General features: G+C 45.9%; 4 protein-coding genes across 5 annotated transcripts; 1 reads left to right on the plus strand and 3 right to left on the minus strand.

Annotated features, from left to right (window-relative positions):
• Window positions 1-4,971: 4,971 nt before the first annotated feature.
• Window positions 4,972-35,625, minus strand: LOC119965143 (V-type proton ATPase subunit e 1-like). The gene is given in 4 exon segments (XM_038795486.1): window positions 4,972-5,051; window positions 5,054-5,097; window positions 34,140-34,187; window positions 35,425-35,625. Coding segments are annotated over 4 exon segments (243 nt in total). The 5' UTR covers window positions 35,529-35,625; the 3' UTR covers window positions 4,972-5,004.
• An 888-nt stretch (window positions 35,626-36,513) lies between these two features.
• Window positions 36,514-52,065, plus strand: LOC119964268. The gene is made up of 2 exons (XM_038793544.1): window positions 36,514-36,626; window positions 51,039-52,065. Exons 1-2 carry the CDS (start codon window positions 36,562-36,564, stop codon window positions 52,063-52,065), a joined length of 1,092 nt encoding a protein of 363 aa, XP_038649472.1. The 5' UTR covers window positions 36,514-36,561.
• A 2,412-nt stretch (window positions 52,066-54,477) lies between these two features.
• Window positions 54,478-76,304, minus strand: LOC119965142 (60S ribosomal protein L26). Its single transcript, XM_038795485.1, has 4 exons — window positions 76,205-76,304; window positions 75,677-75,849; window positions 70,146-70,286; window positions 54,478-54,658 (listed from the first exon to the last, which is right to left on the minus strand). Exons 1-4 carry the CDS (start codon window positions 76,251-76,253, stop codon window positions 54,530-54,532), a joined length of 492 nt encoding a protein of 163 aa, XP_038651413.1. The 5' UTR covers window positions 76,254-76,304; the 3' UTR covers window positions 54,478-54,529.
• A 7,983-nt stretch (window positions 76,305-84,287) lies between these two features.
• Window positions 84,288-90,853, minus strand: pttg1 (PTTG1 regulator of sister chromatid separation, securin). 2 transcript variants are annotated; one of them, XM_038795488.1, is made up of 6 exons: window positions 90,727-90,853; window positions 89,446-89,543; window positions 88,545-88,738; window positions 86,680-86,779; window positions 84,912-85,070; window positions 84,288-84,532 (listed from the first exon to the last, which is right to left on the minus strand). In XM_038795488.1, the coding sequence occupies exons 2-6, from the start codon at window positions 89,528-89,530 to the stop codon at window positions 84,447-84,449; spliced, it is 624 nt and encodes a 207-aa protein (XP_038651416.1). In that variant the 5' UTR covers window positions 89,531-89,543; window positions 90,727-90,853; the 3' UTR covers window positions 84,288-84,446. The 2 variants fall into 2 exon arrangements, with proteins under 2 accessions (XP_038651416.1, XP_038651415.1); XM_038795487.1 differs by lacking the exon at window positions 90,727-90,853 and adding an exon at window positions 90,075-90,348.
• Between the last annotated feature and the right edge of the window lie 49,666 nt (window positions 90,854-140,519).

Consider the following 140,519-nt stretch of genomic DNA (forward strand, 5'->3'; position numbering starts at 1 on the left):
TTAAATTCAAAGTGCTATTAGCAAATCTTGTCGTGAGCTCATGGCCACCCTTTTTAAATATACTTCTGGTTAATTTTAATTCCCCAGTACTTCAAATATTAAAGTTCATCCAAAGGCAAGCACAATATGGAAGAAAAGCCATTTGCTACAATATTTCAGATATGGCATGAGGTTTCAATTTCCCATTACATATCTGAACCAAATGGTCAAAATGAGAACCAAAATCCTATGTAATTTCCACATACTTAAGATCACAGCAAATATCCTTGGGTTACTACATCTCCTCAACTAAAACAAATGGGTTTCCTGATAACCCCTGCATGTACAATACCCTATTATAAAATTAATCCATAAACATTTGAGAAAAAAAGTGCATTATTTCAAAAATTAAAGCTTTTCAATATTTATTAAATTGTTTTCAGGATCAGATTTGAAATAATTTTTGATTTTAATAAACAAATCAAGAAATAGGAAAGCAGTACATAAAAATGTTTAAACTAGATATGCATATTCATTTGGCAGTATACAATCAAGTTAGTACAAAAATAATACCCCAGAAAATAAACATTTGTTTGACACAGATTACATTATTTCCCCCACAGTACTGCATTCTGATGATTTTTTAAACATTAGTATAAATGTTATAGAAATTGTCCAAAATGCTCTAAGCTGAAGGGTAAGACACATTTAGGTTTCCAATACATTGCTGCTAAATATTCATGTTAGTCTTATTACTTCAAATGCCAAGAATCAATTCAAATTCACACAAAATCAGAATGCAAAATTCAAAATAATCCACTGATGTTGAATGCCGTTTGGGAAAGTTCCCATTTAAGAAAGCCACTCGGATGCAAAATAAATTAATCATTTGCAGCGATTTTAAAGATATTTTTCTGTTCTCTGTAAAAAAGAAAAACAGATTATATAAAGCAGAAATAAGCATCCATAAAAATTCACATCCATTCCAAATATTTTCATAGTTGAAAAATTATTTGTTGGCATGTTAATTCCAGAGATTTTTTTATAAAATGACCGACTGACACAATGAGAACCTGGTTTGTTGCTTCTGCTTCCAGAGCTGCATCAGTGACTATAGGTTTCAATGCTTGCCCCATGCCCCCCACTCTATTAGTAGTATCTACTGATGCCAAAAAATGAAAAGCAATTTCAACATCAGAAATAGCTGCATAATAGAGTTATTAATGTTTCACAAAAGCATTCAATTCAGTACTTGGCTTTTAGTGCAAGGAAACAGGCAACAGAGGGTAAACGGTAAATGGCAATGCTCTCCTGCTCCCCCATAATAATTTCACATGATTTATACAAGCACAACTCAATTAAAAATGTGGTTCGGTTAATTACTATTGGGTTATTCTGAGTCCTGCAACTTTGCACAACTACCCAGATGTCTTTCAGTCACGTGGCATTATACATGAAAAATTCCACACAACTTGGAAGGTTGTCCAGAAAAGGTTAGATAAGCAGTTCTTCCTCCAATGAAATTTAGCTCATTCTCATAAATTTCATACAAAGAAAAATGTTATGAATTATACAATTGGTGCAACTGCCTTCCATACATTTAATGAAGTCAATGCTGAAAAATAAGTGGATTAAACGATCAGGTCAACTGTTTGTTCTGGAAGGTGAAACATACCGAATGTTAATATGTCCTAATTTGAATGGAAGTGAAATGCAGCGGTCTGCAGCACTGCTTTATTTTAATCTAGGTCTAATAGCAGAGAGTTGGTATTTACATGTACTCTACCACAGATCCCCAATTAAAAAAAACAAAAAAAGGTTAATGATCAGATACAGAAAAACTTGTATTTATATAGCACCTTTGGCAGAACAAAATGTCCCAAGGTACTCCATAGGAACAATACAAAAACAAAAAGACACCAAGCAACATGATATGGCAGTTCACCAAAACCTTGATCAAAGACGTAGGTTTTAAGGAATGTATTACAGGAGGAAAGAGGTGGAGAGATTTAGGTATGGCCACCATGGTAAAACAATGAACATATGGGATGCTCAAGAGGCCAGAATTAGAGGAGCTCACATATTTCAGGTGGTTATGGGGCTGGCAGAGATTAGAAGTAGGTTATGGCGAGGCCATGAAGGGGCCCAAAAACAGGGATGAGAATTTTAAAAATCAAGGCATTTCTTGTCTGGGAGCCAATGTAGGTCAATGTGGACAGGGGTGCTGGATGAACTAAAGTTCACGGAGGAAAGTTTGACCATTAATATGTTAGAGGAAATTTAGTGGCAACAAATGATGGTTTCAGCAGCAGATGAGCTAAGGCAGGGGCAAGGTCTGGTGATGTTATACAGGTGGAAACAGCAGTCTTAGTAGTGGAGTGGATGTGCGGTCAGAAGTTCACCTCCGGGTCAAATTTGACATCAAAATGGCAAATATTCCAGTGCAGCCTTGATCACCGGAGGGGGGGGGGGGGGGGGGGGGGGGGGGGGAATACAGTTTGCAGCACAGGCCGATAAAAATGACTTCACTCTTCACAATATTTGAATGGAGAAATGTCTGCTCATTCAGTACTGTATGTCAGATAAACATAACAATGGAGGAGACAAGCAAGTTGTGTGTCATGGTTTGGTGAGAAAACTAATTTGGTCTAATATGATGTCAGAGTGGCAGCCTATAGATAGAAAATAAAGATGGAGGGTGCAGGCAGGGCTAGATTTTGGGGAACACAGGGGTAACTTTGTGGGAGTGGGAAGTGATACCCTGGTTCCAATTAGTTAGATATGAATGGAACCATGAGAGCAACCCCACCCACCACATGACAGTGGAAAGGCGTTAGAGAAGAATGCTGTGGTCAACTGTGTCAAGAAGGATGAGGGATAGCTTATTTTTGTCATAGTCACAAACAATCTCATTGGTGAGACATTGAACACAAGCAAGGAGCAAGATTGAACCTGCAAACGGCAATTGTATACAATTCTGGGCATCTTATTATGAAGATATACAAGCAATAGAAAAAGGTTGCAGGATAGATTCACTCGGGTGTCACCAGTGTTGAAAGATAATGACCACAAAGGAGAACTTGAAAAGTTAGAGGTTTTATCCACAAGATTATTGCTTGAAAATTAACTTTATAGGTTGAGAAATGGGATTAGGTAGGTGGCACATATGCTAAGCACACCAACACAATTCTAGCCTGATTGACCTGTTTCTGTGATGAGTAATTCTATCAAACCTGATCTATTAACTTCTCTGCCCAACCACTCTAAATACTCTCTTCATCCCCCCCCCCCAAACCTATCCCCGTAACCCACCTACTCTTTTTTGGACACCAGGGGCAATTTGCATAGCCAATCCACCTAACCTGCACATCTTTTGACTGTGGGAGGAAACCGGAGCACTGGGAGGAAACCAACGCAGATACGTGGAGAACATGCTGACTCCGCACAGACAGTGACAGTACTCATATTCAGAGTGAAACTATTAGCTAATAGGAGGAAGGCAAAAATCTTAAGGTGTAGATGATCTGCATCTTCTGTTGTGATTCTGGTTTCCTACCTCATTTCCACTGCTCTACACATTGTACTTTCACAGTAATACATTTTCCCTGCTCACTTATTGTGACTTCAATCAATACCCAGGTGGAGTAAAGGAAAGTTAAATCAGAAGCAGAATGGAGTAGCTGGATCTAGTTTTATTTTCCTACTCTTTAATGTCTGATTATATGACCCACAGCATAAACATTCCGTAGGATCAGATATAGATTAAAGTACAAATTTCTTCATCTAAATCAGGCAGTGTGTTAATCCCTGTAGAGACCAATAACTTAAAAAAATATATTTGAATTTCCAGTGATGAGAAGAATCGCATTACAAAATTTAATTTTGTAAGACTGTAACAAATAGCAACATTAATTAAACATCATTTCAGTAGGCAACTTATGATAGCTCGGTTTAAATCACTATGAATTTGCTCTCTTCAATCTAAGCACGAGTTTTCCCACACACACTGAAGGGTGTAGGCTGGTTGCCTTCATCCCGGATTCTTGCAGACTGGCCCGTTGCTAGCAGAGTCAGTGATATTTTAGAAAACCCTGTAAGCTGATACTATGGTGTTTACTTTGGACTCTTTCCCCTACTGAAATCCAACCCCATAGCAGCATGAAACACATGGTCCTTGTGTCCAGGTAGAAATGGTAATTAGCTATCCTCTGGAACTCCAGCTCCTTTCTATCTTAGAATTAAATAGCTTAAAGCACAAACATTCTTAACACGTCCTGGAAGACTTGGTGACTAATAGTCAACCCACTGTCATCACAGATGCCCTCGCCATCGTTTACAGTTGTGAACATCTTGCACCTTCTCCCCAGTAATACAACTTGGGTGCCCCACACCCCCCCATTGAATCTTTAACAACCAAGCCATCCAGGATTTCCTCCAAGTGCTCCGGTTTCCTCCCACAGTCCAAAGATGCTCAGGTTAGGTGGATTGGCCATGATAAATTGCCCTCAATGCCCAAAAAGGTTAGGTTGGGTTACAGGGATAGGGTGGAGTGGGCTTAAGTGGGGTGCTCTTTTCAAGGGCAGGTGCAGAGTTGATGGGCCGAATGGCCTCCCTCTGCACTGTAAATTCTATGATCAGGCAGAATTCTGAACAGGCCACATGACCCTTTGTTGCTCCAATTTACCCTCAAGAGACAGTCCCAAAACATAATCTTATAAACTTAGTAAGTGGTGAATACAAGGATCAGTAGTAATTTGAAGCAGTACATTTTGATATTTCTTTGGAATTGAGAAGTTTTCAATTAAAATATCTAAAGGCTTACACTATTTTTATCCAAGTACAAAAACTGGACACAATGCCAGCCCTCGAAATAAATGCAAAGGTCATTACTCAGCTCAGAAATATATACGAGTACTATGTACACTGAATAAACTGCACCTTCTAAATCATGCACCTATGACAATAAAATAAAACACTTTCTCTAAGGCTCACCTGATCTCCATCGAAAGATATTTGCTGAGGAATTCAAGGCCATTGGTGGCGCAAGTACCAGATTGTCTCATTTTCAATTGTGGACCAAAGAGGGGGTTTAATTGGGACAGGATTGCAATCAGCCAGCTGCAAATAAAGAAAAAGTTATCAGCCACATTTAGTTGAAAGGAATTTTTTTTTAAACCTTAAACTATTGTTTGATCATCTTCTATTCTAACAATGTATCATGGCGATGAGAGTTGATCATAATAGATTACTCCAGAAGCTGGCAAGTAGTGTGTATCAAATAGTTGAGCGTTCCATTCAACTGGAAAACAGTACCGACTGGTGGCACTTACCTTATCCAGTAACTATTCTTGACCAACCAAATAGTGTACATGAATCCACTCCCTTGACCAACCAAATAGTGTACATGAATTAATTCCCTATTTAAAGTTCAGTAAAGATCAGCTCAACAATACCAAAATGATCACTGTACACAACCCATGCATTCAGACTTACTTCTGGTTACCAGACTCCTGAGTAATTGAAGAATATATCAGACAATATAAATTTATTTTGCAGAGTACCCTGATGTCATGACGTCAAAACAGGATGTGCACATTGCTGGTAACAAGTCCTGAAATATGAATATATAAAGTGGTAAAGGTTTAAAAAAATACTTTTATTCAACTTTTCCAATTTTATACATAATAAAAACAATAACTGGTAATAAACCCCTCCCTGCCCCACCCCCGCAAGCCAAAAAGTAACCTGATCAAGCTCCCCCAGTACCCCTCCTCACAACTTAAGGTCGCCAGCTCTTTAAAGTACAAGATAAACGATTGCCATCTCCGATAGAACACTTCGATTGCGCCCCTCACGGTGTACTTAATTTTTGAGATAGAAGAATTTCATATCCCCAGCCGGGGAACTGGTGAAGAAGGTGACCTCCAGGCCATCAGCAACCGCCTTCGAGCAATCAGTGAGGCAAAGGCCAGAACATCAGTTCCCGCCAGCCCCAGTCTGAAGCTCCAGCAGATCCTATACCCAGAAGATGGCTGGGAAGTTACAGGGCTTCCCAGTTCAATTTGTAGGCTTGCCGAAATGTGGCCAAAGGAGGGGACCCAGAATCCCTCGAGCTAGGACATGACAAGAACACGTGCACATGGTTAGCCAGGCCCCTCCCTCAATGTTCACACTTATCCTCCATCCCCACAAATAGCCCGTCAACCTGGATTTGGTCAAATGAGCTCTATGCACTACCTTCAAGTGTATCAGCCCTAACCTTGCACATGGCGACGTGGTGTTGACCCTATGCAGAATCTCACCACACCCCCTATTCCAGCTTGGACCCCAACTCCTCCTCCAACTTGGCCTTAACCCCCTTCAAGGATACTGCCACCTCCGCAATCAGCCTCCTATATACCCCAGAGGTACTCCACTCCTCCGTCCCTGCCAATCACTAAACCTTCTCCAGCAACCAGGACATGGAATGCTGGAAAGATCTTCACAAAGTCACGCACCTGTAAATATCTAAATGTATCCACCCACAAGAGTCCAAATTTCTCCCCCAAGTCCTCAAAGCTCGCAAATCAGCCCTCCGAAAACAAATCCTTCATCACAGCAACCCCCTTCTCCTCCCAACCACTAAACCTAGCAAATCACCACACCGGCTCAAACATATGGTTCGCACTGACCGGTACCAACTTCGATACCGCCCCCAATTTGAAGTGCTGCCGAAATTGTCTCCACATCTTCAGCGTAGAGGCCACTACCTGATTCCCCAAGTACTTGCCCGGAAAAAAAGTTGAGAAGCCATCACCAATGCCTTAACCATCTGTGCCCATAAAGCCTCTGGATCCTCACACTAATCCAGCACCTTTTTAGCATTCACCATGCAATAATATCAGACTTGGCAACGGCAAGCCCCCCCCCCCCCGATAGCCTGAAGCACTGTCTTGCTAATTCTTGCTACTTTTCCCACCCAAATGAACGTCAAAATCAATCTGCCCACTCTCCTAAAAAAGATTTTGGCAAGAAAACAGGCAAACACTGAAATAACAAAAAAATGCAGCAGGATATTCATCGTTACCGACTGAACTCCTGTCAACCAAGTACAGAGGGAAGCTGTCCCACCTCCATGTCTGCTTTCACCCTGTGCACCAGGTTCATTAAATTCAATTACCGAAGCCGGGCCCAGTCCCAGTCACCTGCACCCTCAAATATCCAAAATGGAATCCGGAAGACGAAAAGGCAACACCCCCAAATTGATCCCTCCCCAGCAGTTACTGGGAAACACTCACTTCTCTCCCAATTCAATTTCACCATGAAAGAGCCTCAACTCACACTTCAGCAGTGTCATATCATCACCCATTGTGGGGATCGGGTCCGTTAACATGGCAAGACACCCATGTTTCCCCCCCCCCCCCCCCCCCCCCCAGCCCTTTACTATCTCTTTCCATCGATCTGACGCCCCCAGGGCAATGGACACCAGCTCAATTGCCGATGTGAACAAGAGGAATGACATAGGGCACCTGTGCCTCATTCACCTCAGTAACTGAAAATATCCCAAACTCACATTGTTGGTATGAACATTAACCTTGGGTGCCTTGTATAATAACCAAATCCATGTCACAAACTTAGGCCCTATCCCAAACTGTTCCAGCACGGTGAACAAACATCCCCATTCTACCCCATCAAAAGCCATCCCGGCATCCAATGTCACAATGGCCTCCTGCTCCCTCCCTTCCGCCGGGGACAAAACCACATTCAAAAGTTGCCTCACATTGGATGACAAACGCCAACACTTCACAAACCCAGTCTGGTCTTCCCCAATAACCTGCAGGAGACACCCCTCCAACCTCAGCACTAACACCATAAGCAAAATCTTAGCATCTACATTTAATAGTGAAATCGGACGGTACAATCCACACTCCACCAGGTCCCTATCCTTCTTTAGCTGAAGCGAGATGGACTCTTGCATCATTGACTAAGAGACCGCCGAGCCACAAGTCCTCAAACATTTCCACCAATAACGGCATGAGTCGATCAGCAATTTAAAACAAAACTCCACTGGGAACCCACTCAGCTCCCAGTCCTTTATCGGTCTGCATTGGCCTAATTTTTGTTCTGATCTCGTCCACTCCCATTGGCCCTTCTCTCTCTCTCTTCACCCCCATCCCCAAATCCTTTGCTTCTACCTTGGGACATTCCAAAAACCTCAACGTATCTGGCGGCTCTGACTAATAAAGAGCCATATAAAACACGTCAATTGCCCCATTAACTTTATCTGACGCTGACACCAAACTACCACCCAAGTCCCAAGTACGTACAATCTCCCGGGAGGCTGCCTGTCGCCTCAGTGACCAGCCAAAAGCCTCCTGGCCTTCTCGCCATACTCGTACATTATCCCCTGCAAGTGCCGCACCACCTTATCAGTGGATAGCAGATCAAATTGCATCTGCAACTTCTTTCTACCAGACAGAAGCTCTGCCAACGGGGCACTTGAATACCTGCCATCCATCTCCAGAATCTCATCCACCAACTGCTGGCACTTCTCTCTCGTCTCCCGATTCCTTCTGTGCCTTCATGAAATTATCTCCCCATGCACCATCGCCTTTAGAGCCTCCAACAATACCAAGGGCAATAGTTCCCCATTCTTGTTGAACCCCACATATTTATCAAACACCCGACCCAGCTTCACACAAAATCTCAAATCCGCTAACAGCCACGCCGGACGCTGGGCCGGGCCCATCTCCAAAATCACATCCACCACGTGCTGAGCATTATCTGATGTCACTATTGCGGAATATTCAACATTCTTCACATCCAGCAGCAGGGCTCTCCCCATCACAAAAAAAATCTATGCCCGAATACACATTATGCACCGCAAAGAAAAAGGAAAATTCCCTACCCCCAGAGTGCAAAAACTCCATTAATCCAGTCCACCCATTTTCCCGCATGAACGCTGCCACACATTTGCTGCCCCCCACACCCCCTCCAAGGGGCCAGTGACTCAGCTTAGACCAATCCAACTTGGGGCTCAAAACTCAGTTCAGATTCCCCCCCCCCCCCCACCAATGTCATAGATTATCATAGAATTTACAGTGCAGAAGGAGGCCATTCGGCCCATCGAGTCTGCACCGGCTCTTGGAAAGAGCACCCTACCCAAGGTCAACACCTCCACCCTATCCCCATAACCCAGTAACCCCACCCAACACTAAGGGCAATTTTGGACACCAAGGGTAATTTATCATGGCCAATCCACCTAACCTGCACATTTTTGTGACTGTGGGAGGAAACCGGAGCACCCGGAGGAAACCCACGCACACAAGGGGAGGATGTGCAGACTCCGCACAGACAGTGACCCAAGCCGGAATCGAACCTGGGACCCTGGAGCTGTGAAGCGATTGTGCTATCCACAATGCTACCGTGCTGCCCACAGCATGTCAGCTGCTACATATCTATATCAAGTATTGCAGCCAGCATCATCTTCATGATCTCCACATCATCTCAATTTGGGGCATACATGCTCACTAAAGCCATCGACTTATCCTCCACCATCCCCATAATTATGACACACCTGCCACCCTGATCCATGACAATCGTCTACATTTCCACTGCAAGCTACAGCCCCTCCCCCCACCTCACTCCCATTCACTAGCCAATCTCACTCAGTTAGCAAGGTAGTGCCCCCTGCCCCTCCCCCTCAGAGCCCACCACATCCAATAAACCCTCCAAGACAAAACACCAATCGAAACCAAAAACACCCCACCCTCGCTTTCCACCATCTAAAACTGCCCAACAGCTTTCCACCTTGCATACACTCCATCCAAACTTCAAGCATCCCTTAACACAAAAAATATAACAAAGAGAAAGAACAGAACCCACCAAGCAAACCTGCAACAATTTCAATTATCACCAACTCCATACAAGCAAAAACAAAGTGGGAAAGGGAACAAGGGAAACAAAAATATAAGAATGTCAGAAAAATACACAGGCAACAGACCTGTCCCAACCACCAACTAAGTTCCATGTAAGCCCCTTCAGTCCAGTCCGTTCCTCCACTTCGATAAATGCCTCCACTTCTTTGAAACAAAGATTTAGCCTTGTGCCTAACCCTCAGCCTCGCTAAGTACACACACACACCATTCTTGCAGAGCGCCAAGTTCGCCCTGTAAATAAATGGCCACCCACTTCCTTGCCAATTCCGTTGCAATATCTTGATCCATGTGAATACTGCTGCCTTTCCACCGCACCTCCCGATTCTCGTGGGCCACTTTAGGGTCTGCTCCTTCAACTGATAGTTGTGAAAACACGCCATCACCACTTGCAGTGGTTTATTCGCCCAATCAAGTTTGATTGAGGGGGGGGGGGGGAAGAGAGAGAGAGAGAGAGAGAGAGAGAGAGAGAGAGAGAGAGAGACTTGAAGTATTAATCGGCCTCTGACCCTCCACTCAAAGAACAAAGAACCAAGAAAAGTACAGCGCAGGAACAGGCCCTTCGGCCCTCCAAGCCTGTGCCGACTATGCTGCCCAACTAAACTGCAATCTTCTACACTTCCTGGGTCCGTTTCCCTCTATTCCCATCCTATTCATGTATTTGTCAAGATGCCCCTATCGTCCCTGCTTCCACCACCTCCTCCAGCAGTGAGTTCCAGGCATCCACTACCCTCGGTGTAAAAAAAAAACTTACCTTGCCCCTTGCACCTTAAACTATGCCCCCTAGTAATTGACCCCTCTACCCTGGGGAAAAGCCACTGACTATCCACTCTGTCTATGCCCTCTATCAGGTCGCCCCTAAATCTCCGTTGTTCCAGTGAGAACAAATCGAGTTTATTCAACCGCTCCTCATAGCTAATGCCCTCCATACCAGGCACCATCCTGGCAAATCTCTTCTGCACCCTCTCTAAAGCTTCCACTTCCTTCTGGTGGTGTGGCGACCAGAATTGAACACTATACTCCAAGTGTGGCCTAACTAAGGTTCCATACAGCTGCAACATGACTTGCCAATTCTTATACTCAATGCCCCGGCCAATGAAGGCAAGCATGCCATATGCCTTCTTGACTACCTTCTCCACCGGTGTTGCCCCTTTCAGTGACCTGTGGACCTGTACACCTAGATCTCTCTGACTTTCAAAACTCTTGAAGGTTCTACCATTCACTGTATATTCCCTACCTGCATTAGACCTTCCAAAATGCATTACCTCACATTTGTCCCTCACTCCCTCAGGAAGCCACATGATCAATGTACTGCAGCCTCGACCTATTTTCCAGATCAGCACCCTTCACTCTCAGACCTTTATTTCGTTCCTCCACCCTCCCCAGCTCAGCATCTAACAAGGCAATGGGATCACTGTCGCACAGTGCCTCCTCCACTCCTTTCAACATCTCGCCATCACCTCGTCTTCAACATCTTTTCCACTGCCTCCTTTATCGGTCGCAGGGCATCATCCACTGTCTTTGCAGGCCCCCACCATTTCCCTCACATGCCTCTCGAAATGTTTATCAAATTCGATAGCCATTACCTCCGCCATCTTGTCTACCGCGATAGATGTGGTTCCATCCGATGCATTTGCCTCCGCCGTCTTAGACCCCCCCCTGGGTTCTGCAACTTACTTGGTTCCTCCGACTGCTTCCACCTTTAAAAAATTATATTCTTTCTTGCACCTTTTAACATCTTCGTACCAAATATTCTTGAATGGGACGAATCTGTCCACCGATTTCCCCCAGAAACCGGTAAAAGGAACCAAAATCAACGTCTCTGGCAGCAGTTACCTTACATGTGACCTCCTCCTACATGTCGCCACCGGAAGTCCAAGTGATAAAGGTTTTAAGATCGAGTGCAATGCTCAGAACTTCAAGATACTGGATGAAAGCTGCCACGAATGCGCAGTGCACCCGGTTAAAATTCCAACATGTCAAGTTCACTACCTCTTTGTAAATAAATATGGTAGTGAACCTGTGCCATGATACTACATCAATACAAGCCACGAACTAGCTCAGGGCATTCGGCAGGTCACAGGGAGGCACGGTTGACCAATGGACTGTATTTTTCCAACAAAGCAATGGGTTTCATGGATTTATATTTCTCCACATCTTAATCAGACATGTAGTTCAAGGGCAGCACGGTGGCACAGTGGTTAGCATTGCTGCCTACGGCGCAGAGGACCTGGGTCACCGTCTGTGAGGAGTTTGCACATTCTCCCCGTGTCTGCGTGGGTTTCGCCCCCACAACCCAAAGATGTGCAGGTTAGGTGGACTGGCCACGTTAAATTGCCCCTTAATTGGAAAAAAAATAATTGGGTACTCTAAATTTATCTATTTTTTTTTTAAAAAACATGTAGTTCAGATCTTTACTGCAAGAGGCATTGACACACCAGACAGATGGCAGAACTTGAAATTGAAAAAAAAAATAGATGTGGTCAAGTAACAGAGAGCGGTCAGCTGAACTACAAATTTTAAATTACTGCCTTGCAGTCTGACCTGGACTATTTCCTAAACACTACATCACCAATGACAGCATGCAAAGAGAAGAGCTGGACCAGTGCCCAATCGGAGGCTGGCCACAGAAACAGGATGGGTCCAGTCAGCCTGAAAGAAGCAGAGGTCAGATCCAGAACCAGAAAGGGAATAGCACAAACAAGGTTTCCTTTCCGACAGTGTAGTTAACACAAAGTATTCAAGCATTAGAACCATTAAACAAACATTTAAAAAATATTAGGGCCATTAAATACACGTGACGTTTTCTTCATTACTAGGTTGTGTACAGACGATCAGTTATCACTCAATTTATTTTGCATTTGCTGTCCCATGAATCAATATCTCCAATTGCTATAGATTTCACAACAAGACACCACATGTAGATGAGACAGAGGAAAACGACATTATGGTCATATTTTTACAATTCAGCATCTTTCATAGTTCTCTCAGATGGTGCCACCACACAAAATGCCATATTTTATTAATTCAATTTCATATCTCGCTGAAACAAAATCTGAGCTCAACCTCTGGCTTCCTAGCCTGTCAGCTAAACCACTATGCTCACTCAGGTTATAAACTTTATGGTTAGTGGAATGGCCATATCTTTTTCTAAAACAGTAAAAAATATATACAAGGCCAAACGGTACAAACACTCATTTTGTGTTGGAGAAACAGGATATCCTCCCCTCAGTACCAATGTACGGGGAGGGGGAGTGAATACTCTGATTATTAAAACAGTTCACAACACGTTTCTACAAAAAACAAATGGTATAAGCACTAAACTTTGCGCTGGAGAGACCAGATGTCCTCGCCTCTGTGCCAACAGAAGGGAAAGGAAGGGGGGTGGTGGGAGAGAGAGGAAAGGAGGGTGGTGGGGACGGAGGGAGTCAGAGTGTTGGTGAAGGGGAGGCCCAATAGGGCACTGCCTGAACTATCTACAGAGGCAGAAAAACAAAGGAACATTCAACTAAATTGTTGTAGTACTCTAAATTTATAAAAAAAGGTTACAAACTTGAAGTCCAAAATACTTGGACTATATAGTTTATCTTGCTGTTCCTTCATTGTTCCTGGTCAGAATTCTGTAGCTGCCTATCAAATAGCATAATTGGGAGTACATTTGCCACACAAAGGGCAAGTGCAAGGAGACAACTCATCATCATTTGGGCAGCACTTTAGCACAAGTGGATAGCACTGTGGCTTCACAGCACCAGGGTCCCAGGTTCGATTCCCCGCTGGGTCACTGTCTGTGCGGAGTCTGCACATTCTCCAGCGTCTGCGCGAGTTTTCTCCGGGTGCTCCAGTTTCCTCCCACAAGCCAAAGATGTGCAAGTTAGGTGGATTGGCCATGATAAATTGCCCTTAGTGACCAAAAAGGTTAGGAGGGGTTATTGGGTTAGGGGGATAGGATGGAAGTGAGGGCTTAAGTGGGTCGGTGCAGACTCGATGGGCTGAATGTCCTCCTTCTGCACTGTAAGCTCTATGTAATCTATCACCTTTAAAGGTCAATCAGGCGAGGCAACAAATTCTAGTCTTGCCATTACTTAACTTGTAAAAACAAACCTATGCAATATGGAACTTGGGATGGTACGGGAAAGTAGTTTGATATTATGTAGAGCAATTCTCTCCAAATTATTTTCCATTGAGATCAGATTTCAACACCCGAAAATTAACATGACCCTTGACACCAGCTAAAACAAAACTGCAATAAGCACATTAAAATCCATGTACAGATCATATCATATAAATATGAAAAAGTGCACTTTTATGAACTCATGTAGGTTCAGACGAGCTCTCCATTTTCCGATGACAGAAGACTCAAGTGTAGCCCTTCTTGCAACTGTCCCCACATACACAAATTGTAATCAGTCGCTCCCCCACCCCCTCCCCCCCCCACCACCCAGACCCCCTTCACAACACTCCTCCTCCCCTGCACTCACTTGGCAGTCCCTCTTCTCAAACTCAAAATCCCTGTTCCAAAACCCCCTCACTCAGCAACCCCTTTGTTCCAAATCCCACTCAGTGCCTACTCCGCCAATCCTCCTCCCTCCCCCCACTCTCCCAGTTGCCTCTTCATTAACCCTCCCCATCCCTTTTGATTAATGGTAATTTGTGAGGCAGAGTTGCTATCCTGGTGTGATTTTGAAGCTGCCACTCACCTTCGAGGCTCAGCCATGCAAGTTATACCTGCCAGTCTCTAGTTGAGCGAAGTCTGCTCACAAACATCCCAGGAATACTCAAACTTGCAGCTAGAAGTTGTTCCCTGAGCCCAATGTCCACCCCATACATTTTGACAGAATTGATGCAGTTGGTCCAAAGGTTCGATTCCCGTACCAGCCTCCCCGGACAGGCGCCGGAACGTGGCAACTAGGGGCTATTCACAGTAACTTCATTGAAGCCTACTCGTGACAATAAGCGATTTTCATTTCATTTCATTCAAGCTGTCCCGCCCTAGCCTCAGGACATGCTCGTCTCCTCTCCATAGTTGCCACTACAAGGAGGAGCTAGTGACCCCAAATGTGAACTCCTTGGCTCCATTACCATAACCCCTGAAGTAGAGGTTGTGGAGGTAACTAAAGCAACCAGTTTTACAGGATGTCCTACAGTGTGATTTAAGAAGATGGGGCAAGGCAGAGAAGATTTGTCAGAGACTTTCAGCATTCACAGCATGATGGCTGAAGCTCAGTTGTGAGAGGAGGGTGTTGATGAAATGTGAAAAGGAAAATACATGATTTGCCATACAGTCCAGGTAGATTCCAGTTACATCACTGGTTTGTTTGGGATTAGCTGAAGTTAGCCAGGGCTGTGATAGGTTATGATAATTGACTATGTGGCACATTGGGAAGGAATCTGGTTCAGCTGATTATGTCAGGTGGCACAGCACTGCTGCTTCACAGCGCCAGGTACCCAGGTTCAATTTCGGCTTTGGCAGACTTGTGGAGTTTGCACATTCTCCTAGTGTCTGCGTGGGTTTCCTCCACGTGCACCAGTTTCCTCCTACAGACCATAACGTGTAGGTTAGGTGGAATGACGATGCTAAACTGTCCCTTAATGTTCAAAGTTTAGGTGGGATTACAGTGATAGGGTGGGGATTGGGCCCAGGTAGGGTGCTCTTAGGGGCTGGTTTAGCTCACTGGGCTAAATCGCTGGCTTTTAAAGCAGACCAAGCAGGCCAGCAGCATGGTTCGATTCCCGTACCATCCTCCCCGGACAGGCGCCAGAATGTGGCGACTAGGGGCTTTTCACAGTAACTTCATTGATGCCTTCTTGTGACAATAATCGATTTTCATTTCATTTACAGGGTCGGTGCTGACTCAATGGGCCAAATAGTCTCCTCCTGCACTGGAAGGATTCCATGATTCTATTTCTTCCTAAGATCAAATAGTTTGTTGGTTCGAAACAATTCAAGTTCACCCATATGGCCTAATGTCAGAAGGTAAACTGGCACATACAGGGTATATTCCAGCATGAATAGGGGCCTCACGGTAGCATGGTGGTTAGCATCAATGCTTCACAGCTCCAGGGTCACAGGTTCGATTCCCGGCTGGGTCACTGTCTGTGTGGAGTCTGCACGTCCTCCCCGTGTGTGCGTGGGTTTCCTCCGGGTGCTCCGGTTTCCTCCCACAGTCCAAAGATGTGCAGGTTAGGTGGATTGGCCATGCTAAATTGCCCGTAGGGTAAGGTTAATGGGGGGATTGTTGGGTTACGGGTATACGGGTTACGTGGGTTTAAGTAGGGTGATCATTGCTCGGCACAACATCGAGGGCCGAAGGGCCTGTTCTGTGCTGTACTGTTCTATGTTCTATGTTCTATGAATCAACATTTACAGGAGTGGAAGATAGAAAGAAAGAAACATGCATTTACAGAGTGCCTTTTGTGACGTCGGGAAGAGCTTTATAGCCAATTAAGTACTTATTGAAGTATATTCATTATGGTAATGAGGGAAACATAGTAGCCAATTAATGCAGAGCAAGGATCCACAAGCATCAGTGAGGCAAGGACAAGGAAAGCACTGCTCTTCGATTAGCTTCATGGGGTCCTTAAGGGGCTGGTTTAGCTCAGTGGGCTTGACAGCTGGATTGTGATACAGAACAAGGCCAGCAGCGTGGGTTCAATTCCTGCACCAGCTTACCTGAACAGGCACCAGAAAATGGCGACTAGGGGTGTTTCACAGCAACTTCATACTTGTGACAATAAAAGATTATCATTAATGACTCACCTGAAAGATGGCATTTTAACAGTATAGCACACTGGCCGGGAATTATCCCACAAGCTCTGACTCACAGGAGAGAGTTCTACCAACTAAGCCAAGGCTGACACAAAGGGGAGGGGACAGAAAAAGGGATCTTTAAAAAAAGCATATCGAAAACTCTTGTATCAATTATACGGGATACAGATGCTACAATACTATTTTTAAAAACCTTTAGAAGGGTATGATTAGTGCTACCTCCACACTAATGTACCGTCTCTCTGTACTGCACTTGAATGTGCCAGTTTAAAAATTAAAAAGACAAGTTTTAGTACAATTTAAATCCAGTGGTATACAAGTCAACAAATGGAACATTCTTTGACCACAAATTAAAAATGCGTGCAGCTGTTTGCAGGGCTTCCTGTGAACCATAGCACAACAACAGATTATAGATGGCTGGCTGCTGCAACACTGGAATCCAAATGAGGGGAACAAAATGTGAAGAATTCATTGATGAATCAGGAGGAAGTCTGCCCAGAATCTAGGGCATTTCCTAAATTACATATTGACGTTCAGACTGTCCAACAGAACGTCTTTTATTTTTGTTTTACAATAGCCACCGTGTTCTCTCAAGTAACCAATTGTTATTTTGTTGCCACTTTCTCATTTCAACATAAAGGTCTCACCAACTTTTCCAAAATTACCTATTAAAATATTTCACAATGAACTAAACAAAACAAATCATTGTTTTACATTACTCTGAACAGTAGAATATTGAGCAGCCCTTATCGTTTGCATCTCTGCTTATCAGAGGCTCCAAATCAACCGTCCAACTTTAGCAGAATACAAGTTCAGGTATTGTGCAGAGACTTTGCTTTAGTATCTTTCATAATAACTACAGAGTAGCATTTTGTAATGCTTTCATTCTCATTGCATATGTTAGCTTAGCTTATTTATATTTGCAGCTCTATTATTTAATGATGATTATTTGATAAATTGTTTTAAAAAGGTTCCTTTGAATGCTTTGGAATGTTTTAGCATGGCAAAAACCCTACATAAATGCAAGTATCTGTCATATTTGCATTGGGTCCTGAACAGAAATTTCTCAATCAATAATAGTCAGTTTTGTCTGCCTGGACTACATTGGTCAGTTGTAGCGAGCAAGTTGTTAGGTAACAGAGTGCACTTTGAATCAGACATTTTGAGTGCATGATGCACTTGCGACTGCCAACAGCTGGTGGCGATAGCAGTGGTGGAGGGTGGGGATAGAGGTGGAAAATAACAGAAACAGCAGAAGGTAAGGGGATCCCAAAGATACCCTGGATGGATTAGCACTGTTGCTTCACAGCGGCAGGGACCCGAGTTTGATTCCCAGCTTGGGTCACTGTCTGTGCTGAGTCTGCACATTCTCCCCCTGACGCGGGGGCGGGGGTTCCTCCGGGTGCTCTCGTTTCATCCCACAAGTCCGGAAAGATGTGCTTGTTAGACAAATTGGACATTCTTAATTCTCCCTCAGTGTACCTGAACAGGCGCTGGAATGTGACGACTAGGGGATTTTCACAGTGCAGTGTTAATGCAAGCCTACTTGTGACACTAAGAAATATTATTATTATTGTTTATGGAAGGATTTATAATAATTATCTTTATTGTCACAAGTAGGCTTACATTTACACTGCAATGAAGTTACTGTGAAAAGCCCCTAGTCGCCACATTCCGGTGTCTGTTCGGGTACACAGAAGGAAAATTCAGAATGTCCAAATTACCTAACAGCACGTCTTTCGGGACTTGTGGGAGAAAACCGGAGCATCCGGGGAAAACCCACCCAAACACAGGGAGAATGTGCAGACTCCACACAGACAGTGACCCAAGCCGGGAATCGAACACGAGACCCTGGCTCTCAACAGTGCTAACCACTGCACTACCGTGGTGCTCTGAATTTATAGGAGTGATATGAATAGCAAGAGCGGGATGGGGAAAATTAAACAACATGGAGCATGAGAGAGGGGAAATGAGGTGATGGTATCTGTGGCGAGAAACAAGGTAAATGTTCCATGTCGATATGACTTTTTAAAATCAGAGTGATGTTTCAGAACTGTTGCATTCTGCAGATGCTGCCTAACTGCCTGAGTATATACAGCATTTTGTTTTTATTTCAGATTCCCAGCAACCACAGTATTTTACTTTTACATTGAATGAGATGATGGAATTTCCCAGTGTAACAACATGGTATTTACAATTATTTTATAATACTTATTATTTGAAAGCAATCCTTTGCACAGTGATACCTTTATTCAGAAAAGGATGCAAGGACAGTCCAGGCAATTATAGGGGTCAGTTTAACCATCAGTGGTGGGTAAGGTTTAGAAGTATCAATCAGGGGAAAGAAAATCAACAGGAACCTGGAGAGGTTGGAGTTAATTAAAAAGAGTGTCAGCACAGATTTGTAAAAGGAATTTAGTGTTTGACAAATGTAATTGAATTTTTTGATGAATTAACAGAGGCTAATGAATGGATCCTGTATATATATATATAGCCATAGACATAGAATTTACAGTGCAGAATAGATTTCAGAAAAAAAAATTGACAAGTATCACATAAAAGACCGGTTTAAAAACTGAAGCTCATGGAATAAGAGGACAGTGTCAGCTTGGATGAAAATTTGGCTTGAGGAAAAATAGTCATGGTAAATGGTTATTTTTCAGGCTGGAGAATAGTAGACAGTGGTGCTCCTCAAGGTTCAGGGCTGGGACCACTGCTATTTTTGTTAGATATAATAAATGATTTAGATATTGGAATACAGAGCTAAATTTCAAACTTTGTCAATGATACCAAACTGAGTGATGCCAAACAAGGAGGATGATGCCGGAACATAATTAGGCAGCAAAAGTGACAGATAGAATATAATAGTGATGTGTGAGGGAATGCATTTTGGCAGAAGGAATAGGAAATATAGATTTAATGGCACAGTTCTAAAGAGTCTGCAAGGGCAGAGGCACCTGTGTGCGCATGTGTACAAATCTTTGAAGGCAAACATATTGAGAAAGTAATCAGTGGTTAATACAGGATCTTTAGCTTCACAAATAAAAGGTATTCTGTGCGAAAGTAGACAGCTTTAGCTGAATGTACAAAGCTCCAGGGAACACAGCTTTGGGATCTTGGCCAAGAGATGCAGGATGGAAGGAAGAATTTATTATACACAGTGAGTGGTAATTAATGACCTGAATCTTGCTGCCCACGATGGGGTGGAAGCAGAGGCTAACGATTTTCAATGGAAATGGGTTGGGCACCCAAGGCAAATAAACTTCCAGAATGGGGCTGACTGGATTGCTCTACAGAGGGCTAGCATGGCTTGCAGAACCAAATGACTGACTTTTGTACTGCAATGATTCTGGCTCAGTCTATATCCATCAGAGTTTCTACACAATGTAACTGTATGCCGCCGCACACATTTAGACTCAAAACGCCCTAAAAAATGACTTTGTAATAGAACAAGATTGGTGGTGAAGGAAGCTGTCTTCTTTGACGAGAGATGAAATTGTAACAAGCAAATTTCAAGGAAATTGAATATTTATTCCACAAATAATATTGAACCCATCTCATATAGACATGTCTTCAGCTGTGGAGAAAACAGTTCCCAATTAAGCTTTTGTATTCCATGACTATAAACAAGTCACAAGGCTGAAAAAAATTTATATTTATATTCCTAGGCCTGTTTTGTGAACACAATTTTATGTAGCTTTCACTGGAGTGAAAACTTCTGATTTTGAGGTCTTCGGTGAAAGAATAACTAGAAATACTGTATTTAATGAAATCCTATTGCAATAAATACACTAATCTGACCGCAATTACTTTGCAGGTCTCGGTTAGTACATCTTTATTAAAAAGTAGAACACACACAAACAATGGTCTTGAATGGATTATCTGGAGGGAAAGGCAGGTGATTATTGATCTGCAGGATGAGTCAGGGGAGGCATTATGGGTGCAGTCAGGGAGATGGAAAGAAATTGGCAAGATTAACCCTTAGTTGATGCGCTGAGTGGGAATGTGCCCCCCCCCCCACCCCCCCCCCCCCCCCCCCCCCCCCCCCCCCCCCATCCCATCCCAGAAGAAAAAGAAAAACAATCTAACCCATACAATTCAATAAAATAACAACTGTCGGAACAAAAAATATATACAGGAATCATTCTATAAAAATGCTTTAATAGCTTGAATTTCTCAGGAATGTTGCACTTTAAACTGGAGCTGGAAATTTTGTAAACAAATGGAAAATTATTTTAAAATTAAGTGACTCCATAACTCTCCATGCAATCAAATTTGGGGAATTTAGGCCAATTTTAATTACTGCCCCAAGAGACCAATTATTTATCAGTATCAACTGAATCGTTGCTCTGACTCAGCATTGCATTACAAAGTGCGATTCCCTCAAGCCGTGTTTTTAGGCTGCCCACTGCCGCTTTTATTTTAAAAAAAATAAATTTAGAGTACCTAATTATTTTTTTCCAATTAAGGGGCAATTTAGCATGGCCAATCCACCCTACCTGCACATCTTTGGATTGTGGAGATGACACCCATGCAGACACGGGGAGAATGTGCAAACTCCACACGGGCAGTGACCCTGGTCCGGGATTGAAGATGGGTCCTCAGCGCTGTGAGGCAGCAGTGCTAACCGCTGCGCCACCATGCCACTCTCATTGCTGCTTTTAAATGTTATTTTTTTCTTTTACTTTGACATACTGTTGAAAAGTGCAATGGAAGAGTGAAAAAAGATTAGTACATTCTCCACATGTCTGCGTGGATTTCCTCGTGGTGCTCTAGTTTCCTCCCCCACTCTAAAATTGTGCAGGTTAAGGTCATGCTAAATTTCTGCTTAGTGTCCAAAAGGTTAGATGGGGTTACGAGGATAAGACATGGAGGTGGTCCTTGGTGGAATCATCTTTCCGAGGGTTGGTGCAAACTCGATGGGCCATATGGCCTCCTTAGGCACTGTAACGATTCTATGATTCTTGTTCAATTAGTCACCTAAAGTTGGCAGATAATACAGAACTTGAATATTGCTGCGGAGTGATATTTTGCCAAAGTTTTCGACTTGCACTCATCAGGAGAAATGCAAGAGTGCCAAAGTTCAAATGATCACAAGTCAAACTGCAGGAGAAAAGCGTGCTGGTTATTTGACGTCAACTCCAATTGGCAAGGAGTTGCCCTGGAGTAAGAGAACCAGCTCCCTATACTTCCAGGTAATTGAAAAAAGGCACAAGGAAAACATCATTTTGTTGCAGCGAATGGGTTACTACTACTCTTTATTGTCACAAGTATGAAGTTACTACGAAAAGCCCCCAGTCGCCACATTCCGGTGCCTGTTCGGGTAATTGAACCCACTCTGCTGGCTTTGTTCTGCATTACAAACCAGCTGTCTCGCCCACTGAGCTAAACCAGCCCTTGGTTCCTAGTGTGGCTATTGGTGCATTCAGGATTGTTCAGCAAGTGCTGCCCAATCGCAGAATCACATCTAACCACATTTTTTTTGTTTAAAAGAAAACTTTAAAGCAATTATATTTACAGTGTCTCATAGGATCATAGAATCCCACAATGCAGAAGGATGCCATTTGGCCCACCGAGCCACACTGACGCTCCAAAAGAGCACGCCCACCAGGCCCCCATTCCTGTAACCCAATAACTTCACCTAACCTTTTGAACACCAAGGAGCAATTTAGCGTGGCCAATCCAACTAACGTGCACATCCTTGGACAGTGGGAGGAATCTGGAACACCCGAAGGAAACCCAAGCAGACATAGGAGAATCTGCAAATTCCACACAGTGACCCATGGCCAGAAATGAATCCTGGTCTCTGGTGCTGTGAGGCAGCAGTGCTAACCACTGCACCACTGTGTCATCCACATCTAAACATATCCAACAGTAGACATTTTGTTTAGGGTTATGCAAACACAGACTCACTGGATTCCAACTGTGCCCTGTCCATTACGAACAACCGCAGGCAGGAACATGCTGCCTGATGTGTTTCATGCTGCTACCATTGTGTGGCAAAACATCTCTTTGGGATACTGGCAGTCAGACCAATTAGTGAAAAAGATCACTTGTGTTGCCATGGCATAATACCAGCATGAAGTGGCTAGCTTAACCGGTTATTCAAATATTTTGAGATACTTTACCTTTCCAGGGTAATTTTTGTTCTTTTCAGGTCGAAAAGACATGCATGTGTATACAGGCACCCATTCACTGCAAACAAAAGGAATATAGGGGTGGCATGGTAGCACAGTGGTTAGCACTGTTGCTTCACAGATCCAGGGACCAGAGTTCGATTCCCGGTTTGGTGACTGTGCGAGTCTGTATGCTCTCCATGTGTCTTTGTGGGTTTCACCCGAGTTCTCCAGTTTCCGCCCACAAGTCCCGAAAGACGTGGTTGTTAGGTGAATTGGACATTCTGAATTCTCCCTCCGTGTATCTGAACAGTCCACATTGTGTGGCGACTCGGGGATTTTCAGAGTAACTTCATTGTGTGTTAATATAAGCCAACTTGTGACACTAATAAAGATTATGTGAAAGCCTTGTACTTTTTGGAATTACCCAGAAATATGGAGTGCATATATCTCTGTTGTTTTCTCCATGGAAGCACCTCAGCCAGAGTCCACTTGCTCTTGCCAACCAATTAGCATCCCTTTTTTCCTGTAGTATAAATTGTGATCATTGAAATTTGGCATTCTTGCCTCCCGATGAGGGCAAGGTGAAAAGCTTCAGCAACATATCTCTCTTTGCAGCAATATTAGAGTACACCTGTATATTTTATAAACATTCTTTACTTTGATATTAGAATCAGCACATTTTATTGAATTATAAAGCAGTACTTGATACATAAATTACTTTTACACATAACATTAATTTAGATTCAGCTGTCTCCCATATCTCAGTAGGCTTATAGACCCACCCTTAAGCAGACACAAACTGGTGGGCTGGCTTTTGGCAAATTATTTTAAACTCAACTAACTTCATCACTCTCTGTACAGTCAAATTTCAGGAAACTGATAAATCCATCTCCCTTATTTTGGTGCTGGACTCATTGAGACAGATTGTTTAAACATCAGGTTTATTAGCCAAGAGTGTGATGAGAATGTGGAATTTTCTACGTGACAGGTTTCTCTAGTTCATCTTCAATGCCAACTTTGATATAGTACACCCGCTAGTCAGACACTGATATATTGCACAGATTTAAAATTCACAGTGCGATTTAAAAAAAATCTTTGTCACAAGTAGGCTGACATTAACACTGCAATGAAGTTACTGTGAAAAACCCCCGAGTCTCCATATTTCAGCACCTGTTCAGTTACACGGTGGGAGAATTCAGAATGTCCAAATTACCTAACAGCACATCTTTTGCGACTTATGGGAGGAAACCAGAGCACCCGGAGGAAACCCACACAGACACAGCGAGAATGTGCAGATTCCGCCCAGTCAGTGACCGAAGCCGGTAATCGAACCTGGGACCCTGGTGCTATGAAGCAACAGTGCTAACCACTGTGCTAATTTTAGTATCCTACTCAACCTACTTAATATGTTATTTATAATTTTCAGCCAGCTCAGAATAGCAATTTATAACAAATTGAACCAGAGGGTTTACACAATCCATGGCAGACAAGAAGCAAAGTCAAATATTTGGTAATTGACCCTGGTCCTTCATTAATAGACTAAAAACAATATTTGAAAACAACGACAAAGCAAATTTTCAGGAAACCCTGATTTTACAAAACAAATGCTACCAATGAAATCATCGCACTAAAAAGTGGCAAATGAAAAGATGAAGAACAATGGAACAAACAAAAACATCTACACAGCTTTCACATTTCCTTGCTGTTATATAATCAACTATGTTGGTTGAGACCTGGAGAAAGTTATCCATCCAGCCTAAGGCGATGCTTTGCACAGAGCCGGGAAATGGGTTCTATTAGTCATTAACATTCACAAATCATTTTCATTTCATTTTTGCTGGTTCACATGGACTGAGACTGCCTTTCAGAACAAGAAAACGCTTTAACTAGGGCTGACTTCTTGTATTCTAGTAAAATGCATTTATAAACAGAAAATTCTTTGTAAACATTTAACTATCAAACTTTTTCATTCTCAAAATATATCATAGCAACCAGTTTATAAATTATAGCACCACCTGCTGGTCCTTTGCAAAGCAGCAAGCATGCAGATCTAATAAAGGTTAAATCATAGAATCATAGACGCCCGACAGTGCAAAAGGAGGCCATTCGGCCCATCTGCACCTACCCACTGAAAAGAGCCCCACCGTCACCCGTAACCCCACCTTTTGGATACTAAGAGAAATTTAGGATGGCCAATCCACCTAACCTGCACATCTTTGGACTGTGGGAGGAAACCAAAGCACCCAGAAGAAACCCACGCAGATATGGGGAGAAAATGCAAACTCCACTCAGTCAACCGAGGCCGTAATTGAACCGGATCCGTGGCGCTGAGGCAGCAGTACTAACCACTGTGCCACCGTGCTGCCCACAAATCTGTGAACATAGATGCTAAATTAACATAGGAACAGGAATAGGCCATTCAGCCCCTCAAGCCTGTCCCACCATTCAATGAGATCATGGCTGATATGTGACCCAACTCCTTTAGCCCAAATCCTTTAATGCTTTTGCTAAGAGAAATCTATCTGTCGCAGATCTAGCAATTGATCTAGTTTAAAATGCTGTTTGTGGGAGAGAGTTCCAAACCTCAACCCCCCTTTGAGTGAAGAAGTTCTAACATCTCTCCTGAATAGTCTAGCACTAATTTGTAGACTATGCCCATAGTTTCAGAATCTCCAACTAGTTTAGCTTTATCTACCCTGTCTTTCCCTGATGCAATTACCCCTTAGCCTTCAAACTTCTATCAAAAAAAAGAGGTCTAATTTGAGTAATCTCTCCTTTTAACTCAACCCCTGTATTCCAACGTCATACTCCCGCCAAGGCCAAAATATCCTTCTGAAGGTGTGGTGCCCAGAACTGCTCACGGTACTCCAAGTGGGGTCTAACCAGGGTTTTGTATACCAGCATAACAAGTGTCTTTATATTTCAATCCTCTAGATATAAAGACTAGCATTCCATGAGCATTTTGATCATTTTCTCAACTTGTTCCGGACATTTTAAGGACTTCTGCACCTGAACTCCCAAGTCTCTTTGGGCATCCACTGCACGCAACGTCTTTCCATTTAGAAAGTACTCTGCTCCATCCTTTTTTGGTCCAAAATGGACAAACTCACACTTCCTTACATTAAATTTCACCAGCCATAATTTTGCCCATTCAACTAGTTTATCAAAATCTCCTTGCAATTTTATGCTATCATCTATGCTATCTGCAATTCCACCTAACTTTGTACTATCCACAAATTTGGATACATGACTTTCTATGCCATCATCCAAATCATTAACGACTGGTGTAAATAATTGAGGCCCCAACACAGATCCCTGTGATACACCACTCGTCACCGTCTGCCCATTTGAGTAATTACCTATTATCCCCACTCTGTCTCCTGCCACTCAACCGGTTTCCAAACCACACCAAAAAATTACCCTCAACTCCTTGGGCTTCCACCTTAGTTAACAGTCTCTTGTTATCCGGCTGGGAAGTTTGCTAGAGTCACCCGGGAGGATTTAAACCAGTATGGCAGGAGGGTGGGAACCAGAGCTTTAGCTTAGAAGGTGTAATAACTGAAGGGGAAATAGAGAACAAAAATAAGAGACCACCACCACCCTCAGGCAGAGCAAAAAAGGTGACAAGTTTGAGAAGGGAGGCGATCAATACAGGATTGAAGGTGTTGCACCTAAATGTGCACAATATACGGAACAAGGTAAATGAGCTTGTTATGCACTTTGAAATTGGCCGGTACGATGTTGTGGGCATCACAGAGATGTGACTGCAAGGGGATCAGGGCTGGGATCTAAATGTACAAGGATATGTGTCCTATCGAAAGGACAGGCAGATGGGCAAAGGGAGCGGGGGTTGCATTGTTAGTATGGAATGAAGTTAAATTGATAGCAAGGAGCGATATAGGATCAGAAGGCATAAAATCTCTTGTGGGTAGAGCTGAGGAATCGCAAAGGTCAAAAGATCCTGATGGGCTTTATGTACAGGCCCACTAGCAGTAATCAGGATGTAGGGCAGAAAATAAATCAGGAGATAGAAAAGGTATGGAAAAAATGAAATATTACAATAATCATGGGGAACTTCAATATGCAGGTGACTGGGAAAATCAGATTGGTAGTGGATCCCAAGAAAAGGAATTTGTGGAATGTCGAAGAGATGGTTTTTTGGAGCAGCTTGTGACAGAAGAGGCAATTCTGGATTTGGTGATGTGTAATGAGGCAAACTTGATTAGGGAACTTAAGGTGAAGGAACCCTTAGGGAGCAGCAACCACAATATTATAGAATTATCCTGCAGTTTGACAGGGAGAAGCTGAATTCAGATGTAATGGTATTACAATTAAATAAGGGTAACCACAAAGACATGAGGGAGGAGCTGGCCAGAGTTGATTGGAAAAGGAGCCGAGCAGGTAAGTCAGTGGAACATCAATAGCTGGAGTTTTTGGCGATTATTCGGGAGGCACAATAGAAATTCATCGCAAAGAGGAGGAAACATACCAAGCGGAGGGCAAGGTAACCATGGCTGACGAGGAAAGTCAAGGACAGAATAAAAGCAAAAGAAAAAGCATACAAAGTAGTGAGGATTAGTCGGAAGCCAGAGGATTAGGAAGCCTTTAAAAGCAAACAGAGGACAAGTAAAAAAGCAACGAGGGGGGAGAAGATGAAATGTGTGCAAGCTAGCTAGTAATATGAAAGATGATAGGAAGAGTGTTTTCAATATATAAAAGGTAAGAGAGGCAGAAATAGACATTGGACCATTGGAAAATGTGGCTGGAGAAGTAATAATAGGAAACAAAGAAATATCAGAGGAACTGAATAGTTAATTTGCATCAGTTTTCACAGTGGAATGCCAGGGGGCATAGGGGAGTGTAGTGGCCATCATGAAGGAGAAGGATCTGGGGAAACGGAAAGGTCTGAAGGTGGATAAATCATCTGGACCGGATGGACTACACACCAGGGTTCTAAAAGTGATAGCTGAGGAGATTGTGGAGGCAGTGGTGGTGATTTTTCAGGAATCCCTGGTGGCAGGGAGGGTCCCAGAGGACTGGAAAGTGGCTAATGTAACACCGCTGTTGAAGAAGAGAGGGAGGCAGAATATGGGCAATTATAGGTTGGTTAGCCTGACATTGGTAAGATTTTAGAGTCAATTATTAAAGATGAGATCGTGGAGTACTTGGAAGTGCATGATAAAATAGGACTGAGTCAGCATGGCTTCGTCTAGGGTCTTACAAATCTGTTAGAGTTCTTTGAGGCGATAACAAGGACATTAGACAAAGGAGAATCAGTGAACGTGATTTATTTAGATTTCCAGAAGGCCTTTGACAAGGTGCCACATAGGAGACTGTTAAATAAGTTAAGGGCCCATAGTATTACGGGTAAGATCCTGGCATGGATAGAGGGTTGCCTGACTGGCAGAAGGCATAGAGTGGGGATAAAGGGGTCTTTTTCAGGATGGCAGCCGGTGACTGGTGGTGTACCTCAGGGGTCTGTGCTGGGACCACAACTTTTCACAATATACATTAATGATCTGGAAGAAGGAACTGAAGGCACTGTTACTAAGTTTGCAGATGATACAAAGATCTGTAGAGGGACAGGTAGCATTGAGGAAGCGGGGTGCTGCAGAAGGACTTGGGCAGGCTAGGAGAGTGGGCAAAGAAGTGGCAGATGGAATACCATGTGGAAACATGTGAGGGTATACTCTTTGGAAGGAGGAATTCACTATTTTCTAAATGGGGAAATGCTCAGGAAATGAAGCACAAAGAGACTTGGGAGTCCTTGTTCAAGATTCTCTTAAGGTTAATGTGCAGGTTCAGTCCGCAGTTAGGAAGGCAAATGCAATGTTAGCATTCATGTCGAAAGGGCGAGAATATAAGACCATAGGTGTACTTCTGAGGCTGTATGAGGCTCTGGTCAGATCCCGTTTGGAGTATTGTGAGCAATTTTAGGCCCCGTATCTAAGGAAGGATGTGCTGGCCTTGGGAGAGCTTCTAGCGGAGGATCACAAGAATAATCAACGGAATGAAGAGCTCGTCATTTGAGGAACAGTTGCGGACTCGGAGTCTGTACTTGTTGGAATTTAGAAGGATGGGGGGGGGTTTGAAACTTACAAGATACTGCGAGGCCTGGATAAAGTGGACGTGGAGAGGATGCTTCCATTTGTAGGAAAAACTAGAAGCAGAGGACACAATCTCAGACTAAAGGGACAATCCTTTAAAACAGAGATGAGGAGGAATTTCTTCAGCCAGAGGGTGGTGAATCTGTGGAACTCTTTGCTGTAGAGGCCAAATCACTGAATATCTTTCAGACAGTGATAGATAGGCTCTTGCTAAATAAGGGGATCAGGGGTTATGGGAGAAGGCAGGAGAATGGGGATGAGAAAAATATCAGCCATGATTGAATGGCAGAGCAGACTCGATGGGCCGAGTGGCCTAATCCTGCTCCTATGACTTATGGACTTGTGTGAGATTGTATCAAGTGCCTTCTGGAAGTCCATGCAAATGACATCCATAGACATTTCCTGGTTCCCCCCCTTCTTAAAAAGTGGAGTGACATGTGCAATTTTCAAATCCAGAGGGACTACTCCTGAATCTAGGGAACTCTGGAAGATTATAGTTAGAGCATTTAAAACGTGCTCCCCTATTTCTTTTAACATCCTCGGATGGAAACGGTCAGGTTCGGGGGATTGGTCACTCTTTAGTTCCATTAATTTCCTTGTTAGTGAAGCTGTGCTTAAGTTAACTGTATTAAGTCCCTATCCTCTATCAACTATTAATTTTTTTCTGGACTTCCGACAAATTATCCTTCTTTTCTACAGTAAACACTGCAAATTCTTCAGCAAAGTAACAATTACAGATAGTGCTACAGTAAATGTTTTGGCTACTGGCTATTTTAATGGTAATTTTTATCTAGCAAAGACAAAAAACCCAATGATTGAGAAGCCTCATTATCTTCAGCGATGATACAATTTGCTAATTTTATATGACCACGACAACTTTCATGAAATGACTGTCAGGCAGGCAATAGTAGGGAACATTGCTCAAATCTATTTGGGGCAGCAGGGTAGCATGGTGGTTAGCATAAATGCTTCACAGCTCCAGGGTCCCAGGTTCGGTCACTGTCTGTGTGGAGTCTGCACGTCCTCCCCCTGTGTGCGTGGGTTTCCTCCGGGTGCTCCGGTTTCCTCCCACAGTCCAAAGATGTGCGGGTTAGGTGGATTGGCCATGCTAAATTGCCAGTAGTGTCCTAATAAAAGTAAGGTTAAGGGGGGGGGGGGGTTGTTGGGTTACGGGTATGGGGTGGATACGTGGGTTTGAGTAGGGTGATCATGGCTCGGCACAACATTGAGGGCCGAAGGGCCTGTTCTGTGCTGTACTGTTCTATGTTCTATTGCAAGATCTATACAGGACATGGTCAGATTTGCATTCTGTATATAAAACTGGTGTGCAATTATTTTTCCTTAGTCTAATCAGGACTAAGAGTATTCATGCATTATTTCACCAGTGCTGGTATCTAGCACTTGTCAAACAGGAATTAACCCCGCCAACAGAAAAACATCCCAAGACGCTTCAATGGGGTGGGGTGGGGGATAAAATCTCATTATGCTCACCCATCTCAAATTCAATTGCTGGACTTCTGCTGGAGGTCTTGAGCTGAGCGGTTGCACGAAAGGTGACTGTCGGCCAAGAACATTGACTAAGGCCTTTTAACCTTAACAAACTGGCACCAAAAGTACTCAATGCCCCAGACTAACCCCCCATCTACCGCACTGCTAAGTAGGATGGGAAAGAATCAGCTGTCCAGCCGAAACACCAGTAAAGACGAGGGGACGGAAATCTCTGCCTCAGACCTGGGACCACATGTGGAGGCACAGAACCGACGAAGGTCAACCCCGTCGAGCTCCAGACATAGGGAGAAGATGAAAAGAGACCTCCTGGCAGTCGTCGAAGCGGCAGTGGAGGCCCCATGAGGGAGGCAATGGACAATATGGAGCGGAGGCTAGAGTCCCAGGTAACGACAAGACAGGACCTCGAAAAAGCTGGTTGTTGAGGAATGCTTCGCCAAGCCCTCGGAGGTAGACCGCACCCAGGGTCGCTTTGGCAGTGGCCCAGGGCTGGGGAACCACCGTGAGTGCTAATTGTGAGGCTGCACAAGTACCAGGACCATCTTGAATGGCCAGTGAGCAAGGGAAGGCCCAGAGGGCGAGTATGGTAGAGCGGGTGGGGAATAGCCCCTCCCTCCATCCAGATAGTAACATGGAGGCGGGGGGCTCAATGGGGCATTAAAGAGATCCAGAGTCCTCACCCACTCATCTCAAAAGTCTAAATGTGGAAGTAGCCTTCCTACAGGAGGCACACTAGAGGGCGAGACCAACTGTAGGTCAGGAAGGGCTGGGTCACACTGTCAGTGTGGAGTTTGCACATTCTCCACGTGTTTGCGTGGGTTTCGCCCCCACAACCCAAAGGTGCGCAGGGTAGGTGGATTGGCCACGTGGACGTACAATTTCCCGAGAGATAAAGAATTCTATTTCTTCCCCCATGTGCACAAAACCTACTCACGCATATATTTTTTGGTTATAGGGAAAAAGGTGTTTCCTGGGGTAACAAAGGCAGAATACTCCTCGACTGTAATCTCCAACCAATACGCCCCATTATACATGGATCCCCCCCCCCCCCCCCCCCCCCCCCAGAATGGAAACCAGAATGGAAGGTCTCACCCGCCACGTTCTGGGAGGCACTGAAGGCGGTGATCAGGGGAGCCAAGCAGTGGCTGATCAATCCCAACCGTGGAATTGCTGGCAGCTGCCAGCAGAGAGGGAAAAGCTGCAGATGGAATTTGATCTGCTCTTCACAAGGAGACAGTCCGCCAGCTCCGCCAGACACCAGGGCCAACAACTTTGGGGAAACCCATGCAGACACAGGGAGAAAGTGCAATGCCCACACAAACACCCCCTTCCACCTCCCCTTCAGGTGCCATTTAAAGCTTGGCGAGATGTCCATCAAGGCCCCCATCTGCAACAACCTTAGGTTCACACTGGCAAAGATAGATGCCACATTTGGGAAGTGCAGGGTGGACAGAGGGACAATGAGTGAAGGACATGTATGTGGACAATAGACTGGTGACCACGGGGAAACTCACGGAGAGGAGAGAGCACTCCAGCTCGAGGTGCCGCACAGGACCAATTCCACTTCCTCTTCTGCAGGGCTAAGCCTGATGCAGCTCAAGGTGGTGCACAGAGTGCACCTTACTAAGACATGCATGAGCAGGTTCTTCCTGGAGGTGGTGGTTAAGTGCGAGCGGTGTCAGGGTGGACCAACAATCCCCACATGTTCTGGTTCTGCCCAGATTCGGAGTTCTGGGCGGTCTTTTTTGAGACGATGCCCAGGGTTGTAAAGTCGAGATGGAGCCATACAAATCTGTGGTGGTCTTTGGGGCATCAGAGCATCCAGAGCTCTGGACAGCGAATGGGGCTGATACCCATGCCTTCATCTCACTGATCGTCAGGTGCAGACATCTACTAGGAAGTTGGCAGCAGGACCCAGGGCCTTGAGAGTGGCTCTCAGACCTGGCCGAGTTCTGAAACTAGAAAAAATTAAATGCGCAATAAGGGGGTCAGAGGAGAGATTCCATGACATGTGGAAGAAGTTCACAAACCTCTTTGCAGAACCTGTTCACAACCAGCAACTAAGCTGGGGGGTGGCACCGCTGGGATGAAAGGGAGCTCGTGCATAACAAAGAAATGGGAGACAGGGGGGACGGGGACGGAGACAACACAACCGGCCCAACCCGGTTTTTGTAACTGACCAGACCAGGGCTGAACTAGCTTATACACTTCAATTCCGCAGAGTTATCTGGTGGCAACCAGAGCAACAAATTCCAATATCAGCGTTATTTGAACTAAAACAAAAAAGTATTATTATTATTTCATAAAATCCTGTTTATGCAACTAGCCTTTTCTAGTTTGTCATTGGGGGGAGGAATACTGATCCCTCCCACAAACCAGGAATGCGCAGGCAACCCCCCCCTCCCCTTCAGCAAATTATAAACAACATAAAGAGTTCTGATGGTAATTGTAAACACTAATGTATTACTAAACATTAGAAACCCAATACGAATATTTTAAATATATGATACCCGCTAACATAAATAACGTAAGGAAATGATAGAACTGGGAACACTGCCAGAGACACGGTAGCAATGCGAGATACTGGTGTTGTTTTTGTTTTATTATTATTTTTATATTATTCTGCAAAGTTTAGATATTAAAGTGCAAAAATTCCAATAAAAATATATACTTTTAAATTCAGTTGCTTATGCTGACAACACAACCTGCCCAACCCGGTTTTAGTAACTGACCAGACCAGGGGTGAACTAGCTTATACACTTCAGTTTCGCAGAGTTATCTGGTGGCAACCAGAGCAACAAATTCCAATATCAGTGTTATTTTAACTAAAACAAAAAGCATTATCAGTATTTCATAAAATCCAGTTTATGCAACTAGCCTTTTCTAGTTTGTCATTTGTAATGTAAACCTCCAGACTTAGTAAGTAGTTTGACAGTCACACAATGTTTATATTTGGAACAGAGCAAAATCTCATAACAGCAAGCACATTGGAAACTTCTTCCTTTTTAAATTGTTTTGGGAGGGCAGAAGGTAGTTGTATACCGTTCAACAGAAGGTAGCAAGTTTTGCAAGATATGATACATGCAGAAAACATCAGGATGTATTTCTCTTGCACCACCAAATACATTGGCCATGTTGTTATTTCCAATGTTGTTATTTTCAATATAAAATGCAGGAAATTCATTGTGATACCTGGTTGCTCTAATATGGTAACAGCACATTTCTTCAATAACATGTGAGAACCCAATGATAGCAAAGGTAAAATTTAAAACATTAAAGCAGCTGTTGTTTTTGAAAGTGAGTAGCCTTCTACCTAGACTTCAGTCATTATGCAATAATTCACTTAAGGATAGAAAAGGATTTAGCTCAGAAAAACCAGGAAAAAAATGTAACTATGCACTTAAATGAATATTCAAAGTGAATTCATTCAGTTATGTTTAAAACGTCACATTTTGAATAGAGAATTTCTGAACACAATGTTTATTGCAATTTTTAATGTTAGAATCATAGAATCCTTACAGTGTAGATTTGGCCCATCAAGTTTTCACCAACCCTCTGAAAGAAAACTCCACCTGGCCCACTCCCCCACCCTATCTATCCCTGTAACCCCACCTAACCGTTGGGCACTACAGACAATCTAGCATGATCAATCCACCTAACCCACACATCTGTTTCATTAGAAGCTAAATTATTAGTTCATAAGATGCTCAATATCCTACAACAGGAATTATGATTTGTTCATACTCACAAAAGGTAACAGCAAACAGCACTTGTCACCAGCATAGTGTTAATAACACTGTGGAAGAAAATAACATTTTGAATGCATGATACACACTTGTTAAAGTAAGCATTTCCCTTCACCACCCACCAAAGCAGTTTAACCATAACTCAGTTTTCCTCAGAAATATAAAGCCAAAACTAAAAGCAAGTTATGAACATCTCATCTCCATGGCCTTCTCTCCTTGCAACATCGCCGACCAGTTTACACAATCAGGAACAGGTCACGCCCCAGTGGAATTAATTTTACTACATTAAAGAAATACCAGTAGAAAATGTGCTATAAATAATGAAAATTACATGTCATTTCTATGCTATTTCAATTTCAAAAAGCATTGCCCTGCTGCTCCATCAGCATACATTTTTCTTCCATCAATATGAAAATTATGAAATAATTCTTAGCTCATATTACAGTATCCCAGTCAAATAAATCCCAGCACTACTTTTGTTCTTATTGTGGGTTGACTGCAGGAATCTGCTAAACACACATACAGCTGAAATACTGCAATTTGGAAACAAAGTAACATTATTCAACACTGCAATCTTACCAGACATGGTCTCATTATCAACCAAATAAATAAAACCAAAATGACAGATTTGATTTCAAAATAATTATGAAACTGAATGGACACCACGAGCACCCTGTCTTCATGTCACTCTCTCTATAACACCCATCCTCATCAAGACACTCGTCTCCCTTAATCAGGTTAGTCCCCTCAATTTCCAAACAGCAGTGTCTTTCCTTTACTCTCGCTCAGTGATTAACACCTTACTGTGCGTCTTTCACTCACTTTTCTCACACCCAATCACAATATGACTCCAACAATCCCCTTTCTGCTCTTAGCACCGCCTATAATATAGTCCAATTCCTGAAGTAGGACACTGCTTCTAGCTTCTTCTGTTTCTCTCACCGACCCAAAAATATTGGATTTAACACACTCCCCACCCACCCTATAGGTCATCGCCCTCCCCGAATCAAGATATTCTTAACACATAGAATCCCTGCAATGCAAAATGAGGCCATTCGGCCCGTCATGTCTGCATCAACCCATCTCGCCTCTCCACAAGCAGGTTTTGCTCCCCACCGCTTTAACAGTGCGGCTTTGCCCCCCTCACCTCCGCAGCTTTAACAGGTGCCTTGTGCCCGACCTAGTGTCGCCCTCACTCAGCGCGAGCTGAGCTGCTGCCCCCCCTCCCCTCCTAACTCGAGCAAGTCGGGCTCCCCTCTGGTTTCCCGTCGCCAGGCTCTGCCTCACCCTCTATTCGGTCCTTTAGGGATGAACCAGGGCACCACGCCGCCTACGACACCCCAGAAGACGGTGAGGACGATAATGGGCACCGTCAAGCCGCTGTAACCCATGGTGCACACACCAAATCAGCTTCACCCTCAGTGCCCTCTCCCGGAAGACAGCCTGCCGGAAGTTGCTTTAGCCCCGCCCCATGGCATCATGTGCCCGGCACGAGCCTGACGTCACAAAGAGGCTCTGACTGACAGCCGGCACCATCCAATCAGGAGCACAGCAACGCGTGGAGGTGGGGTTCTCGCTCTGGGCGGCACTCTGAAATTACAGGGTCGATGCCTTCAGGCTTTGCACAACCCGACTCGCTCAGTTTCCACCTCACATGTCCTGATGCTACATCGAAGACTCCTTGTAAAGGGGTGCGAAACCAAGTTTTTGAATCCATAGAATCCCTACAGTGCAGTAGGCCCTTCAGCCCATCAAGTCTGCACCGACGTCACTGAAAGAGCCCCCAGGGGAAGCCCACTCCCCCCTCTAACCTGCACATCTTTCGACACTAAGGGGCAATTTAACATAGCCAATCCCCTAAACTGAACATCGTTGGACTGTGCGAAGAAACCGGAGCACCCGGCGAATGGGGAAACTCGCACAGCCAGTCATCCAATGCCAGAATTGAACCCACGTCCCTGTCTCAGAGTGCTAAGTACTGTGCTACCGTGTGCATTTGTGCTTCAGTGATTGCACACAGACATGAAACGGGATATTTATGAAAAGAAAAGTTACTAGTTGTGAAAAGAGGTTTTGAGAATCATATTGTGAAGATAGTAAAATGAGAACCATTTTTCTTAATTCCAAATGAGCTCTTAAGGTGAAGGGTGGTGACACTAGGATGTTCCCATTTTGAGCAAACCTTTAGTGTCAGTGAAGCTCAGGATGGCACCAATTAATGCATTTGTGTGACATTTGACTTTCCAGCATCAGCCATCGCATGACTTCATTGCATAAGTTCATCTGTCTATTGTCCAGTGAGAACAAGACTGAAACTGCTGAGTCTTCCAGTCAGTAGAGAAGAAACTTTTACAACATCACTTTATAGCCTCGCCTCTATTTCTTATCGGAACATCTTGCACTTCTTGAAGATATGCACACTGAATGATTGACGTACTTGACTATCCGTCTTCTTTATCTTGGAATTGTCTTATGAGAGTTTTTGGGAAGTAAGAAGTAAACCTGCGTGCATAACATTTGTGGTTATAAACCATATTAAGTTAATAGTGCTTCTTTTGGTAACAAAATGTTGAAATCTTGCAGCATTAGGTTAAATGCTTAAAATTTAGTATCCAGATTTATTTTCAAAGGTTAACAGTTCCCAAGCAAATCGTAACAATATTCTAAACATACCCACAGGTAGCAAGTAATAATAATCTTTATTGTCGCAAGTAAGCTTACATTAACACTGCAATGAAGTTACTGTGAAAAGCCCCTAGTCGTCACATTCTGACGCCTGTTTGGGTTCATGTGTGATAAATGTAAGAAATTGGCATATATATATTATACTTTATATCTGTTGCAGTAAAGTTTTTTAATGCCTGAGTTCAGGTATATATTATCTGTTGCAGTAATATTATTAAATAATCTAGGTTAAAGTTTCCAGACACTGGTAACAGAAGGTGCAATTAATATGTCATAGAAGTGAGATCATCACTCATTCCAACCATGCATATTGTTTACCTATATAGGGCTAATGGCATTTTGTTTATAGAAATGGGTGACACGGTAGCACAGTGGTCAGCACTGTTGCTTCACAGTACCAGGGACCCAGGTTCGATTCCCGACTTGGGTCACTCTCTGTGCAGAGTCTGCATGTTCTCCCCGTGTCTGCATGGGTTTCCTTCGTGTACTCCAGTTCCTCCCACAAGTCCCAAAAGGCGTCCTTGTTAGGTGAATTGGACATTCTGAATTCTCCCTCAGTGTACTGGAACAGGCATCGGAGTATGGCGACAGGGGGACTTTCTCAGTAACCTCATAACAGTGGTAATGTAAGCCTACTCGTGACACTAATAAAGATTATTAATAAAGTTCCCTGGGGTTTCGATAATTGAGGGGTCGTGGTTAGCCTTAGTAAAATGATCATAATCCAATTAATGGGATAGAGGATGTAATTAATGGGAGGAGTCAGGTCTGTAGCAGACAGTTTAGTTTGAGTTTGGGCTGGAGCTTTGAGCTGAGCAGTAGCTTTTCCAAAAGAGTGCCAGGTTAAGCAGTAAGAATCTTCAGGCTGTTTCCTGACAGGATCTCCCTCCAAGCAGGATTTCCAAGAAATCTCTATTCAAGTGTACAGCAAGTATCTCTGCATTTGCTAACTGTATTTACAAGTGGCTTTTAATCTAGGATGGCTTTTGCTTGATTGGAGATCGCAAAGGTATCAGTTAGCAGTTAAAGTGTTCCCTTTTATTGTTAAGAATTGTTGAAGTGTTAGTTTTAAGCTATAGTCTGTGGCATTAATGTAGTTTAATCCTATGTTAACAATAAAATTTGTTTTAATATAACATGTCAATGGAATCACTTTGGGAGCAAAATATTCTTTCCTCAGTTTTACAAAATTTACAAAAGTGTTTGGAGTTTTTGTTCTGTATCCTAACAGATGTTGGAGTCTGTCCAGGATCTTAACTCAAGTCACCAGTAGAAACGTTTCTTTCCCAATTTATTTTATGAAACCTTTCTTTACTTAGAATGCCTCAATCAGACCTCTTTTTTTCTTCTAATGAAAGGAGCTCCAATTTCACTAATACCCTCTCATGATATCACGTGAGCACAAAAAGTGTAAGCCATTCAGCCCCACAGCCGTTTCAGACATTCAATGAGATCTTGATCCCCCCTCCAAGTGCTGTCTCGGTGGACAGAATTCAACAAGGCCAAGAAGAATGGCAAAGTGCTGTTGAATAGCTGGATGTTTCTCTGCAGGTGATGAGAAACAACTCAGCGAACTTTATCTCAAGTCCACTGGATCACGCCCAGAGTTAATGTTTTGAGTCTGTATGATTCAAACTGGCAGATTTGTTGACTAATTACTTTGTCAGCCTTCACATGAGAATAACGTTATACCTGGTGTTCCACGAAAACTAATAATGAATCAAGAATGGGAACTCAGTGAAGTTAAGAAGTGAGGAAACAGTATTAAAAATAGAAAAACTGTCAAATCCCCATACTAGGGTTTACAAGATGTAGGAAATTGTAGATGCTTTTGCAATAATCTTCCAAAGATTTCCTGATTCAAGTATTGTTCCTTTAGATTGGAAAATTGTAAATTATTTAGGAAACACGGAGCAGAGGAACCTAGAAATTAGGATTTATTGGTTAAAAGTCGGTGTTGGAGAACTGATTGGGCACTATAATTAAGGACACTATTGAACAATAGGAGGATAATTTAAACTGAGTAGAGACGCAACATGGATTTTAGAGTTGGTTAAGCTGAACAAAATTAATTGGACACGTGTAGATTCATTAAGGAAAATCAGGATTTGTTAAAAACAATTGATTTTAACTGAGATTTTGATGGGGTAACAGAGAGGGTTGATGAAGGTATATGATCTTTGTCAATTGCCATTTGGAATTCTATAAAGTGTCCCATAATAGGTTTGTCAGCAAAGTTGAAGCCCCCTAATGAAAAGGACAGAGGCAGCATGTATACAATTTTGGCTGAATGACAGGAAACAGACCAAGCTGGTGAATGAGTATTTATTGGACTGTTAAAAGGCATAGTCTATTCCCCAGGGATCAGTACTAGAACGACTGCTTTTCTTGATATATATTAATGACCTAGACTTTGGGTATGCATGGCACAATTTCAAAATTTATTGATAACATAAACTTGGAAGTATTGTGAACCCTGAGAATAGTAACAAAAAGTTCAAGAAATCATAGACAGATTGCTAGAATGGGTGGTCATGTGGCAGATTAAATATGATCTGATACATCTTGGTGGGAAGAATAAGAGGTAAACAAAAGGACAGAATTCTAAAGTGGGTCAGGCACAACGTGACCTGGGGTGCATGTGCACAAGTTGGTGAAGGTGACAAGACAGGTTGATAAAGTGGTTAAGAAGCTATACAGGATCCAGGGTTTTATAAACAGAAGCAGAGTACAAATGCAAGGAATTTGTGATAAACCTTTATAAAATATTGGTATGGCTAAACTGGAGTATTGTGTCAAATTCTGGAAGGATTTGAAGGCTCTAGAAGGGTACAGAATAGGTTCACAAAAATGGTTCCATGCATGAGGGTCTTTACTTAAATGAATACATTGGAGATGCTAAGGCTGTTGTCTTTACAGCAGGTTTAGAAGAGATAAGACATGTTCAAAGTCATGAGTCTAGATTGAGTAGATGGAGAGAAATTTATCCTATTGGCGGAAGGGTCAAAAACGAGAGAATACAGATTCAAGGTAATCGACAAAAAAGGACCAAAGGAGACAGAGTATAAACTTACTGCAGTGAGTGGTTAGGACCTAAGATCCGAGTGGAGGCAGATTCAATTGTGGTTTTCAAAAGGAAATTGGATCGGTACAAAGAGGAAAAAATGCAAAGTCATGGGTAAAGATTGTTGTTGTGGGACTAATTACACTGCTCTTTCAGAGACCTGAAATAGACTCAACGGGTTGAATGGCCTCCTTCTGCACTTAACCATTTGAGAATTCTGTGACACTGCCCTTGGCAGGCGTGTAGCACAAATTTGACAGATTTTTACCAGGCTTCCAAGGGTTTGATTATGAGGAGATATTACTAAACTAGGCCAATATTCTCTGGAATATAAATGCTTAACGGGTGATGTGAGTGAGGTTTTATAGATTTTGAGAAGACTACTAAGATTGATAGAAATATTCTGCTGTAGGAGAACATAGAACAAGAGAATAACCTTAAAGACAGAATGCAGCAATTCAGAAGAAGGTTTAGAAGCACTTCTGTATGCTAAGAGTTGTGGAAATGTTGAACTATCTCCCATAGAAAGCAATAGATTCTAGCTTAATTGACCATCAACCTTAGATTGATCAATTTTCGCTAGAAAGGAGTATATAAGGATATGGAGCCGAGGCAGGTGGGTATCGGGTATCGTGAATCTCGCAAGGTTCAACGGCATCGTCCGGACAAGTTGGGTGCAACGAGGCCGCTGAATCACAAGAACTAAGAGCAGGAGTAGGCCACCTGGCTCCTTGAGCCTCCTCCGCCATTCAATAACACCATGGCTGATCTTTTTGTGGACTCAGCTCCATTTGCCTGCCCGCTCACCATAATCCTTTACTGTTGAAAAATCTATCTATCTTTACCTTAAAAACATTCAAAGAGGTAGCCTCAACTGCTTCACTGGGCTGTTTTTCTCTCCACAAATGCTGTCAGATCTGCTGAGTTTATCCAGCATTTAAGCCAGTTTCTTACTGCCATTTGTAATAATAATAATCTTTCTATTGTCACAAGTAGGCTTACATTAACATTGCAATGAAGTTACTGTGAAAATCCCCTAGTCGCCACACTCCAGCGCCTGTTCGGGGACACAGGGAGAATTCAGAATTCTCAGCCAGTATGGGAATTGAACCCGCGCTGCTGGCCTTGTTCTGCATTACAAACCAGCTGCCTAGCCCACTGAGCTAAACCAGCCCTATCTGCTTACATTATAACGTCGTAATAATAGAACAACAATTTTTAAAATATCACATTTCCCTTGGCTAGCCTTTTACTTCTTCTATAATTGTAAAAAAGTGTTCATCTTGATATCTCAAGTTTCTTTTCATACTTTTTTTTAAAAAATAATTTTTATTGAGAAATTTTGATTTTATACAACAATAACGCACCTTAGTAAAATACCGAAAATAACAATAATATTAACAATCATATACATTCGCCCCATCCCCATGAACAACCCAGCATTTTAACAACAACGCAAATTAACACACTATAAAGTTACAGAATAAACACTACAATAATGCACCCCCCCCCCCCCCCCCCCCCCCCCCGGGTTGCTGCTGCTATTGACCCAGTTACCTATCTCTGAGCCAGGAAGTCCAGAAAAGGCTGCCATCGTTTATAGAACCCTTGTATTGAACCCCTCAGGGCAAATTTGACCTTTTCCAATTTTATAAATCCCGCCATGTCACTGATCCAGGTCTCCACGCTTGGGGGCCTTGCATCCTTCCATTGTAACAGAATCCTTCGACGGGCTACTAGGGACGCAAAGGCCAGGACACCGGCCTCTTTCGCCTCCTGCACTCCCGGCTCCACCCCAACCCCAAAAATCGCGAGTCCCCACCCTGGTTTGACCCTGGATCCAACCACCCTCGACACCGTCCCCGCCACCCCTTCCAGAATTCTTCCAGTGCTGGGCATGCCCAGAAAATATGGGTGTGGTTCGCAGGACTCCCCGAACATCTGGTGCACCTGTCCTCACCCCCGAAGAACCTACTCATCCTAGTCCCGGACATATGGGCCCGGTGCAGCACCTTAAATTGGGTGAGACTAAGCCTCGCACATGAGGAGGAGTTGACTCTCTCCAAGGCCTCCGCCCAAGTCCCGTCCTCTATCTGCTCCCCGAGTTCCTCCTCCCATTTAGCCTTCAGCTCCTCCACTGACGACTCCTCCACCTCCTGCATTACCTTATAGATGTCAGACACCTTCCCCTCTCCTACCCACACCCCCGAAAGCACTCTGTCCATCGTCCCCTGCGAGGGCAGCAAAGGGAATCCCTCTACCTGTCGCCTAGCAAACGCCTTTACCTGCAGGTATCTGAACATGTTCCCCTGGGGAAGGCCAAATTTATCTTCCAGTTCCCCCAGGCCCGCAAACCTCCCGCCAATAAACAGGTCCCTCAATTTGCTGATGCCCGCCCTTTGCCATCCCCTGAATCCCCCATCCGTGTTCCCCGGGATGAACCGATGGTTGCCACCCAGTGGAGCCTCCATCGAGCCCCCTGTTTCCCCCCGATGCCGTCTCCACTGTCCCCAGATTCTTAGGGTCGCCGCCACCACCGGGCTCGTGGTAACCCTCTTGGGGGAGAGCGGCAATGGTGCCGTTACCATGGCACCCAGGCTTGTACCTCTACATGACGCCATCTCCATTCTTTTCCACGCCGCCCCTCCCCCCTCCATCACCCATTTACGCACCATTGACACATTGGCTGCCCAATAGTACCCCAGAAGGTTGGGCAGCGCCAGCCCGCCTCTATCCCTTCCTCGCTCCAGGAATACCCTCCTCACTCTCGGAGTCCCATGTGCCCACACAAAGCTCAGAATACTGCTAGTCACTCTCCTAAAGAAGGCCCTGGGGATAAATATGGGCAGGCACTGAAAAAGGAACAAGAACCTCGGAAGCACTGTCATTTTGACGGACTGCACCCTCCCCGCCAACGACAATGGCAGCATGTCCCACCTCCTGAACTCCTCCTCCATCTGATCTACCAGTCTGGTAAAGTTATGCTTGTGGAGAGTCCCCCAGTCCCTGGCCACTTGCACCCCCAGGTACCTAAAGCTCTCCCCTGCCCGCCTAAGCGGGAGCCTACCAATTCCTTCCTCCTGGTCTCCAGGGTGCACCACAAACACCTCGCTCTTGCCTAAGTTTAATTTATAACCTGAGAAGGTCCCAAACTCGGCTAGTAACTCCATCACTCCCGGCATCCCTCCCACCGGGTCCGCCACATACAGTAACAGGTCGTCGGCATACAACGACACCCTATGTTCCTCTCCACCTCGCACCAAGCCTCTCCACCTCTCTGAATCTCTCAATGCCATCGCCAGCGGCTCGATTGCCAGTGCAAACAACAAGGGGGACAAGGGGCAACCCTGCCTGGTCCCTCGGTAAAGCCGGAAGTACTCCGACCTCCTCCTATTCGTGGCCACGCACGCCATCGGGGCCTCATATAGCAGCCTTACCCATCTAATGAACCCTTCACCAAATCCAAACCTCCCCAACACCTCCCATAGGTACCCCCACTCCACTCTATCGAAGGCCTTCTCCGCATCCAGCGCCACCACTATCTCTGCCTCCCCCTCAATCGCCGGCATCATAATGACATTCAGCAATCTCCGCACATTCGTGTTCAGCTGCCTTCCCTTCACAAAACCTGTCTGGTCCTCATGCACAACCCCTGGCACACAGTCCTCTTTCCTGGTGGCCAGGATTTTTGCCAGCACCTTAGCATCCACGTTGAGGAGAGATATGGGCCTGTATGACCCACACTGCTGGGGGTCCTTGTCCTTCTTTAAAATTAACGAGATCAGCGCCCGTGACATCGTCGGGGGCAAAGTCCCCCCTTCCCACGCTTCGTTGAGTGTCCGCACCAGCAAGGGGCCCACTAGGTCCACGAACTTTTTATAAAATTCCACCGGGAACCCATCCGGCCCCGGTGCCTTCCCTGACTGCATCTGCCCGATCCCCTTAACTAGCTCCTCCAGCTCAATCGGCGCACCCAGCCCCTCCACCTTCTCCTCCTGCACCTTCGGGAAAGAAAGCCTGTCAAGGAACCTCTCCATTCCCCTCCTCTCCCCCGTTGGCTCCAACTGGTACAGTTCCCCGTAAAAGTCCTTGAAGACCTCATTCACCTCTACTCCCTTCCGCACCACATTCCCACTCTTGTCTCTCACTCCAGCAATCTCCTTAGCCGCATCCCGCTTACGGAGCTGATGAGCCAGCATCCTACTCGCCTTTTCACCATGTTCGTACACTGCCCCTTGTGCCTTCCTCCACTGTGCCTCAGCCTTTCTAGTGGTCAGCAAATCAAATTTAGCCTGCAGGCTGCGCCTCTTCCCCAACAGTCCCTCCTCTGGTGCCTCTGCATACCTCCTGTCCACCTCCAGCATCTTTCCCACCAGTCTATCCCTCTCACTCCTCTCGCTCCTCTCCCTGTGTGCCCGGATGGATATCAGCTCCCCACGAATTACTGCCTTCAGGGCTTCCCAGACCATCCCCACCTGAACCTCCCCCGCATCATTCACCTCAAGGTACCCCTCAATACTTGCCCGGACCCTCCTACACACCTCCTCCTCCGCCAATAACCCCACATCCAACCACCACAACGGACGTTGGTCCCGCACCTCCCCCATTTCCAACTCTATCCAATGCGGAGCATGGTCAGAGATTGCAATGGCCGAATACTCGGCCTCCTCCACTCTCGGAATCAGTCCCCTACTCACCACGAATAAATCTATCCGAGAGTAGACCCTATGTACGTGGGAGAAGAAAGAGTACTCACGTGCCCTCGGCCTCACAAACCTCCATGGATCCACTCCACCCATCTGATCCATAAACCCTCTCAGTACCTTGGACGCCGCCGGCCTCCTACCCGTCCTAGAGCTGGACCGATCCAGTGAAGGATCCAACACCGTATTAAAGTCCCCCCCTATGATCAGACCTCCCGCCTCCAGATCCGGGATCCGTCCCAACATACGCCTCATAAAGCCCGCATCGTCCCAATTTGGGGCATACACACTAGCCAGTACCACCTTCTCTCCTTGTAGCCTGCCCCTAACCATCACATACCTACCCCCCTTATCCGCCACCACCTCCGATGCCTCAAACAACATATTTTTCCCCACCAGAATCGCCACTCCCCGGTTCCTCACATCCAACCCCGAGTGGAAAACCTGCCCCACCCATCCCTTCCTCAGGCGGACCTGGTCCGCCACCCCTCAGGTGGGTCTCCTGAAGCATCGCCACATCCGCCTTTAGCCCCTTCAGGTGAGCCAGTACCCTTGACCGCTTCACCGGCCCATTCAACCCTCTCACATTCCAGGTGACCAACCGGATCAGAGGGCGTCCCGCCCCCCTCCCCCGTCGGCTAGCCATAGCCCGTCGACTGCCCGCCCCAGGCCAGCATCCCCTGCTCGACCCCGTCCCCATAGCGACAACCCCTCTCCTCTGTCCCCCCAGCCCCCACCAGTTCCTTCTTGACCCTACCAGCAGCAACCCGGTATTCCCCTTCCCCCCCAGGCTAGGAACCCTCCCAGCCGCGAACCGTCCTCCATTGTACTTCCGTGGGTCAACTAACTTCTGCTGACCCCGGAAACTCCCGCCAATAGCCCAACCCCTCCCGAAGTGGGATCATCCCCCAGTCTATCCCTCCTCCTGGCACCGCTCCAGCGCGGGGAAGAACCAGTTAAGGACCCACCTCCCCCGTCACCATCTCCGCCCCCCAGCCCCGCAGCGCAGGAAACCAGAGGAAAGCCCGCGCTTTCGCCCTGCCCCACCACACCCTTCTGACGCAGCTCCCAAATATCAGCCCCCCTCCATACCCCCACTCCGACATAGAATACAACATACCCCCCCGACCCTCCCCGCAAGATACACAGCCCAAACAATGCCCCAAGCACAAAAACATAGCAGAACAACACCCCCGTAAATAACCATATCAAAATTGCAAAAGTACTAAAACAAGAAGAAAAAAACAGAAGAAAAAAGAGAACACAGCAACAGCCGAATCCAGCACTAATATCTTACAGCCGACCTCGCAACCCCCAACCCCTAGTTCAAGTCCAGTTTCTCCGTCCGCACGAAGGCCCACGCCTCCTCCGGGGAATCGAAATAATGGTGCCGGTCCAAATAAATTACCCACAGGCGCGCGGGCAGCAACATTCCGAACTTTATCTTTTTTCTATAAAGCACCTCTTTCGTCCGATTAAATCCGGACCGCCGCTTAGCCACCTCCGCACTCCAGTCCTGGTAGATCCGCACTACCCCATTCTCCCAATTGTTGCTCTTCACCTTCTTGGCCCAGCGCAGCACGCAGTCCCGATCACTGAACCGGTGGAACCTCACCAGCACCGCACGCGGGGGTTCATTCTCCTTAGGCCTCCTGGCCAGTACTCTGTGTGCTCCCTCCAGCTCCAGGGGCAGATGGAGAGACCCGGCCCCCACTAGCGAACCCAGCATTACAGCCACATAGGCTGTCAGGTCCGATCCCTCCAGCCCCTCCGCAAGGCCCAAGATCCGCAGGTTTTTCCGCCTCATGCGGTGATCCAGCTCCTCGAAGCGTTCCTGCCACTTCTTGTGGAGTGCTTCGTGCCCCTCCACCTTACTCACGAGGACCACGGCCTCCTCCTCTCGTTCAATGGCCTGCGTCTGCAACTTCTTGATGGCAGCACCCTGGGTGGACTGAATCTCTGACAGCCTTCTGTTTGTTTCCTGCAGAGAGCTCAGTACTTCATCCTTGAATTCTTTAAAGCAGCGCAGGAGATCAGTTTGTTGTTTCTGGGCCCAGAGTCTCCACTCCTCTGGAGCTCTGTCGGTGGCCATCTTGGATCCCTTCCCCCGTTTTTTCTGAGGAGCTGCTGCTGTTTTTTCCACCTTTCCACTCCGAGTTCGAGGCATGGACTGCAGGGAAAGTCGTTCAGCACACCTTCCCCCACCGGGAGACGTTGAAAAATTTCCGTTTTGGGCTCTCAAAAGAGCCGAAAAATCTCTTTAAAACGGGAGCTCCCACATGTGTGGCTTATTGCTGCATCACTGCCACCGGAAGTCGTTTCTTTTCATACTTAATATCAGCTATTGCTACCTTCTTTATTCTTTGGCTACTCTTTACATATCTCACAGCCATCTGGATTTGCATTACTTTTTGCAGTTGTATTTGCTCTTTGTTTTAGTTTTGTTATCCCTTGCCTGTCAATGGAATGTTTTATTTGGTAAATAAAGCTTTTTCCTCTGGATCCTTGTTAAAGCTAACCATACTAAAATTTAGTCACTGTTCTAAGTTTCTTCTCTATTCAGAGATTATCTCATTTAAATCTGCCATTATCAACCTCTCTTCAAAAAAATAACTCTTGACCCACCACCATCCTTGCAAATTAAAGTCCCATCTCCAACCTCACTTTCCTCTCCAAAAGTGCCATAGTACCAAAACAGATCCTACCAAAGGTAAACAATGCCCCCTCCCCCCCTTCTCATCCTGTCAGCAACCTTTGACATGCTTGAGCACCCCATCCTCCTTCAATGACACTCCACTATCGTCCAATTAGGTGGGATTTCACTCAATTGGATCTATTCTTATCTATCTCATCAGACCCAGAGGTTCATTTGCCCCACAACTTATTTTCCTGCTGCCCACACCATTATCTATGATGTCCTGCAAGGTTCTAAGCTAGGCCCTCTATTTTGCGTTTAAATGCTGCCCCTCAATGGCATAATCTGAAAGCACTCCAATTTTTCATGTGTCTGCTGACAATATCCTACCTCACAACCAGACTCCTCTATTTTGCTAAACCCTTAGCTGACATTCTCAGTCTGCATCAGAGCAAACTTTCTCCAATATCGAGAAGACTAATGCCATCATTTTGGTCCCCGCTTCGACCTCTCTTCCCTAGCTACTGACTCTACTCCTCTCCCAGTCTTTCTAGTGTATTTTGAGATAGACCAGGCATTTTTCAGCTGTGATAGTGCCATGTGATTGGCCTATTAACAATCTTTGTAGAATCCCTACAGGGCAGGAGGCCATTCGGCCTGTCAAGTCTGCATTGACCATCCGAAGAGAACCCTCCCAGGGGCCCACTCCCCACTCTATCCCTATAACCCCAGCTATAGGAAATCAGAACAACTGGAGGAAACCCAAACAGGCACGTAGAGAACATGCAAACTCCAGTCACCCAAGACTAGAATTGAACCAGGGTCCCTGACGCTGTGAGGCAGCAGTGATTATCACTGTGTCACCATGTAAATAGGGCCAGATTTATTTTCTCACCTTGCAAGCTTGATGCAGAAATAAAAAGCCACCCTGTGGAACAATGGCTAGCCTGATCAGATTACTGTTTACTTTGTATCATACAAACTCTCAAATATTTCAAAGACTGTCACATTATGGACCTGAAAAGCACCCAGTCTACCTCAAATTACCACTGAAAGGCAAAAGTCACTAAAAATGTGAATAATAGTTGATATCCGGTGATGACCCAAGTGGTATTTTCCTCTAATAGGATGCTGTTGTCAGTTCAAAATGATGTTCTACCCACCACACAATTGAGCAACATTGCATATGAAATTCAGTGCCGGCGTGATGCCAGGTATGTACGCCATATGGCTGATCGAATCGAACATATTCCTTCAGCAATTAATAAAAGGTTTAACCAGTCCACGCTTTAAAAACCCAAAATAAAATACCTACTGTTAGATGCGATTCCAAAATTGGGCAGGACTTGCTGGAAATCCTGAGTGTACTAATAACTATACAACCAATTAAAAATAATCAGTTGCGCTCGGGACACATTTAAACTTGCGAGAAATTACATACATTCGTAACCATGGGCCAATTATCTGCTAACAAAAGGAAACTGTTTAAGCCTTGTGCCTTTTTTAAATTACTCAAAAGCATGGGAGCATATAGTCCTCCATTGCTTTCTCCATGGTAACACCATAGCCAATCAAGAATCCACTTGTCGACAATCAGTGCCCTTTTCTCCTGTAGTACAAATTGTAGTGATTGGTTGAAATTAGGTATTTTTCCTGATGAATGAAAGATAAAAAGCTCAAGATAAAAAACACACCTCCCTTTTCAGTAATATACTTACCGTTTCACATTAAATACAATTTGATTTCCATGTGGCCAAATTATAAATTTACTTACAAACTCCTGATTGCATAATGCACAGTTCCATTCATACTTCCACAGAATATAAAGGAATTTTTGTGCCCACATGCAGCAATATCCATGTTTGGGCTGATCAAATGACAAGTAATTTTCGCATCAAACCTGGTGCTAGACAATGACCATCTCCAAGAGGGAGACCAACTCCTCTTCTGGACGTTTAATGGCATTGCCATCATTGAATACTCCAACATCAATATTCTGAGGTCACCGTTGACCAGACATAACAGGATCAGCCTCATAAATACTGTAGGTAGAATGACAGGTTATAGTGTGCATTCTGTGAGCATTTGACTCACTTCCTGACTTCCCAAAGCCTTTCCACCACTGACAAGATACAAATCAGCAGAGTATAATGAAATAATATCACCATCCAGGAAAAAGCAGCTTGCTTTGATTGACACCATATCCACCAGCTCAAATATTCACTCTTTCCAACACAGGCACAACATGGCTACATTTGTATGCCATCTTCAAGATGCGCAGCTGCAACTCACTAGTTTCTTTAACAGCACCTCTGATCTTTTATCTAGGACAAAAGGTGCATTGGGGCACCATGAGATCCAAGCTCCCTCCAAGTCACACACCATTTGACTTGGAACTATAACTTCTACTTCATCGTCGTTGGATCGAAATCCTGAAACACTCTTCACCGCACGACTGCAGAGGTTGAAGAAGTGGCTACCTTCAAGAAGGTTCCCAACACAATCAGATGGACAATAAGTACCGGTCTTGCCTGTGGATTAATTTTTACAAAGCAGTTACTCATCTCTAACCTATTTTTTCCGTTGCAAAATTTTATATTTCTCTGGTTTTTAGGTTAGAGGCTATATAAATACAAATTATTGTTTTCAAATGAGCAAACTCGGTGGTTTTACACCAGATTTTATATTTTTGTGTAGCTGGTGCAAACTGTCAATGTATGTCAGGAGACTGCACATTTGCATCCTATGATTTCCCATACATTGATTTTTTTTAATGATGCAGAAAATTTATATTTAAAATCTTTTGAATGTTATTTCATAAAAACAAGAACTAACCTTTAATTGGAGTGAATGTTGCAAGAACTCTGTGGATAGGCTTAGACTGATGGGCTAGCTAGTACATAGTGGGAGAACCTGTATTTTTATTAAAAAGAGAGCGAGGGCGGCACTGAGGACCCGGCCCTGGGTCAGTGTGTGTGGAGTTTGCATTCTCCCCATGTCTGCATGGTTTTCACCCCCACAACCCAAACATGTGCACGGTAGGTGGATTGACCATGGTAAATTGCCCCTTAATTGGGAAAAATATTAATTGGTACTCTACATTTATATTAAAGAGAGCCAGACTTTCATTCTCATGAAATCCCTTTCCAAAATGCTGATTGACATTGTTTCCCTCAACACAAGGCTCTCCTTCCTCATACCGGCTGACAGACTGCTCTTTCCCAAATTATAGTAGCTGGTATTCTCCCTCAGTGCACAAGTGTACCAATACTGCCAGATGCTGAGAAATCCTTCTACCACTCTTAATCCCATTACCTGTCTTAGTGTTCCGAGACCTCTGGCACCTTTTCAGTCCTCTTAAAACTGCCTAAAGGTTAATTCCCATCCCAGAATACCCACATTTGCCTGCATTCTGAGATACCTGCCAACACTGGTGAATCAATATAGAACATAGAACATTACAGCGCAGTACGGGCCCTTCGGCCCTCGATGTTGCGCCGACCCGTGAAACCATCTGTTTCTTCAGTAAAATAAGTTGGCACGATAACTTTCCTGTGCAACACCATAGGAGGCCTGTTATTACATGTAACAGTGAAGGTACCAATTTATATTTAAAGTTTCAAATTTCTATATTGCCATATTATTGTGAAAAAAATTCATAAGCATTCTAATTTGTATCTGCTGACATTATGTTTTTGGATGTTCCATTTTTGTGTTCTGCTCTTTTCTGTTACATCATGCTTGCATCATAATACTGAAGCTCACATCATATTATACTGCATCAATATGTAACAGCTGTAATTTTCATGTTCAGTATTGAGATGGAGGTGGAAGATAAGAATCAAGTCCACCCCCGACCTCAGGGATCTCTGAAGACACACAAGGAGTCAGCAGGGAGTAAACCTGAGGCGACTGCTAGCAGCAGCTCATTCTCCCCTCAAAGTGAGGAGAGCCTGATCCGAGCCCTGATTGATTTAGTGACTACAGCAGCAAAAACAGCTCAAAAGGCAAGAGAGAGTGAGAAAAAAGCACAGCTTGCTTTTAAATATTCCGAAGAGGTGCTTTCTTATGCAAGCGATGTGACTGATAATGCTGAGCAGACACTGTTAACAGCCAAAACTCTGTCAGAGAGACTGGTCAAACATACTTCATATCTGGACTACCAACAAGTTTTCCGATCGGTTTCAGACCTTTCAACAGATTATGCAACATTTGCACAACTTCTGCAACTATCAAATGCTGGTGATGATATAGGGAACTCTCGTTTATTAAAAAAAGGGAAAGGGTCCAGATATGGGAGAAGTGAGTCAAAGAGGGAACGACTGTGCTTCCTCTGTCACTCATTATCTCGCCGTGAAACTGACAATTTCACTCAGAAACGGTCCCAGAACATATCTCAATTGGGAGACAATTATGAGGGCATGATTGAAGCAGATGATGAAAATACAGATGAGGATGATTTAGGATTTGGGAAAGATGTTCATCGTAAACCTCAAACCACCATGTGTGCTGGGATAAATAGTTCTCATCACAAGCAGGTGGAGGCTGTCCGGAAAGAGGAACACATGGGTGGGGCTTTTGTAATCAGCAGACGCAGATCTCCCCGGAGGTCACCCTCTGGTGGCCTTGATGGACTTGTGTCACCACTCCTTACTGAAGATGAACTAACAACATTAAAACCATTGAGTCGTTCTCCCTCCCGCCAAGGATCAACAAAGGTTGTTTACAAGATGATCCACCGAGACAAATCGCAGGAGAATTCAGATAGCGATATTGAACATTTAGAGGAACCAGCTCATGTTCACGTTTCTGGAACAGAAAATAAAGGTTTAGATACTTAAAATTCTTCGTAGCAAAAGCATGACAGTATACCTGTGGAAATGACAGATCTAAATAAAAAAAATTACATTTTTTGTATAGAGTTCAGTTTTGCTGAAGTAGCTCATCCTTTGCTACCAGTGTTGTCCAATACATTAACCACTAGTCACATCTGGCTAATTGAGAATCCAAATGTGACTAACTCCAATTTTGGTTAGTTAAAATGAAGTGACATGTGATCTCATATGTTGATAAAATGACAAGACAAAGAGCCTGTATCTATTTTTTGATTATTGAGTGCACCCTTTGGCGTGTCTTGTATGAGTCAACATTTTCTGCAATCACTAATGAGACTGAAGTACTGTAACTGATGGAACAAAAATTTAATAGTGGCACTATGTCTAATAAATTTATGTCAGAATTCCAAAGATTGGTGAGGCTGAATAAGTTTTGAACGGAGTGACGGTAATGTTTGTTAAGTAGACACTATTTATTTATATACAGTGTGTAAGGCATTTTTATTCAAATTAGTGCATGTGTTTAAAGTGATGCTGTAGCGAGCCAGCGATTTCTATTTGGAAGTGTGATATTACATGTACTTTGGCGACAAGGTGCAAAATGAATACTAGCAGGCATTCTGTGGAATCATGGTATGTATGGTAAATGGAGGCGTGTTGCAAGTAACAGAAGATCATGGAGTAAATGCATGCAGCAGAGCAACATGTGTGAGCAATGGAGAAACAAAGAGCGAGTGAACAGAATCTGTTGCAAATGACATTTCTGATTTACCACCTCCCTACAGCGATTAACTAGTAATTGCAATTTATTTTTACCCAAGCTTCACAATTGTATGCTATTGGAAAACCATTACATTTAAAAAGAACCTGACATTTCTTTATTGGCTGTAACTGCAGAGAACACGTTATGTCATGTTAAACTATATGTGGCACTTTAGGTTTTAGGATGGTAAAGTCACATGTAATTATGCCCTGGTCTCACCCCATAAATACGCAATCTGTCAACTTTTCACGTGACTGACATTCCAAACATGAACTCAATATGTTCAGAAGATGCTGAGACATGTGTGCACTACATTTTAGTTCCATCAAAATCCACCTGGCCACTTTTGCAAGTTGTAATTTTGAGTGGGTGGCACATGGTTAATTGTGCAAGACATCACAGCTGTGCCCAATCTAATCCTTAATTGCATTTTATTAGTCCCTAGTGTACACCAAACAGGCACAGAAATAGTGCCTAATTTAACACTTAATTAACACAACATGCTGCTTTTTTGTAGCCCTAATTCAGGCTAGCTAACTGAAGAGGTCTTGTTGTTTTAAAATTAAAAACAAGTTACAAAGTATGTACTTTAATCGCAACAATGAACAAGATTTTCATATATCGGATTTTATCACAACAGGAATCACTTGGAATAGTTTGTATAATTTTCAAGTGATGTAGCAGTCATTTTTAAGCTTACCAGTAATGACTACTGTGGGTAAACTGATAGCTTACTCCCCCATCCTCCTGATTAGATTGCTTTGTTTACCAAGCAACGTGAACATTTTAATCTAAATTTAATTCTGCAGCAGACAGAAAAGAAGCCCATTTTAAAGTACTGTAAAGCATTCCAAAGCACTTAACCAGTGTTTGTCCATTTTTTGGCAACCCACAGGAGAAATCTGGAAAGATGACCAAAAGCTTTATCAAAGAGATGGGTCTTAAGGAACCTCAAGGGAGAAGAGGGGTTTTAGGGAGCTTCTTAAAGGGGGGAAAGAAAAGTAGTGAGGTAGAGGGGTTTAGGGTAAATCTAGAGCTTATGCAGCTGACAATTGTGGAGTGATTAAAATTGGGGGTGTACCTTATACCCCAGTCTGATTCTCATATCTATCACAAATTTCACACACAGCCTCTAATCATTTAGGCATCAAATACAACCTATTCAATTCAAATGCTACCCTCACAATTCTCCATTGTCAAATAGTTTAATTCCATCCCGGAGTACATTTTTATTGCAGACTGTAATTGTGACCAGAATTTGGGATTGGGTGGATTTGTGTGGTTCATTCAAATACAAGTTTGCAGTTCAAGAAGGCAGCTCATCACCACCTCCTCAAGGCCAACTCGGGATGATCAATAAATGCTGGCCTATCCAACTTTGAATTTTTAAAAATTCAAATGCTCTGTCACATAGTGGTACAATATCGGCATTTACACTCTTGTTGACTGCTTTCAGAAACTATTATGGCAAGATGCTTTCCCACAGAAGGAGAAATTGAAAGAACTGCCGCTTTAAGCTGAACGTTACTTCACACATGAAAATTTCCATAGTATAGAAATTAAATGAATTCACTCCTAACGCAATCAACTGGAATTGAATGAGTTTGGTATTGACATGAAAGTAAGTTAAAAAATAAGGGTTTGGTAAAAGTAAACAAATTGCAATTTTTAAATCTTTATTGAAAGTAGCAAAGTTCCAACATTCAATTACTCCTGCATTTTTTCTACAGATTCTTCCTTGTATTTGCCCTTATCTTTGCCAACTTGGCGAGATTTGGACTTGCGTTCCAGGATCTTCTTACGATCCTTGTCTAGCTTTAGCCTGGTAATCACCACCTGAAAGAGATATATAAATTTATTGTTAATTATTCATATGTACAATAGTAGCAAACAGATCAAATCACATCCAGCATGCAATGTATATATAAAAGCAGGAAGTACAGTCAACTAAGAATAAATCCTCTGTTATGATATTCCGGGTGTGCACTCCCTTCATCATGACTAAAATGTCACAATTCACCATTTCTGAACAGAACCATCACTTCAATCATAACATTCCTGAAGCCCCAAAAGGACATGACAGGGGAGAAAAAGATCTCACAAGTAAATACAATTGGTTATTTTCAAGTGCCGTAACTTGTGGGTAAACACAACAGCCAGTTCACAAGCAGTTAAAAGCAGGTTCACAATGGCTGAATGAGGAATGTTTGCTAATACACCAAGAGAAACACACATTACAGAACGGGTGACTATTCTTCCCATGTTGTTAAATATATTCAAGACTGAGATAGACAGATTTTTAAATCAGCACAAGAGTCGAATTATGAGGGATAAGCAGAAACGTGTAGTTGAGAATCATCACATAAGATCAGTCGTGTGATCTCATTGAATGGCAGAGCAGATTCGATGGACCAAACTGCCTACTTCTGCTCTGATGTCTTATAATCTTCCCAGTGTCTTGCGAGAGTACCTTTAAGAAATGGGTGTGTATATAAATATCTGTAGTGCGATTACCTTTAAGAAATGGGTGTTTACTACTGCAGTGATGTCAAAGACAGGGTGGAGCTGGGCTGTCTGTCAGATTTTTACTTTAGTTTTTGAGCAGGCTGCAGGGTGTGTTTTAGTTTAGTTTTCAGTGTCGGAGCTGAAGCCAGACCAAGCAGGTGTACTGCTGTTCTCTCTGCCAGAATTATCAAATGCTCTCAGTAGTGAAGTTAAGCCTGATGGCGTTTTGAAGGTTTTTAAAAAAGTTTTATGGATGTGAAAAGGAAAGCTTAAATCATTACTTAGCGTTGTATTCTTTGGGGGTTGTATTTGAATTAATGGTTGCTAAGATGTTCACTGTATGTTTTAAAAAGGTTAACTTGAGTTCATAGAATAAACATTGTTTTGCTTAAAAAAAACACTTTTCCATTTCTGCTGTACCACACCTTTAGAGCGGGCCCTGTGCTCCCCATACCACAATCTATTAAAAGTTGGGTGTCAGGTGAACTCCATGATACAGTTTGGGATTCTCAAATCCCTGGCCCATAACACCAGAAAACTAATTTTAGGAAAGTACCACCACCACATCCACTCCTCATTTGCCATCTCTTTTGAGACCAGAGGTGAAGTCCATAAGGACCCAGAGATTTGTCAGCCAACAACTCCATCAGTTTGCTTTCCTAGTGATTATAATTTTAAGCTCCTCTCTCCCCTCCATTTCTCGATTATAACAATTCCTGGAATGTTTCTTGTATATTCTATGGTGAACAGGGAAGCAACATATTAGGTAATTTCATCTTCTCTTTCCTTATTATCTAGCAACTCGCCATTCTCAGGCTCCAGAGGACCAAAGCTAGCTTTGGTACTATTTTCTTTGTTAAATACGGGTAGAAATTCTTGCTACTTGTTTTCACATTGTAGCCAACTTCGTCTCATACAATTTCTTTTTCATGATTGACTTTTCAAGTCTTAACTTTGAAGAGCTTGCACAGCTTGGTTAATTTACATCCACTGATTCTCTTGTGTCTCAATGATTATTGGGAGTAAATGGGAGTAGAAACATTTTGGAATAAAGTTGAAAAAGAACGGATGGATTGGCAGCTTTATTCCTGCTCTATGCTTGACACTGAAATCGGACAGATCAAGGGGGGTGAAAACCAAGATGTTCCCGTGTCCAACAACAATCTAATACCAATGCTGGAAAATATGGTTATTTGAATTGTAGATTGAAAATATCCAAATGAAGAAATATTAATTGCTGGAGGCATTGGAAGGTTGCGGACACCCACAGAAAAGCATCGACATTTAAGAAATTAGGCAGGTTCAATTGAAAAGGCAAGCAATTTAAAAGTCAACATTGAGGAACAGCAATTGTTGTAAAACATGCATCAACATAGATGTTAAATGGAACTGGCACATATACAAGTGTTAATACACATCAAAATCGACAGTTCAAAAAGGCATAGTTCAGAAATCTAGCCAATTTCAGAAACCAGTTGACAAGTTTTATGATCCAAGATTTGACAGCAAAATAATTTATTGACTTACAAAATAGGAGTAAGCCATTCAGCCCCTTGTGCCTACTCCTCCATTCATTATGATTAATCATCAATCTCAGTAACCTGTTCCCGGTTTCCCCCAAATCATTTGATTCCTTTAGCCCCAAGAGCCAGACCCGACTCCTTTAAAACATAGTTTTAAAACCTGCTCATCTTTGGACTATGGGAGGAAACCAGAGCACGTGGAGGAAACCCATGCAGAACTGGCTGCAGGATAATCTTCCCAGCACCAATGATGAAACAGTAATGGTCTATATGGGCAGCACAAGTGGATAGCACTGTGGCTTCACAGCGCTAGGGTTCCAGGTTTGATTCCCTGCCTGGTCAATTTCTGTGCAGAGTCTGCACGTTCTCCCCGTGTCTGCATGGGTTTCCTCCGGGTGCACCGGTTTCCTCCCACAGTCCAAAGATGTGCAGGCTAGTTGATTTGGTCATGCTAATTTGCCCCTTAGCATCCAACGGTTAATTAGGGTTATGGGGATGGGTAGGCCTAGGTAGGGTGCACTTAGTGGGTCGGTGCAGACTCGATGGGCTGAATGGCCTCCTGTGCATTGTATGTTCTATATAGTTATCCAGCTCATTGCATGCAACAGTAAAAACCTTTGGAACAATGATTTGAGTGCTTGCAAAAAAAAAAACAATCTTTTTTCTTCACATCTATTTAGGTTGTATCTTATAATCACGAGTTATTTTTTTTAAAAAAAATAACTTTTTAAAAGATTTTCACAAAATATAGACAACAAAACAACCATGGTAAAAACCCAAGAACAACAACCACCCAACTACAAAAACAGCTAACAACAAAAAGGAAAGAGATAACACCCGCCACATCCAACAAACCCATGTACACAATTCTCCCTCCCACCGAACCAAACCACCCCCCCCCCCTCCCCCCCCCCCCCCCCCCCCCCCCCCCTCCCCGGGTTGCTGCTGCTGCCGGCCTATTTCCCTACCGTTCTGCCAGTAAGTCCAGGAAAGGCTGCCACCGCCTAAAGAACCCCTGTATTGATCCCCTCAGGGCAAATTTCACCTTCTCCAATTTGATGAACAGCGCCATATCATTGATCCAGGCCTCCACGCTTGGGGGCCTCGCATCCTTCCACTGAAGCAAAATCCTCTGCCGGGCTACTAGGGACGCAAAGGCCAGAACACCGGCCTCTTTCGCCTCCTGCACTCCTGGCTCCACTGCAACCCAAAAAATTGCGAGTCCCCAGCCTGGCTTGACCCTGGATCCTACCACCCTCGACACCGTCCTTGCTACCCCCTTCCAAAACTCCCCCAGCGCTGGGCATGCCCAAAACATATGGCCGTGGTTCGCTGGGCTCCCCGAGCACCTAGCACACCTGTCTTCGCCCCCGAAAAACCTACTCATCCTCGTCCCAGTCATGTGGGCCCTGTGCAGCACCTTGAACTGTATGAGGCTAAGCCTCGCACAGGAAGAAGAGGAATTCACCCTTTCCAGGGCATCCGCCCACGTCCCCTCCTCAATCTCCTCACCCAGCTCCTCTTCCCATTTACCCTTCAGCTCCTCCACCGAGGCCTCGTCTACCTCCTGCATTACACGGTATACATCCAAAATCCTCCCTCCTCCAACCCACACCCCAGAGAGCACCCTGTCCCGTACACCACGTGGGGGCAACAGAGGGAACCCCTCAACCTGCCGCCTGGCAAACGCCCTAACCTGCATGTACCTAAACATGTTCCCCGGGGGGGGAAGAGCCCAAACTTCCCCTCTAACTCACCCAGGCTCGCAAACCTCCCATCCACAAACAGGTCCCTCAACCTCCTAATACCTACCTTGTGCCAGCCCAGAAATCCGCCATCGATGCTCCCTGGAACAAACCGGTGGTTCCCCCGTATCGGGGACTCCATCGAGCCCCCCAACTCCCTCCATTGCCCCCAAACCTTGAGGGTAGCCACCACCACCGGGCTCGTGGTATACCTCTTTGGAGGGAGTGGCAACGGCGCCGTTACCAGCGCCTCCAGGCTCGTGTCCACACAGGACGCTACTTCGATCCTCTTCCATGCTGCCCCTTCCCCGTCCATTACCCACTTACGCACCATCGCTGCGTTGGCAGCCCAATAGTACCCACAGAGGTTGGGCAGCGTCAGCACCACCCCCCCCCCATCCCGGCCCCGCTCCAAAAACACCCTTCTCACCCTCGGAGTCCCATGCGCCCATACAAATCCCGTAATACTCCTGTTAACTCTCCTAAAAAAGGCCTTCGGGATAAGGATGGGAAGGCACTGGAACAAGAACAAAAACCTCGGGAGCACAGTCATCTTGACGGACTGCACCCTACCAGCCAGCGGTAACATATCCCACCTTTTAAACTCCTCCTCCGTTTGCTCCACCAACCTTGTGAGGTTAAGCTTATGCAGGGCCCCCCAGCTCCTAGCCACCTGGACTCCCAGGTACCTAAAGTTCCTCCCTGCCTGATTCAGTGGGAGCCTACCAATCCCCATCTCCTGATCCCCCGGATGCACCACGAACAGCTCGCTCTTACCCACGTTGAGCTTATACCCAGAAAAGCCCCCAAATTCGCTGAGAATCCTCACCACCTCCGGCATTCCTCCCCACTCCGCACCAGGCCCCTCCAGTTCCCCGACTCCCTCAACGCCATGGCCAGGGGCTCAATTGCCAACGCAAAGAGCAAGGGGGACAGGGGACACCCCTGTCTCGTCCCCCGGTGCAGCCGAAAGTACTCCAACCTCTTCCTATTCGTGGCTACACTCGCCACCGGGGCCTCATAAAGCAGCCTCACCCAACGGACAAACCCCTCCCCAAACCTTTCCAACACCTCCCACAGATACCCCCACTCAACCCTATCAAAGGCCTTCTCCGCATCTAATGCCACCACTATCTCCGCCTCCCCTTCCACAGCCGGCATCATAATGACATTCAGAAGCTTTCGTATACTGGTATTCAACTGCCTTCCCTTTACAAACCCCGTCTGGTCCTCTTGAATGACCCCGGGCACACAATCTTCTATCCTTGTAGCTAAGATCTTTGCCAGCAGCTTGGCGTCTACATTTAGCAGCGAGATCGGCCTATATGACCCACACTGCAGAGGGTCCTTGTCCCGCTTAAGGATCAAGGAAATCAGCGCCCGTGACATAATTGGGGGCAAAGCCCCCCCCTCCCATGCCTCGTTAAAGGTCCGAACCAACAGGGGGCCCAACAGGTCCGCATACATTTTATAAAATTCAGCCGGAAACCCATCCGGCCCTGGCGCCTTCCCCGACTGCATGTTCCCTATCGCTTTAACCAGCTCCTCCAGCTCAACCGGCGCCCCCAGTCCCTCCACCTGCCCCACCTCCACCATCGGAAATCGCAGCTTGTCCAAGAAGCGCCCCAGTCTCTTCTTCCTCCCCCCCCACCGGGGGTTCAGACCGGTACAATTCCCCATAAAAGTCCCTAAAGACCCCAATAACGCCTACCCCCCCTCCGCACCACCTTCCCATCTCTATCCTTCACTACCCCAATCTCCCTGCCCGCGTCTCGCTTTCGGAGCTGGTGTGCCAGCATCCTACTCGCCATCTCCCCGTATTCATACACCGCATCCTGTGCTTTCCTCCACTGAGCTTCCGCCTTTCTGGTGGTCAGTAGATCGAACCTGGCCTGAAGGCTACGCCGTTCCCCGAGTAATCCCTCCTCCAGAGCCTCCGCGTATCTCCTGTCCACCCTCACCATCTCCCCCACCAATCTCTCCCTCTGCTCTCCCCTCTCCCTATGGGTTCGGATGGAAATCAACTCCCCTCTAATCACCGCCTTCAATGCCTCCCAGACCGTCCCCACTCGGACCTCCCCGTTATCGTTGGCCTCAAGGTACCTCTTGATACACCCCCGAACCCTACCGCCGACCTCCTCGTCTGCCATCAGCCCCACCTCCAAGCGCCAGACCGGACGCTGGTCCCCCTCCTCCCCCAGCCCGAGGTCCACCAGTGCGGGGCATGATCCGAAATGGCTATGGCAGAGTATTCTGCATCCTCCACCCTCAAAACCAGGCCCCTGTGCAGGACAAAAAAAAATCAATCCTGGAATAGGTCTTATGCACGTGGGAGAAAAACGAGTACTCCCTGGCCCTTGGCCTCGCAAACCTCCAGGGATCCACCCCTCCCATCTGATCCATAAACCCCTCAACACTTTAGCCGCCGCCGGCCTCCTACCCGTCCGGGACCTGGATCGATCTAATGGGGGATCCAGCACCGTGTTGAAGCCCCCCCATGATCAGGCCCCCCGCCTCCAGATCCGGAATGCAGCCCAACATGCGCCGCATAAACCCCGCATCGTCCCAGTTTGGGGCGTAAACATTCACCAGCACCATCCGCTCCCCCTGCAGCTTACCACTCACCATCATATACCTCCCGCCACTGTCAGCCACCACATTTGACGCCTCAAACGACACCCACTTTCCCACCAGGATCGCCACCCCCCGATTCGTCTCATCCAGCCCTGAATGAAATACTTGGCCCACCCATCCCTTCCTCAGTCGAACCTGGTCCGCCACCTTCAGGTGCGTCTCTTGGAGCATGGCCACATCCGCCTTCAGCCCCTTCAAGTGCGTAAACACCCGGGCCCGCTTGACCGGCCCGTTCAGCCCCCTCACATTCCAGGTCCGCATATCAGCCGGATCAGAGGGCTCCCTGCCCCCCTCCCCTGCCGACTAGCCATAACCCATCCCCTGCCTGCCATTGGCCAGTGCCCCCGCTCGGCCTGTTCCCCACGGCGGCAACTCCCCCCTCAGCATACTCCAGCTCCTTCCTGGCCATTTCAGCAGCAACCCGGTTTTTTACCCCCTCCGGGGCTAGGACCCCTCCTAGCCGCGCCCCTCCCCCCCCTCCCCCCTCCATAGCACTCCCGTGAGCCAGCTAACTTCTGCTGACCCCGGCCACACCTCCGACCCCATCTCACATGGGGCTACTCCGCCACCTCCGTGCCCATCAGCAGGCCCCCCCCCCCCCATAACAACCAAAGGCCCGCGCTTCTCAGCCCCGCCCCCATCACCCCGCAGCGCGGGAAACCAGAGGAAAGCCTGCGCTTTTGCCCTGCCCAACCCCGCCTCCTCTAGGGCAACTCCCAATGCCGGTCCCCACCACCAGCTTACCTCCCAGCCCGAACCCGTCCACCAGACCCATACAAAAAGACATAAATACATCGCCCCACCCACCCTAAAGCCAACACACATCCTGCATGAAACAGAGAACCCCCCTCCAAGAAAAATAGACACAGTTACATACAAAACCCCCATCCCTGACCCTCAGTTTGAGTCCAATTTCTCGGCCTGCACAAAGGCCCACGCCTCCTCTGGCGTGTCGAGTCTGGGGACTCAAAATAATGGTGACGGTCCTTGTAGGTGACCCAAAGACGTGCCGGCTGCAACATGCCAAACTTCACACTTCACTTTGTCTGAGGAGCACCCGGCCCGGTTGTACCCGGCCCTCCGCTTAGCCACCTCCGCACTCCAGTCCTGGCAGATCCGCACCACCATGTTCTCCCACTTGCTGCTCCGCTCCTTCTTGGCCCACCGAAGCACGCACCAGCACCGCCTGTGGCGGCTCATTCGGCTTGGGCCTCCTGGACAGTATTCTGTGGGCCCCCTCCAGCTCCAGGGGCCCCTGAAAGGACCCAGCTCCCATCAGCGAGTTCACCAAAACAACACATAGGCCGCCAGGTCCAGCCCCTCCGTGAGGCCCAGGATCCGTAAATTATTCCGCCTCGACCGGTTGTCCATCTCCTCGAACTACTCCTGCCACTTTTTATGGAGCGCCTCGTGCATCTCCACCTTCCCCGCGAGGGCCGCGGCCTCATCCTCCCTTTCGGAGGCCTGCTGCTGCAACTCCCGGATTGCGGCCCCCTGGGCTGTCTGAGTCTCCAGCAGCTTACCGGTGGTAGCCTTCAGCGACTCCAGCAGCTCCACCGTAAGCTCCTGGAAGCAGCGCCGAAGAGTCTCCTGCTGCTCCTGCGCCCACTCCTAGAGGGCTCCGCCGGCTGCCATTTTGTTTTCCTTCCCCCGCTTTTCCAGAGGCGCTGCCACCGCTTTTCTGCTCACCCCACTACTGGTCCGGACCATAGAACCCTGCGGATCTACTGCAGACCCCTTCCCACGTCGGGAATCGTCGATAAAGCTCCGTTGGGGGCCCTGAAAAGAGCCCCAAAGTCCGTTTCTAGCGGGAGCTGCCGAATGTGCGGCTAAGCTCTGCACAGCCGCAACCGGAAGTCAATCACTAGTTATTTTAACCTCCCCTCCCTATTGCACCATGTTATAAATATCATGTAACAATACAGTTCTCTAGACAATCCAAATCCTTGTACACATTGCTCGTTAGCAGTCATGTGTGTTTTTTTATTCATTCTTAGGGTGGGGATTTGATGAGCAAATCAGCATGTGTTGCCAATACCTGAGGCAGTGGTGATGAGACATTTTGTTGACCATTGCAGAACATTTGGTGAAAGTACACCCATAGAGATGCCAAGTAGTGTTTCAAGAATTATGACCAAGCAAACAGTTAATCCCTCCAATAAGATGACATCCTATGTGAGTGTGAGAAAGATAAAACTTTTCCAAAACAGTTCTGAAGAAGTCACACTGATCTTTAATTCTTGTTTCTCTTGCCACAAAAGGTGCTCAGTGTGCTGAGTTATGCAGCACTTGGCTTTTATTTCAGACCTTCAACATTCACTGTATTTTGGTTTTATAAATTTTCCCTCCTCTTCCTTATTAATGTTTGCAGCCTTTGACATGGGTGACCACAACATCTTCCTCTGACACCAATCCATTGTCATCCAGCTGGTGGGACCGTTCTCCTCTTATCTATCTGATTAGAGCCAGAGTACCACTTACAATACCTTCTCTTCCTGTTCCTGTACGGTTACGCTTGGCATTTCCCAAGGACCATTCCTTGACCCTCTCCTATTTCCCCATCTACATAATGCCCCTCGACAACATTATCAGAAAGGACAGTGTTAGTTTTCACATATATATTGATGACACCCTGCTCCAAATCACTACCACCTCTTGATTCATCCATGGTTGCCAAGTTATCAACTGTTAATCTAGTATTGGATGAACAGAGATTTCTTTAAATTAAATACTGGGTAAAGACTGGAGCTGTTGGTTTTGCCCGTGACTCCGAACCCCATTCCTCTCCCCGACAACAAATTGAGATTAGACCAGGCACCTTGGTGTCACATTTGATCTGGAGACGAACATAGAACAGTACAGCACAGGCCAGGCCCTTCGGCCCACAATATTGTGCAGATTATTTATCCTAATCTAAGATCAACCTAACCTACACCCCTTCAATTTACCTCTGTCCATGTGCCTGTCCAAGAGTCGCTTAAATGTTCCTAATAACTCTTGACTCCACCACCTCGCTGGCAGTGCTTTCCATGCACCCACCTTTCTGTGTAAAAGAACCTACCTCTGACATCGCCCGAATAACCTTAAAATTATGTCCTCTCGTGACAGCCATTTCTGCCCTGCGGAAAAGTCTCTGGCTATCCACTCTATCCATGCCTCTATCAAGTCACCTCTCTTCCTTCTTCGCTCCAGTGAGAAAAGCCCTAGCTCCCTCAACATATAAGACATGCCCTCCAGACCAGGCAGCATCCTGGTAAATCTCTTCTGCACCCTCGCCAAAGCATCCATTCTTCCTATAACGAGACGACTAGAACTGGACACAATATTCCAAGAGTGGTCTAACCAAGGTTTTATAAAGATGCAGCAAAATCCCGCGGCTCTTAAACTCAATCCCCCTGTTAATGAAAGCCAACACACCATACACTTTCTTAACAACCCTATCAAGCTGGGTGGCAACTTTGAGGGATCTATGTACTTGGATCCCAAGATCCCTCTGTTCCTCCACACTTCCAAGAATCCTGCCTTTAACCCTGTATTCAGCATTCAAATTCAATTTTCCAAAATGAATCACCATCTAGGTTGAACCCCACCTGCCAGTTCTCAGCCCAGCTCTGCATCCTGTCGATGTCCTGTTGTAACCTGCAACAGCCCTCGACACTATCTACAACCTCACCAACCTTCGTGTCAGCGGCAAACTTACTAACCCATCATTCCACTTCCTCAAAGTAGTTTATAAAAACCACAAAGAGCAGAGGTCTCAGAACAGATCCTTGCGGGACACCACTGGTCATTGACCTCCAGGCAGAATACTTTCCATCAGCTATCGCTCGCCGTTTCTTTCGGCCAGCCAATTCTATATCCAGACAGCCAAATTTCCCTGTATCCCATGCCCCTTGACTTTCTGAATTGTCTTGGATAACATCAGGCTTTTTGAGTGTTGCTGGGGCTGCTCTTATTTAGGTGAAAAGTATTCCATCATACTCCTTACTTGTGACTAGTAGGTGGCAGAAAGTTTTTAGGGAAGCGGGATGCCATTTGCCAGAGTACACAGCCTCTGGGCTGCTCTTGTAGCTGCAGAGTGTATGTGGCTGGTCCTGTTTAAGAGCCTCTAGGATATTGATGGTTGATAATTCAGCAAAAGACAAGGGGTATCAAGGGAAGGGGTAGATCCCCATTATGGAAATGGGCAATGATCAGAATTTATATGATGCAAGCGGTATATGCCATTGATCAACCCAAGTCTGAACGTTGTTCAGGTCTTGCCGGACACGTGCATGGACTGTGACATTAACATATATGAAAGGAACTGCACTGTGCAATTGTTGCCAAACATCCTGACTTCTGGTGGTAGACCATTGCAAGGCTATAATGAGATCTTCAGCAATGGTCCTGGCAGAACCTAAACTGAGCACCGCTGAGCATATTATGGTTAATGGTGCTCAATTAAAAAAATATATATATATTTTAAATTAAGGGGTAATTTAGTGTGGCCAACCCACTGAGCCTGCACTCCTTTGGGATGTGGAAGTGAAACCCACCCAAACACGGCGAGAATGTGCAAACTACATACGGATAGTGACCTGGAGCCAGGATCGAACCCGGGTCCTCAGCACCATGGGGCAGCAGTGCTAACCCCTGTGCCGCCATGCCACCCTATTGTTGCTTAGTATTACTATCAAGATGCCTTTCATCACTTTGCAGATGGAGAAAAAAAATAATGGGGCAGTAATTGGTTAGATAGGATTCGTCCTACTTTTTGCAGAAAGAAGAATCATTTGGACTCGAAGCATTAACTCTTATTTTCTCTCTCCACAAATGCAGCAGAACCTGCTGAGTTTTTCCAGCACCCTGTTTTTATTTCAACTTTTTACTTTGCCAGGTTGATCCCAGAATTGTGGCGGCAATGGAACTTGACTAGAGGAATAATTAATTCTGCAGCACCAATCTTGAGCGCTACAGTTGGAATGTTTTTAGGGCTATTTGCTATCCATTGTTTTAACATCTCTTAATACCACCCGGAGTGAGGCAAATTGGTTTTCGTGTTGGTGCAACCTCAGGAGGAATGATTGTAAAAGTATTCGCCTTAACCTCTGCACCTATACTCGTCCATTAATCAGGATGCAGATATCATGAAGCTGCCTTTTCCCATTAGTTGCTTTATATGTCCAGGACCAATCAGTCTAGATATGCAGGCCTGTAAAATCTTTATTTAACCAATAAACCGTGGGATTGCTTTGGTCTGCCGAAACATACTGCAACACCAGCATCTTTTGCCCATTCCTAATTCCCCCTCAGAATGTGATGGAGAGCTGCCTTCTTCAACCACTGCAGTCAGTGCGATGCAGGTAGACTCAGTTGCTCGCGACTGCCAAGATTTTGACGCAGCTCATGTCGAAGTTCAGTCTCCAGGTCTTTAGACTGGGCCTCTGAATTACTAGTTACACACGTATAATACTTGTGCATGCAACCAATGTTTCAATTTGTGGCAGAAAAATATTGTAACACAGGAAGGAGGAATGGCAGTGCAATCCAACTGTATGAGCTGGTGCTATGTTTCTTTAAATTTTAACAGCAGCAATTCTGTCCTCAGTCCATTCATCTGAACATACTCCTTGTGACAGTTGGTGAACAGTAGCAGATTTGGAACCCCAATTGTATGGGCAATGGAATTACACAGATAAACAAACGTAACGTTCTGCTCATTTATTAACTGGAAAAACATGTGGAGCCATGTGAATTGAAAATATACCATATTCACTGTCACGGGGAAGTTTGGAGGGGATGTGAGGAAAAACGTTTTCACCCAGCGGGTAGAGAGTCTGGAACTCACAGCCTGAAAGGCGGTGGTGGTGGCAGAGCCCCTCATAACATTTAAGTAGCATGTAGATATGTACTTGTGTTGCGAAGGCTATGAGCCAAGTTCTGAAAAATGGGTTTAGAATATTTAGGTGGCTGTTTTTGACCGGCACAGAAACGATGGGCCAAAGGACTTTTTCTGCACTGTACTATGGGTGTGCCTACACAACATGTTTTTCAGCAGTTCAAAACGGCAACTCACCATCACTTTCTCAAGGGCAATTAGGAATGGGCAATAAACGTAGGCCGAGCCAGCAAAGTCCATATCCCTCGAATTAATAAACAAATATTGAGGAAAGCACCACCCATTCCCGCAGCAAAATGCCACACTGGTTACTTCCAATTTCCAGATGTCTCTCGCTTAGTTCTGAGATGTTACAGCTATAAGTGCGCTGGTCACCAATCAAGAAGGGGCCATGTTTAAATTAATAATTTAATAAGATACTACGGGAACTTGATTCTAACAAGACAGAGTAGCGATTTCTTTAGATCATGGATGGGAACCCGAGACCTGTTACTTGCAATTCTTACAAATAGTAGGAATTTTAGGACACTTCATAGGTCTTGGGGAACCAAATGTGAACAAAGTGTCTTCAGCTTTTTCAGCACAGGGTCTTGGAACTCGAGGGGCAGCTGGAGTCACTGGGCAGCATGAGACAGGCGGAGAGATTCCTGGATCATATATTGAGGTGATGCATTTTGGAAGAAGGGTTAGGGAGAGACATTACACACTTCGTAATACAATTCCAAAGAAGGTGCTGCAGGTTCATGTGTAGATCTTTAAAGGTGGCTGCAAATGGGTTCTAGGGCTTCAGAAGTAGAGGTATTAAGTGCCTCTACTGAACCTTCATAAAGCTATGATTAGGTCAATTCTGGCCACCACACTGTAGGAGGGATGTGAAGGTTCTTAAGAGGGCACAGAAGAGATTTGCCAGAGTAGTTCCAGAGGTGAGGGAATTTAATTGCAAGGTTAGCGTCGAGAAGCTGGAGTTGAGGGAAGATCCGTTACAGGTGTATAAGATAGCGACAGGATTAGGAAAAGGAAAGCTGTTCCCACTAGCTGATGATACAAGGAACAGAGATTTAAAATTTTGGGTAAGTTATTGAGGGTGGCAAATCATAGAATCCCTACAGTGCAGAAGGAGGCCATTTAGCTCATCATGTCTGCACACTTCCACTGAAAGAGCCCCCTACCTAGGCCCACTCCCCATCCCTGAAACCCCACCCAACCCAAGGGACAGTTTAGCATGGCCAACCCGCCTAACCTGCACATCTTTTGGACGGTGGTAGAGCACACGGAGAAAACGCTGCCTGAAAAGGTGGGAGAAGCGGAGTGAAGCAGAACAGAATTAATTCGACATGAGCAAAATAAGCTTCCACAAGGTCACGGGGATCAGGGGAAATAGGGCTAACAGCATTGCACTAAAGAGCCAGCATGGATTTGATGAGCTGAACGGCCCCATCCTGTGCAGTAATAACTCTGCATTTATCTATGCCTCTGAAACATTGTTTTAAATATAAATTTAGAGTACCTAATTCTTTTGTTCCAATTAAGGGGCAATTTATTGTGGCCAATTTACCTACCCTGCGCATCTTTGGGTGTGGGAGCGAGACCCATGCAGACACGGTGAGAATGTGCAAACTCCATATGGGCAGTGACCAGGATCAAACCAAAGTCCTAGGGACCGCGAGGCAGCTGTGCTAACCACCGCGCCACCCAGCCTCTGAAATCTTAACCCATGAATAAAGGTAAACATACATCACCGAATCTTTGTGAGAAGATTGCAAAGTAACTCTTTTAGTAGTTAAACAACAATGACTCCAGAGTACTGTTCAGAAGCTCCAACTGTTGATTTCCACATCATAATATATACTAAATAAATATTCTAGGTAGTATTTAATCACAACTAAGTTCATCCAAACTATGGTTTTAACCTCAAGTCACCCACTGGATTTACAAAAACTGCAGCATTTTGAATCATCATAGAGCTACATTCTCACTTCAGAGCAATGAAATCTAATATTCTCAGATCTATTAAAAAACAAGTTTCATGATAACCCATAACATCAGAGTGCTTCTAAAATGTAGTCACCCGTGAATGTATAGAAGCAAAATAACCAACATACACACAAGGTTCCACAACCAGTGATGGGGGAGTTGGTGGAGGGATGCATATTGGTTAGCACGCTGAAAGAACTCCCCATCTCTGCTCCTCAGAATGTTATTACACCTTAGTTTAATGTCCCTTTAAGCTGGCACGCAACATTGCAGCACGTCCTCCATATTGTATCAACGGATCAGCCAAGGTTACATGTCATTTTAGCAATACAGTAGTCCCCCGTTATACCGCGCTCCGCAATACGGCTCCGATATACGGCGGGGGGGGGGCTTATGGACCCCAACTGTCAGCTTCCCTCTCCGGATCAAAGTGAGCCGGCCGCTGAAATTGACACTGCAGGCTGAAATTGACACTGCCGGCTGCTCCTCTCTCACTGAGATTCAGTGAGCGAGGAGCAGCTCACACAGCGTCCAGAAGTGGATAGCGCAGAGCCTTTGAAACTGACATGCAGCGCAGGGTGCAAGTGCGTGCGGCAGATGGGGTGCAGACAGCAAGACCTTGCAAGTTCCTGGTAAGTTTCTGTGGGTTGTTTTAATTAGATCCACGATGGGGGTTTAAAATTTATTTAAAAATCTATGCATGCGCTTCCCATTGTGAGTCTACGGGGGTCTGACCTCTCCCCCCGCCCCCCCGTAGACTCACAATGGGAAACGCATGCATAGATTTTTAAATAAATTTTAAACCCCCATCGTGGATATCCGCGGCTCGGATGCAACGCGGGTGGCTGTCTTGGACCCCAACACCCGCGTTCTAAAGGGGGACTACTGTATACTTCCATGAACTTGAACGGTACAGGCTAGCATTTCTTTAAAAACTATTAACATAAAACATTGGTTCTGGAAGTCTGCTTGGTTACTCTCCTCATATCATTACACCAAAATAACTAGGTTTACTTACTGACATGAGCCAGCCAAAACCCAGATTTCATAGCAGTTCCTACCTTGCTGGGGTGAATGCCAACATGAACTGTGGTACCATTAGCTTTTTCACGTTGTACACGCTCGATGTAGATTACATACTTCTTTCTGTACACTTGAACAACTTTACCAATTTGCTGGCCCTTGTAATGCCCTCGGACGACCTGCATTTAAGATAACAAATATAGTAGTTAAGTTTAATATTAATACATGCAGTCAAAATGCTCCATTTGCTGGTTCGCAATTTATGTTGACAGTGTTCGTTCCCAAGATATAAGGATCGAGTATCACAATTCATAAATAGGTCAATAATAATAATCAATAATAATCTTTATTGACACAAGTAGGCTTTAACACTGTAATGAAGTTACTGTGAAATGCCCTAGTCGCCACACTCTGGCACCTGTTTGGGTACAGAGGGAGAAAACTGGAGCACTGAAGGAAACCCATGCAGACACGGGGAGAACGTGCAGACTCCGCAGAGCCAGTGACCCAGACAGTGCCACCCACTGTGCTGCCATAAGATAGCACCATCGAAAGAAACACTTGTGCTTTTAGTTCACCATGTGATAAAACTGTTTAATGTTTAATCAGTAAATACCAAAAGCACAACATTCTTTTTAATAATCCTAAAATTGGTATTCTATTTTCTAATCACACATCTATATCATAAACACATATTTCTTTATATAAGGCCTTTTCAAAGTGGAGGTCGTGATCCATAGGTGGGTCGCAGACGGGTATTAAAAAAATTGTGGCGTTCCCCAAAGATTACCTGACATAAACTGCTTCTCGCTGCACCCATCAGCTAATACAGGCATTGAACTACAGTATAATTAACAGTACAATCTCCGACCAGAAGAGGCAACTGTGAGGTCAGCGCACCCTGCATGTACACTTGGTACCAAGCACCCTGTTCATAAGTGCTTTTGATTTGAATTGACTTGGAGGTGAGCTTCTTTTAGTTGTGAACAAGACAAGAGGACCGTGGACAGAGACCGTTTCATTACAAGAAAGAGGCGGCCAAAGACACTAATAGGCAGTGCCTACTGGCCAGGATCTCTCATAAGAATCGAATGGAGCTGCTCTGGAGTGTCCACAACAGGACAAACCAATGCTAGTGTTAGCTCTGTACTGTGTACCAGAGCCTCCGGTGAACAGTCTACAAAGACACATAAAATCCGGAACAGAGCAGTAAAAGATGATTTCTTGAGGTATGGCTTTGTTAATTGTGCTAACACAATTCAGGATGCAAAGCCCATGTGTTATATGGAGGGAAATTCCGATGAATTAGTTTAAAACCCTCAAAACTGCAAAGGTACCTGAAGACTAAACATGGTGAGCTGGAGATTTTTTTTCAAAGGATGCAGCCATAACTGAAATCAGCTCAAGTTCTAAGCATAAATTTTACACTGAATGACAAAGCACAGTATGACCTTTTACACAGCAGCACATCACATAGAGAAAATTCCCCACACTACTGCAGAGATTAATTCTCCTGCAGCATGAGACATAGATTGCATGGTCCTAGATCAGAGGTCAGCTGAAAAACTGAAATGCATTCCGCTTACTGAGAACACAGTGGCTTGCCGAATTTGTGATATTGCTGGGAATTTAGAAATACCATTTATTTCTTGTTTAATGTTAGCGCAGAAGTTCTCACTACAATTGGATGAAAGTACAGATGTTTTCAGGTTGTGCAACCTTGCTAGTTTACGTTAGCGATATTTGGCACAATTATTTATTTAGAATTTGCTGTGCTGCCTGGCATTACCAACTAGCACGATTGCGCACAGATCTTTGAAGTATTGAATAGTTAAGTGGTTAGAAAGTGCGGGGTTGACAGTTAATTGCAGAGGAATCACAAGCGATGGGACAGCCACCTGGTCAGACAGGATATTGTTTGTAATCATTACTTTATCACTGCAAGGCACTGGCACTAAAAGGAATTCCACCAGACCTTGAAGTGGTGTTGGAAGGAATTGTTCGGATATGAGAGCCAAACTCGCACATTTATTGTTCAACACAGGGCTACATTGGCTGTCAAGGGATTGGGTGCTTGGCAGAGTTTATGAACTGTGGTATGAAATCCATGCTTACCACCTGAGAAATAGTCTCCTCTGGCTGTTTTGTTTGGTGATGAAAGTTGATCTTTCTAGTTGGTCTATCTTGCTGACATCTTTTCAATTCGATACAAACCGAATCTCAAATTGCAAGGCTGGTTGCTTTCATTACCGGCAATAAATAAGTGCTATCCAAAAGCCATTGAAAGCTTGGCAGGTGCAAGTAAAAAACCTAAACTACCACATGTTCCGCACACTGCTATGGCACATTGAAGAAAAGTATTAGTAAGGGAACTGTCAATAGCCTGACAGGTCTTATTCAGTCACATCTGGATGCGCTGATCAACAGCTTTGCTTCTTCCCAGAGAAGTTTCAGATTTGGAAAAAGAGGTGGGTGAAAAATCCCTGAGTTTGAGACCCCAGTCAGTTATTAATATATAGCTAACTCCAAACGGGCAGACTGAACTGCTGCACCTGACCTGTGACAGCACGTCAAAAGTTGGGATAAATGGGTGTTTCTCTGGTTGGCAATCAGTAGCTAGTGGTGTCCCTCAGGGATCCGTGTTGGGCCCACAATTGTTCACAATTTACATTGACGATTTGGAGTTGGGGGACCAAGGGCAATGTGTCCAAGTTTGCAGATGACACTAAGATGAGTGGTAAAGCGAAAAGTGCAGAGGATACTGGAAGTCTGCAGAGGGATTTGGATAGGTTAAGTGAATGGGCTCGGGTCTGGCAGATGGAATACAATGTTGACAAATGTGAGGTTATCCATTTTGGTAGGAATAACAGCAAACGGGATTATTATTTAAACGATAAAATATTAAAGCATGCCGCTGTTCAGAGAGACTTGGGTGTGCTAGTGCATGAGTCACAGAAGGTTGGTTTACAAGTGCAACAGGTGATTAAGAAGGCAAATGGAATTTTGTCCTTCATTGCTAGAGGGATGGAGTTTAAGACTAGGGAGGTTATGTTGCAACTGTATAAGGTGTTAGTGCGGCCACACCTGGAGTATTGTGTTCAGTTTTGGTCTCCTTACTTGAGAAAGGACGTACTGGCACTGGAGGGTGTGCAGAGGAGATTCACTAGGTTAATCCCAGAGCTGAAGGGGTTGGATTATGAGGAGAGGTTGAGTAGACTGGGACTGTACTCGTTGGAATTTAGAAGGATGAGGGGGGATCTTATAGAAACATTTAAAATTATGAAGGGAATAGATAGGATAGATGCGGGCAGGTTGTTTCCACTGGCGGGTGACAGCAGAACTAGGGGGCATAGCCTCAAAATAAGGGGAAGTAGATTTAGGACTGAGTTTAGGAGGAACTTCTTCACCCAAAGGGTTGTGGATCTATGGAATTCCTTGCCCAGTGAAGCAGTTGAGGCTCCTTCATTACATGTTTTTAAGGTAAAGATAGATAGTTTTTTGAAGAATAAAGGGATTAAGGGTTATGGTGTTCGGGCCGGAAAGTGGAGCTGAGTCCACAAAAGATCAGCCATGATCTAATTGAATGGCGGAGCAGGCTCGAGGGGCCAGATGGCCTACTCCTGCTCCTAGTTCTTATGTTCTTATAAAACATGCCACAAGTCCATGGGGCTGTCAGCATTCTGGATTAGCACCTCCCAGGATTATCCAAAGCGGAGTAAAAAAAGCATTTTGTTGCTTTTGCCCGTCACGATGACCTATATGTGCGAGGTGGGATTTTCCATTCCCACCGAAGTGAAGACTGTCTAATGGAGCCAACTGAAGTCTGCACCTTATGTGCATTGCCCTCTCATCCTGATTAATTGAGATTGAGAGGATCAAGCAGGCTCACCTGTCATATTAAAGTGAATGTGGCATGGGTCCCGAAGGTCAGTCAGTTGACAAAAATAGGTCCCGAGGAAAAAAAGTTGAAAAATACTGCTTTATATAATCAACTCCCACTGTTCATGGAGGCTCTGTTGCCACAAATTCTCGTGAAGTGCGAAATCACGAACATTGCAATTGTACATGTGCTGAGTAAGGAGAGTGCACTTTCTACTTGGGAAAGGTGAGAATTTAACATTATAAGTTGCAGATGAGAGAAGATTTGAGGCCACAAACTGCGATTACGTATACAATTTCATTCACATGGGTAAACCAATTTGTGACGGGTCGCAAATGACGAGAGTTGACTGCAAACACATAGTTAATTGAGAAGAAACATTCACCGATCATTCACTGAGGCAGGCACAAATGGAACCTGAATTAAGAAAATATTAGGAGGCATAACTCAAAGCTTAGCCGAAGAGTTCACTTGTAAAGGGAGGTCAAAAGAGGACAGAGACGTATAGGGGTTTAGGGATAGAATTCTGGACCATATTGCCTAGTTGATTGAAGGCAGTTACCAATAGAGAAACAAAGGGAGTGGGAGAAGAGTCCAAAGAACACAGAGCTCTCACCAAATACTGTTATAAACTCCTGAGGTTAAGCGGAGACGGAGAACTAGCAATGGAACAAAGCTCCAAAGTCACAGAAATGGGGCAGAAAATTACTGTTGACCGGACAAGGTAATGTTGAAAAAATGAAATGAAAATCGCTTATTGTTACGAGTAGGCTTCAATGAAGTTACTGTGAAAAGCCCCTAGTCGCCACATTCCGGCGCCTGTCCGGGGAGGCTGATACGGGAATCGAATCGTGCTGCTGGCCTGCTTTAAAAGCCAGCGATTTAGCCCAGTGAGCTAAATCAGCCCCTTGGCCAGGCCCCTGGCATTCTAAGCACTAGACTGCATGATACGACAGTTAAGACATGGGATTGCCAGGCATATTGCCATGGAAACAGCACAAATGGCCACCTGAACATCTGAGAAAGTCACAAAATCAGCCGTAGAGCACATGACAATGAAAGCCTTTACAACTACTACCAATAAATACAAAAGGACACGAAAACTCAACCACAGCACTGCAATACAATTGCATTAAAAGCTTGTAAATGCTGGAAATATGAAATGGATTCTGAACTATGTGTTTCATCTTTTCTCTCATAAGATGTGGTGTAACTGAATTCACAGGTCTGTCAGTATCAGCTCCACTGAATAAGATTTGAGAAAAACAAAACCTATCTTTTCATTTGCTGTATTTTCACAGTAACGTCACTGCAGTGTTAATGTGTTAGTGTTAAGCCTACTTGTAACACTAATAAAAATTTCCAGCATTGCCTGGTATTATCTCGACAATGGTTCCATGATCATCATCAGATTTTTAATTTCAGTTTCTTATTCAATTCAAATTTCACCATCTACAGTTGTGAGATTTGAACCTGGGACCCCAGACCAATACTCTGGTTCTCTGGATTAATATGCCACCACCTCCCTAATCATGGCAGGTCAGTGTAAAGGGGAAAATATTACAAACCAAACATAGTCAATACTTCAGACAGAAAGGCAGGGCAACATTGCAATTGGATGATTTGGTTCATTTCCAACTTCTCTTTTTATATTTTCATGCATTAAAACGCAGGGCTTGCTTCCCTTACCTGAACCTCATCATCCTTGCGTATGGGCATTGAGCGAACATTGTATTTCTGCCTCAGCTCCTTAGAGAGTGGAGAGGACATAATTTTCCTGCGGATGTGAGATGGAGCATTGAAGTGCCTTTTGCGATTCTTCCTCCGGGAAGATGTCACATAGGGATTGAACTTCATATTGGCTGCACACAGAAGAAACACAAACGTTAAAGCCGCTGCTAGCTGAACCGTAAAATGAGAGTTCACTGAATCATGTCACATATTAGGCGAAGTAAGGTGGGTTATGATCCAAGCAGGAGCTCGGTAACACTGGGGTCTGCGAGTCTCCAGTCCCCCTCCTGCCTCTCGCGCCCGTTGTGTAGGCCCCACGGGCGTCTATATTTTACATCAATCTCAGTCACCTCCCAACACGCAACTTAAAAATACTGCCTTGTCAGACTAGTGGACCGTTGTCCGGCTCGGGATGTGGGATCGATTTGTCACGATTAGATTGCGAAGTGCTCGGATGTTAATAGATATCACTGACAGAATCCTCACCCTCCTGTTCTAGCTTCAATGGCCGCTGGTGAAAAGAGAACGCACGCATGCGCAGTACCCCGATCGTTAGTGCTGAAATCGCGCGAGATTGCAGCAAGGCGAGACTTCCAGGTTCTTAAAGGGACAGTTCCCTCAAATGGCCTCTGGGGAAAGCTATGAGAGTGGTTACTCTCTGATTTCATAGAATTTACAGTGCAGGAGGCCATTCGGCCCATCGAGTCTGCACCGGCTCCTGGAAAGAGCACCCTACCCAAGGTCAACACCTCCACCCTATCCCCATAACCCAGTAACCCCACCCAACACCAAGGACAATTTTGGACACTAAGGGCAATTTATCATGGCCAATCCACGAGGAAACCGGAGCACCCGGAGGAAACCCATGCACACACGGGGAGGATGTGCAGACTCCGCACAGACAGTGACCCAAGCCGGAATCGAACCGGGGACCCTGGAGCTGTGAAGCAATTGTGCTAACCACTATGCTACCGTGCTGCCCCTGGACTGGGCATTTGTATTCTGGTCAAATTCCAGTTTCAAGCAAAATGTGTAAATCCAAAATATAGACACGCAAAGTAACACTATTGTATATGGAAGTAATTAATTGTAGCAGAAGTGCTTCTGAATGTTTCTGAGGCAGTTTGTCACACAAAGAACATAAGTAGGAGCAGGGGCAGACCACACGACCCATCAGGCCTTTTTAAATGAATTCAAAGAGCGAACATCCACAACCCATGGCGTCTACCCTGTAATAAAAAGAAAGTGCTGAATAAACTCAGCGGGTCTGGCATAATCTGTGGAGAGAAAGTTAACATTTTGAATTTGTATGACTTATTTATTTTAGAGACTATCCACCCCATCGTTCCCCTTCAGAATGTTGTAGGTTTCAATGAGATCGCCTCTCATTCTTTTAAAATGGAGAGTATAAGCCAAATATACTCAGCTTCTCATTTAGGTCAACCCCCAAGGACCAATTTAGTGAACCTTTGCTTGCACCACCTCTAATGCAAGTATGTTCTTATACGGGGAGACCAAAATTGCACATGTGACTAGATACGATCTCACTAAAAGCTTGTACGACTTTAGCAAGACTTTTTTATTCTTGGACTCAAATTCCATTGCAACAAAGGCCAACATGCCCTTGCCTTCCTAATTGCTTACGTACTTGCATGTTAACTTTCTGCATTCCTTGTTTTAGCATGCCCAGTTTCTTTGATTATCAAGTCACAAGTTGCTCAACTTTTAAAAAGCTTTTGTATTCACGACCAAAGTGAATAACTTCACATCTCCTTATATTATACTTCAACTGCCAGCTTGTTGCCCACTCACCTAACCCATCTATATATTTTTGTGGCCTCTCCACATCCTCTCCACAACTTATTTCTGCTGGTTTGGTGTCATTAGCAAACTATACATTTCTTTCTGTCTCTTCATCTAAATCAGGGGTGGGCAAACTTTTCCGTGCAAGGGCCACATTCAGAAATTCACAATTTTAAAGGGCCGCATAGTATATTAAGTAAAATAATTACTTCACCCGGTTATGATTCTGGGCGCCTCATATAGAACATAGAACAGTACAGCACAGAACAGGCCCTTCGGCCCTTGATGTTGTGCCGAGCAATGATCACCCTACTCAAGTCAACGTATCCACCCTATACCAGTAAGTAACCCAACAGCCCCCCCATTAACCGTACAATTAAAAAAATAAAAAAAAAAATTTTTTTTTTTAATGACTTGGTGGGCCGCATAAAGACCTTAGGCGGGCCGCATGCGGCCCGCGGGCCGTAGTTTGCCCACCCCTGATCTAAATCATTAATATAGATTGTAAATAGACAAGGCCCCATCTCAGATCCTTGTTGAATTCCATTGTACTGCCTGCCAACTTGAAAAAGCCCCATCTCTGCCCACTCACAGTTTCCCATCCATTAACTCATTCTCTATCCATGCTATTATACCAACTCCACGAACCCTTATTTTGCCGATTAACCTTTTGACCGTATTCAAAGTTAAACTGACTGACTTGTAGTTAGTTGCTGGGCTTATCTTTACAAACTTTTTGAACAAGGATGTAACATTTGCAATTCCCCAGTCCTCTGGGGCCACTCTGAGTCGAAGACTGAAAAATTATGGCCAATGTCTTTGCAATTTCTACTCTCACTTCCCTCAGTATTTAAGTTCAAATATGTTTTCAATTTTAAAACCACCTGGTGTCCGAGTTACCTGTCATATGAGGGACGGTTGAGAACTCTGGGTCTGTACTCGTTGGAATTTAGAAGGATGAAGGGGAGATCTTATTGAAACTTACAGGATACTGCGAGGCCTGGATAGAGTGGACATGGAGAGGATGTTTCCACTTGTAGGAAAAACTAGAACCAGAGGACGCAATCTCAGACTAAAAGGACGATCCTTTAAAACAGAGATAAGGAATTTCTTCAGCCAAAGGGTGGTGAATCTGTGGAACTTTTTACAGCAGAAGGCTGTGGAGACCAAATTACTGAATGTCTTTAAGGGGATCAGGGGTTATCGGGAAAAGGGATGAGAAAAATATCAGCCATGATTGAATTGTGGAACACACTCGATGGGCCGAGTGGCCTAATTTTGCTCATATTTCTCATGGTCTTGTTGCCTTTTCTGTGGATCTGCTCTAAATATGGCAGTCAGTGATGTTGCCCTCCTTTCATTGGATATCAATATTCTAATGCTCAGTCACCAGGTATCAAATGATACCACCACAAGGTTCAACTGGCTATCGATCAAAGACCAGTTAGTTAGTTCAAGGTCAAGGGTACTTTATTTACACAGACAATTAGTCATGCAATATAAACACTACTAATTAAACTACACCTATCGACTAAGACAACCTGTACTTAACTTCAGGCCCCCAGCTTAGGTCAGAGGAACAGTGGCCGTTGTTCAATTCTGGATCCATCAAGTCTGTAGAAGTAACTGCTGCTCAGCTAGGCTCATCCGTCTGGTAGCGGGCGTTGAACTTGGACTTGCTTCTGGTGGTGCTGCGATTGGAGATGGTTGTTGCCGGGGCTACAGGTCCAAAAGAGGACAAACACATGGTGGACTCTCTTCTTATGCTTGAGGGTTTTCTCATCTTTTGGGCGCTCCTTCAGTTTGGACCCAACTAATTGTGTGATCCCAGATCACTGTTCGACGATTCGAAACAATAAATGGGCAGGTGTCTGGATGGCTGGGCATGTCCCAAGCGGTAACTGACCCTGTTGTTTACGCTTCCCTAGAACAGGGAGTGGCGCCAAAATGTCTGGGACTGTACCGGTCACTCAAGTACCAGTCCTTTGGTGGAGATGGTCCATCAAATGCTAATCGGTTGGGGTTTCAATACTGTCTGCATTCCTTACTCCGCAAATATATATTTTCAGGCTCTGAGCCTGCCTGAATCTCGCATTGTCCATTTTACCCGCTATGCTTTCCGAGCTTCTCTGTTCCTGCTTGTAAGTGGCCATCCCAGATGGCTACAGTCTTTTCATGTACCGTGACCTAAGTAGCATATTCTTCCTTCGTAAAGTGTGGTCCCTAATCCTCTTTTTACCACCTTATTACTTTTTTACTCATAAATTTAGAGGACCCAATTCCTTTTTACAATTAAGGGGCAATTTAGAGCAGCCAATCCACCTAACCTGCACATCTTTTTGGGTTGTGGGGGCGAAACCCACGCAAACATGGGAAGAATGTGCAAACTCCACATGGACAGTGACCCAGAGCTGGGATTGAACCTGGGACCTCAGCACCGTGAGGCAGCAATGCTAACCACCGTGCTGCCCTATCGCCTTATGTTTAAATGCCTGTGGAAGACTTTTGGATTCCTTTTTATGCTAGCTGCAAATATACTTTCATACTCCCACTTTGCTTCTTCTTCTCTCTTCTGAACCTTTTATTTTTATAGCTTGGTGATAGCTTGGTTTTCAATTGTATTTACTACCCGACACTTGTCATAAGCATACTTTTTCTTCTTCATTTCTATCTTTCAGCCAGGGAGCTCTGAATTTGTTTGCCCTTTCTGTCCTTTTCTAGTGAATATACTTTGCCTGTTGTTTGAAGGTAGCCAATTGGTCTTTCTTGCCAACGTTTCACTTCAATTTATTCAGCCAAAATCTGTTCTTACCCCATTGAAGTTGACTTTTTCCTCAGTTAATTTTTAAAAACTCTGGCATCCTCTTTCCTTCTTGCGCTGTTGGTGTCTTTTGTATTCGGTGGGTTTTAGGTGGCTTTTTGGGCCTAAAACGCAAATAAATTCACTGTGTTGGGTCCAACTGGGTGGAGAGCAACCTGATTTGCATCCGCTCAGCACATCACTGCCACCGGAAGCCCGCAATGGAATAACCGTCAGGAAAGAATGAACAAGTTGTCGCCCTTTTCTCCAAAAAAGAGGTGACCCAATCTAGAACTATAAAATTCTTAAAGGATTTGCTAGGGTAGGTGAAGAGAAAATGTTTGCACTTGAGGGAATCCAAAATCAGGGACAATAGACTCCAATAAATCCAATAAGACATTTACTGTAACCATAGACTAAAAGCATTACTGATTAAATGCTACCTTTATGGGCAACTGATATTTAAACTAAAACACACTCCACAGGTATCCCCGAAGCCATTCAAATCTCCCTTTAAACAAACTATTCGTTACCCTGGAAGGTTTTACTTCTGCTCTTTTTCTTTCTCAGCCTGATAACTTCTAATTCCAAGCTGTTCCCCACAGCGATCCACCCTCTAGCACAAGCTGGGAGAATCTTCCAGCTGTGCTTTAACTCCAGAATTTGGTCCTTTCAATCGGATTCTGAGCTTCAACCTGCAGTCAGGCACCTCATTGCTCTCTCTGATCCCTGTAGATTTTTTAGGACTGCAGCGGGATTCTTCACAATCAGCGCAAACCACTCTGGCGTTGGGCTGTCCGGAAGTAGCGGAATTCTCCGCATTTCTGGGGGCTGGGTAGATGCCGGAGGGGTTGGTGCCATGCCAGCCAGTGCCAAAGGGACTGCACGTGTCCGCGCATGCGCCAAAGGGCCCGCGTGATCCTGCGCATGCACGGAACTGCCGGCGTATTCTGGCGGATGCGCGGGGGGGGGTTGTATTCTCCATGCCGGCCATGCCGGAGCTCTACGTGGGCCAGTGCAGAAGGAAGAAGAGCCCCCACGGCACAGGCCCGCCCACAGATCGGTGGGCCCCGATCGCGGGCCAGGAAACCGGGGTTGGATGCCCTGACGCACCCCCCCCGCCCGCCGCCGCCGCCAAAGACTGCACCAGCTGACTTACCTGCCAGGTCCTGACACTTGGGACCATGTCTAAACCACACTGGTGGGACTGGCCAGAAACCAGCTGGTCAGCCCATTGGGGCCCGGAGAATTGCCGGGGAGCCGCTGCCAACGGCCCCCGACCGGTGTGACAGAGAATACGGCAGCCGACGTCAGGGCGGGATTTTTACCACCCCCGGGGATTCTCCAACCTGGGCTGGGGGGGTCGGAAAATCCCGCCCCTGATCTTTACAAGTTTCCTCTATACCCTGGCAGCATGCATCACATGCTGGACATCTTATCCAGGTTGCAATGCTGTTTAGCTATCCTAGAGAGCCTCATCGCACTATAGAACTAAATGGGTAGTTTAAAGCACCATTTACAGCCAGGCATTCTCACTTTTGTGGAACTAGGAGGCGGTCTGTCCACTGGCATCATAGCTGCTGTAACCATTTCTTGCCAGTGTGAATACTTTGCACATTTTCACTATTAAAGCAATCTAGAGCTTCCTCTAATCTTTAACAGCACCATCACCCAGACTGGATGTCAGGCATACTTCAGCTCGTGATTCCCTCATTTCACCCTCCAGACAACCTGAGTCTTATTTTATTAGCTATGGTGTGGAGATGCCAGTGTTGGACTGGGGTGAGTACAGCAAGAAGTCTTACACCACCAGTTTAAAGTCCAACAGGTTTGTTTCAAACACTAGCTTTTAGAGCACAGCTACAAAGTCAAAGATGCAAGACAATACTTTGAATGCAAGTCTTTGCAGGTAATGAAGTCTTTACAGGTCCAGATGGAGCAATTGGAGAGGGAGGGATAATCAGTTATTTTATTAGTGTCACATGTAAGCTTACATTAACACTGCAATGAATTTATTGTGAAAACTCCCTAGTCGCCACACTCCAGCACCTGTTTGGGTACACAGCGGGAGAATTCACGTAACAAGTACGTCTTTTGGGACTTATGGGAGGAAACCGGAGCACCTGGAAGAAACCCTAACCAAGAATCGAACCTGGCGCTATGAAGCAACAGTGATAACCACTGTGCTACCATGCCACCCTCATAAATTTCATCTGTAACAATAGAGTATGTGAGACTGCCACATGAAATGGTTGAACCAAATAGATGTCCTTAGTTTCTCTGCTGTTTGGCCCACCTTTTATTCTCTCTGGGGACTGCCATTAGCACTCTTTTCCCCCTGGGCCTTTCAGTTTCCAGCATCCGCAGTAATTTGCTTTTACCTCCATGTTTGCCATGACTAGACCAAAATAAAGAAATCTGCACTTAAATTTAGATAAAATCTGCAAAGTTAAAAGATATTTTACTTGAAAAATTGCTAGTTGACTCCATATGCAAAAAGTGCACAAAAGCATAATAACCAGTCCAATAGAAAAGACTAATTGCCTATTAAGTTGCTTCCAAGACAATTAGCTTACTGCATTCAGCATATGCTCCAGGGGAGGGCACTAATTTAGGGAAAATTCCCTGCCCAACAAAAATTTAAACTAAAGCTAGATTATGGTAACCCATAAATCCTTCCACTCTTAGTAATTTATCCTCCTTTCAGTAAGAGTTTGAATTATGTAGGACTACACAGTAAAATGTTACAAAGCACTGGACAAACTTTGATATTGAGCAGAGAGGATATAATAGCACAATTGACTAAACAGTGGTTTTAAACAGCATCTTGCAGAAAAATTGAGGGAAAAGCATAAGGGTACAAAAAGGCCAGAGTTGGAGGAATCATGAATCGTGCTGCTGGCCTGCCTTCAAAGCCAGCGATTTAGCCCTGTGCTAAACAGCCCCTGCAGAAGCAGGGTGAACGTGCAGACTCTGCCCAGGCAGTGACCCAAGCCAGTAAGTGAACCTGGTGCTGTGAAGAAACAAAACAGTCTAACCACTGTCCCACCCAATAACTTTGAGAAAAGAAATAGAACATCTAACCTTTCGCCAGCCCTCCCATCCATTGTGTGGGTCTGACAATTAAAGGAAACCATTCACAGCATAAATACATTTGAGACAGTTTGCTACAATATTGTGAAATCACCAGAGTGGCTATTTCAGGTATTGTTCTAAAATGGGATTAATAAGCAACATAAGGGGTCACCGAGAAAGAATGATGATACAAATGTTACATTAGGTATGAAGAAGTTGGTATGTGAGCAGTGATGAATATTTAGAAAACTAACATTCAGAATAAATCTGAGAATTTAAAAACCCACAGAAGCTAACGGGATAAAGCAGACAAAAAAGAAAATCAATCTCCTGCACCCAATGATATAAATTACTGAAGCTTCAGAGGCAACTAGAAAGTGGTTGCGATCAAACTGCCTAGCTGCACCTGATTCAAGTGATGCAACGAGGCCATTAAATCTGAAATTTAAACCCCGGAACACCTCATGAGATCCAATGGGACATCATGAGACATTGAGGTCTAGATCTCTCCTCACTGGACTCATTTAAATGTCTGCACCGGATTAACTCAGCACTAACTCATGACATGGCACTGAGAGCGCGACATGGCACTGAGCGCGAGCTAGAGAGTGAGAGATCGCAAGAGCGGAGCCAGCCTCACCCATGGGCTGGACAGGGGAGAAAGTCCCCACAGGACTAAAAGAAATGATCAAGTATCAAATACTGGTGTGGATCTCACTAAAAAAATAGCTGGCAAGAAATACCTCTCCAAACTCCCAAAATTACACTTTAGAAATGCTGCTGTTAAAAGCGCTCAGTGGATGCACTCAATCTTCAAGGACCTGGGGCATTGGAGTAGTGACACAGGCAGTTCATGCAGACTGTGAATGGGACAAAAATATGAATGCTGTATTAATGCACACAAGTCTTTATTCAAAAAAGTTTAGATACAGTATTCATAAATAAAAAAAGTTGAAGATATGAGATATCTCCCACATTGTGGGAATATGCATGCGAGGACTGTAATCCAGACAGAAATTTTGGTAGCATACAAGATAATCTGAAATTTGGTTAGAAGTTATTTTCCATCATTGGCAATTCAACTTCATCCAAATCTGCCAAAATGTCAGCGTTCACGTCAAAATCCATCATCAGATCTAAAATTTAAAAACAAATGTAATTTAGTTTCTTTCCCCACATACAGAGAAGGCCCAATGTGTAATGAGAAATCTTTTAGTATTTGACTTTACAGTTGCACTTCAGGAATGCAAGTGAAACAGCACGAAATCAGATTTTCCAATTACAGCTGACATATCAAAATTCTGCACAAGTTTAAATTTCATTCAGTTCAGTAATGGATAGCACAAGAAATATTCTAAATATTTCTAAGCCACAAGCTTTAAGACAGCAAGAGAGGCCACAAAACAGTGTGGATCTGCTCATGTGACACTACATCAGAGCCAGCAAAAACCCACATTAGGCCCATTAACTGGCATTATGCGACTAAAATGGGACAAACTTCCAACAGGGACTTACTGGATTCTTTTGCAAGTGAAGGCCATTCTAGAGGTGAAGGGATTTTGTTCAGCACCTTTTCCAACAAGACTTCGTCTTTCTCAAGACAGAGGAGTGGCAGGCCTGCCAGGCAAATATGATTAAGCTTATGTTCCTCTGGTACATTAAAGTCTTCAAAGTCTGAAATAAATATGTAAACCATTACATTTAGTTTGGTCTAACCCAACTTTAAATATAAATTTAGAGTGCCCAATTATTTTTCCCCCAATTAAGGGGCAATTTAACATAGCCAAGCCAATCCACTTAACTGCACATCTTTGCATTGTGGGGGTGAAACCCATGCAGATCCAGGGAGAATGTGCAAACTCCACACGTACTGTGACCCAGGGCTGGGATTCAAATCCGGGTCCTCAGTGCCATAGGCAGCAGTGCTAGCCACTGTGCCACCCTTACACACAACTTGATCACTTGTAGCACAGGTGTGCTATTAGTGGAGTTCAGTGAAGACATCAGGCCTGGTTACCTTGCATTACTTGGTTCCTTGAAGGCATGACAAGCACACAAAGCCACATTAAGTAGGAACTGTCTGATGCACTTATGTTTTATACAAATTAGCACGATTTTCTGCTGTTCTAATTATGGCCTCAAAATTGTACTTTCTTGCCGACCCCAATACCTTTTCAGTCAAGGCTCTATCATTTCAGCATTCATTCTTCTGAACTCAGTGGATACAAGCCCAGCCTAGAGGAGCTCCTGTCCCCCACCATCCCCAGGAACCAAATCAGGATTTTCACCCACAGACAAGTGCCCAGGATGACCCAAAAAAGTGTTTAAATTGAATTAGACAAATGTAGCTGGTTTTCACAGAAAAAAAAAAGTGTGGAGCTAATAGTTTCCACAAAACAAAAAAGATTGTGATAAAGTACCAGTTTAAAAAAATATATATTAGAGGGGTAAATAGTTATCTAGTTTTACTCCTCAGTCCTCCATAATATTTAATTTTCTCAAGTCTCTACCACAATTACAATGTTAGATTAGAAAAGTCACTGAGTGGGGCAGCAATGACTGGCCAGCATTTATCAAGGTGGTGCTGGCGAGTTGCCTTCTTGAACAGTTAGTTTATGTAGTGTAGGTGCATCCACAGTACTGTTGTCAGGAAGGAGTAGGTGTCAGTAATAGGAGTGAACAAAATGGTGGATGTGATGCCAATCAAGCAGGCTGTTGTATCCTGATGTCAAACTTAGTGTTGGAGCTGCACTCATCCAGAGAAACTGGAGAATATTCCATCACACTGACCCATGTCTTGCAGATGGACAGGCTTTGGGGAGTCAGTGACAGTTACTCTGTAGAATTCCCAGCCTCTGACCTGTTCATGTAGCCAAAGTATTTACAGGTTTCTACCAGTTCAGCATCATAACCCTGGAGGTTACTATTAGGAGATTCAGTGATGGTAATGTCATTGAACATCAAAGGAAGTAGTTTTGATTCTCCTTCTGGAGATATTACCTGAAAATGTGCAAGGAAGATGCTTGGATTCTCCTGCTGGATATATTACCTGAAAACACGTCACTTCTCAAAGGTGTTGTTTGAAACCTGGCATTTGATTTGATGCTACAAATCCTAAAGCAAAATTTGAACAGGTTGATTTGAGAGCCGTAGTTCTGGAAACACCAATCGGGATTGGAGGAAAGTGAGATCCAGAGAAACAATCCACTTCCTCCACCTTCAAATGCAGAAACTCTGGTGCTGTTAAACTCCCGTTGCTCATTAATGCATCCTAGTCTCTTACCAAAAGGGCTGTATGGAATAAAAGCTTCAATTTCAGGGTAGTCTTCAGATTTTCCAACCGCGCATTTTGGTGGCTCCGACGTAGAAGATTTTTCTGTGGACTGGAAGTACAAGTACTTATCAACATTTTGCAGCCAATGACCTGATGTAACATACAGCGTATAATGTTTTTTTACTTTGAGCCTTCACATGACTTGTGCCTAATGTAGTTGCAGAAAAAAAATTCTAAGATCCATTTAATGTAGAACTTCAACAGAAAAAATATTAAAAACAATAAACTTGGATAGTTAAACAAAACCCATCCACAAACTCTAAAGAGAAAAATCCACCCGAAACATATACAAAAGCGTGTCTTAGATGTTACTGGAGTTGCCCATGCATTCCATTTTAGTGCATGGTAGCATTGGAAATCAGCTATGGCTGATTAAACACTCACCGAAACTACATTAAATTAAATCACTTGTCACAAGTAGGCTTCAAATGAAGTTACTGTGAAATGTGCCTAGTCGCCACATTCCAGTGCCTGTTCGGAGAGGCTGGTACAGGAATCGAACCCGCACTGCTGGCATGCTTTAGAAGCCAGCTATTTAGCTTAGTGCTAAACATCTGGTGCAGCACAGCTTAGTTATCTTTTGCATACCCCCTGGAAGACAAAACATTTTAAAACTGTACACTTTGTTGCAGGCTCTTGCAATCTACACAGTAGCCTTCAGTGTGAGCAATTCAAGGAAATCTCTTCCTGCTCTCTCCTCCCGCCCCAATTAAGGGACAATTCAGCACAGACAATCCACCTAGTTTGCAATTAGAACATAGAACAGTACAGCACAGAACAGGCCCTTCGGCCCTCAATGTTGTGCCGAGCCATGATCACCCTACTCAAACCCACGTATCCACCCTATACCCGTAACCCAACAACCCCCCCCCTTAACCTTACTTTTATTAGGACACTACGGGCAATTTAGCATGGCCAATCCACCTAACCCGCACATCTTTGGACTGTGGGAGGAAACCGGAGCACCCGGAGGAAACCCACGCACACAGGGGGAGGACGTGCAGACTCCACACAGACAGTGACCCAGCCGGGAATCGAACCTGGGACCCTGGAGCTGTGAAGCATTTATGCTAACCACCATGCTACCCTGCTGCATGGGGGTGAGGCCCACACTAGCACAGGGAGAACGTGCAAACGCCACAAGGACAGTGACCCAGAACTGGGAATGAACCCATGTCCTTGGTGTTGCCATCTTGTATTTGTGCAGGAGGTGTTCTCTCAACGAGAAATTTGTATACGATCTTTCCATTTCATTGGTTGCTAGACAGATCAGCAGCACCTGCAGGGTGTACCCTGGCGACTTTTCATAGTAGTTTCATACTTGTGATAGTGATAATAAAGGTTATCAGCTAATTCTGCATGGGATCACAGAAGAAACTACTGCAAAATTATTTTTGTGGAAGTATCAAACTATTAGTTCTAGGTTTCAAGAACAATTAAAATGTAGAACAGATTTTGACAGGTGGCAAGAATTATTGTAGGTTTAGGCCTGAACCAAAATGAGCAAAGGATCCATATATCAAAATTAGCTACCAATCATAAAATTGTTGGAAACACTGGGTCAGGCAGAAAATAGGGTTAAATTGGAGTCAACGCAGACAAAAGTACACAATATGAAATGTTAACCAAAATTTAGCACAAATACTGCCTAAATTGTCAAAGAAATGGAGGTTAACATTTCATATTGATGATTTTGTTCAAATAGTTTGTCTGGGTTGGTGACCATCCCATTTTCTGCCTCAACCATTTCAAGCTCATTCAAAACAAAAAAATTTCTTCTGAAAGATGCAGAGTGAAAAGTGTCATTTAAATACCTTCAAACCACAAGTAGAGCTTTTCTTTTTATGAACTTTATCTGGTCTCTTTTTCTGTGAGTTACCAGTCATTCTACCTGCTCGTAATGAACAGTTCACATCATGCAGGGCTTTTCTTGTGGACTGCTGTAAGTGAGGAGTTGTAGTTAGCATCTTTCCAGTTTGTGGAGTCAGCAGAGATGTGTCAGTTGTAGCTGAAATGTGAAAGTTTAAATTCACATAAAAAATGTCATCTTACATACAAAGAGTTGACCAGTTTAAGAACAGGCATGATTGCATAACGATCATATTAACAGGTCAAATAAATCCAGGATAACTTTAATCTGATTTTTAAATAAACTAAAAAAAGGTTAAACCTAGCACAAGCGAGCTGTTCCAACAATTTTGTATAGCTCATAAAAACAAATGTAAAACACCAGCCAAGATATTGTATAATGGTTAGCACCATTGCCCCAGTGCCAGGATTAATGTGGAATTTGCACCAGCTCCCAGTGTGTGCACGAGTTTTCCCCAGGTGCTCCATTTCCTCCCACAGTCCAATGTGCATGTTAAGTGGATTGGACATGATAAAATTGTCCCTCATGTACAAATGGGTAGCTTCGGTAAGATTACAGGAATAGGGCCAAGGAAGGGTGCTCTTTCAAAAGGTTGGTGCAGACTCAATGGGCTCCGTCTGCATTGTAGGGATTCTATGATTAGATCACCTGACCAATATGGTGACATTCATTCTTGTTTATCACTGCACTTCAATTGCTGCTAGCAATAAAATAGATTAAAGTTGCAGACATCACCTTAGCACAATAGATCAACATTTTAGTTATTTGATAAGTTAACAAAACCTCTCATCAAGTATTAATAAAACTTTAACATAAGAATTGAATCTTTTTACAACATTACTTACATGAACCAGAAAGTAGCCTCCTCAGACGGTTCTTTCTGTGGGTACTCAACTCATTTTCTTTCTCAACAAATATTCTCATTGCCATTTCAGTTAGATCACTAAAAAAAAACAAATGAAGTGTGGTGAATCACAATTCACACTGTATTACTAGGTCTCTGTAAGCTCAGCACACAAGCAGTTGCACTGCCACTAGGGAGATGCACAGGAGTTTGCACTGGGCTCCACCCTTGGCTCCTCCCCCTAACCAGAAATACAAATGTGGAGATGCCAGCATTGGACTGGGGTGAGCAGTTAGAAGTCTTACAAGACTTTTTACAAGGTGTTGTAAGACTTCTTACAGAAGTATAAAGGTTGATGCTAAGAGCCTGCCTGCAGTTCATCATGTCACAGGCTCTGTTGTAAGACAATTAAAACCACTGTTCACTTCTAACCACATGTCACATGAATTGATGGTCTCATCAAAATGCAAGATTTCAAGTCTAGCAAATTTAAACTAAAAATAGTAAACAACATTGCATTTTTAGGCATTTAACAGAATTATCAAGCTTAGCTTTACATCTACAGAGAGGCTAAAAGAATACTGGGTACACATGACAATAAAGAAATCCAATCCAAGAAACTACACAAACATCTTAATGAGAAAACAAGACGAGCAGTGCTCGATATAGCCAGCTAGGGTCCAACAAGTGATTCCCGGGTTGGTCCAAATTGCAAGCCACATTGGTCTAGGGTCGTGAGTCACGCTTTGGGTGTAATAACAGAGAGCTTGCGAGGTCCCAGATTCAAATTCCGGACGAGTGGACGGAGAAAAATTAACCACCGATTTAATACATCGCAGAAAACGGGCTTCCGAAAGTTCTTGAACGTTATATTAAAGTTGAAGATTGTGTTAACCATAACCAATTTCCGAGCTGTCCGATAACCCAAGGAAGTTGCAAGTCACGTGAATGTACTTATTTCCCGTCACTTGTACTTACAAGCTAACAGCCCACATTAAAACATTTCATAAATGAAATTGTTAATTTAATTTAAAAAGGAGCATTTTACAGGCTGAAAAAGTTTTAGACACAAAGATTGATGGCCACTTTAAAAAACATATACTATCGAGTGTTTAATTATTCCCTCAATCTGTCTGGAAGACTGAACTATATTAGGCCGCCGAATAAAACAGCCCAAACACACGATTTTATAAACTGCTCGAACACTCAACTCACACCCCAAAATTAAAGTTAACCAAACCTACGGCTAACATTAAACAACAGATCCGTGTCATTAACTTACCAACAAAACCAAAGGCTTCTTCACTATCCCAGGCGGCCACAACAACTGTTTTAAATGATACACTGCGATAAGCTGCCGTTTGATTGGTTTAAAACAATCCGACGAGAAAAAGGCAGAAGATCGCAAAAGGTAAAAAATGCTCAGCGCGTCAACACGAGCACCCCTGTAGGCTGGAGGACTAAAATATACAAACAGACATAAAAAGCTGAAAATCGCAGAAATAAAGTAAAAGTTCACCTCTTCAATAGGGAACGACGTTGTAGTTTGGAGAATCAAAACATGATACGTGTAAATACAGCATGAGTGCAGCTGAGTCCAGCTTCCCTGACACTTTGGCATAAAACACATTTGTAAACATTCATTTGTTTTAAAATGCTTGGAATTAAACCGCTGAATTAAACATATTTTTCAAAAGTGTTATATGGTGAAAAAGATTTGTTTTTGGTTAACTCACCAAACCTTTAAAAAAAACTTATTTAGAAAGCCAAGTTAGACTTGGTTGGGCTCTTGTCTTTTTGCGTCCAGGTAGGTGATTCAAATTTGAATTTCAAAGTACAATAAATCAGCTCTTGTATATGATGTCAATGTGGCATATTGGTATTACCTTTTCTAATGAAAAGTCATGGTATTAGCTTTGTTTCTCTCTTTGCAAATGCTGCCTGATCATGCCGAGTATTCCCAACATTTTGTTTTTATTCCGCACCCTCCCGCTACAGCAGCACCTTCTTCACCCGCGGGGCTTTGCCTGCCCAAACAATCCCTGAAATCAGCTCATTCACCCTCCTGAAAAAAGCCGTAGGAGATTCTGGAACACAAAAATAACCCCGGGAGAACAGTCATCTTCACCGACTCCACCCGTCCTGCCAGCGACAGCACATCCCACCTCCTAAAATCCCCCTTCATTTGTTCCACCAACCGAGCCAGATTTAGCTTGTGCAGCTGCTCCCAGCGCCGCGCCACCTGGATCCCCAGATATCGAAAGTTCCCCCTCAGCCTCTTCTCCTGCCCCCTCGCTTGGATCGGGAAAACCTTGCTCTTCCCCATATTCAAGTTATATCCCGAGAACCGGCCAAAGGGGCTGGTTTAGCTCACTTGGCTAAATTGCTGGCTTTTAAAGCAGGCCAGCAGCACGGTTCAATTCCTGTACCAGCCTCGCCAGACAGGCGCCGGAATGTGGCGACTAGGGGCTTATCTGTTCACTAAGTTTGGTGTATTCTTCATCTCTTATACACGCATCTCTGAGCAAACTTTTATGGGCAGCACAGTAGCATGGTGGTTAGCATAAATGCTTCACAGCTCCAGGGTCCCAGGTTCGATTCCCGGCTGGGTCACTGTCTGTGCAGAGTCTGCACGTCCTCCCCGTGTGTGCATGGGTTTCCTCCGGGTGCTCCGGTTTCCTCCCACAGTCCAAAGATGTGCGGGTTAGGTGGATTGGCCATGCTAAATTGCCCGTAGTGTCCTAATAGTAAGGTTAAGGGGGGGAGTTGTTGGGTTACGGGTATAGGGTGGATACATGGGTTTGAGTAGGGTGATCATTGCTCGGCACAACATCGAGGGCCGAAGGGCCTGTTCTGTGCTGTACTGTTCTATGTTCTATGTAACCGGCCAAATTCCTCCAATATGCCCATAATGTCCCCCAATACCTTCCAAAAGATTCGAAATGTAAAGCAGCAAATTGTCCGCTTACAGTGAAACCCTATGCTCCACCCTCTCATACTATCCCTTGCCAGTCCCTTGCCATTCTCAGTGCAATTGCCAATGGCTGTATACATTGCAGTGCTAATGTAAGCCTACTTGTGACACTAATAAAGATTATTATTATTAGAATATCTCCATTTTATGCTCTGACTCGATTCAGTCACAATATTAATGACAAAAGGCAGATTACTGACAGCAAGATCGACTTCTCAGAAAGATCTTTACTTTCTGTTAAATATACGAATCTACGTCAGCATGCAGGATTTAAAACAGGGACACTCAGGTTATTAGTCATATTCACACCAACTGAGAATGAAACTAATGTCCATTCCACATTGTTTCAGCCTTTTGATTGTTTGGGGCGGGTGGGATGGTGGGAACTGTTCACCATGTGTATCAACATCCTAAATTTTTCCTATAACAATATCCTAAATTCCTCCTCTGAACAAATATATTAATATATAAGTAGATAATGCCTACTGTAACAGGACCTGAAACAAGGCCACACTCTAGGTGGACCTTGTGGAGGTGACAACACTTATTCTCCTCCCGCTTTTTTTAGTGTTAATATTACACTCCCCTGGGCCATTGCATGGTCAATTCCAGGCCCATTTTGGGGCATGTACAAGGACGATAGAGTAGTGACCCTGCGGGAACTCATGGAGAGGTTCCAGTTACTGAGGAAATGGCCTGAGATGCATTGTCAAAAACTTCCCCCGCAAAGAAACAACAATGTACCCCCAGATACCAGGACACTCGGAACTGCTGGATGTGGGCAACCTAGACAAGGGAAAGTGTGCGGACATATACGGGTGACTGTTAGGAGGAGGTACACTCCTCTCTGGATGAGACAAGGAAAAAATGGGAAGAACCCGGCACAGAGATAGGGGGAGGACTCTGGCGAATGGCTGAGCCTAACGCAGCTAAAGGTGGTGCACAGAGCACACCTAACCAGAAACCGAATGACTGGTTTCTTCCCGGAGGTGGAGGACAAATATGAACAGTGCCAGGGAGGCCGGGCCAACTCCACCCACATATTCTGGGCATGGTCCAGACTTGTCGGGTAATGGTCCTTCTTTGAGGCCTTGTTCAGGGTTGTGGTAATGAGGGCGGAGCCATGCCAGAACTCTTCATGGGGAGGGGGGTCACTGCCGTAGTTTTGGCCTCCCTGATCATCCACCGGAGAATCCTGCTCGGCTGATGATCAGTAGCACCAGACTGGCTGTCCGGCCTGGTGGAATTTCTCAGCTGTAGAAAATAAAATTCGTCATCTGTGGGTTGCAAGAAGACTCCTATATTCACCAACTTGTTTGAAGACCTGTATCGTAGCCAGGGGGGAGGTAGACATGGCTGAGCAATGGGACAGAGTGGAAAAGGAAAGGGGGGAAGGAAGGGAGAAGATGAAAGGAACACAAAAAGAACGCGAGGGACAAGCAGGAGGGACAAAGCCACAAGGAACCAGACCGAGGCCAAGCTAAGGTCCAAACCAAATTGTAAATAAGCACTTGTAAATATGTGTTTGGGCCACATTGGCAATGTTAAATATATATGCCGACTAAAGGGAGTCACGCCACAGTTGTAGTGAAGATACTTGCTTGTGAATATATGTGTTGGTTTTTGGTGCAGTTTTGTAATTTTGTTATATTTAAAATATGGAAACTGAATAAAAACATTTGAAACAAAATTCCATCCCGATTTGACCTGGAGTTGCAACATGGTTGAAATTAACTTTTATTTTAAAATACCCGAGGTCTTCGGCTGCCCAATGACTACAATTACCACATTTATAAATTTAAACACAATTAACTTTTTATTATTGACAGTAACTATAATTAAAAAGGCAACAAATACAACTGGTCAACTGCTAGCTAATCTCTAACCCCCCCTTAACCCACCCCACAAATGCAGACAAACAGAGTGGAAAGAGGGGTGTAAAATAATAATGAAAGTAAAAGAATAAGGGTCTTTGTTTCAGATAGACATTTTCTAGTTATTTTCTTCTTTGGTCTAGGCTTTCAGATGTATATTATTTTTCAGTTTGTAATAGCATTCACTGTAGACTCACAGAAATAGTAGGCAGCCAACATTCGAGAGAGATGCAGCTTCTGCTTTCAGGGTCTAGAAACCTCTGCCTTTCGACAGTAAGCAGCAGAGCAGAGAGCTGCCTTCACCTTGAAGGTCCAGTTGCTTCTCTTTTGTCCAAAAAACTCCACCTGACAGGAATCAACACTGTCGGTTGCTGGGCAGAATACTGTTCTTGACTAATCCATTGACCACCAACCAACCAATGAAAATGAAACCTTCCAATCTCTTGGGTGCCATAAATACAAAACTTTATAACACAGTGTACTATTTTGACACTTTGAGTTCCTTACTTCCTCTGTTCGACTTAAAAGTATGTTTCTGTTAATGATTCATGGACCAAAAACGATAAAGACAAAGTAAAATAAAAAAGAACCAAGGGAATCAACAGGAATGGCCTTACATTGGGGAAAAGAAATTCACATGGTAAGTCACTTATGTTTCAAAATTCATTCCCGCCACTGAAATGTCCTCTCAACACCCGTTCGTAACCAGAAAGGTGTTTTAATTTGATTCCTCCTTTATAAATGCCAACGTATTCCTAACCCTTCAGTTTTGGTGTGATCCAATTGCCATTAATAACTTCACGGCAAACTCATGATAGGATGAACTCAAAGGGTTAGCTTATTTTGAACAATCCAACTTATTAGGGTCGCAATGTGGCCTCCTTTTCACTTATGCAAGAGGGATAAAGAAAGATTTTCAGGACGAAAAATAATTATTGTTTCACATGTGTCCACAGTCCAGGATCAAAAGTTCAATGGTGTATTCCTTCATAGAGGTCAGCAGGCTTAAAATTGATGCTGGATAATTCACTTTTCCAGTAGCCATGACTTGCATGTTGAGGTAGGCACGCAGAGAACAATCAGTCTTATAGGCAATGGTATAAGAAGTCTAATGTTTCCATTGAAAACAATATAGATGAGGCCAGTCATTCAAACCTGGACAGAGCCCCTTTTTCTGTGCTGCTTCTTGGTAGATGGAAAGATGGCAGAATGAATTGTGCAGCTCTACAAGGCAATATTACAGGTACTACCAGATTTGGGGGGGGGGGGGGGGGGGGGGGGGTCGGGTCATGTCACATGACTCCCAGCTCTCCATTTTTGCTTTGACATAGGGTGCAAAGGGAAGGTGGTATTTGTTTTTAGAAAATATTTTATTGAGACATTCTAAGCAGAGATCCAACACATGCAAAACCCCCACATTAGCACACTGATAGAAATCAGATTTTGTGGTTAGCTATAGATGAGGTAGATAGGAGGTTTAAATAAGAAATCATTGGGAGTACATAGAACATAAAACAGTACAGCACAGAACAGGCCCTTCGGCCCTCGATGTTGTGCCGAGCAATGATCACCCTACTCAAACCCACGTATCCACCCTATACCCGTAACCCAACAACCCCCCCCTTAACCTTACTTTTTTAGGACACTACGGGCAATTTAGCATGGCCAATCCACCTAACCCGCACATCTTTGGACTGTGGGAGGAAACCGGAGCACCCGGAGGAAACCCACGCACACACGTGGAGGACGTGCAGACTCCGCACAGACAGTGACCCAGCCGGGAACCGAACCTGGGACCCTGGAGCTGTGAAGCATTTATGCTAACCACCATGCTACCGTGCTGCCCCACGGTAGCATACTGAATCATATTTGACTGAATCATATTAACCATGAGAGTAAGAGAAGCTGACTAACTGGGAATTAATCAGATAAGACTTAAAATGTTCATATTTTGCAAGTTGTTCCGAGACTGGCCAGAATCCAAGGTCAGTGACAAAAGACTTCATTGTAGGCAGATACCTTCCCAGGCCTGGACAGATCCGTTTCTATGGTAACAGTCAGTCAGAGTCATAATGACTTTTCGAAAACTGTGTTAATCTAATTAATGTTAGAGGCATAATTGGCAAGCCAGGGTATGGAAAATTACAAAATCACACCCAAATCATTTATCTCTTAAATCGACGGACAGACAGTTTGGCCGAATTGAGTGAATTGTAAATTAGTTAAAGCCCATCACATCTGTAAAGAGGGCAAAACTTTAAGATAGTAATCTCCTTAAAAGATCAGTTGTCGGGATGAGAACTGCCACCTCAGAGCGGACCCCTGTAGGGAACCCCTGAAGGCAAATTTAAATTCCTCTAGCCTAAGAAGCCCTGCCATTTCACTAACCCAAACCTCTGACTTTGGAGGCTCCGAGCCCCTCCATCCCAGCAGAATCCGTCTCCAGGCCACCAGGGAGGCAAAGGTCAAAACATCGGCCTCTCCCCTGCCCCATCCCCCCCCCCCCCCCCCCCCCCCCCACCAGGCTCCCGGATATTCCAACACTCCAAATATTGCCATCTCTGGACTCGGAGTTACCCTCCCAGGACCTCTGACATGACATCTGAAAATCCCTGCCAAAATCCCCTTAGCTTCAGACACGCCCAAAGCATATGTACATGGTTCACATGACTTCCCCCACAGCACCCACACCTGTCCTCCACCTCCTCAAAAAACCTGCTCATCCGGGTCACAGTTATGTGAGCCCTGTTGACCACCTTAAACTGGATCAGGCTAAGCCTGGCACATGACGAGGACGCATTAACTCTGCTCAGGACCTTCTCCCATAACCCGACTTCCAACTCACCTCATCGATTGGGACCCCTTCCCACTCCATCGGTTCCTTATATATCTCTGAGACCTTCCCCTCCTTAACTCCTGTTTTAGACAACACCTTATCCTGTAGTAGTCCCCTTAATGGGAGGCAAGGAAAGCTCGGGAGCTGCCTCCGAATAAGATCCCGGACCTGCAGGTACCGGAACCCGTTCCCACCCGGCAACTCAAACACCTCCTCTAGCTCCTGCAAGCTCGGGAAACTCTCCTCAATGAAGAGATCCCCAAATCACTCAATCCCTGCCCTCTGCCACCTCCTGAGCACCCCGTCCAGCCCCCTGGAGCAAAGCAGTGATTGTCACAGATCGGTGACCACACCGACGCCCCCTCCAGTCTGATGTGCTGCCAATACCACCGGGCTTATGAAATACCGGGCCGGCGAGAACGGCAGAGGTGCCGTTAACAAAGCCTTTACAAGGGACTTCCAGTGGCGGCTATGAAGGAGTAAGTCACACATTTGGTGGCTCCCGCTCGGGTCAGACTTTTGGACCTTTTCCCCCGATTTTCTACCGGACTTGAATTGTAAAACTGATGACAGAGGCAATTGTGTACTGAATTCCCACATTGGTGCCTGGAGAGAAGGACAAGAAGTGCTCGTAAAGGGAGGAACAGAAAGACAGAGAAGGCTTGGGCTGAAGCTGCAGTGGGAGACAGCATGGCGGAGGACCGGACCTCTGGTTTGTCGACCCAGTGGTCAATGGAGCAGCTGATGCTTTGGAAGGCTTTGCTAAGCAGAAACAGGACTGCTTGGACCCAACAAAAGAGTCAATTGAGCAGCTGGAGCTTAGATTGAATGCCCAAGATTGTGCAATCCAGAAGGTAGAGAAGGCGCTGGCTGAGCAGGAGGAACATCAAACTGCGGTGGAATTGGAGGTGGGGATGCTTAGAGACCAAGCTTCTGGAGAAGGTGGAGGAGATAGAGAATAGGTCCCGCCGGCAGAACTTGAGAATCGTTGGGCTCCCGGAGGGGTCAAAAGGAGCGGACGCTGGGGCATAAATTCTCCCAACCCTTGGAAGTGGACATGGCTCACAGATCACTTGCGAGGAAGCCATGAATGGGAGACCCCCGGAGGGCACTGGTGGTGAGATTCCACAGGTACTTGGATAAGGAGTGCATTCTACAGTGTAAGTGGGACAACAGTATCCTGAGGGTACCAAGACCTGAGTGTGGAGGTGGACTGGAGAAGAGCAGGCTTCAACTAGATTAGGTCGATCCTTTTTAAGAAAAAGGTGAAGTTTGGACTGTTGTATCCGGCCCGTCTCTGGGTCACGTACGAGGAACAGCACTTGTATTTTGAGTCGCCTGAGGATGCGCTGGACTTTGTGAAAAGGAAAGGACTGGTGGTAGACTGAGAACTTTTGAACTTTGTTGCAACGTTCACTTTTGTTTTTGTTTTTCTGTTCTTTAAAAAAAAGTTTCTCGTTTTTTGTTTTGTGGAAGCTGTTTGTAATGCCTTCTGTATTATATTGGGACCAGTGGCAGAGCTGAGTTAAGGTTTTCATTTGCACTGTTGGGGGATGGAGATGTGCTTGCTCACAGAAGCATAGTGGGGTGTGTGCATATGTTCGGTTTATTAAAGGGGTTGGATTACAGAGTGTTGTTACTGGGGGGGGGGGGGGGGGGAAATGTTCTGCTGACGAGGGAGGGATTTGCGCTAAGGGACAGAGAGGAGGTTGGGGGCGGAGATTGCATGAGGGAGGGCCGGTGGAGGCGCGGAGCATGGGCTGGAGGCGGGCCCAAAAAAGGGGATGGTTGATCGGCGAAGGCGGGGGGGGGGGGGCAATAAGCCCCCCAACTAGGCTGATCACCTGGAATGTTCGAGGGTTAAATGGGCCGGTCAAGAGGGCACGTGTATTTGTGCATCTTCGGGGACTGAAGGCGGACGTGGTAATGTTGGACAAGACGCACCTTAGAGTAACTGACCAGATTAGATTGAGGAAAGGCTGGGTCAGTCAGGTCTTTCACTTGGGACTAGATTCAAAGACTAGAGGGGTCGTGATCCTGATCAATAAGTGGGTGGTGTTTGAGGCGGTTAGAATAGTCTCGAATGTGGGAGGCCGGCACATTATGGTCAGTGGGAAATTGGAGGGGGTGCAGGTGGTATTAGTAAATGCGCATGCGCCAAATTGGGATGATGTGGAATTTATAAAGAGGATGCTGGGTAGATACTGGACCTGTACTCGCACAGGTTGGTCATGGGAGGGGACTTCAACACAGTTATTGACCCTGGCTTAGACCGGTGAAGCTCGAAAACGGTCAGGGTGCCAGCAATGGCAAAGGAGATAAAGGGTTCATGGAGCAGATGGGGGGAGTGTGGATCCATGGAGATTTGGGCAGCCAAAGATGAAGGAGTTCTCCTTCTACTCACAGGTGCATAAAGTGTACTCCCGGATTGATTTCTTTATTTTGAGCAGGGCCTTACTGGCAGGGGTGGTGGACATGGGGTACTCGGCAATCACAGTCTCAGACCATGCTCCGCATTGGGTTGGCCTGCAGTAATGACAGTAACCAGCACCCGCACTGGAGGTTAGATGTGGGACTTTTGGCTGTCAAAGGGGTGTGCGAGCGGCTGAGGAAATGTATTCAGAACTACCTGCAGGTCAACGACACGGGGACAATTTCAACAGCGGTGGTCTGCGAACACTGAAGGCGGTGGTCAGAGGGGATCTGATCTCGATACGGACCCATAGGGAGAATGTGGACAGGACAGAGACAGACCGACTGGTAAAGGAGATACTACAGATCGATAGGAGGAATGCGGAGACCCCAGAAGTAGGGCTTTTAAGGGAACGGCGGAGGCTACAGGCGGAGTTTAGCTTGTTAACCACAGGCAGGGCGGTGGAGCAGCTGAGAAAGACGAGGGGGACAATCTATGAGCATGGAGAGAAGGCCAGCAGAATGCTTGCACAGCAGCTTAGAAAGAGGGAGGCAGCCAGGAAGATGGGGAAAGTAAATGACGGAGATGGGAACCTGGTTGGAGATTCAGCAGGGGTGAATAAGGTGTTTCGAGATTTCTACAGTAGGCTGTAAGATCGGAACTCCCTACGGGGCCGGAGGGGATGAGGCACCTCTTGGGGGGCTCACTTTCCCAAAGGTGGACGGGGAGCTGGTAGAAGGGCCGGGGGCCCCGATTGGGTTGGAAGAGATAGTGGAGTGTCTGAAGGCCATGCAGTCGGGTAAAGCCCCGGGGCCGGTCGGGTACCCAGTGGAGTTTTATAAAAAATTCTCTGGGATATTGGGGCCGGTGTTGATGAGGATATTCCATGAGGCAAGAGAGACAGGGTTGCTGCCCCCAACGATGTCACAGGCCATGATTTCGCTGATTCTGAAGTGGGACAAGAACCCGGAGCTGTGTGGGTCCTACAGGCTGATATCCCTGTTGAATGAGGACGCCAAGCTGCTGGCCAGAATTTTGTCCTCCAGGATTGAGGATTGTGTTCCGGATGTTATTGGGGAGGACCAGACGGGGTTTGTTAAGGATTGGCAGTTGGTGGCTAATGTAAGAAGGTTGTTAAACGTGATCATGATGCCCCCAGAAGGTAGGGGGGTGGAGGTAGTGATCGCAATGGATGCAGGAAAGGCTTTTGATCAGGTCGAATGGGATTATTTGTGGGAGGTACTGGGATGGTTTGGATTTGTGCCGAGCTTTATTGACTGGGTCAGGTTGTTGCATCAGGCTCCTGTGGCATGCGTACGGACGGATAGGACAACATCTGACTATTTTAGACTGCACCGGGGGACAAGACAGGGATTCCGCCTCTCCCCACTGTTGTCCGCGCTAGCTATAGAGCCGTTGGCACTTGCTCCGAGAGCCTCAAGGAGCTGGAAGCGGCTGATTCGGGGGGGGTTGGAGCAAAGAATCTCGCTCTATGCAGATGACCGGCTTCTGTTTGTATCAGACCCAATAGAGGGGATGGAAGAAATCATGAGGATTCTCGGGGAATTTGGCCGGTTTTCAGGGTATAAGCTAAATATGGGGAAAAGTGAGATGTTTGCGGTCCAGGCATGGGGACAGAAGAGGCGATTGGGGGAGCTGCCGTTTAGATTAGTAGGGGGAAGCTTCAGGTATTCAAGTGGCGCGGGAATGGGACCGCCTGCATAAATTAAATCTGGCCCGACTAGTGGACCAAATGAAGGACGATTTTTGGAGGTGGAACCCGCTCCCGTTGTAATTAGCTGGGAGGGTACAGATGGTGAAGATGACGTTCCTCTAGAGATTCCTGTTCGTGTTTCAATGTCTCACCATCTTTATTCCGCGGTCCTTTTTCAAACGGGTCAACAAAGTGATCTCTGGCTTTGTTTGGGCGGACAAGACCCCGCGAGTAAGGAAGGTGATGCTTGAGCGGAGCCGGAGAGAGGGCTGGCTGGCGCTGCCAAATTTTAGCAACTATTACCGGGCGGCGAATATAGCCATGATCAGGAAGTGGGTGGTGGGGGAGGGCTCGGCATGGGAGTGTATGGAGGCGGCTTCATGCAAGGGTACCAGTCTGGGGCTTTGGTAACGGCGCCTCTGCTGTTCCCACCGGCACGGTACTCCACCTGCCCTGTGGTGGTGGCGGCCCTGAGAGTCTGGGGGCAATGGAGGAGACATGTGGGAACAGAGGGAACATCAGTCTGGTCCCCAATCTGTAATAATCACCGGTTTGCCCCGGGAAGTATGGATGTGGGTTCCGGATATGGCGGAGAGCAGGGATTGAGAGGATGGGGGATATGTTTATAGAGGGGAGCTTTCCAAGTATGGAGGATAAGGTTGGGTTGGCAAGGAAAGACAAATTCAGCTTTCTACAGGTGCGGGACTTCCTACGTAAACAGGTGTCAACCTTCCCGTTCCTACTGCTCAGGGGGATTCAGGACAGGGTAGTTTCCAGAGGGTGGGTAGGAGAAGGGAGCGTGACATTTACAAGGAACCTATGGGGTCAGAGGAGATGCAGACCGAGGAGCTGAAGCGCGTGGGAGGAGGAGCTGGGAGGAGAGATAGAGGATGGTCTATGGACAGACGTTGAGTAGAGTCAACGCGTCTGCAACATGTGCCAGGTTCAGCCTGATACAATTCAAGGTTGTTCACCGGGCTCATGTGACAGTGGCCCAGATGAGCAGATTCTTTGGGGTGGAAGACAGGTGTGCAAAATGTGCGGGAGGACCAGCAAACCATGTCCACATGTTCTGGGCATGTCGGAAGCTTAGGGGATTTTGGTAGGGGTTTGCGGATGTTAAATACAAGGGTGGCACCGAGTTCAGAAGTGGCGATTTTCGGGGTGTCGGGAGACCCAGGAATCCAGGAGAAAGAGGCAGACGTTCTGACATTTGCTTCCCTGGTAGCCCAGAGACGGATACTATTAGCATGGAGGGTCCCAAGTCGGAGATCTGGCTATCGGACATGGCTAGCTTTCTCTGTTTGGAGAAAATCAAGTTTGCCTTGAGAGGGTCACTGTTAGGGTTCGCCCGGAGGTGGCAACCGTTCATCGACTTCTTCTGGAAAATTAATCGTCAGCAGAAGGGGCGGGGTGGGGGGGGGGGGGGGGCAGAAGGGTTAGTTTAGCTTCGAGTAGGGGGTTAATAAAGGTGGGACCTGTAAGGGAGGGAGACGGCTTTTGCACTATGTTTATAGTCTCATGTACATTGTTTATTTTGTTGTTGTTATAATACCAAAAATAGCTCAATAAAATGTTTATTAAAAAAAAAACAAAGCCTTCAGACTCTTGCTCTTGCAAGATGCCGCCTCCACTCGCTCCCGCACTGACCCCTCCCCTACTACCCATTTCCTAACCATCAATATATTAGTCGCCCAGTAGTAATAAATAAAGTTCGGAAGGGTCAAGCCCCCCTCCCTACGCCGTCGCTCAAGAAGGACTTTCTTCACCCTCAGGACTTTCCCGGCCCAAATAAAACCCGAGATCGTCGCATTCACCTTCCTAAAAAATGCCTTGGGGATGAAGATTGGAAGACACTGAAACACGAACAGTAATCTCGGGAGGATTGTACCTACTGTAGCCATCTGGGATGGCCAATTTCAGTAAACAAAATGGACACTATAAGAGACTATAGGGAAATATGGGCAATACTAAGCAACAAGTAGGCACAGAGCCTGAATGTACATTTGGAAGGCAGTTTGCAGACGGAATCGAAACTCTGAGTTGATTTACATATTGATGGCCCATCTCCGGGAAACAAAGGACGAGTGTTCAGGTAGCCGATACTGTTCCAGACAGCCCGGCGCCACTACCCCAACCAAAAGACACAAACAAAGCAAGGCCAACGGCCACCTAGGACATGCCCAGCCATCAAGGCACCCACCCCTTTATTGGTTTAGATCGATGACAATGATCAAGAAGCTGCCCAATTAATTGGGACCAAGTTTAAGGCCCGCCTAAAAGCACGCAAAGCCCCTCCAAGTTTAAGAAGGAACTCCCGACAAAGATTCAGTGTCTTGGATTTGACTCTCAAGCGGAGACCCATCCACCAGCATCACCAGAAGCAAGTAAGTTCAAGGTCAACACTCGCTACCAGACGGACGACCTTAGCTGTACTCCTATTACCTCTTCGAACCCAACAGCCTCAGATCCGAACAACGGCCATTGTTCCTCTGACCTAAGTGGGCACCCGAAGTTAAGTATAGGTGTTACTGATAGAGCTAGTTTAGTTTGTAGCATTATCGTGCATGAGTAGATCTTACTGTGTGTAAATAAATAGTATTGACTTTGAACTAACTAACTGGTGTATTGGCTCTTTGATCGGTATTCGGGTTGAACCTTGTGGCGGTATCGAAAGATACCTGGCGACTCTGAAAGTATACTCATAATTAGGATTAAGAAAGGTGACCTTATTAACCGCCATATTGAAAGCAAGTAAACAGAGCAACACCACCCACCCAGTCAGCGACAGCAGGTCCCACCTACAGAAGCCCCCTTTCACTTGCTCAATCACCCTGCCCAAATTCAGTTTATGCAGCTTGGAATTCCCAGGTACCTAAATTTCCCTCCCACCACTTTAAACGGCACCTCCCTCAGTCTCCTCTCCTGCTCCCTTGCCTGGATCGCAAAAACCTCACTCTTGCCCATATTCAGTTTGTAACTTGAGAACCGACCAAATTCCTCCAGTATGCCCATAATTCCTGCAATTCCCCCCAACGGGTCTGTTATATACAGGTGCAAATCGCCCGCATAGAGCGAGACCCTATGTTCTACCCCCCTTCTCATTGCCCCCCGCCAAATGTTCGATGCTCTCAGTGCCATTGCCAAAGACTCTATGGCCAGGGCAAATAGTAGTGGGGACAGTGGACACCCCTGTCCCATCCCCCAACACAGACTAAAATGCTCTGATCGAACCTGGGGCGGGATTCTCCGACCCCACGCAGGGTCGGAGAATTGGCGGGAAGCGGCGTGATTTCCGCTCCCGCAGGTCTCCTAATTCTCCCGCCGGTAAAAAACCGGCGTTGTGCAAATCCCGCCGGCAGCCTGTGAAAACAGCTGGCGCCGGCGGGATTTCATTTTTTAAAAACTCACCTTTAAATCTCCGGCCCGGATGGGCCGAAGTCCCGCCGCTGGGAGGCCTTCTCCCGCCGCCGAGGTGTACACCACCTCAGAAACGGCGGACTCAGCGGCGCGAGCGGTCCCCCGGGGTCCTGGGGGGGGCGGGGGGCGATCGGACCCGGGGGGGGTGCCCCCACGGAAGCCTGGCCCGCGATCGGGGCCCCCCGCTCACTCCGCGGGGCAGTGCCGTGGGGGCACTCTTTCTCCTTCCGCGCCGCCACGGCCTCCGCCATGGCGGACGCGGAGGAGAACCCCGCATCGCGCATGCGCCGGCAGTGAGGTCAGCGGCCAGCTGCCGCTGACGTCACTGCCGGCGCATGCGCCGACCGCCGAAAGCCTTTCGGCCAGCCCCGCTACCGACTGCGCCGGGTGTTTGCGCCAGTCTACCGGTGCAAACTGCTCCGGCGCGGGGCTGGCCCCCAAAGGTGGGGAGAATTCCCCACCTTTGGAGGAGGCGCGACCCCTGAGTGGTTGGCGCCACTCCCCTACGCCGGCACCCTCCGTCACGCCGGGTAGGGGAGAATCCCGCCCCTGGTTTGTCCTTACATTCGCCATCGGTGCCTATGGAGCAACCGGACCCACTCCACCAATTCCTGCCCAAACCCAACCTTCTCAAAACATCCCATAAGTACTCCACCCCACCCGATCAAAGGCCTTTTCTGCATCCAAGGCCACCGCCACCTCAACCTCAACCCCCTCCGCAGGCATCATTATCACATTTAGGAGCCATCTAATGTTGGATGCCAGGTGTCGTCCGTTAACAAATCCTGTCTGGTCCTCCCCCATTATTCCCGGGACACAATTTTCTATGCATGTGGCCAAGATCTTTGCCAGCAATTTTGCATCCACATTTAACAGGGAGATTGGCCTCTCCGAGCCACAGCTCTCCAGATCCTTATCCTGCTTCAAAATAAGGGAAATCGATGCATTGGGAGGAGCACTCCCAGCTCCTTTGACTCATTAAAAGCCTTTACCAAGAGCGGCCCCAACAGCCCGGAAAACCTTTTATAAAACTCCACCAGGTATCTGTCTGGTCCCGGGGCTTTCCGCGATTGCATCTGCCCCAATCGTCTATAACATCCCCAAGCCCAATTGGGGCTTCCAAACCCTCCACCAACTCCTCATCTAATCTTGGGAACTCCAGCCCCCCCCCCCCCCTCCCAAAAATCGCTTCATATCCTCCTCCCTGGCTGGGGTTTCCAATTTATACAATTTACTATAAAACTCCCGAAACACATCATTTACCCCCACCGGATCCAAAACCACCTTCTCCCCCCTGTATCTCTCACTTGCCCAATTTCTCTCGCTGCCTCGTTTCCTCAGCTGGTGTGCCAGCATCCTGCTGGCTTTTTCCCCATATTCATACACCGCCCCCTTTACTCGCTGCCGGAGGAGGTGGTGGAAGCAGAGACAATAGTGACGTTTAAGGTGCATCTTGACAAATACATGAATAGGATGGGAATTGAGGGATACAGACCCAGGAAGTGTAGAAGATTTTAGTTTAGATGGGCAGCATGGTCGGCACAGGCTTGGAAGGCCGAAGGGCCTGTTCCTGTGCTGTACTTTTCTTTCATCTTCTTCTTCTTTCCTCAGCTGTCCCTCCGCCTTACTTGTGGACAGGAGCCCAGATTCCAGCTGCAGTCTCTGACGCTCCTTCAGAAGCCCATCATCCGGAGACTCCGCGTATCTCCTGTCCACCTGTAAAATTTTGCTTACCAGCCTGGCCAACTCCGCCCGCTCAGCCTTCTCCTTATGGGTCTGATTTGAGATGAATTCCCTCCTAATAACTGCCTTCAGTGCATCCCAGAGCACCCCTGCCGAAACCTCATCCGTGTCATTGATGCCTATATATCCCCGAATGGCCTCTCTCACCCGCTTACATACCTCCTCCTCCGCTAGCAGCCCCACATCCAACCTGCATTGCGGGCGCTGGGCCTTTCCCTTGCTGACTTGCAAGTCCACCCAATGCGGGGTGTGGTCAGACACCACTATTGCTCAATATTCAGTATCTACCACCTCTGCCAGCAGTGTTTTGTCCATCACAAAGAAGTGTATCCGGGAATACACCTTATGCATATGGGAGTAGAATGAAAACTCCTTACTCCTCAGCCTCCCAAATCTCCATGGATCGCCCCCCCCCCCCCCCCCACCCCCCCAATGTGCTCCATGAACCCCTGAAGCTCCTTTGCCATAGCTGATACCTTCCCAAACCTAGAACTCAACCTTGGATCCAGAATCGTATTGAAATCTCCCCCCATAATTAGTCGATGTGAATCTAGGTGTGGGATCTTCCCCAGTACCCGTCTAATAAACTCAACGTCATTCCAGTTCAGGGCATATATATTTACCAATACCACGGCCATTCCCTCCAGCTTCCTACTAACCATAACATATCTACTCCCCGGGTCTGCTTCTATATTCCCCACCTCAAATGCCACTCGCTTATTAACCAAGATCGCCAGCCCCCTCGTTTTAAAGTCTAACCCGAATGGAACATCTATCCATCCCATCCCTTCCTTAACCTAACCTGGTCTCCCACCTTCAGATGTGTCTCCTGCAACATGGCCACGTCCGCTTTCAGTTGCCTCAAGTGCATGAACACATGCGTACTTTTGACTGGCCCATTCTGTGCCCGAACGTTCCATGTTACCAGCCTGATGGGGGCACCCCACCCCCCTCCCCTGCTGATCAACCAAAACCTCTCCTAGGCCTGTCTGCGGCCCATGCCCCGTACCGCCCCTGGCCTGCCCCCGGGCAGCTACCATCATCAACACTCCTCCTCTTCCACTTTGAAAGTCCACTCCCAGTCAGCAGTATAATCCCACCCCACCCACCCATCCCCTCCCCACATCGATCTTCAGCTCACCCCCCACTTTTCTTCGGTGAACTAGCCCACCCAGCTAGCCTGGCAGCGCTTGCCCATGGCACCTAGCATCTTACCCCCAACTGATTTCCCTCCCCCTGCTCTTAATACAAACAGTCAAAACAAAGGCAAGAAGTAAAAACAAACAAACAATCCATCCCAAGGTCCGAACACAAATTCCACCCCTCATTCCTTAACAAAGCACAGTATACCAGTCTAACCCCAACCAGAACCGAGAAACAGAGTAAAAAAAACAAACAAAAAAAAATATTTCGGAACACATTAAACCCAATGGGCGAGATTCTCCGGACTCACGACGGGTCGGAGAATAGCGGGCGTCGGAAATTTTTACGGCGACGCTGTTCCGACGCCCTCCCGCTATTCTCCGAACCCCGCAAATTGTCGGAGTCGCGTTTCCCGACAAACGCCTCCTTCCCGCCCCTGACACGACCAGAATCGCCACTGAGAGCCCCCCCGCTATTCACCGGCCCGGATGGGCCGAAGTCCCGACGTCATGGCGCCCTGTTTGGACGTCGTGAAACACACCTGTTTTTTAAATTCGTCAACCAGTCGGCCTGGCTGACGACTGCTTGGAGGAGGTCAGGGCACCACTCTGCGCACCGCTCAGCGCACCGCTCAGCGCACCGCCCGAGTCTGGCCACAATGGGGAAGGCATCCCTGGGAACGGGAGGGGGTCCAGAACGGGGGCGGTGGGGGGGACGGAGGGGGCAGTGGGGGAGACGGAGGGGGCAGTGGGGGAGACGGAGGGGGCAGTGGGGGAGACGGAGGGGGCAGTGGGGGAGACGGAGGGAGCAGTGGGGGGCGACGGAGGGGGGGGGGTTAGGTAGAGAGTGAGCCGTCCAACCCCGTAACAAAATGTCTGCCACCATGCCATGGTGTGCAGGTGACGAGGACACGGCCGCTGGTTCCCCTGTGGCTTCCGGCCACAGGCCACTGACGCACCCATGAGGAGGACATAGTTTACTGGCCGTTGGATGCAGGAAGTGACCAGGGGTTAGGCTGACCGCGTGTCAGCAGCGCGACCAGGCCACCGGGACACACTGGTATCCCATGGCTGGCGGCTGCCGAGGTGTCGACTAACGTCCGTCTAACATGTCCCGTTTCTCTGCCCCCCACCACCCTTCTGTAGGTTAGCACGATGCATGGGAACAGAACGGCTATGTTCTGCGCAGTGGTTGGGGCAGCTCTACTGGATTTGGAGATGCAGCAGCATCCACACCCACAACCCGCAGTGGCTGCAGGGCCAGCTGCAGCAGCAGAGGGAAGGGCCGAGGAGTTGCCAGTCGTCGAGCAGCATGGGGGGGGGGGAGGAGGAGGAGGAGGAGGAAGAGGAAGAGGAGAGAGTGAGGGTGCAGCCACGGCGTCAGAGGCGACGACCAAAGCCGAGGGTGTACCGTGTCCGGGTCTCTTTCCTAACAATGCCGGACATCACCTGCAGGAGAAGACTCCGGCTGAGTAGGCAGACGGTGATACATATCTGCGAACTCCTGTCGCACCTCGCCCCACGTGGAACGGGGGGAGGACACGCGATCCCGGTAGCCATCAAGGTGACGGTCGCTCTGAACTTCTATGCTACCGGCTCCTTCCAGTCTCCGAGCGGGGACATCTCTGGGATCTCCCAGTCATCGGTGCACAGGTGCATCCGGGATGTGACCGACGCCCTCTATGCCATCGCCGATCGCTACATCACCTTTCCCGAGGACCGAGCAAGTCAAGACTCACGAGCCCGTGGATTTGCCAGTGTGGCCGGGATACCGAGGGTTCAGGGGTCAATCGACTGTGTTCACGTCCCCATGCGCCCGCCTGCTGTGGACAGGGACGTGTTCACAAACAGGAGGGGGACATACTCCATTAATGTCCAGGTGGTATGCGACCCCCACATGAGGTTCATGAACGTCTGTGCAAGGTTCCCAGGGAGTGTGCATGACTCCTACATACTAGCGCAGTCGTTCATCCCTGCGATGTTTGAGGGACGTCCCCCCCGGCTGAGGGGCTGGTTGCTAGGTGACAGGGGTTATCCGCTGAGGTCTTGGCTGATGACGCCGATACGGAGGCCTCAGACCAATGCGGAAACACGATACAACGAGGCCCATGCAGCAACCAGGGGTGTGGTGGAGCGCTGCCTTGGCCTCCTGAAGATGAGATTCAGGTGCCTGGACCGCTCCGGAGGGGCCCTGCAGTACCAGGCCGACAGGGTCGCTCGCATTGTAGTGGTCTGCTGTGCGCTGCACAACATCGCGATGCAGAGGGGAGATGACCTGTTGCAGGAGGCGGAGGGAGAAGCTAGTGGCAGTGGTGCCAGCACAGAGGAGGAGGAGGAGGAGGAGGAGGAGGAGGAGGAGGAGGAGGACGCTGGCAGAGTGGCAGGCGCAGCACGCAGACACGACCCAGGTGCTGGTGATGTCCAGGAGGCGGCACGACGGACCCGGCAAGGACGGCGGGCACGCGACGCCATGGTGGCAGCACGGTTCACGCATCGCATGTGACGTCCCCGATGAACACCAAACCACCACCTGCATCGCTAGTCATGCAGAGGGTCACCACACAACTGCCACCACCAAACCCCCCCCCCCCCCCCCCTCAGTGTACACTGCTCCACTTTGACATGACGCTTATCACTGGGTCCAGACGGAATGGCACAACATTGATGGCTGTGTCAGCGGGTGTGATCAGTGCCATGTGGAATGATGACAGCCCGCTCTGCGAAGAGCTGTGAGCTCAGAATCGTAGAGAGAGTCTGACCCATGGCAATAGCTGAACCATCCACCTTGGTGGCCGCTGAGTTCGTCACTGACACTCCATCACGTGCCCGCGTGGGCTAGCTGTGGGAGGGGGGTAGGGGCAGGGACTGCACACCCGGCACCGAGGTTTCACCACCCGTCACCCCCAGCGACACTCGGTCACCATCACGATTCCTGTGGCTGTGGAACAATCACACGGTATTACAAGTAAGGTGGAACAGTGTGTTTAATATTAACAATTATTTACAGGTGCCCTAGCCCCTACAACTAAACTGTGCCCTTCACCCGTGCCAACTTACTCAGTGTCTATCTTAGTTGCCTTACGGGCCCTACCACTACGTCTAAGTGAATCCCCAGATGATACAGCAGGAGTGGAGGAGGATTGCTGCGAATCGCCCCCCTCGACTCGTTTCTCCTTGGCCAAGCGTTTCCTGGGGCGACCCGGCCTTGATGGGCCAGGCTGCTCTGCGGGCGTCTCGGGTGACATTTTGCCACCCTGCTCTGCCTGCTGCCCACCCGATGCACCAGGGATGGGACAGGGGGAGGCCGAGAATTCCGGGACGTCCCGTGATGGAGTTAATGGGACGGGCCCCGAAACCTCCTCCTCCCTCGGGGAGCCCGGTGGCCCCCGGGCCTCACTTTGGGACAGAGGTGCGAGCGGGGAGGTTCCCCGTCGCACCACCGACACTTGGCGCTGCCAGTCCTGGAGGCCTGCAACGGTATCCACCAGGATCCGAAGGTTTGCAGAGACGGAGTCCAGGGAGTTAGACATTCCCGCCAGGGACTGTGCGATCTCAACCTGATTGTGCACGACGCCATCCAGCACATGTGTCAGGCGGTTGATGCTCTCGGCGACTGACTGCTGCGACTGGCCAATGACCTGCTGAGACTCGGCCATGGCCCGCAGGGCGCCGGCAATGTCGGTTTGGCTCTGGCACATTGCTGCCTGTGAGAGGGCAACCCTGTCCAGGGCCGAGGATGACGCGTGCACATTAATCCCAACGTCTTGCATAACCTGACCCATTGCCTCCACCGCGGATGCCACCCGTGCGGTGTCGGACTGGGTCTCTGCCATGAGCGGCACCACTCCCTGCTCTTGGACGCGGATCGACTCCTCTAACAGCGTCTGCAGAGTCTGGAAGGAAGCCCTCATCCCGTCATTGTTTCCCTGGGTTTCCTGAGGCATCGGCTGTGCGGGTGGGTTGAGAAACTCCAGGAACTCCGAAAACGTCTGGGAGCCAGCTGCATCCTGGGCCTGGTCTGGCCTCCGCGAGTCCGGGCCCTCTGTTGCTCCGACCTCCACCTGCTGTACCTGCTCATCTGTGATGTGCCAACCAGACTGTGCCCCAGGAGACTCATCACTAAATAGGCCCGCCGGGGTGTGTATCTCTGGGATGATGGAAGTGGTGGGAGAAAGCAGTGCCGCAAGCCCGACGCTCTCAATGGTTAGGTCCTCGTCCAGTGTGTGGGGCCGCTCAGCGACAGGAGGGTTGTCCCTGGCCATTTCTGGTGGTGGTGGTGGACCTCGAACCCTCTGTGCGTCCTGGTCCGCAGATTGGGTTGGGGCAGATAGGGCTGCCCGCTGATCGGGCACCCTCTGTTGTGAGGCCCCGGGTGAGGTGGCGGCAGATTCCTGTCTCCGTCTGCAGCCAGACGGCCCTGGTCGTTCGGCATCACGTCCTAGGGAAGAGAATGAGACGGGTTATTTCGATTTGCTCGGCAGGCCGCTGGACGGTCCCAGTGGGCAGGGTGTGTGAAGGGACAGAGGATGGGGAGGTGTCCCAGTGGGCAGGGTGTGTGAAGGGACAGAGGATGGGGGGGGGAGGGTGTTTGTCAGGGAGGGTTGTCTCACTTGCTGCAGTTCCGCCAACCTCGCATTGCGCGATATCGCGGGTGGCAGACCCCCCAACAAGGTCCAGTGCCCTCTGTTCAAAGGTGCTGAGGGGGTGCATGTTGGGCGAACCCCCTCCAGTCTTGTGCCGCTCACGGTGGTTATGACCGGCCTTGGCCTGTTGGGGGAGGAAACATAGGTAGATCATTACAAAACGGTAGGTATCAGAAGTCCGTTCTGATACTGGCACAGTTTGGGGGGGGGGGGGGCAAGTTGTCATCAGATGATTGCATCTCTCCTCGGGGCCAGAGCGCTGGGTCTGTGACAACTTTGTGAAACACCCTCAAATAACTCTGCCCCAATCCCTCTCCCCCCCCCCCCCCCCGGGCAGTTAAGGGGGAGGGATGGTTGTGACTAGGGGGCACCCTCATGGCACTTACCCTGGCAGACCTGGTGAGGTCATGTAGCTTCTTTCGGCACTGCTCTGCTGAGCGAGGGGTCTGCCCCACAGCACTGACGGCAGCAGCCACGTCACGCCAGGCCTGGCGTACCGTGCTGGCAGGTTGGCGATGCCCTCTCCGCGGGCGGATGATGCACCTCCTCTGCTCCACGGCATCGAGCAGCGCCTCGACGTCTGCATCAATAAAGCGAGGTGCAGCTCGCCTAGGCTCCGACATCCTGCCCGACAGATTCTGTGGTCGCCCGCGCCTTTTTACGGCGTCGGGCGGCGTCACATGGGCGGGTTCGTGTCGTCGTCGCGTTCCGTCGTCATCACGCACGTAATTGACGCGGCCGCGCTGCTAGCCCATTTCCAGGAAGTGAATCGGTCGGGAAATGAAGCCTTCGCGACCGTCGTGAAACGGTCCCGATTTTTACGACCGTTTGCCGACTTTCCGCGGGTGCGGAGAATTTCGCCCAATGTTTTTCACAATATAGTTCAGATCTCCTCAATCAAAGTTGAAGGTCATCATTCTCTTGCCAGCCCATTCTCCTTCATAAAGTCCACTGCCTCCTCCGTTGAGCCAAAGTACAACTCCTGACCCCCATAGGCGGGCTGGGTACAGTATTCCGAACTTTACGCCCTTCTTGTACAGGGTCGACTTGACCTTGTTAAAGCTCGCCCTCCTCTTCTCCAACTCTGCCCCCAAGTGCACCCGAATCTCGACGTCTTCCCAAGTGCATTGCTTCGTCTGCCTAGCCCACCTCATGATGCGTTCCTTGTCCAGGAACCGATACTATCGTACTACCATCGTCCTCGGCTGCTCGCTCCCCTGGGGTTTGCGCATCAGCGCCTTGTGGGCTCGATCCACCTCCAAAGGTCGGTCGAACACACCTTCCCCAAGCAACATCTCCAGCATCTTCCCGACGTACGTACCCGCATCGAATTCATCAATTCCCTCCGGCAGACCCACGATCCGAATGTTCTGCGTCCGTGAACGATTCTCCAGATCCTCCACCTTCTCCATCAGTCGCTTCTGCTGGTCATGCATCAGCCCAATCTCTGCTGCCATCGAGGTGGACTGGTCCTCCTGCTCCCCCGCCTGCTCCTCCAGGCTTTGGATCATCTGCCCCTGGGCCCCCAGTCTCGTCTCCACATGGTCAACCACCGCCCGGGCCATGTCCTCCACACTTTCCTTCCGCAGTTGGGTGAACTTATAATTCAGGATGTTCACCAACTGGTTCATCGACCACTGAGCCGATGGGGCCAGACCCCTGCACATCCGCCATCTCCATGTGCACTGTCTGCTTCTCACTTGCCTCAACCAACAGGTTCGATTCCGGCTTGGGTCACTGTCTGTGCGGAGTCTGCACATCCTCCCCGTGTGTGCGTGGGTTTCCTCCGGGTGCTCCGGTTTCCTCCCACAGTCCAAAGATGTGTGGGTTAGGTGGATTGGCCATGATAAATTGCCCTTAGTGACCAAAATTGCCCTTAGTGTTGGATGGGGTTATTGGGTTGTGGGGATAGGGTGGAGGTGTTGACCTTGGGTAGGGTGCTCTTTCCAAGAGCCGGTGCAGACTCGATGGGCCGAATGGCCTCCTTCTGCACTGCAAATTCTATGATGATACCAGAACCCCTCCTCCATACCCTCTCCCAACTCTTCCTCCCACTTTGCCTTGATACCTTCTAGAGGCGCCTTCTCCTCCTCCCAAATAGTCCCGTAAACCGGCGATACTACCCCCTTCTCCAGTACCCCTGTCGTCAGCATCTACTCCAGCAACGTGGAAGCTGGTTCCACTGGGAAGCTCTGTATCTCCTTTCTGGCAAAGTCTCAAACCTGCATGTATCTAAATATTTCCCCCAGCTCCAGCCCATATTTCGTTTCCAGCTCCTTCAATCCTGCAAATCGACCTCCAAGAAACAAATCTTATAGTGTCCTAATTCCTTTCCCCTCCCATCTCCGAAATTTCCATCCCACTTCCCTGGCTCAAATCTATGATTTCCCTGAATTGGTATTTCCCTTGACCCTGCCCCTAACCCGAAGTGCTGGTGACACTGCCTCTAAATTCTCAACAAAGCTATTACTACCGGACTCCCTGAGTATCTCCCCGGGCCATCGGGAGCGGAGCTGTTGCTAGCGCCTTCAATTTTCCGGGCACTTCTGGAACGCAGCTCCATAAAGTAGGGGTCACTCTCTTCTGCTCTTACTTTTGCACCTTTTTCTTGCAAAATTCCTGCGACAAACCAGCGTAAAGGCCACAAAAAGACAATCTTGAACGGGAGCTGCCAAATATGCGACCACTCACTCCATGGCCGCCACTGTAAGTCGGCATAGTAGTATTGTCGCTGACTAGAAATCCAGAGACCCAGGGTACTGATGTGGGGACCCGGGTTCGAATCCCACCATGGCAGGTGATGGAATTTAAACTCAATAAAATATCTAGAAATATCTGGAATTATCTGGACCATGAAACCATTGTACATTGTCGCAAATTCCCATCTGGTTCACAAATGTCCTTGAGGAAAGAAAATCTGCCATTCTTGCCTGGTCTGGCATAAATGTACTTAACTCTTAAATGCCTTCTGAAATGGCCTAGCAAGCCACTCAATTGTACTCAACCTCTACAAAAACACAGGGAGGGACAGCCCAATCAATCCACAATGCAGAAGCCACAGTTTCCCCTGTAATTTAGGCTATTTTGTGAGGAAGGGATTAAGATCGAACCAGGTGCAGGAAATGAACGGCAAACCCAACCCTGTTGACCCTACAAAGTCCTCATTACAAACTTCTGGGGCTTGTGCCAAAGTTGGGAAAGCCGTTTCACAGACTAGTTAAGCAACCCCAGCATAATCATACTCACAGAATAATACCTTACAGACTATGTCCCAGACACCACTATCACCATTCTTACAGAGGTGGCGGCACAGTGGTATACAGTCAGGAGTGAGTTGCCCTGGGAGTCCTCAACATCAACTCTGGGCCCCATGGCTTCAGGTTAAACATGGCCAAAGAAATCTCTTGATTACCATGTACTGGCCACCATCAGCTGATGAATCAGTACTCCTCCATGTTGAAGTCCATTTGGGAGAGTGGCAAGGGCGCAGAATATGTTCTGGGTGGGGGACTTCAACGTCCATCACCAGGAGTAGCTCGCTAGTACCACCACAGACCAAGATGGCCAGGACATAGCTGCTAGAATGGGACTGCAGAAGGTGGTGAGGGAACCAAGAAGAGGGAAAAACATACTTGACCACATCCTCAACAATCTGCCTGCTGCAGATGCATCAATCCATGAAAGTATCGGCAGAAGTGACCATCGCACAGTCCTTGTGGAGACAAAGCCCTGTCTTCTCATTAAAGATACCCTGCATCGTCTTGTGTGGCACTACCAATGTGCTAAATGGGGCAGACTTCGAACAGATCTAGCAATTCAAGACTGGACATCCATGAGGCACTGCGGGCCATCAGCAGGAGCAGAATGGTATTCCACCACAATCTGCAACCTCAGGGCCTGGCATATCTCCCACTCTACCATTACCACCAAACAGGGGACCAACCCTGGTTCAATGAAGAGTGCAGGAGAGCATGCCAGGAACAACATCAGGCATACTGAAAAATGAGGTGTCAACCTGGTGAAGCTACAACACAGGGCTACTTGTGTGCCAAACAACATAAGCAGCAAGTAGAGAGAGCTAAGCAATTCTTCAACGAGTGCACCAGACCTAAGCTCTGCAGTCCTGCCATAACCAGCCGTGAATGGTGGTGGACAATTAAACAACTGACTGGAGGAGGAGGCTGCTCAAATATGCCCATCCTCAATGATGGAGGAGACCAGTACAAATTTGCAAAAGACAAGGCTGAGGCATTCGCAACAATCTTCAGCCACAAGTGCCGAGTGAATGATCCATCTCGGTCTCCTCCAGATGTCAATCTTCAGAAAATACGATTCATTTCACGTGACATCAAGAAACGGCTGAAGGCATTGGATACCTGGGCTATGGGCCCTGACACTATTCTGGCAACAGTACTTAACACATGTGCTCCGGAACTTTCCGCGCCGCTAGCCAAGCTGTTCCAGTACATCTACAACACTGGCATCTACACGGCAATGTGGAAAATTGTCCCGATGTGTCCTGTACACAAGAAACAGGACAAATCCAACCCAGCCAATTACCACCCCATCAGTCTACTCTCCATCATCAGCAAAGTGATGGAAGGAGTCATCAACAGTGCTATCAAGCAGCAATTACTCAGCAATAAACTGCTCAAAGGTGCTCAGTTTGGGTTCCGCCAGGGTCACTCGGCTCCTCACCTCACTATAGCCTTTGTTTAAACATGGACAAAAGAGCTGAACGCTAGAGGCGAAGTGAGAGTGACTGCCCTTGGCATCAAAGCAGGATTTGACCGAGTATGGCATCAAGGAGTCCACGCTAAACTGGAGTGAATGGGAATCAGGGGGAAAACTCTCCTCTGGTTGGAGTCATACCTGGCACAAAGAAAGATGGTTGTGGTGGTTGGAGGTCAATCATCTCAGCTCCAGGTCTTCACTGCAGGACTTCCTCAGGGTAGTGACCTAGGCTCAACCATCTTCAGCTGCTTCATCAATGACCTGCCTTCCATCATAAGGTCACAAGTGGGGATGTTTGCGGATGACTGCACAATGTTCAGCACCATTTGCGACTCCTCAGATAATGAAGGAGTCCATGTCCAAATGCAGCAAGACCTGGACAATATCCAGGCTTGGGCTGACAAATGGCAAGTTACATTAGCGCCACACAAGTGCTAGGCAATGACCATCTCCTATAAGAGAGGATCTAACCATGGCCCCTTGACGTTCAATGGTATTACCATCACTGAACCCCACAATCAACATCCTGGGCATTACCATTGATCAAAAAATCTGTCCCATTACAGACAGGTTACCAGGGCAGTCAAACGCTAGGAATCCTGACCTCCCAAAGCCTGTCCACCATCTACAAGGCAGACGTCAGGAGTGTAATGGAATTCTCTTCACTTGCCTGGATGGGTGAAGCTCCAACAACACTAAGAAGCTCAACACCATCCAGAACAAAGCAGCCCACTTGATTGCTACCCCTTCTACAAACATTCAAACCCGCCACAGACAAATAGTAGCAGCCTTGTGTGCCATCTACAAGATGCACTGCAGTAACTCACCAAGGTTCCTTAGACAGCACCTTCCAAACCCACAGCCACTATCATCTAGGAGGACAAGAGCAGCAGATACCTGAGTACCCCACCATTCGGAGGTTTCCCTTCAAGTCACTCACCACACTGACTTGGAAATATATCGCCTCTTCTTCAGTCGCTGGGCAACATTCTGGAACTTCCTCCCTAACAGCACAGTGGGTGTTCCTGCACCTCAAGGAATGCAGCGGTTCAAGAAGGCAACTCACCACCACCTTCTGAAGGGTAACTAGGGATGGGCAATAAATGCTGGCCTAACCAGTGATGCCAACATCCCATAAATGAAAAAATCCATTGGTCTGGATTCCTGAGATTAAGTCTTAACGGGAGGTTGCTGAGTCATTAATCCTAGCAGATATATTAACTTTGGATGGCCAGGCCTGACTTATGAAATATAGATGACCTTGTATAATTCCCCTTGAATTTGGTTTCTGCAACCCACAGGGCTCATTATCATATCTTCAGTGATAAGGGTTACAGCCAGGCATAGTTTCAGTCATTTTAAAAGATCATTATCCAACTTTTAAAATTTTAGAAATTAGTCATGATGATATAGATGTACAATTTAGAAAGAATATAGAATATGAGGTTTTAGTCCTGTTACACGGAGCTAAAGTAACCAGTAGCTAATAAGCCCACTTATTGAAATAGAATCTAGACAATACTGGAAGTAGATATTTCAACAAATATACATAAATAAAAACAGTGCACAAAATATGCAGGTCATTCAAGAGAGAATAAGTTGATGTTACTTGTCAATAACCATTCATCAGAATTTATTAAGTAAACTATTCACTTTATTAATGGTGATAAAGGGCAGCACAGTGGCCTAGTGGTTAGCACAACCGCCTCACGGCGCTGAGGTCCCAGGTTCGATCCCGGCTCTGGGTCACTGTCCGTGTGGAGTTTGCACATTCTCCCCGTGTCTGCGTGGGTTTCACCCCCACAACCCAAAAATGTGCAGAGTAGGTGGATTGGCCACGCTAAATTGCCCCTTAATTGGAAAAAATAATTGGGTAATCTAAATTTAAAAAAAAACTAATGGTGATAATAAATCTAACAATTCAATAATTTAATTTAGAGACAGTTATTTTGCCAAACCCACACGGCTGATTCATTGATGGCATCAGCCTTATTTACAAAGAAAATCTTGCTTAATTCAAAAGCAATAATAATTAGAAAGGAAGGCTTGCATTTATATCGCATTTTTCATGATTTTCAGACATCTTAAAGTGCTTTACAGCTACTGATGTCCATTTTGAAGTGTAGTCACAGTTGTAATGTAGGAAATGTGATCTCCAATTTGCGCACAGCAAACTTCTACAATAGCAATGTGATATTGACCAGATTACCTGTTTTGTGATGTTGATTGGGGGATAAATATATATTGACCAGAACCGAAGGATAGTTTTCCTGGTCTTCAAAATAGTGTTGTGGGATCTGAAGATTGACAGGGCATCGGTTTAACATCTCAGGCGGGATTCTCCAAACCACTGCTGCCAGCGAGAATGGAGAATTTGGCGCTTAGTCAAAAGTCCATTCACTTCAGCAGGACTGGAGAATCCTGCCGGGGTGAACAGATGGAAAATTTGGGCCAGCGCCTCCAGCAGTTCAATTACTGGAGTGTGACTTGACTTCACAACCAACTGAACCAAGGCTGATGCCAAGTGTTCCTCAGCTCTGATAATAGCATGCATGTAGTCTTTGTACTTACCTTAGAACATAGAACAGTACAGCACAGAACAGGCCCTTCGGCCCTCGATGTTGTGCCAAGCAATGATCACCCTACTTAAACCCATATACCCGTAACCCAACAATCCGCCCATTAACCTTACACTACGGGCAATTTAGCATGGCCAATCCACCTAACCCGCACATCTTTGGACTGTGGGAGGAAACCGGAGCACCCGGAGGAAACCCACGCACACACGGGGAGGACGTGCAGACTCCACACAGACAGTGACCCAGCCGGGAATCGAACCTGGGACCCTGGAGCTGTGAAGCACTGATGCTAACCACCATGCTACCGTGAGGCCTTCTTCAATGGTAGTTTGTGTCCCTGAATATATTCAGCAACATTTAAGTAAATTACCAGAACTTTCACATGAATTCTAAAATTAATTGTCATTTCTTTGTGGGCATGAATGGAAAATCAATCAATGCCTGATTTGTAGGCAACTTACCTCTGTGCTGAAAGAATTAACATTCAAGACACTTTGAATTATAATATTGTAACAAATATAAGTTCACAGGAATGTTCCATAATAAATTCCGAATGTGTCTATTGTTTGAAAAAATTGGCTTTTGCATGCACCAGAAGCTGGGCCAAAATTAATAAGAGGTGATCATGGTGTCTGTTATGTTTCCAGAGGCAGTTTGACCAATGTCAGGGATGAAATTTCAGCCTAATGCATTGCTGGTAAGTTTTGGCAGTTGGGTGGTGGAAACTGCAGATGGGCTGACCGCCCATAGTGATGGTGGGAGGCACCCGTTTCCTGTCATTTCTTTAGCAGCTCTTAGCAGTACGTTTAAAGACCACTGGTCAGATTGGTCACCAACCGAGAAATTGGTGTATGTTTTGCACTCAAAACACAGGCAAAACATGTACCAATTTCAATCCCAGTTTGTCCAAGTAATTTTGTTGAACTGTGGTCCATGCCGACTGATAGGATAGGCAATCAAGTCCACTAATAAAATAAGTTTTCCACCCCTGTGACTAAGGAAATTCAGTAGATATTACATATACTGATTTGCTAAGGACATTTGATAAAGTACTGCATAAGAGGCCTTTATGATTAATTTAAGGTACACAGTAATACAGACAATGTGACAGCATGGGTAATAAATTGACTAAAAGGCAGATAAAAGTAAAGTAAGTGGTTAATACATTTTTTTAGATTGGAGGATGCTAACAATGATGTCCTGGGGTTAATGTTCAGGCTGTTGCTCATCTCATATCACAAAACGAAAATTGGCAGATCACACAAAAACAGGTAGCATAGTTGAATGTGAATCGGATGGTAAGCAATTATCCGAAGACAAAGATTGGGCAGATGCCAGATAAAATGTAATGTGGAGAAATGTGAGATGATTAAAGACATTAAGGATAGTATAAAGTTAAAGGAAGAGGCTTCTAATATTTCCAAGAAGAGTGATAAGACTGAGGATTGGGAGAGTTTTAGAAAATCAGCAAACGATAGCAGGGAGGCAGTACAGCAGTGGAATTGTTACTGGACTAATAATCCAGAGACCCAGAGTAATAATGCTCAGGAGACCAGGGTTCAAATCTCACCGTGGCAGTTGATAAAATATGAATTCAATACAAATCTGGAATTAAAAGTCTAATGATGACCATGAAACCATTGTTGATTGTTGCAAAAACCCATCTGGTTCACTAATGCCCTTTAGTAAAGGAAATCTGTTGCCCTTACCTAATCTGGCCCATATGTGACTCCAGACCCACAGCAATATGGTTGACTTAAACGCCTCCAGTGATGGGCAATAAATACAGGCCCAGCCAGCGGCGCCCACATCCCATGAACAAATAAAAAACCATTGAGAAAGTAGAACGAGTATAAACAAGCAAGAAATTGGGAAACTAAAATGAGAATAAACTCGCAAGAAATATAAAAATACATTGGAAGAGATTCTAAATTTTAAAAATTATATTTAAGAGTAACAAAAGTAAAAGCGGACCTCTTTGAGGCTGAAACATGAGAAATATTAATGGGGATTAAGGAAACTTTAGACATTAAACAAATATTTTGTCTCTGCCTTCACAGAAGGCACAACATATACCTGGAACAGGTACAATGACAGTGAGGAATATAAAATATTAGTAAAGAAAAAGTCCTAGAGAATCTTAATGAGACTAACACGCACAAAGGATAGCAAGGTGGTGCAGTGGTTAGCACTGCAGCCTCATGGCGCCAAAGGCCCGGAATCGATCCCGGCCCTGGGTAACTGTCCGTGTGGAGTTTGCACATTCTCCCCGTGTCTGCGTGGGTTTCACCCCCACAAACCCAAAATATGCAGGTTAGGTGGATTGGCCACACTAAATTGCCCCTCAATTGGAAAGAAATTATTGCGTACTCTAAATTAATTAAAAAAAGACTAACACCCACAAATCCCTAGACCTTAGAGCCTCTGTATAGTTCTAAAAGTGGTGGTTACTGAGACAGTGGATGCATGTCCTTCCAAAAATCGCTAAATTCTAGAATAGTCTCAGTGGATTGGAAAGACAGCAAATGTAACACTGTTCATCAAAAAAGGAGAAAGAGAGCAAATAGGTAACTTCAGGCTAGTTGGCCTGACATTAATCATTGGGAAAAGGCTGGTTTAGTAACAGGTTTAGTAACAGAGCACCTAGAAAATCATAATAGGTAGTAAAAATAGGAAGGCAGGTTATTATATGGGTTTAAACTGATACACCTTGGTGTCCTCGTGCATCAGTTGCTGAAAGTAAGTGCACAGGTCCAACAAGCAGTAAAGGCAAATGGTATGTTGGTTTTCATAGTGAGGATTTGAGTATAAGAATGAGGATGTTTTCCTGCAATTGTACAGGGCGTTGGTACGGCTACACCTGGAATATTCTGTGCAATTTTGGTTTCCTTATCTGAGGAAGAATGTTTTTGCTGTAGAGGAAGTGCAGCAAAGGTTTACCAGGCTGATTCCTGGGATGGTGGGATTGTCAAATGAGGAGAGATTAAGGCCAGGATTCTCCGAGCCCCCGCGCCGAAACCGTGCTCGGCATGGAGGCGGAGAATGGGGCCTCAGACCCGCGATCGGGTCCAACGCGGGGACGCGATTCTCTGGCGACCCAAGAAGCGGCGCCAGTCGTGTGTGTGGTCGACGCAGCGTCGGTCGGGGGCCGTTGAAAGAGGCCACCGCGTCAATTCTCCGCGGTCGACCGGCCGAGTCCCACTGGCGTGGTTCCCGTATGGTTTCATCTGGCTGTCCTGGTGTGGGGGGAAATCAGACTCCGGGGGGGCCTCCACGATGGCCAGGCCCGCGATTGGGGGCTACCGATCAGCAGGCGCGTGCGATCGAAGTGGGCCTATCTTCTTCCATGCTGGCCCGCTGTGTGGCTCCACCATGTTGCGCGGGGGCCGGCGCGAAAACGGCCACCGCGCGCATGTGCGCACCCGTGGCCTTAAGTGCAGGGCCCCGTATCGGCAGCAGGAGCTGCGTGACGCACGCTGGGGTCCTGCTAGCCCATTTTCCGGCGGCCGTTGGGAAATAGCCCCATTTTCAGAGAATCCCGGCCAAAGTTAATTCAGATTACAATGATTGGCGGAGCAGGCTAGACAACCAAATGGCCTACTCCTGCTTTTATTTTCTATGTAGGTCTATAATAGTATTAATAAATCCAATATGTTTTATGAAATGAAAGTTATGTTTGACAATTTTTTTGAGAATGTGACCAGCAGGAAAGCTAAAGAGGAACTCAATGGATGAAGTGCTTTTGAATTTTCAATAAAATTGGTAATTTGGTAAAGTGCCTCACAAGATAAGTGCTCATGAAGTTGGGGATAGCATAGGTTGAAGACAGAACACGGATTAAACAGGCCTTTTTCAGGTTGGCAAGCGTGTAACAGGGTTGCTGCTGGGGCCTCAGCTATTCAGAATCTCTAATAATGGCTTAGACAAAGGAACTGAGTGCAATGTTTCCAAGGTTGCTTATGATACAAAGACCAGTGGGAAAGTAAGTTGCAAGGAGGTCACAAAGGCCTGAGTTTTCCCAGACCTAAGGAGGTGGCATTAGAGGTAGTGACAAGAAGAACTTTGGAAAGATGCATGCCAAGTTCCCTCCCCAACATGTTCCTGCCTCTATTCACTTTTCTAAGTCGGACCAGTGTCTTTATTGACAACAGCAGAAAGCAATCCAGGCTGGTAAATAGCCAATTATAGGCAATTTCCTATGTTGCAAGAGATTTTACCTGGAATGAACAGGCCTCCTGATTTGTCAGGAGCCCAAAAATGAACCAAAGGAGGATTTGTTATCTGAGGGTTTAAATTTATTTGCCAGCAGTAAATAACAAAAGGGGTCCATTCCCTGATAGCCACTTCATGCAGACTGATTTCTCAGCTAATGCTTTTCCTGCTTCAATAGCAGTTGCTTCCCTCCCTCTGAAGGTGCCTCTGATGCACTATCAATTACGACGAGACGCGAGTAGAATGTAATCGAGGCTTTATTACACAGAGATGTGTGGCCTCCTACAGCTGCTGACAAAATGGCTGCTGTACGGAGAGCACACATATTTATACTCCGCCTACTGGGCGGAGCCAACAGGCAGGGATCTACCCCCGTACCTGTAGTACAGGGGCCTTACCGTAAAACCTATATATATATATATATACACAGTATAATACATCAGTGGTGACTACCACAGCCTCTACTGGTGCTGTTGCTGCTTGTTAGGCATTGCGTATGTAGAAGGCAGATAGCAGCCATCGCCACAGGCAACTCTGACTGAACAATCCGACACTGGAACCCAAACTGGTGCCTAAATTTGATGGGGCTCCAGCCGATGGCTTCTTAATTGAGAAGATTGTGGCGCTAACAATTATACTCAAAGACGAGAGACAAGTACAATAGAGGCTTTATTGCTGTGCGATGCTATTCCTCCATCTGCAACTGTAGGCTAGGGTCTGAGTGACTCACACGCATATTTATACACAAGCTCCCTGTGGGCGGAGCTAGCCGGCAGGGGCTTACCGGAGGAACCTGTATTACAGGTACAGGTATACATCCCCCTACTGCAAGTACACATCAATACAGTGGTTATATCACCACAAAGATTGCCTCCGAAGTCCCACCATGGCCATTTCTGGGTTCCTGACTCAGAATTCATCACAGGGTTGAATTTAATGTTCCCCCACCAGTGGGTATGAGGGAAGGAGGGTCATGTCAAATCCAGCAGGTGACCTGCTTACTACCCACATGCCAGTACCACAGCAGGACATGGGCTGCCTGACAATGGACTAATTGAAGCTCTTAAATGGGCAATTAAATCCCAGTTAAAGGGCTCACCCTGTTGTTGCTGGGATAAAACTGACGTCAGGAATTTCCACACCAAATGCCGAGTCTGGGGGGTTTCCTTGTGCAGTCTTGTACGTCCATTCTTAACAGGCCCCTGAGACAATTGGAGTGCCTCCTCCTTCAAAGCGTAAGCCCCCACCAGGTCCCCCACAGCCCCTTACATGGTCTTTTGGTCCCAGAACCTGACCCCGTATGTAACTTATTGGCACCCCATTCCAGGCTAACTCATTCTGACCACACTTATCTGTCTCCAGGGATCCAATAAAAATCCCTGGTGAATGCCTGTGCAATACTGGCCGTGATCACCCCTCTTGGAGGTGTTGCTGGTAGTGGAGAACTGCCAGCCTCAGGTTGGCCTGCAGCTCTTTGGAGGTGGGATGTCCTGTTCCTGAGGGGCAGAAGTACTATCTCCAACCTATTAACAGCGTGGCCATTAAAGCGCTGCGAGATATCCATTCTCTTCACCGCTTCCCCTTTGCCTCCATGGGGACTCCTGAACCCCATTAAATCCAGATCCCTAGTGTTAGGATTGGCCCGTTACCAGCAATATTCAGCCAAAGAATCTGCAAAGTGACGTACATAGGCTAAGTGAGTTGACAAGAAAGTGGCAGATAAAATATGAGAGGAAATATGAGATTATTCACTTTGCGAGGAATAATTTTGTAACAAGTCCACGGAGGCAGAAGTCCCTTCAGAATCCCTTTTATTAACAAAACCAACCACAGTACGACCATGTGCATTCGGCTTGCTATCTACTCTAGAGTGCAGAGGATCTGACACTCCCTGTTATATACAAAGAAGGGGTTCCCTGATTGGCTCGCTAATCAGGGAACTCGTATTCCAATTGGCCAATCTCAAAGGCCTCTCCCTCCCAAAGTCCGAGGAGGCCTCGTGACTCACGGGTCTCTTTCTTCCTTTCTGCGCTGGGTCCGATCCTCCACTTCGGCCTCCGATGTAGGGGAGTATATGTGCCCGTCTTTTCCGATGAGAGCGTCAGAGGGGCGGTTCCACTCTCTTCCCCCGGCGGCAGGGGGACAGGTGTGGCTTCATCCACGCTGTCCATATCAGAGTCCGATGTCCTCACCAGTGTTGCCGGAGGGGCGTGTATAGGCTGTCAGGGAGGACTCTCCACAGTCCTCGGTATGCTGGTCTGAGTCAGCTCCGGGGGAGGAAATGAATCCGAGGCCCGCACCTGGTCCAGGTGCTTTTTTATGACGTGTTCTCCTATACGTATCTGATATGACACAGATCCTTTCCTGGCCTTTACCGTTCCTGCTACCCATGTGGGGCCATTTGCATAATTTTTGACCCATATCTTTTTGCCTGCGTTGAACTGCCTTTCTCGGTGAGTGGTGTTGTGGCCCCTGCATTTGGCCTCTTGATGTTTTTCTACTCTTCCGCCTAAATTTGGGAATAGTAGGCTCAGCCTAGTTCAGAGTCGTCTGCCCATGAGTCGCTCTGCCGTGCTATTCTTGTTGTGGCGTTGTCCTATGGTTGAATAGCCAGCGCTATAGTTTAGTGTCTAGTGATGCTGTTTTTTCAACCCGACTTTTAAGGTCTGGATTGCTCTCTCCGCCAACCCATTTGATGCTGGGTGGTGTGGCGCCGTCCTTATGTGCCGAATGCCGTTTGACTTCATGTATTTTATGAACTTCTGGCTGGTGAAAACCTATCCATTGTCTGAAACTTACACCTCCGGGATACCATTTTTTGCATACGAAGAGCAAATTTTTTCGATGGTTGCTGTTGTATTGGCCGAGTTAATTTTGTAACATCCAGCCATTTGGAATGGGGTCTACTATCACAATAAACATTGAACCCATAAATGGGCCTGCAAAATCGACATGATGTCGCGACCATGGACTACCCGGCCATTCCCACGGTTGCAGCGGGGCTGCCAGTGGCACCTTCTGCCCTTATTGGCATTCTTGGCACTGACCTACCAATGCCCGGCCACCAGACATAGCTCCTGGCCAGAATCTTCATTTTAGAGACTCCAGGGTGCCCATGATGTAGTTTGCCCAGTATGGATTGACAGCCCTGACTTGGAACTGTTATTCGTGCTCCCCATAGCATTATCCTGTCTTCCAGTGATCTCCTCTCTCATGCTCCAGTAGAGGTGGAATTCCGCCTGGACTGGCGTTTCCATATCCCCTGTTAGAACCACATGTTTTATTTTTGCTAAAACTGGGTCCCTTTGTGTCCACAAACGAATGTTTTGTGCGGATACCGGAAGGGTGTCCAGGAAGTGTGGTGTCACTACCGTTTCTTCTATTCTGGATACCATTGGTGGGGTGTCCAGTGTTCCCTGGTGCGTCTGCGTTTGTTACCCAGATTCCTGGCCAGTGCTCCAGTTGATATTGGTACGCTGCCAATAGTAGGGCCCAGCATTGAATCCGGGCCAAAGCTATTGGTGGGACCGCTTTGTCTTCTTTCAGCATGCCTCGCAATGGCTTATGGTTTGTGATTATTGTGAATTTCCGCCCATACAAGTACTGGTGAAATTTCTTCACCGCAAACATTACAGCCAGTCCTTCTTTTTCAATTTGGGCGTACTGTCGCTCTGTTGTTGCTCATATCCTGGAGGCAAACTCTATAGGCTGTTCCTGTCAGTTGCACCAACGCCATATGGAGACGCGTCGCAAGTGAGCACCAACTCTTTCCTGGGGTCATAGTGTGCCAAGACTTTGTCTGAGGAGAATTGTTGTTTGATCTTCTTGAAAGCCCTGGGCTGGCGGGTGGACCATTCCTAGGCTTTCCCCTTTTTTAGTAACTGGCGTAGGGGGTCCAAGATGGAAGCCCTGTTCTGTATGGACTTTCCGTAGTATGTCACCAGTCCTAAACAATCTTAACTCTTGGATTGTGGTGGGGGCCGGGGCACCTTTATCACCCTCAGTCGATCCTACAAAGGGTGTAACCCTGATTTGTCAAACCTGTACCTCAGATAAGTTACTTGAGATGCTAGAAAAACATATTTCTCCCTCTTTAGGCGCACGCCTGCTGCTGAAAACCTCCTCAGGACTTCCTCCAGGTTTTGCAGGTATTCTGCCCTTGTTTTTCCCACAATGAGGAGTCCAGGTAAATGGCGCCTTGTGGTAACCCTTGTAATATATTCTCCATTGTCCTCTGAAATATTGCACAGGCTGATGATACCCCGAAGGGTAATCTTGTATACTGAAAAGAGTCCTTCAGTGAGTTGAGAATTTTTATGACTCTTCTTCCTGCTTCAGCTGTAGGTATTCGTGGCTCATGTCCAGTTTTGAGAATAAGAGCCCTCCTGCCAGCTTTGCATATAAATCCTCAATCTGAGAAATTGGGTATTTGTCCAGTTGTGAATAGGGATTACTCGTTTGTTTGAAGTCTCCACAAAGGCAGACCGAGCTGTCCTTCTTAAGAATAGGAATCACGGATGCTGCCCATTCTGCAAACTGGAACGGTTTAATTATTTCTTCACGCTCCAATCTCTTGATTTCAATATCGATTTTCTCCTTCATTCCTTCTTTATTCCTTCATGCTCCAATCTCTTAATTTCAATATAGACTTCCTCCCTTAATGCAAAGGGTACCGATCGGGTCTTGTAGAATTTTGGGACTGCCTCTGGATTGATGTGTAATGTAACCTTTGCTCCCTTTATTGTTCTGAGTCCTCTTGGAAAACCTCTGGGTATCTGCACAGGACTTCGCTCAGGCGACCATTTTCCAGCTGGAAAATGTTTACCCAATCCAGCTGGATCTCTTTCGTCCCAATAAGCTTGGTCCCGAACCTTCCAATACCATTAAAGGCAGCCTAAACAGTTGCTCTTCATAAGCCACAGGTACGTGTTGTGCCCACAACTGTCAGTGGTTCCCCTGTATACGTCCTCACTTTTGCCGAAGTCCTGGTTAGGGATAAAGGCTGGTGCCCAGTGCATATTTTATTAAATACTGTTTCTCCTATCATTGGTAAGGCTGCTCCAGTGTTGACCACCATTAATGTCGGACGTCCATTCAGCCTTATGGTTAATTAACTGGGTTTTGATTTAACCATCGTTACACAATTTAGTTGTTCCTTGTCGGTGGTAGGTGGGGCTTCCAGGATATGCATTCTCCTGTACCCCGGCCTACGTGTCCTTCTCTGAAATGTTGGTTTTGAACTTCTATTTTTCTTCTCTGGCTCTGAACTCTGGTAACAACTACAAATTCTTGCCGGGCGGAAGGCTGCAGGGGCTGCCATCTGTCTGGTCCTAATATTCCCTTGCTTGGGAATGGTTCTGCGAGTGGGCCTGGGTCCTTAGTATTCGAGTTGTTCTTGATTAGGGTGGCTATGCAGTTGCCTAAACCCAGTGGTAGTTCTTAACTCAGTTGCACCAGTGTGGGCATCTATCTCCATCGGAGTACGCTGTAAGTCATGTACTCTGCTCGCCGCTTTTTCCAAGGGCAAAGCCAGCTGCAATCCAGCTCAGCCTCTGCTGACAGACATTTTGTATTACAAAATTATTTATTCCGCACACCAACTGGTCTCGGGGCATCTCATTTAGCATCAAGCCAAATTCGCAAGCCTCTGCTAATCATCTTAATCTTGTTAAAAACAAAACATATTGACTGACTCCACCGTGTCTTGGATTGCTGAGATACGGGCAACAAAACAGTGGAAAGCACTGTGGCTTCACAGCGCCAGTGTCCCAGGTTCGATTCCACGCTAGGTCACTGTCTGTGCGGAGTCTGCACGTTCTCCAAGTGTGTGCGTGGGTTTCCTCCAGGTGCTCCGGTTTCCTCTCAGTCCAACGATGTGCAGGTTAGGTGGATTGGCCATGATAAATTGCCCCTAGTGACCAAAACGTTGAGGAGGTGTTATTGGGTTATGGGGATAGGGTGGAAGTGAGGGCTTAAGTGGGTCGGTGCAGACCCGATGGGCTGAATGGTCTCCTTCTGCACTGTATGTTCTATTATCAGTAAGTTTGCAGATGACACAAAAATAGGTGATATTGTAAAATAGTAGCTTATTCAGCTGGGGAAGTGGGCAAGACATGGCAAATGGAGCTCAATACAGACGTGTGAGATGTTCCATTTTGGAAGCTCAAATCAAGGTACGACTTTCATGGTGAATGGCAGGACCTTAGGAAATATCGTGGAATGGAGGGACCTTGGAGTTCAGGTACACGGTTCTCTAAAGGTAGAGTCACAGGTAGATAGGGCAGTGAAGAAGGCTTTTGGCATGCTGGCCTTCATCAGTCAGGCCACTGAGTATAGAAGTTGGGCAATTGTACAGGACGTTGGTGAGGCCGCACCTGGAGTATTGTGTTCAGTTTTGGTTGCTTTGCTATAGGAAAGACGTTATTAAACTGGAGAGAATGCCGAAGAGATTTACAAGGATGTTGCTAGGACTCGAGGGACTAAGTTATAGAGAGAGATTGGACAGACTAGGACTTTTTTCTTTGGCGCGTAGGAGACTGAGGGGTGATCTTATAGAAGTGTATAAGATCATGGGAGGCATGGATAGGGTGAACGCACTTAGTCTTTTTCCCAGGGTTAGGGAATCAAGAACTAGAGGGCATAGGTTTAAGTTAAGAGGGGAAAGAATTAATGGGAACCTGAGGAGCAATTTATTTTGCACAGAGGGTGGAGGAATGAGCTGCAAGAGTAAGTGGATGAGGCAAAGACATTGACAAATTTAAAGGGCAGTTGGACAGATACATAGATAAGAAATGTTTAGAGGGACGTGGGCCAAATGCAGGCAAATGAGGTTTGGCATGGACCAGTTTGAGCAGAAGGGCCTGTCTCCGTGCCATAGATTCTATGACTGCAGAACTTCGATCGATTTGTTGGTTGTGAAATCCTTAATTTGGTTTATAGTAAACTGCTTCTGCTGTTTAACATGCATGTAGTACCTTCACTAGGTTCGCACCTTATTTTTATGTCCACCTGGTGCTGCTCCTGACATGGTTTCCTCCACTCTGAATTGAAACAAGGTGGCTTGATGGTAATTGTAAAGTAAGTTATGCTGCGTCATGAGATTACCATTAATATGTTAGTGATGAATTATCTTTCTGAACTGCTTTCATAGATGTGGTATAGGTTGTATATAATTCTGCTGCTGCTGAAGTCCACAGCATGTCGTGGATGTCCAATTTTGAGCAGGGACACCTGTTCTGAACCTATCCCACTTAACACACTGGTTAACAAAAAACACAATGGAGGGTGTCCTCAGTACACAAATGGGGCTTTGTCTCCACAAGAGTGGTATGGCAGTCCATTCTATCAAGACTGTCATGAATGGATGCACCTACAATAGTTAAAGTTGGTGAGGATGAAATCAAGTAGATTTTCCTGCGGTGGATGTCTCATCCCTTGTCACAGGCTCGGTCTGGCAAATATACCCTTCACAACTTGGCCAGCAATGATGCTATGAAGCCACTTCTGGTGATGGACATTTTATGCTCTTACCACCCTTAGTGCTTCTTCCGAGTTCTCTTCAATATGAAGGAGTATTGTCATGGGAGTGTCCCTTTAAGAAAGGTTTTTGTCTTATCACATGGCTTCAGTGATGTCAATATGTGGATGGAGCTGGGCTGTGACTCGCGGTTTTTTTTGGTTTCGCTTTCAGATGTGACTGCTGTGGACCCAGGGAGAAAGAAGTGGTTTGTTCCTGTCTTTCTATTTTCATTTTAAATATATTTTCCAGTACAAATCACATTAGTGCTGGCTTTAAACCTGGTGAGACTGGGTCAGAACTTCAGGAAAAGCCAGTCTTATTCAAGTGAGAATGCAGAGTGCTGGGCCACGCCCTTGAAAAGGGTTTTTTGGAATTTTGTTTTTGAATTGGAACAGTTAAGGGGGAATTCATTGTTATGCATAGATTACTGTAGATGTGGGGTGTCTTTATGTTTGTAATTGATACAAATTCTTGCTGCTTGGTTTTATACATATATATATATGTTAACTAAGTTCTTAGAAAGTGTCTAGGAAGGCTGTTGAATCTCACCTCAAGTGAAGGCTCTCGTGCTCATCCTAACCAAATTCAACAAAGCGTTATAGGTCAGGTGAACGCCATAATATACTTTGGCGTTTCTAAACCCTGGCCCATAACAGTATTGATTCTTCAGCTGAGGGAGGCTGGTGAGTCGTAATCAGCGGGAGGTTTCCTTTCCATGATTTATCTGATGCCAGGAACTTCATGGATTTGGAGTCAATGTTGAGAACGGCCAGAATCAGTCCCTGACACTGCCCTACAACTTCTGGTAGATTTGTCCTGCTGGTGGACCTACTCAGGGTGGTGATGTAGGAGTTTGAGACATTGTATAAAAGATATGATTCTGTGAGCATGACAATGACAATTTTGGGAATGTTCCCAGATGTTAGTGAGGAGGGAATGCAAGGTTGACTTGAGCTGGATGTGCCTTTGCTGATGAAGTATGGTGTGGCTGTTTTGTTCTTATTCACTTTTTTGGTCCAGCAAACCATCTCATATACACTCCAGGAAGTCCTCCTCCTATAGTATTGTGGCTAATTTGATTTGCCAAATCTATATTCAGATTAAAATCAAGCATAATTACAGATCTTCCTTTACCGAATGCGTCTCTAATTTCCTGTTTAATGCCATTCCCAATATCACCACTACAGTTTGGGGTCTGTATACAACACCCACTAATAGTTTTTGCACCTTGATGTTTCTCAATTCAAACCATACAGACTGTACATTGTTGCAGCTAATATACTTCTTCCCTATTGCGTTGTTCCTCTTACCCAGCAATGCAACTCCACTGCCTTTTCCTTTTATTCTGTCCTTCCTAAATACTGAATACCCCTGGACATTCAGTTCCCATCCTTGGTCACCCTGCAGTCATGTCTCCGTAATCCTGATTATATCATATCCGTTCACATCTATTTGCGAGACCAGTTCATCTGTTTATTGCAAATGCTCTGGGCATTAAGGCACAAAGCCGTTAACCTTGTAGTTTTAACATTACTTGTCCCACTACGAATATTTTTCATTGTGGCCCTGTTTGAATCTGGCCTTTAGTTTCTCTGCCTATCACTTTTCTCATTCCCCTTTCTGTCTTTTGTTTTTGTCCTTGTTTCCTCCTCCTCTGACTCCTTGTATAGGTTTCCATCCCCCTGCCTTTTTAGTTTGTAGTAACTATTACAATAAATAGCCACCAGGAGGAGCTATGCAATAATATTCATTTTTGGAAGATGTCTGATCGTTATTGCACTGTTCACCCTGTTGGCTGAGTGCCTTTGTTATTGAGAATGACAGCCAGAAGTTAGATTAAATGTAACTACTTCAAAACCTAAAGTAAAAAAATAGACAAAATAGTAAATTGGAGACGAGAGTTCCTCCTCAAGGAATGCTGCAAACTTTAATTTTCAAAATTCTAACATAACTTGCAATGTCGGTCAAAGCTTCAGAATTGTTAAAATGTTTTTAAACATTAGATGCATCTGCTTCCCTTCTTTGGTCATATTTAAGTTCAATATGTAGCAGATCAGTTCAACATCAAAATAGCTCCTTTACTATGGAAATTATTAAAACTTATCAAAAGTAACGTAGAACCGAACCATAGAACCCCTACAGCGCAGAAGGAGGCCAATCAGCCCATTGAGCCTACACCGTACACTCCAAAAGTGCCCACTGAGGCCCACTCCCTGTAACCCCTCCTAACCTGCACATCTTTGGACACTAAGGGGAAATTTAGCATGACCAATTCATTTAACTTGCACATCTTTGGAGGAAACCGGAGCACCCGGAGGAAACGCATGCAGACACGGGGAGAAAATGTAAACTGCCGCAGTCATTCGAGGCCAGAATTGAACCCGGGTCAGCAGTGCTAACCGCTGCGCCATTGTGCCGCCCTAGCATGAATGCCTAAGGTATAATAATCAAAGAAAGTGATTTGAATGTGCTTTTCCCAGCATTTCTATTGGAATATTTCTATTCCATTTTTCTGAAGCCTTTTATGTTTTCTTTTTAAATAGGGCGGCTAAGAGATTCAATTTTACTGGCATCGAAGAGTCCAATATGGTGGATGACTGTGTATGCCCAGACTACCACCTGACATACTGGGTCAGAGTGCCCCATAACCAACCTTAACTTGTGCAAGATGCATTAAAAAGCCTTATTATATTTAAGTAAACCATGTTCTAAGACCCTTCTATGAAATTGTTCTATACCAGCACTTAATATGCAATGTGATGCACATGCTCAGCAGCTTGTGGCACTGACAGGTAAGAAAGACTCTTAAAGAAACATAGAAAATAGGTGCAGGGGTAAGCCATTTGGCTCTTCGAGCCTGCATTCAATATTCACCATTCAATATGATCATGGCTGATCATGCAAATTCAGTATCTGACTCTTGCCTTCTCTCTATTCCCTTGATCCCTTTAGCTGCAAGGACCACGTCCAGCTCCCTCTTGAATATATCCAACGAACTGGTCCCTCACCTTTCTCTGATAGAGAATTCACAAGTACACAACTCTCTGAGAGAATGAGTTCTTCTTCATCTCAGTCCTGAATGGCTTACCCCTTATTCTTAGGTTGTGACCCCCCTGGTCTGGATCCCCTCTCATTCTTTTAAACTCCAGTGAGTACAAGCCCAGTCAATCTTCATATGTCAGTCCTGCCATCCCAGGAATTAGTCTGGTGAACCATCACTGGACACCCTCAATGACAAGAATGTCCTTCTTCAAACGAGACCAAAACTGCACACAATGCTCAAGGTGTGGCCTCACCAAGACCCTGTATAACTGCAGCAAGACATCCCTACTCCTATACTCAAATCCTCTTGCTATGAAGGCATGCCATTAGCTTTCCTCACCGCCTGCTGTACGTGCATGCCAACTTTCAACAACTGTTCCACCATGACACCCAGGTCTCGTTGCACTTCCCCTTTTCCTAAACTGCCACCATTCAAATAATCTACCTTCCTGTTTTTGCCAACAAAGTGTTGGCATCTTCACAGCTTGCACTTCCACCCAGCTAAGTGTTGTCTGCAAATTTGGAGATAGTGCATTCAATTCCTTCGTCCAATCATTAATGTATATTGTGAACAGCTGGGGACCCAGCAGTGTTTATTCCCATTCTCTGCTTCCTGTCTGCCAACCAGTTCTCTATCCCTGTCAATATACTACCCCCAATACCATGAGCTTTAATTTTGCTGACTAATCTGTTGTGTGGGACCTTGTCAAAAGCTTTTTGAAAGTCCAGATACACAACATCCACTGGTTCCCCTTGTCCATTTACTGGTCACATCCTCAAAACATTCCTGAAGATTTGTCGAGTATGATTCCCCTTTAGTGAATGCTGCTGACTTGGACCAATCCAGTCCCCACTTTTCCAATGCTCAGTTGTTTCATCCTTAATAATTGACTCCAGCATTTTCCTCAACACCAAAGTCAGACTAACCGGTCTATAATTCCTTGTTTTCCCTCCCTCCCTCCTTTTTTAAAAAAAAAGCGGGGTTACATTAGCTACCCTCCAATCAATTGGAACTCTTCCAGAGTCTATAGAATGCTGGAAAATGATCATCAATGTGTCCATTATTTCTAGGGCCAATTTCTTAAGTACTCTGGAATGCAGAGCATCAGGTCCTGGAGACTTATCGGGTTTTAATCCCATCAATTTCCCCAATACAGTTTCCTGACCAATAAGGATTTCCTTCAGTTCCTCCTTCATGCTAGATCCTCTGTCCCCTAGTATTTCCGGAAGGTTATTTGTGTCCTCTTTAGTGAAGACAGATCCAAAGTAATTGTTCAACTGGTCTGCCATCTCTTTGTTGCCCATTGTGAATTAACTTGATTCCAACTAAGGGACCTACATTTGTCTTCACCGTCTTTTTCTCTACTCATATCTATAGAAGCTTTTGCAGTCAGTTTTTATATTTTCTGCAAGCTTACTCTCATATTCTATTTCCCCCTTCTGAATTAAACCCTTTGTCCTCTGCTGAATTTTACATTTTCCCCCAATCCTAAGGCTTGCTGAAGCACCATTTAATAGATTAATCTACTACATCAGTGTTTTTCAAACTTTTTTGCCTGGGACCCATAACTCATGCTGCCCAAATTTCATGAACCACCATTTCCGTTTACCTTTTAAAGTGACTGGTGAGCCTGCTTGGTCATCACAATATTACTTGCTTTGCCATTCAATGTTACATTTCTGCCAAGGACTTCAGCTGATGATTTAAGATCTCACTGCATCCGTGAAAAAAATCAAGAGGTTTGTCCTCGAACTCTCCATGTTTAGTCTTTAAATGCCTTCAGTCCCCAGGGCCTGATGCTCTGTATCTCAGAGTACTTAAGGAAATGGCCCTAGAAATAGTGGATGCATTGGTGCCCATTTTCCAGCATTCTATAGAGTTCCAATGAATTGGAGGCTAGCTAATGCCTTTGAAGCTTCTGATCCTTCATTTGCTTCTCTGCATATAACACAAAAAAACTTTGCATCTTGATTTTCATTTATCTTTAATGTGACAGATGAATCTGCTTGGTCTTCACGATGTCACTTGCTTTTTTATTCAACGTTACATTTCTTATAATGACTTCCGCTGATGATTTAAGATTTCACTGCATTCGCTGAAAAAAGAGGTTTGTCCTCGGTCTCGCCATATTTAGTCTTTAAATGTCTTTGAGATTTTGAAGGTTTTAAACTTTCATTTGCCAGTGCTCCTTGCATGTAACGCATATGAACATTGAATCCTGATTTGCAGTGGAGCAATTAATAACTCAGTCGCAAGTAATTGTCTTTTGCTGTTTTGTTCCTGTTTTCAGCTTCTTAATGTGTTGTTCACCAGAGCCCCAGGAGTTCATACCAGTACAGTGGGCTAAACAGCTGGCTTGTAGTGGAGAACAATGCCAACAGCACGGGTTCAATTCCCGTACCAGCCTCCCCTAACAGGCGCCGAAATGTGGCGACTAAGGGCTTATCACAGTAATTTAATTGAAGCCTACTTGTGACAATAAGCAATTATTACGACTACTACTGGCATCTGTAAAATGGAGGAATCTCTCTCCCACCCAGAACACATGGGGCGGTATTCTCCGTCCCACCAGCCAATGGGATTTCCCATTGTGGGCAGCCCCACGCCATCAGGAATACCCTGGGTGTGGGTGTGCTGCCGACGCAACAGAGAATCCCAACAGCAGCAAATCCAGCCCATGAAGTCGACGTACCTACGGTGCGTGACCTACTCTCTGCTGCTGCTTCTGGTGGGAGGGCTCTGTCGCTTGCTGAAAGAAAACTGGCTCTGGATAACACGCTGACGTCAGGAAGTGGCGGTCCACCCTGCTGGGCTCTGGGCCTGTGCATTGTTTGATCTGGCATGCAATCTTAAACGTCTGTCGCGCCCGGCATTTTAAAAATCCAGTCATTGCTGTTGGACGTTCCTTCCACGATTGGGAAGGTCAGGACTGAGCGCCATGACCCTCCTGAAACCCACCCGCGGTGTGCGACCCCAGGTTTGTAAACCCCTGGAGTAGGAGACAATGCTGTGTAAAGTTTTTGGGACGAATTTCTCCAAATGTAACTTCATCGAGGGGCAATCTGTCAAGGTGTCTTTGCTTTACCAAGGAAGCTGTGACTGACCTATGTCATAGAACATAGAACAGTACAGCACAGAACAGGCCCTTCGGCCCTCAATGTTGTGCCGAGCCATGATCACCCTACTCAAACCCACCCTATACCCGTAACCCAACAACCCCCCCCCCCCCCCCCCCCTTAACCTTACTTTTATTAGGACACTACGGGCAATTTAGCATGGCCAATCCACCTAACCCGCACATCTTTGGACTGTGGGAGGAAACCGGAGCACCCGGAGGAAACCCACGCACAAACGACCTGGGACCCTGGAGCTGTGAAGCATTTATGCTAACCACCATGCTACCCTGCTGCCCTTCCAATGCCTTGTGTGTTATCTGGGTCAATTGCTAGTATTAAGTTGCGATGTTCACCTTCGCTCATGACGCCCTTGACATACTTGGTCAAGAAATAGTCATGCATTACATTTATCAGGCCAGGTTCTAAATGATCTTCTGCAGCCATGGTTGGAGCTTCAAACTAGGGCAGGGAGAGAGAGCACTGCCTTATGGCCATCAATGCTGCACTGGCCATTACCTTTTATGGCATTCCATTGTTTCAGGCTGCAAGGTGATATTACCATCTCCCAGTTTGCTGTATATCATTGTATCAGAGGTGACCAAGGCACTAAACAACAGAAGAAACAGTTCCAATACTTTATTTCCAAAAGGCCAGTAAAGTTGGATGAGAACACGACATTTTGCTTGCATTACAAGCTTCTCCAGAATCCATTGCATCCAACTGACATGCAAGGTTCTCTTCACCATCCAGATATATTTCTGGAAAGAAAGGGATTCCACTCCCTTAGTGCACAGCTTGTGACCACAAGCAGCAGGTAATGCAGGTCTAAGCAGATTTTGTCAAAACAGTAGCAATTGTTTGTTCCAGCACCAGTATTCTGCACCACCTGGGGAATGGAGGTCCGAGTGTATATGTAAGCACTTTTCTGATGAGGACAGTGAGTCATAGCTCACTGAATAACTTTGGAATTTTTGTGTTTTACTCTTTGCAACAATCACCTAGATATGTTTCAGAATTTTTCAATTTACTTCTGTCCTTTAGTATTGTGAAATACACACTCTACATTAAATTGCTTAAAATTCCCTTTCAGTTGGACTGTTGAATCTCCAATTCTGGCTGTCAATCTGCATTAGTAAATCCCAGATTTTATTCAGCTTGATCATTTTGTGGTCACTGTCATTCAAGAGGTCACTTCCAATGCCTTGTGTGTTATCTGGGTCAATTGCTAGTATTAAGTTGCGATGTTCACCTTCGCTCATGACGCCCTTGACATACTTGGTCAAGAAATAGTCATGCATTACATTTATCAGGCCAGGTTCTAAATGATTTCAGTGTTTGTTTGTTAAATCTCCATATTAAAATGTTTTTGAATCCAATTCTCTCTTCAAAACTAACTTTTCCATCTTAGTCTGGCAAACAGTTTAGCGTTGCCCTTTTCAATTAAAAATATCCCAGCAGAGTACATCATTTTATAGTTGTACACTTCTCTTACTATTCACATTGGACTTGGAAGACATTCAGAGCTATGATGAATGTGAAACATAGTACAAAGTGAGTAAAATAATCAATACATTTTTAAAGGTCAATCACATTCAAAATTAGACAAAGTACCAATGAATTTACAAATGCTTTGTTGTTACGAAGTAGCTCGATGTCAAAATGTTTTCAAAACATATAAATAAAATAGCTCTTTCTTACAATTTCTTCTATTTCATCAGCTTTTTTCCTCCACTTCTGATGGCAACCTTTAGCTGCCGTGGGAAATTAGTTGTTTCCCCATAGTTTAACTGTGTAGCAAGAATGTTAGACACAGGTCTGGATTTTATGGTCGGTGCAACGCAAAGTGACTCACTGCTGAACCCAGATAAAGCCTTGCTGAGACTGAGCAATCTTTGTTGTGAGGACTTTTATCTCCTCATGTCATGCAGTGGATCGTAAGGTCAATAGCAATTCCCCGTGTGGAGCTGCAATGATGCCACCAAGTGGGCGGCACGGTGGATAGCACTGCTGCCTCACAACTCCAGGGTCCCGGGTTCAATTCTGGTCTTGGCTGACTGTCTGTATGGAGTTTGCACTTATTCTCCCCGTGTCTGTGTGGGTTTCCTCCGGTGCTCCGGTTTCCTTCCACAGTCCAAGGTGTGCAAGTTCGGTGGATTGGCAGTGCTAAATTGCCTCTTGATGTCCAAAATGTTAGGTGGGGTTACTGGGATAGGATGGAGGTTGGATTTAAGGGTGCCCTTTCCAAGGGCCGGTGCAGACTCGATGGGCCAAATGGCCTCCTTCTGCACTGTAAATTCTATGATTCTAAGTTCTCCAAGCAGCCAATAAGAATAAAGAATCCTCCCGGACAGCCAATAGCCAACCAGGAAATGAAAAGCACTTAAATCAAATTACTTCTTAAACTCTTTATATGTCGCAAAATAAAGATTGAGGGTGAGAATGGAAACTGAAATAATAATCTTTATTATTGTCACAGGTAGGTTTACATTAACACTGCAATGATGTTACTGTGAAAATCCCCTAGTCGCCACACTCCAGCGCATTTTAAGGTACACTGAGGGAGAATTCAGAATCCCAATTCACCCAACAAGCACATCTTTCGGGAATTGTGGGAGGAAACCAGAGCACCCGGAGGAAACCCACGGGGAAAACGTTGCTGAACAACAGATAGAGTCATAGAGTTTTACAGCACAGAAAGAGGCCCTTCGGTCCATTGCGTCTCCACAGCCATCAAGCATCCATATATTCTAATCCCATTTTCCAATGGGGACAACTTGCAGACTCCGCGCAGACAGTGACCCAAGCAGGAATCGAACCCGGGTCCCTGGCACTGTGAAGCAGCAGTGTTAACCACTGTGCTACCGTACCACCCACATAATAAATCTCATGAAAAACATTAAATAGTTTAAACATCTAACAACTATTCATAATGGAGACGTTTAACAATATTTAGCAAGTGTGTCCAGTGGTGTACCACAGGGATTGGTGCTAGGTCTCTTGCTGTCTGTAGTGTACATTAGCGATCTAGACCTAAATCTGGGAGGTACAATCAGTAAGTTTGCAGATGGCACAAATTGCTGTAGTAAATAGCAAGGAGGAAAGTCTTAGATTAC

The sequence above is a fragment of the Scyliorhinus canicula genome, chromosome 4, assembly GCF_902713615.1.
Source record: "Scyliorhinus canicula chromosome 4, sScyCan1.1, whole genome shotgun sequence".
NCBI classification, from domain to species: Eukaryota; Metazoa; Chordata; class Chondrichthyes; order Carcharhiniformes; family Scyliorhinidae; genus Scyliorhinus; species Scyliorhinus canicula.

What these genes read in the sequence shown, in the direction of transcription:
- LOC119964268 (XM_038793544.1), top strand. Translation starts at nt 36,562, where the DNA reads ATGATTGACGTACTTGACTATCCGTCTTCTTTATCTTGGAATTGTCTT. An exon ending in CTTATGAGAGTTTTTGGGAA is followed by an intron (nt 36,627 to 51,038) that starts GTAAGAAGTAAA and finishes TTTCATGTTCAG; the next exon opens with TATTGAGATGGAGGTGGAAG.
- LOC119965142 (XM_038795485.1), bottom strand. Translation starts at nt 76,253, where the DNA reads ATGCGTGCGTTCTCTTTTCACCAGCGGCCATTGAAGCTAGAACAGGAG. An exon ending in GCAAGGATGATGAGGTTCAG is followed by an intron (nt 70,287 to 75,676) that starts GTAAGGGAAGCA and finishes TCTTAAATGCAG; the next exon opens with GTCGTCCGAGGGCATTACAA. An exon ending in TTGGCATTCACCCCAGCAAG is followed by an intron (nt 54,659 to 70,145) that starts GTAGGAACTGCT and finishes TATCTCTTTCAG; the next exon opens with GTGGTGATTACCAGGCTAAA.
- pttg1 (XM_038795487.1), bottom strand. Translation starts at nt 90,166, where the DNA reads ATGTGGCTTGCAATTTGGACCAACCCGGGAATCACTTGTTGGACCCTA. An exon ending in TCTTGTTTTCTCATTAAGAT is followed by an intron (nt 89,544 to 90,074) that starts GTTTGTGTAGTT and finishes GTTTTTTTTTAG; the next exon opens with TGATCTAACTGAAATGGCAA. An exon ending in GCTCTACTTGTGGTTTGAAG is followed by an intron (nt 86,780 to 88,544) that starts GTATTTAAATGA and finishes TTGTACTTCCAG; the next exon opens with TCCACAGAAAAATCTTCTAC.